This window comes from Zosterops lateralis (genome assembly GCF_965231275.1).
Source record: "Zosterops lateralis genome assembly, chromosome: 4".
Classification (NCBI taxonomy): domain Eukaryota; kingdom Metazoa; phylum Chordata; class Aves; order Passeriformes; family Zosteropidae; genus Zosterops; species Zosterops lateralis.
The window spans coordinates 38,458,332-38,602,510 of record NC_139765.1 but is presented as its reverse complement, the minus strand read 5'-3'; the positions used below and the strand labels follow the sequence as shown (position 1 = coordinate 38,602,510).

The 144,179-nt window shown below is 38.4% G+C and overlaps 1 protein-coding gene and 1 long non-coding RNA gene across 2 annotated transcripts; one reads left to right on the top strand and one right to left on the bottom strand.

The window, feature by feature from the left end:
- Nucleotides 1–72,410: 72,410 nt before the first annotated feature.
- TSPAN8 (tetraspanin 8) lies at nt 72,411–88,760 on the bottom strand. The gene is made up of 8 exons (XM_083858725.1): nt 88,531–88,760; nt 83,940–83,999; nt 81,196–81,318; nt 80,506–80,580; nt 80,313–80,420; nt 78,458–78,601; nt 75,187–75,270; nt 72,411–72,688 (listed from the first exon to the last, which is right to left on the bottom strand). Exons 1-8 carry the CDS (start codon nt 88,588–88,590, stop codon nt 72,635–72,637), a joined length of 708 nt encoding a protein of 235 aa, XP_083714851.1. The 5' UTR covers nt 88,591–88,760; the 3' UTR covers nt 72,411–72,634.
- Nucleotides 87,407–141,865, top strand: LOC310908063. Its single transcript, XR_014589775.1, has 3 exons — nt 87,407–87,515; nt 113,545–113,613; nt 141,764–141,865. It is a non-coding gene; the product is annotated as an uncharacterized lncRNA (long non-coding RNA).
- Nucleotides 141,866–144,179: the final 2,314 nt, after the last annotated feature.

The window sequence follows — 144,179 nt, the reverse complement described above, 5'->3', positions numbered from 1 at the left end:
AATATAGGATTACAGCCTTCTAAAGTGGTCTGAGACTCTCCAGTGTATTTTTTGCCTAATCTCTAATATAGACATGCAAAACTGACCCTGACTCAGCTGCAAGTACAAAAACTTTGATAGCAAGAAGGGGAGAAGAGAGAGGATGCAAGGATATTTCACTGTCTGAGCTACTAATTTATGACTCTGTATGTAGATCTGAAACTTCAAGACTACTATTTAGAATTTTGCAAGACCATATGATAATTTTTATAGAACTTTTTTTTAATTTTACTGAAAATGTTGACTACAGTTCAGATGGAAACAATTCACTCCTGTTTGATGAGGCTGTTGGGAAAGAATCAAATGGATTCAGGCGTACCTGACTAAAAGCTGCCTGTTAAATACACAAGGCAGACAATTCTTAATCTGCAGCATGAGTGGCTAAGTACTAAATGAGACCTTTAAGGGGCTGGTGTAGTCCTAACCAGTACTGAGTATCTAACAAATACATGAGTACTTGCAAATGGATTTTGCCATGGCTCTCTGTCCGGGTCTATTCAAAGCAAGTACGTGGAACAGGCAGGTACCATGTCATAATTTTCTCAGCTTTCAGGTTCTTTTCTCTTTCATGCTATTCATACCATATGGTAGTAAAGTTGTCATTCTCCAATATTCTACAAGGGACATCAAGATTTATAAAGTCAGGTGCTTTAAATTACAACACAGCCAGAAAAAGATACAAAAAGAAGTTTCAGATTATCCTTAAAAGACCTTTAGTCAAGGCTAGGAATATCTCTCTTGAAATATACTGATTTGTGTAGTCAGTTATTTTATGTCAAAGTAATTTGATATGATATGCCTTTCTCATGAAATACTGGTGAAATACCCACATATATGCCTATGTGTACACTAATACACATTTAAAAAGGGAAAGTTACCCTTGGTTACTAATAGCCACACAGTACGTCTCTAAATGATGCAGTAACTACAGTAAATTGCACAGTACTATTTATATGCTGAATGTAAACTTCTCAACACAGAAGTAATTAACTTTGTGTAAAGATATCAAAATTTGAGCAACTCTGATCCGACCCAAGGATGTCAGCTTTAGGTTAAAGTCAGGTGCAGATAAAATGAGGGAATCTGGGCATTTGACTATTTGCAATATTAGCTTCAGATGGTTTACTTTGATGTTCTATTTCAAGAAGAGTAATATTCCTTGAAATAGGAAATGAAAGAGAAATCAGCCAAAATCTTATTAATTGAATATGCAATTTTGTGCAAAATTGTCTTTCTCATCCTAGCTCAAGACCAAACTGCTAGTCATCTCTCTCAAACTGATTTAACATTCAGTTAAATCAATAAGTTTTTACTGGTTTTTTATTTGTCTGATTTGGTTACCCGCTGGCTTTTCACACAATGTTTCTAGAATATATTTTCAACAGGAGAAGAGGGTTCAGTGCATCAGGAACTGCAGCCCCTTCAACTGGATGACAAGAACATGAACAGGAAGCTGTCATCTGTCTGTATCTAATTGACATTCACAGAACATTAAGGGATAGGAGTCATAGCAGTTGTCAGCAAATAACAAGTAAACATCTTGTATAATTAATATTTAGTGTAACACTGTTCAGAAGTTCAGTGGGTAGAAGAATTTTTTCATTAATTATTTTTCTTTAGGGTATCATTTTTTATTAGGCACATGAAATTACATAATTGTAAGATCAAAGTAATTGCTCTAGCTGGAAAGTTTAGATAATTGGTAGGACTCTGTTATCTGTTCATGTCCAGTGAAGTTATACATGCCTTTACTAAGGGAGGAGGTACATGATAACGTCAAGACATCTCAAGTTGGGCCTGATTAAATCTCTGGATAAATTCTGTCTCTCTCTAGATATCCTATTTAAAGGTTGATAGTTGTTTTAAAGTATCAGATGTTCATCTTTCTACTCACAAGTTCCTTACACACAGACAATCCCCTGAAGTCCATGGGTGCCCTAAAACCAGTCTTTTCCAGTGGCCAGTCAAAATCATGGAATAAAATTCCACAGGGATTAAGAGCCATTTTAGAGCAAAAGCTAATTTACTTCCATTCCAAGTCTAAGGCAAGGCATATTTCTTCAACCTTCCCTTATCCAGGAATGCCCACAGAATAATGCGCAAAATATTTGTTCTAAAATCTCTTTCAAACAATTTCCCTCTGGGACAGAAGATGGATAAATGAATAATATCAGGAAGATATGTTGCTTAATATGATTTTGGAAGAAAGAACAGTCTCACATCAGTGAATTGGTATAAGCAGAACCGTATAGGTTTATGAACTTGCGGCATACTCTTAAATCTTTAATGAAGTCACATATTTTCTTATAAAAAATACCATTTCTTGTGTGGTGGTTTGTTGGTTTGGGGTCTTTCTGGAGGGGGGTTGGGGTGGTATACTTTTGTAAGTATAAACCAGAAAGCAGCAGCCTGTAATAAATTAATATCTCATTTCAAGAATATGTATAAAAATGTATAATATAATATTTAAATAATGTTTACAATTAAATATAATTTTAAAGAGAGCAATAAAGGAATCATCAAAGAGATAAAAATCTAGTGTGCACATTTAAAAAAAATAATTACTTATAGTAAAATATTATTCAAGTTTCAGTCTACAGGTTTAGAAGTATTTTTATGAATTATGAGGACTGTATGACAATTTCCTAGCAAGACAAGTGCACACATTTTTGTTGAAGGTGTTGTGATTCAGAAATAAAACACAATTTCTTCTTTAGGGAAGAGGGCACAAATAAAGATTTCAGAACATATGCAATTTCTAAGTGTCTAAGATTTCCTGGAATCCTCCACTAGAGAGTGCTTCTCTTCTCTGGCTTCTCCTAAGGCCTATAATATTTTAAAATTTTATATTAAAATTTCCATGTTTCTTTTAAAGAGTTTGTCTAATTTTATTGCAACAAACTTGACTCTACCTAGTACTGCCAAGTGGTACCCATTGAAATTATACTATCTCTAATATATCCAAGTTTAAAATGGCATGTTAGAACCATTCTGATATCACCATGTATCTGTTGTTGTTACTGTAAAATGTTGATCCAAGTTTGACGAAGTTGTAAGAACTAAAATTTTGGCTATGTGTTCTTGAGGATTTCTGGAGGCAGCAACTGCTGTTTGGTTTGAGTTGGAAGCCAAATTCTCTCAAAATTTCATCTACCCTGAATATTATTCCAACCTAGTTGCTGGCTGGAATGCTCGTGGGCCATTCCATCAGACCAAAAGTGTATGATTTATTGGAAAGGTAGGAGGGCTTCCTTATAACTTCTGTTCTTAGCAGCAGGGAGTCATAATGTGTCAGGATGAAATACAGGGAACTTCTTTCTCTACCTATTCTTGTTTAAAAAAGAAGCTCAAAAGGAAATATTAAAACAGGTATGAGTGAAAAGGAAAATATTAGTAACATGAGATAGAACAGGCATTAACACCATGATTCAGTCTGACTGCAAAAAGAAAAACTGAAGTACAGCAGTCAATGGAGGAAAACATGAGACTAGACAAAAAGTGTTCAGGGAAACAGAAGGAGATGGCAATAGAAGGGTCTATAGAGGGTCTATAGACAGTAAACATTCTAGTTTGGAAAAGAATGCCAAATACTTTGTGGGTTGAAAAAAAACATATTCTAATTTGCTGAGCAGCAAATAATTTTATTCAGACAAAGTAAATTCCCCTCTTCAGTTTATAATCTGGAAAAATAAAAATGAGAGGCCAACATTTAGTAATTGTTTCTCTTAATGCTACTTCAAGGACTCCTACTCCCCCAGTCACATGGGCTCCCTCACCAGCACCTAGGGGACACAATGGTTAAAGGCAAAGAAAATAACTGTGCTTATTAACCATGACTTTTTAATTGATAAAAAGAGGAAAAGACAAATTAAAAACAGAGCACAAACAAAAGGAATGGCTATTTAATTTTAATTATTTTTATTTATCATTTTGTGGAAAGGTTTTAATGAAGACTGCTTCACTGTGTGTGGTCTAACCATATGGAGAATATCTTCCAAGTAAGAACAAGTCTTTTCTTAACGTAAGTAACAAAGATAGCTTATAGGTGGATCAGCAATTCCAGCTAAGGATTGATCAGACCTGTGTAATGTATCACAGACAACCTAACCTGTAGAGTTATATATGATCAATGGATAGAAACTTTAAGTCTTATGAAATCTGAAAAGTGATTCTGTAAAAAACAAGTTACTTGGGTGGTTGTCTGGTTTGGTTTCAGCCAGAGTTAATCTGTCCACAGTTGCTCTGAAGGAGGCAAAACCTGGAGCTGTGTGGGCATGTCTAGGTAGTTATTCTGTACCATCTTATGTCATTGCTGGGGAGCAGAAATCAGGGACTCCCAAGAAGTGAGTTTGGCTTGCAGATGAAGAAAAGTGTGGTGTACGGAGGGTCTGTCAGCCATTGTGTTTCATTGTTCTGGGCCTGGTGAGCAAGTGTGCATGGAAATCACTCTCTCTTTTTACACTTTTGTTATTAGTATTGTTGCTGTTACTGTTCATTTTTATATCTCGTGGCTGCTTCCATTAAATTGTCCTTATCTCGACACATAATCTCTGCCTTTTGTCTCTCACTGGAGGGAGGGAAGGAAGCGGCTTGTGGTTTTCTTTTTAGTGGGAGTATGAAATGGTAGAGTGCCATTCCTAAAACACGACCTTGTCAAATATAATAATCACATAGATATATCTCACTAGTCCTATGAATATAAAAAAATAAGTCCCTCTAATGTTCTCAGTTCCCCTTAATATTTAAATTTAAATAGTAAATCAGTGTCCTGGTAGGTAGTTCAAGATGAGTATATCAGTGGATAAGAAATTGGCTGGATGGTTGTTAACTCAAGGAGCTGTCTCAATGGTTCCGTGTCCAAATGGAGATCAGTAACAAGTGGCATTCCTAGTGGTTTAGTATCAGAATTAGTGCTGTTTAATGTCATCACTGGTGACATGGACAGTGGGATTGTGTGCACCTTCAGCAAGGTTCCTGAGAACACTGAGCTGCATGGTGTGGTCACCATGATGGAGGGATGGGATGCCATCCAGAGGGACTATGCAAACCTCGTGAAGTTCAACAAGGCTGAGTGCAAGGCACTGCACCTGGATTGGGGCAATTCCAAGCATAAATACAGGCTGGGTAGAAAATGGATTGACAGTGACTCTGAGGAGAATGACTTGAAGGTGCTGTTGACAAGAAGCCCAGTGCAGCCCAGGGGTACTGTATCCTGCTCAGGAGAATATAGATTGGTTGGAGCAACTCCAGAGAAAGGCTACAAAGATGAGCATGGGGCTGGAGCACCTCTTCTGTGAGGACATGCTGAGAGACCTGAGGTGGTTCAGTCTCACAAACAGAAGGGTCCAGGGAGACTTTAGAGCAGCCTTTTAGTACCTAACAGGGGCTGCAAGAGAGCCAGAGAGGAACTTTTTACTAGGGCAAACAGGATAGGACAAGGGGAAATGGCTTCAGAGTGAAAACAAAATAGATTTAGGTTAGATACGAGGAAATAGTTTGCTGTCTGTACAGCGAGGCGCTGGAACAGGTTGCCCAGAGAAGCTGTGGTGGCCCCATCCCTGAACATGTTCCAGGCTAGTTTGGATGAGGCTCTGAGCAACCTGATCTAGTGGAAGGTGTCCCTGCCCATGGCAGTAGGGTTGTAGCAAACAGATATTTGTTAAAAAATCAATTTTGCTTCCCTTGTCCTCCAAACACTATCACATGACTATGGCTGGCCCCCATATCCTGGCTGCCGCACAGTCTGACTCCTGTGTCGTGTTTCCAGTGATGTGTAACAGCTCATTTCCTCCTGATAGCAAACTCTTCATCAGATCTCTGCAGAAAACCCTTGTTCCAAGAGGAATCAGGCAAGACTTGAGAGTCAGTATCTGTGTTGGTGACAGCGTGGTTATGACAGTCAGCTGTCCTCTTCTAAGAAGTCCTGTTGTGCCTATCCAATAAGATGCAGATTCCTTGAGTTGTCCACATACTGTGCTTTTCCCTGAGATAAAACAAGAGGAGCTGTAACACAGTGGAGTAGTCTTCAGATTCCATTCTTTAATTTGAGATATTTGCACAAGTTTTCCTCAAATGTGTGCAAGCTTCCAGCATTTGCAGTGAGGGGAAAAAAAACCCAAAACAAAACAACAACAACAACAAAAACACAACTACAAACCCAGCGCTGTAAATACCATTACATGGAAAATTATAAAAATAATCAAATTGCAGTGGGAATTTCATCTATTCAAGTAGCATATAATAAGACATTTATGTAAAGTAAACTTCTTATCCTCCAGCTTTAGAACTACATAGCACATAATGTAAAAATTTAATTACCTTTAGTTTTCCACCACTCTGGGCCTTATTATCATTTTTGAATTTCTTCAAATGTTGGCAGGTGAATATATGGGATATAATAACCTAGGTGTAAAAGGATTGTGCCTTTTTAAAGTAGCAGAGTTACAGGAAACCTGCTTCTTAGATTGTTTTAAAAAACTGCTGAATCTGACCCAGTATCCTTCATAATACTAATAAAATATATGTAATTTATGTAATAAAATGGATGTTTACAGCTTAGACAGATAGAATTGGATATAATGGTAATTTATCACACGGGTGAAAGATTACCTCTCTTGATAATAACAAAGTGCTAAAAACTTCCAGTTTGGTGTGTGTAGACCTCAAAATGGTTTGTAAACCCCAAGATCATAGTGTGAGTGAGTCACTGCAGTCTTTGAGATTTTTTTCCTTCATAGTGACATTTCTAGTTTTTGACTCCCTTTCCTCTGTCCACAGGTCTTTGGAGTATCATCCCTCTCGTCACTTATACACAATGCTACAATGTAAAATTAATGGAATATTCAGTTCCAAAAGCATTTTATTTCAAAGCTCTAACATCTTTGCTCCTTCATGCATGTGTCCACACATTATCATAGTCCTGGGTTGCACCTCAGGATAGGAGTGCAGGCTTTACCTCATGGATGAATGCAGACTAGTATCTGATGAAGTCCACCTGGCTGCAAGTGGAAGTGAGTAGGGCTACTTGCCCTGAGATCTCCAGGATGAGAAGGAAGCTATGAACTCTGCTGGGAGCTTCCCAGGAGTCCAGAAACAGAAAATGTACCAGGAAACGGCTGAACTAATGAAACACTTACACTTGATGGTTTCTGGCTGATACAGCTCCTGACCATTGATTGACAGCTTGATGCTTGTTGCCTAGGCAATTCTGCTGCCACCATAATTCCTCTGCTGCAACAAATTTGTCCCAGGCCACTACACATTCCTTGTCATGCTTAAGTCCCCTCTTCCAAATCACCCCACTCCCTCACCCCACTCCCTCACCATACTGTCACAGCTACTTTGCTGTTTATGTTCATTAGACCTTGCCAGAGATGAGCAGCATATGCAGTTCAGATTCAAGAAACTGTGAAGTTCAAATAGTAGAAAAAGAAGCTAAGTCCAAGTAGAAGGCTCAGTCCTAAAGACCCCAGGGAATGCTCAGTTTCAGTCAGAATGCTCACTAGGTGTCACTGTTCTCCAGAAATAAACGTATGAGCACATTTTCTGGCTGCAAATATACTGGGTCTTTAGCCAAGTGCAGCAACTCATATTTTCGAAACTGAGCTCATCTAAAAAACTTCCATAATTCAGCAAAATGTTCTCCAAACTCCTTACTTCACTTGCACTGTCTGATTTTCCACTCACTAATCTCAGATTAAACCAAAAACAATTTCTGTTAAATTTGAATAGTGGTCCTGGTTCCTGGCAATAAAGGAATCCTGACATTTTTCAGTCTTTTACCTAGCCATACTTTATAATACATCATATATCATATAGAAATGGAGTGATCTCAAAATGAACAATGCCAACTTTTACACTGCATGACTGCTTGTGTTCTTAACATTTTTTCACTGCAGATAAAAAAATATTTTTGATGACACTTTTCCCCAAGTACTTAATTCTGGGCACTCAATTTCCTATGTCTAAATTATAAATTAGTTTTCTTAGGCTTCTTATATGATTATTAGAGACTAACTGTGTCTCCTGCTGGAGTTCAGATAGGATGTGTAATTCACATGCTTCTTGAAAGAGCTGCTCTTTTTCCTGTGAGTACATCAGCAGCTCAGAGGAAGATGGTTTTCTTTACCTGAGCACATAAAGTTACATGATTAAAATTTGCCAGTGTGAGTGCTCCCAGACATACTGGAGTGTGTTGTATCCATGTATTTTAAATTAGAAATTATGCTATGAGCAATAAAACAGGTAGGAAGAAGAGACAGATGAGTTACTAGGGAGGTAATCATCTGTGAAGAGGATAATGTGGTGAATCAGTCTGTGTTAAACTAGGCTCTTTGGAAAATATTTCAGAACATTGTATGTTTGCAAGCAGGCTACAGCATGGAGTCACTAATAATTGCCAGATTTGGCACTCCTTTCTTCACATTTGCTAAATCAATAAACATTGCAGAAAAAAGCCCAACCCACCAGTCTCCCAAGTGTGTCCAGAACATCATTACTGCATAACAGCATGTTTCAACGTGGGGGGCCAGGCTGCTGACTTGAAGCTGTTAGCTTAGGTGCTCCAACTCGCCTCATGCAGGGTCTACTGCTCTCTAGTGACTCCTTTATTTTTTATATAGAGAAACTAGGCTGTGAATCGTCCTCAAGAGTGCAGTTCAACAGCATTTTAAGCTGATCTAAATCAGTGGTGTGGCAAATCCCACCTCCACCTCCAGCTTTACATTCCTGCTCTTTCTCCCTTGTGTCTGGTAGGTGGTGAATTGGCTATGTAAAAAAATCAATCCAGAAGAAAAAATCAGAGTAGTTTTGTACCTTGGATAAGCTCCCTGTAGAGATGTGATGTTTGACCACACTGTTAGTGAAGGGGTAGGTAACCTGATAATGTGCCACCAGGATGACAGAAGACCCAAGTCGTCATGACTTGGGTTGGCTCACACTGCAAGGGTTCCTTCCCTTTAAGGAGATGCCTCAATCAGCCTGTGCCAAGCAATGGGAACTCCACTCTCACTTACAGAATCATAGAATGGTTCATGTTGAGAGGGCCCTTAGAGCTCATCTAGTTCCAGCCCCCCTGCCATGGGCATGGACACCTTGCATGTGACCAGGTTGGTTAAAACCTCATCCAACCTGGCCTTGCAGACTCCTCTCCTTGCAGTCCTTGTCCCAAACACACGTCCTGAAAAGTAAAGCTTCCGGGGCAGTTCTGGCTCCTGGCTCTAATAGGTAACAAGTCTTTCTTCAGCACAGTGTGGAAAGCATTTCTATTAATGAAGAGAGGGCGGGAGTGGGTGGGAAGGACACTCATGTTCCCTTGTGAGCAAAACATTAAAGCACAGCTAAGCTATATGACAGAGAAGACTAAAAGAGCAGTGATGCGTATTTCTGAATTGCTACAGCTTTCTCAGGGGCATCTTGGTTCCCACTTTGATTACAAACTGGGAAGATTGAAAATTGCTTGGAGTTACCTTTTTTTTAGCCCCAGTTCTAACCCAAGTACAGCTTGCACTGGTCGAGGAATCTCTCTCTACATATTTTCAATTATGCAAAGCAATTAGTCTTCATTAACAGCTTGTCTAATTTAGTTTCAAAAGATCAGACTGTTTGCCTGTTAGATGACTGAAAAAAAACCAAAAACCAAAAACAAAAACAAAACAAAAAAAAACCACCAAAAAAACCCCTTCAAACTTGTATGTGACTGCCAAGTGTATATATCAACTAAACTCTGGAGTAGTTACTACTTACCTCAGCTTGTCATCTGCTCTCATTTTATCCACAAAATTCATGTCACTCTTGACACCATATCAGAACATTTCATGGATGGTCTTTTGCACCATAAATTACCAAGTACTATAGGAGATTGATTCTTTATTTCCCTTAGAAGCAACTAGGAAAAGGACAGAAGTCAAAGCCTTTCAACTAGCCCATAGCATCAAGATCCTTACCTGAATTGAAATTCCTGTCATATGGAATTTCTCAAAGAAATTCAGAGATTTCAATGAAATTCCTTAGGATGAAGCTAATACAGCCATCTTTAAATAAACCAGTAAGTGTCAGATTTGGATTGGTGGGTGCCTTCACCAACCACCTCTAGGTTTTGTCTGCGGGATGTTTGTTTCTAAGATCACATATTCACAGTAGCATTAATTGATAGGCTACAAGCAAACAATTCTCTAATCTTCTTATCCATGTCTGGGAGCCTATGCTACTTAAAGACATTCAGTCTAGGACTGTGTGTCTCCTTGGTTATCCTTCATTGCTGAGAAATAAATGCTAAATTCAGAGGTTTTGAAGGCCTGCAAGCATTTGCCAGAGACTTCTAAAAGTCTGTGGTCTGTAATGGAGGTATTTAACCTTGCCTGCATTTAAGAAAACTAAAAAGCAAATAAATGCTGGGGGTTTTTTTCCCCAAGTAAGCCATTTCTGGTTTCCCTGCTCTGATATCACTGTATTTATATAAAACTACATCTAATGAAACAGAAGGCACTCAATAACTAAGTATAAGGAGGGATGGAAGGCAATATAGTTTCTGACTGTGGTTCACATTCAAAGGAAATGGATGGTCTGTCTTTATTAACCTACTCTTATTTGTTCTTAGAGAGATGGAAACTTTCTCCTATTCAGGGGGCTGGAGAGTGCAGGAAATTTATAGGAAATGTAAATTTGGATCAAGATTTGCCAGAGTTCATAGGACTGGAACAGAGAATCAGGAGAAAAGGGAGTTAGACAGAAAGCAGGGTGGTCTTGGAGTGCCAATTAGAATGTGAAGGTCATGATCTAAATCTCTTTGGTGTTCATCCCCATCAGGAATTTGATCCAAATTCTTCCATTTCTTCAGACAGTGCCCTGACCAAGGTTATCTTTCCTCTCTTTTGCTGAAATAGATTCTTTCTGTAAAAATACTGCACTTTTCATGGATGCATCTCTCCAGGCCCTCATTTGCAAACAGGATATTTGTTGGAGTTTTTTTATTCTTTTCAGTTCAACATAATAAAACGCATAAATAGTGTGAGTATTGCAATTATGTTCCTTAACACAGATTCCTGTCTGTTCTTAGACTGCCTTTAGTCAGACCTTTGTACAGCTTGCTGTTTCAAAATTTTTTTTTTTTTTTTTTTTTTTTTAGAAAAGCTGAGGACTTAGTTGCTGTATGAGTAAGTAGCTGTTTAGCAGCCAAAGAGTTCCTGCTTGTTTTCAGCTTGTCATCTAAGGTGCAGTTCAGAAAGTTGAGAGGTTGTTACTGGCAGAACCTTGACAAAAATATTGCCTCAGACATCTCTTAAAAAACATTTTAGAAAAAAAAAAAAAAAAACAGAGAGTGCTGAATTTGTGAGAACTGTAGATACAGGGCCTTTAAGTCTTCGTGGTCTTCTTGTATTCAGATGACATCATGCATAAGAGGTGTTTTTTCCTACACTAGTTCTTGGGAAACAGTCTGGCTATGGAGCTTGACCCATGAAACACAAAGAAGAAAGAAGTTACCAACTCTTCTGGGGGAGGTCATATCAGCTTGGGGGGCAAGGGGGAAGAGAGGTAATTTTTTGGCCAACCAGGTAAGCCAAATGACATATAAGGAGTTTGGTCACCCCAAGTTTCCTCTGCTATGAACACATGAAAACAGGTACTGCTAAATGACCCTTCTGGCCATAGCTGGAGTACATTGAATGTCAAAGGAGCTTCTTATTCTCCTGCTCTGACTATAAAGAGAGCTTGAAACAACTGTTTTCCTCACTTGGATTCCCTGTCAGATGAGAATCTACACCACATTAGCTGCCCCTCAGTACTTGTAAAACAACAAGTTCAAAGGGAGTATTTTCTTCTCTGTAAGTACTGAAGCAAAGTGAGATTTAATAACTCATCCAGGGTCACCCAAGGAGTCTGTGACTGAGACAGAAATCTAGGCAATGCAAAGCATATTTCACCACTTAAAATATAAAGCGATCTTACCTTTCCCTGAAGAACTTTCTTAATCTGTTCCATTTTACTTTTATATCACTTAAATGGAAGATTTTGAAAGTAGACTCATTTATTACAACGCATCTGAAAAGAGTAAGTTTGACAGACTAAATTAGTTTCTGAATATCAGTTTTGGTGTTTCTTATGCATTTACCATCTTAAAATTGTGGTACTACTTCACAATAGAACAAAGATTTCCTTTTTTTCCAGTAAATCAATGCAGATGATTGCTGAGTATGTTCCATTGGCATTTCCATTTTATTATGAAAATATTCACCCTTTGGTCTTGTGGGAGGAGAAAGTTGTGACTGAAAGATGATTTGTTTGGCAAACCAGCAGACTCTCCATACTGCAATTTTTCCTTCTTCAAGCCCAGATGCTTTAAGACTTTGCAGGGCCGTCTCAAAAATATGAAAAGGCATATTCTCTCTTTACTGGCTCCTTGTGCTCCTCATCCATTGATCTAAGTACCCCTGTTCTTGACTCCAGACTGAAGACTTCCTTTGTCAGTGATTGACGGCCACCCTCTCACAGGAAGAATGACTAACTCCAACCTGTGAGTATTGGAGGCGCTACGGAATATATCTGCTGTGATATTTATTTTGGGAGGCGGATGTGTGCCCACATTTTATTTCTTGGAATAAACATTCTGACATTTTCTGGCAGGTGTGAATGCAGTAACATACCAGCAGGCAGAAAAAAACCCTAAAATGACAGCTTCTAACCTCTCTGATGGAAACAAACTGACTGTTACTAATGTGAAAATCATAAATCCTCACCAGATTTCATATGAATTGTATCACTTGGAAAGCCAAATTTTGTTCTTAAAGATCCCCTGGCAGCCCAAAATGGCTGAATATTTTTTAAATGGTGCCTACTTGCTCTTCAAAATCAAATCCAAACCATAAGACAACTGCATAATGAATTATGTAAATTTTAAACCTCAACCTGATTGTGGCCAACTCATTTTGCCAATAGTCTGAAAATATCCCTAATGTGTAAGTGATAGCATGCAGAACCTTTCTGAAACCTCTTTCAGCTGTTGTCTCATCAAAAGTGCATTGGTGTAGCTGGCCTGATGCAAAGGGACAATTTCACTTTCTATTTGGTTTAAGATCAGCAAAAATTAGTCATAATTTTACATTGCTTTATTCCAACACTTGCCTAGAAATTTACATAAGAACTTTTGAAACAAATATGTAAAAGAACCTGTTACAATAGTGGTTCCTTCCACATTATTTATTAAGAGATGTTTTGACTGTGCTGTCTTAGAAGCTAAAGGTATATATATATATATATATATATATGTGAAACACTAAAAAACAGCGATGTGACATATACTTTTTACCCTGAATCCCACATATGCATAATTCTAGATTATGAATAGTAACTATTTTAATTGTCATAAGTCCATTGAGGATAATATCAAATTCCAAATTAAATGAAATCTTCTGGTGTCAACCAGGACAACATACAAGAAATATAAAAATACAGGAGTCAAAATGAGAAAATTATAATAAATTTTTACAGTATATAGGACAGAATAAAAAGAGTTCTGGATATATTGCAAGAAAGTCTTAGATAAATTAAAATTTTCCCCTAATGGTATGCACTGTATTAACAGCCATATCTAATTCACTACTACACAAAGAACATTTTGGTTGTGAAAAATTGCAGCTTAAAAATTAATCTATCCCATATGAGTCTAGCAACATAGGTCAATAGTAACCCATTTTGGAGAAGTACACACAAAACAATTTGCCCAAGAAAATGTCCATTGAATCATTTCAGTGCTTTAACACTACTACAAGAACAGAGGATCCTGAGAAGCCAAGGTTGAGATGTCTAACTGAAGGCATAAAGAACTCTGTCACAAAGCTATTTTAGTACTTCAGAAGTCACTTCACTGCTCTGTGCTTCAGTTCCCCATATCTGTAACCATCATGTCTTTTCACTGTGATAGTCTTCAAGACCTGAGTTAAAGTTTTTATCGCAACAAGTATTTGAAGTTTAGTTTGGGGACTGGTGAATTCCTGTTTAAATAGATTTTCTGGAACAATACCATTTCTAGAATGTGTTGCTATTCATGTGTGACTGAACAATAAATAATCAAATGTGAATAACTATGGCTAAGAACAAATGGGCTCATCTCTGCACAGATGCCTTGTTCGTAAGCAAATTGTTCATATGCACAAATGTCTGAGGGCACAACTGAGCTGAAAAATATTTAGCATTTGAATGAATGTAGGACTGCCAAACCACAGTGTCAGACCACCAACATTCATGGCATTGGTATAAAATCCAAATATTAAGAAATACTACATTTTTTGTTTCTTTTTATTGGTCTTCTGGTTTTTGAGCCTGACATGATCTTTTTTTTTCCATCTTTCCTCAACAACTACAGCTATTCATAAATGGAATTTCTATCCTCAATACAAAAAAAAAGCCCATTAAATTAATAAAAAAGTGTTTTGAAATATAATATCTAAGAAAAAATAAAAGTAGGTATGAAAACACTGGCATATTTAATTCTGATAATGTTGAAATACTTTAATAAATTGCAGTCCAGATGAAATTTTTCAATTTTATTAAAATAGGAAAGTGGAAATTATTTTCTCTAAGGAATAATCATTAATCCTTGATCATGATGATGATGTATTTTCCAGGAGCAAACCATACAGGTAAATATTTTCCTATCTATGTGTGTGAGATTTTGAGGTTGATTTTTAAAAGTAAAACCAACATTTTCACTTTCATGATAACAGTCTCTGTAAACCAGAAGAATTTTCCATACCAATGAGATCCATAGCATCGCTGAACCTTCATATACTCCATTACTGCACTTCAATATTGCTCTGAGAGAACAATTGCCATGGGGTCAGCTGTAGATATACAATGGAGAAGACCAATACATTGTCTTCTTTCCTTTCCTGTTGCCATCATTTACACTAGTGATGTAGCCCTGTCTCCCACATCATAGGATATGTCTCCAGGCTGTGAAGCACCTGTCATTTAGGTCTGTGCTGGTTCTTGCTGGGAGAACTATGCAGACAGTTTAAGGACATCACAGCACAGTTTTCTGTCAGGTCACTGCTGGACTGGGAAATTTTCCGCACTACCTCTACAAGAGTCGACCACCTAAAGTCATCCTTTAGTTTTCAAATTTACTGGAATGATTTCTTTCAGAACAGCAGGAAGTGCATGAAACTGTCTCCTCATCAACTCTGAATCAGTGCTGCCTATGGAGCCAATGGGGACAAACATCTACACCTAATTAGAAGGATTGTATTAAAGGAGTTATAAGGGCCAAGATTGTCTTCTCTTGCTGTGTTACCTCTCTCATCTCCCACTCCCCACTTGCATAGGGATCCAAATGTGATGCTTTGGAGAGTAGAAAATTGGAGTTATTCTTTGTTCTCCTTAATGCAAAATCCATGTTACTGTAAGGTAAGGTATGTGGTAAGTCAGGCATGGGGGCCGTCTGCATACATCCTGCTAAGCCTTCATTTTCTCAAAAAAAGGTGGAAATAATATTCCTTCCTTTCTTAAGAGTGAACATGCATGAGTACACTTGCTCTGTCTGTATTCTGTATGTGCTGGAATGGTACCCTGTTCTTAGAGATTATTGTCAAAGGAAGACACCCAGCCTGAAACACAGAAAAATGTGTGCCTAACACTGAAGACAGAGCTCAAGCAGTTTTCCCCAGGAACAAGTTATGCCTCTAGCAGTTCTTTTTGAATACTGCAAAGCAAACATTTATATTGGCTTTTATTTTGCATCTACATGGGCTGTGTATTCTCCATGTGCGCTACAGCCAGCTAATCTGAATGGAACAAAAACATTTGTTTTTCCTCACATTTCTCTATGTACCAAGTCTTTCCAAATAAATATTCAGCTGAAACCTCTTGTGCTATTAGGGAAAACAAATAAATCAAATTAATGAATTGATTTGAATGCCAGAAAGATCTATCATTTCTGTGTTCTAAGAATATCCCACAAACAATTAAATGTTCGTGAAACAGAGGCAAGACTGATAAAATGATGAGTCTCTCTGGCGCCAGAAGTGGGCCTGGCTGAAAGCCAGCAACAGACTTGGCATTTAAAGCCCTACAGAAAGCCTAAGTGACCCCAGAACGGATAAACTGAGGAAGAGCTTTCCTTAACAGTTCACCATACTGAATGTTCCTTTAGTCTTTGGCTTCATTGCTTGGCTCAAACTTGCAGATGAATTACAAGATGTATTTTGTGGGTCTTTACAACCCAGGAAAAATTAACCAGATACTTCGATTTTGATTGAATGATTTTTGGCTGTGGAGTCAGTATTTCTTGAACCGATAAAAAATGATAAGGTGATGGAGAGCTGAAAATTTCCCAGCACATCAGTGGAAATGATACTGGGTACCATAAAATTAATTCGTTATGCCATCTGTACCATTAGCTCCTTTGGGTCCCAAAAATGGGGCATTCCAAAATGAAGCAGGAGGCAGAAATGATCTTCTGCCTTCACTGCCTGCTCCAAGTTGTGCCGTGATTTGGCCTGTGGTCAAGGGATCAAGAAACACAAAAGATTTTCAGGGCAGAATGGATAAAAAATAATCTAGCTTCTGGGATGTAAAACCCCCCTAAACCAATTTGATATACTTTAAACTAGATTTACAGGCTTAAACTTTCTGGTAATGTAAATTATAGTGAGCAATTGGATTGAAGAGATTTTTTTTTAAGCAATTCTTAATTGCCCTCTGCTAGCAATGGTATTGTCTTTAATGGTAGCTGAAGAAAGCCAGGGTTATTATACTATTGCAAAAAGGGAAAAAAAATTACCCGATGAGGCTGAGGAAATAATTTTGCAGACACTGATGGGTGCTTTGCATCCATTGAAAATCTCCCCTATCAAAGAGGCATCACTTGTAAATATCCCCAGACTGGTATCAAAAAAATCTTGAATGTAGGATGTAAGCAAAACTTAATATTTTTAATATGTACAGTGCAATTATTACACACTTGTCAATTTTAATTTAAAAAGAAAAATCTGTGCTCCAGTTACTGAACTGAAACTTTAATCTCATTTGAAATGCTCTAGCCTTAGAGATTAAATTCTTTCTTCTACCTCTTGACTTCCTTCCTAATTTCCTTTATTTAAATAGAGCTATCTCCCTCTTTCTCTGCCTTTTCCTCAGGAGGGATGCCCTCTGAGTAATGGGCAGGGCAGAACTTTTGCTGATGCACCCATGTAAGGTGGAAGTAGATACAAAAACCTAGCACATGATGCTACTGCAGGTTCCTTCTGTTATTCTGTGGAGAGAAGAGAAGAATAAAATGTCTAGGTTTGCTGAAAGGATTGCATTTCTACTGTAGTAGAAAATTGCTGAATAATGTCACCCTTTAATTGCATCCTTTAGTTTTATGTGACCAGGACACCCATCACAAAAGGCATTAGAGTTATGGACTGTTCAGTTCAAGCAGAGGGAGGCGCAAGCAACCTGCAACTCTGTGGCTTGTACATACCCACTCTCCCTGTAAGTACAGCTGGTCCTGCAGATCACAACTGAGTGACTAACACTTTTATGGAGCCCTGCTCTTGCAATTAAATTCTCTTGTCTTGAGAATCCTGCCCCTTCTCTTTTCAAATGTAGTGTAAACTCAAAAGTAATCCTGCTGCTTCACTCACTGATAACCTGCATGTAAGAACAAGCGCACAAGTGCATAGGTGTTCTCCCATGCTGCAGAAGGTTGCTGTGTGTGATGGGACTACTTCATCACAAAATATCTTGAAACAGTGTCTGACAAACAGAAATTATATTTTTTTAATGTTCAAGTTTCTCATAAATCACATCAAATGTACTTCAGGCACTTCACCTTTAGTCTACCATGACCCTTAATGTTCAGACACAAATCAGGCTTCTTGTGAGGATCCTACAGCAGAGATCACGTGCCCTTTCCCTGAGGGACATACCTCTTTAATGTGAATGTGGAAATCTATGTATTCTGGCCATTCCAAATAAAATAATTCACAGTTGTGTTTGTGTGTATTCTAGCTGAAAACAATGGCTGGGATCACAATCAGCACTTTCTTGTTTGGTACACCCTTTTGTCTGACAAGATAGAACAGAGGTATTTTGGACCTTTGGAATTGAAACCCAGTCCTTTCTTCTCTGTGAAAGTGGAAGAAACCTTACAATTCCCATCAAATTTCCTTTTCTCAGACTATCACTGCAATTTACTTGGAATGATTAATGAAAACCTGGGTTTGGACATTATGTGTTTACAGGTGTGTAACCAATTTGTGTGATTTTTTATCTTAGCACACAGAAAGGTAGGTGAAATACACATAAAATTCCTCAAACATAGATTGCTGTAAACCTGAGCATTAGATTCCTCAAAAGGAAAAGAAAAAATCTCACTAAGTTGTTAGCTTCAGAGAGGAAATACACATCCTATATGCTGCAACTTGCAGAACTATCATCCTACGGCTCAGGTAATACCTGCTTGTAAATACTAGTAATAGTTCTTAGAATCATATGCAATTAGTGTAAATAATAACACATTTAGGAGACTGTTAAAGTAAACTCTGCTTTTTGTAATATCTGCCTGAAATCTATGAACTATGTTAGCTTTAGTTTACATTAACTCAAAAATAAGAGGATCAATTTAAACTGCTCACTGCAGGTAGCATCTTCGTTAGTGTGATATGCTGTAATGGCTGAAAGAAAACAGAGTTTTGGAGATGATATGGTGTCATCAGGAGTTCTAAAAAATGCATAAATCTTCCAGTGTTGCACTGAGTGAGGCAAATCTGTAAATAATGTGTGAGATTTTTTCATGAAATAATACTGTGAGGTAGAAGCCATGATAATTCCAGTCATCTGCAGTTTGCTGCTGCATATACTGTACTTGTCTTTCCTTATTGCCCACAAAAGTGTAGATATTTTTTGTGCAATATTTAACAAGTGGTAGTGTTTTCACAAGAGAGTTGTACTTACTACAAAAACAAAATATAGTAACACTGCATACCCTCAAATTTTAAAAAACCTTAAACATAATACTGCCTAACAGAATTTGTGCTGCTTTTTTTTCTTTTTAATCAAGAGGGAAATACTGTTTGCAGTTACAACCTTTCTTCAAGGTTATTTAAGTATTTGAGTGTTCTGTTTATTGTACTGATTATGACTTGCTTTGCCAAACCCAACAAATTTTAAGTCACTGCTTTGATAGCCTACCATTCCTTTTGTTCGACATGTGGTTTTTCTAGCATATGGATGTAATATTTCATATTTCACTTCATACTTCTTGTTAAAACTCCAGTTCTTCTGCAAGTCTTGGTTCTTTCACCTTCTATCTGTTCTGCTATATCAAATCTGGCCCATTTATGACATGCCCAAGGCTGTCATAATAGTCCATTCTAAATCCTCCTGTTAAACCCTTATTCAGATCTGGTGAGATTTTCTACATTTTTAAGAACTTAGCTATGTGTGTATCAACTTCTTTCAAAAAGGGCTAGCATCAAAAAAAAAAAAAAAAAAAATTACGCTGGGGCTTTTCTACCTAAATCTAGTAGGTACCATCACTATGAAATGCAATGTCTTCCAGATGTTTTGAATTTTTTTTTTTTTTTTTTTTTGCAATTGTTGAGCCAATTCTATGACATCCCAAATGACAAAATCCAGAAATTCATATTCTGAATACTTCCTTGTGGCATTACTTAAGGGCCTGATCCTGCAACATATTGAGCATGTCATGAAAGGTCATAAATGCCCTGAAATCCCACTGAACTCAGAACTTAAGAATTAAATGTGGAAACTGTGTAAGATCTTTGAGCTTTCACGAGTTAAACTCTGGAACATTGGTAATTGAGGATACTCTGGTTTGGAGACATATGTTACACATAGTGACATCAGTTGAGGAAATCAGTATATTTAGAACAGGAAATCCCTTTATTACACATGCCAATTAGATCAAAATTCCCACTGAGAAAAAACATAGCTAGTTTAGGAAACATATTGGTTTCCAATGGTCTTGATTCTTGAGCAAAAACATCTGCTACTAATACCAATCATAGTAGAAAGAACATCCTAATTAAAAATGTGTTTGACATCCAAAAGTTAAAACACAAAGTTAGATTCTAAGCTTTTTTAAAATCACTTGGAAGAAAAAAGCATTTTATCCCTTACACGATGTCCCGATTCATGACCAAAAGCCCATATAATTCTTTACCTTGACATGGGCACGGACTTCTTTTCCCCAATAAAAGCAGAAATGAGCTGGGTGTATTAACCTAATAAATTAAATTAAAATCATTGTGCAGTGGCAGTTTTTCTCACTTGTTTTTTTCCTGTGTAGCTTTCACATACAAGGTGTAGTTTTTGTAACAACTGTCCAAATTGTTGCCTCTATGTGTGTCATTTAATGGCATGTATTTTTGTGACACATATCTGAGTAGGAATAGATGCTTCTGCCATTCTCAGAGATCAATTTTTTCAAGTGATCCATGAGAAACACGCTTTCCAGTCTTTGGTCCCTGAGATACTCTATGGAAATTTTTAGTTTCTAACAGTTCACCCTGAAATTTTTAGCAAGTGTTTATACAGAGCAGAAAGTGGCAGATTTTTACCCTTCAAACTCCTGTGTGTTTGATCCATCTTATCATTTGCAATTTCTCAGGTGACTGTAAAATCTTCAGGGCAATGCCACCTGTGAATTTTCACCCCTGTATATTCTTCTCTTAAATGTGCATCAGAAATATTTCAGCAGTTATTTAAATAATGGCTGATGTTCAACATTCTGGGCTAGACCTGCTGGCAAATCCATTGGTCTTCACCAATGTAAAATACAAACAAAAAATATGGTTGTGTCCAGTCTTTAGTTACCTCCAGTTTTCCTGCATGTATTTTATGTAACCTAATTATTTTCTGAAGTAATTTCTAGAAATTATTGGATTTCACTGTTGGCTACTTTATTATACAAGCCTGTCAAGGTTTTCTCTAATTGCTACCTTAGGCACTATGATTAAATATTATTCTGCACTATAAACCTTTCAAAAAAGTAAAAACAAAAAATGAGATTTTATTAGAGTATGAGATTCACAAAAACATAAGACTTATTCTGGCAATTTCCACCTCTAAAATATGGGAGACTAAATATACTTAGTGCATCCAAAGCTTTCACTACAAATGGCTAGCTCTTTGGATTTGAGAAAGACTTTTACATCTCAGAAATGTTTCAGGCTGAATTTTCTAGAGTTTAAAATAACTTGGGAAAGTACAGGTGATCTGTGGTCCTACAATTTTATCCCTGAGTTTCTTTCTCCATGGCTATCAAGCATAAATGCCTGTCAGCCTGTTTGTACGCTCTCTCCTTGCTGCGTATTGGCAAGCTGGCAAATAGATAAAAATTTTAAGTGGTTTCCATTATTCAACATTTGTAGAGTTCATAAAAGGAGTAAAAAATACTTTCCCAGAAGTATTGACATTTTACATTCAGATATTTACATTATCGGAGATTTTTAAACATAATATATTACCATAACATGAAGTTACTTTTGATATTAGCAGTGGACTGACTGTCCACAGAAAAGCAGGAAGGAAAGATGCATCACTACATTTTACTAGAACAAAATTAATCTAATCCAATGCCTGAAGCACACAAGCTGGGGATGTATCATGTTACACTGATAGAGTGGTCTTGTACTATTGACAGAATAGTAGGAGCTCCTTCACGGCATCGAACCGCTGTAAAATTAACAAAGAACATAACAAGATGAGAAGTATAACTCCTAAAAAGGCAAAACCTCAGATCATTGATCCTGACCATCCGTCTGATAGGAACAGAACAGATCAGCCATGCTGGTAACAGATGTGAAAAATATGATCTGCTTCCTACTAGAGAATAGACTATGCAGGACTTCATCAGTCCTCATTTCTTCTGAGGATATGGGAAGGCTTCTCTGGCAACTCAATAAGAAATAGCCCTGTGGTTTTTGTGTGCTTATATATTGCTGCCTCCCTTTGGGTTGCAATTTTTATATGTAAAATGCTACATTTATTCAAGTACTTTCTAGCATGTCAAAAGTAGTATAAAATTGAAAACAAATATGATTTTTTCTCAAATTAAAGACATGAAATTTTTGTGTTTGCTGAGTGTTAGTTATGGATCCTTCTTTTGGATCCACAGAATACTCTTAGTATTTTTTTTTCCAGAGATTCTGTGTCCCACTTCAGAAACAGTGAGCTGCAGGATTTTGATAGACAGTGGTTATGTTTCTGAAGCACTATGAGAGAGATACCTCCAGCAAGTTAAGGGACTTTACAGTAGGATTGATTAGTGTGTTTTCCAGAAAAATTCAAGAAGAAGGAAGGAAAACAAAGGTCAGAGACCTTTAGCTTTGACATTACTGGTTGTTTTCATAAATAATGTGCGTTTTTTACTCTACATTCAAATTTAAGAGGACCACTCACTATTCAGGGTCACATTCTTGAGTTTGCCCATGTTGTTCACTATTCATGGTCTATTTGTGGTTCTTCCTAAACACTTTGGCCTTTCCAAACATATCTAGTGAGACATGGCTGCAAGTCCTGTGCAGGAGTTACTGGACTCTCTGGTGGGTTACCTTCTTTGACCACTTGCAGGAGCTATAACCCAGCAAGTCAAACACAGATTCAGGGAGCAGCTTCACTTGACTAAAGAAAGACAATGCTGTCTAAGTTGCTGTAACACAGTCATTTGAGGCTGTCAGTATCTGTAGAAGATCCTTATTCACCTACGGGCTAAACAGGACATCCTGAAGGATCCAAATGAGCACAAGACACCTATGTTTAGGCAACTGATTTTTTAAATATGTGTTCTCTCTTCTGAAAATCTTGCAGTAATAAATTGGAAAGTATTTTCTCAAGGATGTTAAATGTCTAGTTTCTACTTATGAAGAAAAGATGGCATCAACTCAAATACCAGAGAAGAAGAGGAACATAACTTTAGCCAAAGCCTTTGGGTTGGATCTCTAGCTTATACAGACCAGTAGATGACTCCCTACTATATATGAATAGATAGCATAGATAGTCTAGACAGATAGATAGTCTTTGAAATACACAGTGCCCTTATGCAAAACCACTTTTGAATTTGTTTCACTTTTGAACTTGTTTCACTGAAGCAATATACTACTTGGCAGGGGTTTGGCAGCCAAGGACCACAGCTAAATGCTGAGCCTCTATCACTGATCCAACCCTTGAAAAGACTTCTCACTTCTGGAAAACAAGTTTGCTCTGCTCACATTTTCAATTTATGTCTAGTATTGGCCTTGCTGGACTCTGCTGGGTTGGTTCTTCAATGCCTCCACCGTTTTTAGCACATCCATGCCTGGAAAGCTTTGGTAACTTGGGCACAGCAACAACTTGATTCAACTCTCACAAGCCTCTCTTGTTCACATGGTTCAGCACATGAAGTAATGCTGGTCTGTAGGTGAGTCCAGTGCATGGAGGCTCAAGCTGGTCCTATGTGAACCAGTTCAGGGCTGGAAACTATCATGCTGCCTAGGTTTCTTTGTGCCAGGGTACTGTAACACCCAGATTATCCTCAGAAACAGAGCTGATGTCAGTGATGTTATGTTGACTTTAAACAGAGGAAAATCTACTTCTTCATGTGTGATTGCAGAAAGAAAATATGGAATAAAGTTTCAGAGGAAATTAAATGAATCTAGAGTCTAACCACACTTTAGAAATTTTGTCAGCCCTATTTATTTGATAGAGTACATTTTATCATAACCAGAACATCTCTCATTCTTTTTCTAAAGAACATTTCATGGCAAAGAGTGTTTAATAGAACAGAAAAAGGAGAAGAGACAGAACATCCATGATGTCTGTCATAGATTTCACTGTTTCCCTCTAAGTTACATGGAAAGGGTTGAGGTAATACTGTGGCTGAGAGCAACATGTCTGAAATAAGATTTATGCTATACTTCAGTGAAGGAAAGGAGTTAAAATGATAGATAAAAGAAGTGCTGTTATCTGTAACTCACAAAGCAAAAATTATCAGCTGTCCTGGGTAGTAGTGTAGGATGTACACAAAGTATCCTATCACCATCTTCATGAACTGTTGAAACCAGGTGGGGCAGTGTTCTTCCCAGACCCCCTTCCTTTGGGCTGTCTTCTGTTCATGGCCCATCAACACCTTGCCCATGACTCACAGGTAACTCCCTCCAGGAGTTATCTCTGTTTAATGGGCCATCAAGGACCCACTTCATGACTCATCATCCCATTGTGAGATGCTCCACCCAGGGGGAGGGACCAAACATTCTCACCTGGATATAATCTGGGATTTGGGACTGTACAAACAGCCCTTACCTACTGGATTCCCAGAGGACCAGAGCTACCAGACCTTTCTACAGAATCACTGCCTCAGGAAGATCACCTCATCTGGACTGCTTCCACCACCCTGCTCAGGTTGTATTCTGACTCAGTCAGTAGGTCTTTTGTATTATTGCATTTACTTTATTTTACCTTTTTTTTTATTTCTTCCTATTAAATTGTATTTCTGACTTGGAGTCTCTCACTGGTTTTGCTTTCAAACCACTACATAGCACAACAATCATCTTCCGTAAATAATTACATGCTCTTGAAATGTTAGATTGATCACATCTTCAAAGAACGGAACTGATGGGTCTGTTATGTAGCTAGTGTGCAATGCCTCAAAATTAGTAGCAACACTACCGCTGTAATCTGCACCAGTGTCTTCACTGTCATTGATGCTCTCCTCTACCACAGACTAGGGTTCTACTGTCATAGTATTTCTTAAAAATTTATCCATCTCCTCTTCTGGAGACTTTCATTATCCAAGAAAAAATCCCAAACCCTTATTCCTATCCAGTAAGATCACATTCAGTGTTTTACTTAATAAGAAAAGTATTAGAGGGAAAAAAAAGATTTATCTGAAATGTTCCTGTTTCCAATCAATTTAATTTATTGGAAAACAAATTAAATTAAAGAAAACAATATGTAGTGAAAGGCTTAAATTGTAATGAAAAGTAAAAAGGGAAATTCCAACTCCCCCTTTTTTAGAGAAGCAGCCCCAAACTGAAGTTTGCGTTCATCTCACCTAATTATCAGTGTTTGTGTCAAAACTCAATATCTGGACTTGTTTTATCAACAGCAAGAAAAATAATAACCCAACCCAATGCAGACATATAGGCTGGAAGTTCTCTGCAGGAAATAACTATCCAGTTCAGGACAGGCAGCAACACTAGTGCTGCCTTTGTCTTGAAAAATCCCAGAAATACAAGTCCAGGTTGGATGGGGATTTGAGAAACCCGTGCTAGTGGAAGGCGTCCCTGCCCATATCAGGGGATTGAAACTTCATCTTTAAAGCCTCTTCTAATACAAACTCTTCTGTGATTCTATGATTCTATAGGGATTTCACAATCTTTCTGGGAAGCTTGTGCAGTAGTTTCCAGAAAATGTTGCCTGTCTAGGTTTATGGAATTAGGTAGCTCCTCCAACCTGTTTTAAGTAAGCATTGCAGAATGAAGGAATGAACCTCAGACTGGGAGCCCTTCAGGGATTTTGTCAGATATGAGTGGCCAACATTTGATGTTTAGCAGGACAAAACCTATGCCAGTTTGGCATATTGTGGCACATTGTCTGTGTATAAGACTCAGTTCTCCTGATTTTAGATATTGAAAATTTTGAGTGTTGAGTTTAAGACCATCACACAGACTCCTTCCTTGATCAGTGGAGAAATATTTCCAAACAGTAATTCATCCCATCCTAAAGCAGATGTCTCTGAGAAGGGATAAACTACCTCCAGGAGATTTTCCTTTTTTATCAACTGTGCTGGGAGAGTAAGTGAACAATTTAGACAATAGACATACACTCCAGATTGCAGATATTTAGGTATTTTCAGATTAGATAGTCCAAAATTTGGGGACAAAAACTCCTCTTCCACCTACAGATATATACACACACACATATAAATCTCCAACAAACATTACAAATCCTGGTTATCATATCATTAAAAATTATTGCACTTTAACAATGCTTTCCATCCACAGAAAGAAATCTTGTGGTAAAATACTGCTCAGTCCTCAATTTTCAAAAAATATTTCTCTAAAGAGACAATAATAGAAATTAAATTCTTTGAGGTTTAATTTATATTTTCTACTTTTCCCATTTGTGGGAAAAATACCAAAGACATAAATGGCTTTTCTCTGTAATTACTTAGGATGATGCATAATTTTTTGAAGGAATATATTTCAGTGTGTGTAGATTGTGTAGCTAAAAGAATCCAGTGTGCAATGAAACATAAACAATGCATGCTGAGATTCATAGTTTTGTCTATATATAAACATATAATTCAGCTTTTTAACATTTCAAAATTCAATCAGAGAAAACAAATGCTTTTCTAGCAGCCTATGTCACTCAACTGGGAATAATCTAGTTTTAAAAAGTGTATTTAAATATAGCTAGTGAAGTTTTGTTAAAAGATTCACCAAGCAAAAACTCAGTTTATTACTTTTTTTAAATGAAAATGTTACCATCCTATTCATCTTAACTGCCCCATGACTGAATGGTGCTACTGCTATTTGTGGCCTCTGTCTCATTTAGTGAAGATAATGAAAAATAGTTTAGTTTAGTGTTGGGAAAGATGAGACAGGAAAAGCTTACAAATATGATTGCCTGACAAGAAATACTAAAAATATAAAACTTGTGAGTGAAATAGAAATAGAAGCCAGCTTTGAGATGCAACCATGGCAGGCAGGAAGATGTTGATTAGCTGGAGATAGGTTGAGAGATAGAAAACAAAAGAACACAAGCGTATAGCCCCTCTCCACCCTGCCAAGGCATCAGGGAAAAAGTAGGTAAGAAAAGTAATCTTTAGAGTTTAGAATATAGGATGATATGGTAATATAGTAGTTCTCATAGGCTGCATGCAAAGTTTGTAGGTTTTGTATCTCGTGTTGGTTGGTCACTGTAAATTAGAATATTCAACACAAAAGGAGATATAATGTATTGTAACAAGGTCCTGGTGCTTTCCTACTTTTCTTACCTCTCTTACCGCTCCGACCTCTCTTACCTGCTCCATCTCTCTTGCCTTATCTCTCTTTCCTAGCCCACTTACCTTACCTCCCTTACCCCTGCTACCTCTCTTACCTCATACCCTCCCTCTCTTTCCCTCTCTCTTTGGGGCTTCCCTTCAGCCGAGGCTGGTGGCTGAAGGCAAAGCCCTTTTACCCACGAGCCTTACAATAAAACCACATGTTTCTGGAACATCTCAGGTCTGCAGAGTTGCTTCTCCCTACTGCCCATGGGTGCCCTCACAGTTTAGTTTAAGTAAAACAGGACCAGTTCATGGTTTCAAGGGTGTGAGTGAGGGAGGGAGAGAATTTCAACAGTTTCAAAAAGATCCTGGTAAAACAAACAACAGCAGCATGGCTGTGACACATCTGTTGTAGGCTGGAAATATGGTACAGTGTCTAACTGGTAATGTTGTTTTAAGGAAGCTCCCAACAGCATATATTCTATGGCTGTAGTCCCGCTTAATGTTCCTTTCTCTTTATGCCCAATGTTTGTTCACATAAAATGAAGATGACTAAATCAAAAGAATTTAAAAGATTTTAAATTCTTCCTAAATAATTCTTCTGCCGATAGAGTAATAATTTTTTCTAGCTAATATGGACAAACAGACTGTGTGTAACCCTGGTCTTGGCTGGCAGTATGTAGCTTGGATTAATGACTGTTGATGGAAACAGGACATGCAGTAGCATCCCTATCACAAACCATAAAGATCTGCTACTCAGTGGAATGAGCAACAGAGTAAAACATTATTCCACACAGTCATTTTAAATGGATATAGTGAGCAGCTGCCTGTATATGGTGTGACAAGCTCAGTCACTGACCACAGGACAGATCTGTGGTATATGCAAAACTACTTTGTAGACAGATGTGAACTCCCATGAGCCTCTTGTTAAGTACAGTGGTAGTACTCAAGTCATTGGGGTTTGGCAGTTTGAAATCTTGGTTCAGACAGGTCTTCAGTGAACTCTTCACCTTTTTTCTAGGCCTCTTCAATTTATTTGGCCTGTAAATTAATATTAAAGATTTATCAGCCAGCCCTGCTGACCATGCACTCACATAGAAAAACCTCAAAATATTATATTATTATATCCCTTTTTTTACATTAATAAATAAATGGATATCTTCTCTTTTCCTGGTCTGCTTAAGTGTATATTTTTCTCTATTTTTTATGATTGGAATAACCATCACAACTGCAATCTCAATCTTTTAGCTCTGAACAAGACATTAAACAAGGAGAGCATTACTGTCTCTGCAGCTACTTTTATCTCCTCCCTGCTAGACTTTCCTGGGGGTTTACCAGAAACCTATCAAACAATACCACAACAACTACCCCTGAGCATAGTAAAAACCAAAGGGCTGGCTGAAAAACAGTAATTCTATCTCATGAAATACACTGAGGTTTCAAAGCCTGTTCTAACAGAAACAAAACCACTACCTTCTTTTAAATTAGGAGGAAGGAAAGAAGTTTGACCCAGGAGATGAGCTGGAATATTATCTATAACCTACCGATTGGTCACTTGCCTTAGGCCAAAAAAGAGCCAGATTTGACTCTCAACAAGGAACCAGGCAGCAAAGAAGTTGACTTTAAACTTCCCTTCTTCCAGGTAGATGCTTTTCTCTCTCTCCTCTGAACTTGAGAAGCTCAATCATCAATTTTTCAGAGAATACCAATATGTTTTACAAAACATTTTGTTTTTAATGAAATCACCATCATGGAAGAAAAGTGCTAATTGAAGCTTTGAAGCAAATATAGCCGCAGACAGCAGAATAAATTGCCTCTCAGAGGTTTGGCCTCCAATGCTGCATGTAGTTGTCCGTGTCAAAAGCAGTCATGGAAGGTTACTGGTTTCAGTCAGACAGGCGTCAACATTTCAGGGCACGCAGAATATTTGGGGCTTTTACAAGCATAAGTACTTTGGGATGCCAACTCAGCCCTCTGCCTTTCCTTACTTCAGATTTATGGTCAGCAAACCTAGCCACAAACGAGGGCTCTTTCAGCCAGACAAGTATTCACACCTGCTGTCTCAGTACTAAAATACAGCCATACTTCCAGGCTTTAATTTGCTTTTGACCTCAGCTGTGCAGGAGTTCCCAGCAGTACAAATCATTGGCCCTTTTGACAAAGGCAGGCTCGGGATTTTCACATTGTGTATCTCTGGTTTTTCCTTTCAAAAAGCTCTGGTAAAATGGAATGACAATTGAATATTTTACAAGGTGAAGAAGAAAGTGAGAATATGGAATTCAAATTACCCACCACAAATCTCTATCATGCTAATGGAAATGTAAAATTTACCTATCTTTAGCTGATGTCTTAAGGGAGGCATGATTCCCAGGTTCATTCAGTCCTCTTCATTTCCTTTCTTAGACTGTTCAAACCACTTTTAACCTAATCTGATAATAAGACGAAGATTTCAAAACTTATGTTGCCAGATGTAGGAAAAAAAGGTCATTGTATTGTGACTGATGATAGCCAATATGAATTCTCCAGTGCATAATAAAGTATAACGTTTTTTCCATGTAACTTATTGAAACATTTAGTCAACGATCACTGTAAGAGTACAGTGATTGGAAAGTGGCCTTTCACAACACTGGCTATTAAAAACCTGTAGATTTTTTTGGAAACTGTTTAGATCAAGAAGCCATACATGTAAGGTGCTGCGACACTGAGAGTTTACAGACTGTCTGCATTTAATCTTTGATTAAATATCACACTACTTTTCTCCTTATCCCTTGTCTTATCTTATTTTTACTGATGTCCTCTGGTTTTGATCAACACTCCCCATACCATTCAATTTGGACGTGTGTTATCAAGCAAAAGTTCATATTTTTCTCTTTCACTTTTCATCAATAATATAATTCAACACCAACTCCAGATTTTCATCTAAAACAATTCTAGCAGCAAACTTAAAATCTGTCACGTAAATCAGATTCCTTAATTTGCACTCTGAAATAAATAAAAAAACCAATTTTTCTGGATTTTGAGAAACATTTTTTCAAATGCAAATAACAACAACACAGAAATGGGGTACAAGAACCAGAAAATACAGTATAGTGTCTTGTTAAAATCCTGTTCTGGTTTTCTAAAGTTTTGAGCAACAATATTTGTCAGCATAAATCTGTGAATAGATGTAGTTAGTCCTGTCTTTTTAATTGGTCTGCTAAATACCTTGTGCTTTTATAATTAAGGCTGTTAAGGGTAGGAAATATTTTTCCATCTTTTACGGGACACATAAGGCTTTGTAATTCACAAAGACTGACAAGAATTTATGTACATTTAATTTTTATTTAGTAATTAGTCTTTATTCCCATTCTCAAACATCATCACATGCTTTTAACAGTTTTTAAATTATATCACATTCTAACATTAAATCAAAGTAAATTCCTGACCATTATAGTTGTAAGCATGGAATTTTCATGACCTGGTGCATTTTGTGGCTTTGATTTTAATATGTAAGTAAAAGCACATTTGCTTCTTGGTCACCTTAGTAAACTTAGATAAAGAAGCACCCACTATGCAAGACTATGTGTATTATGTCTCAGCCTAAAGATGATTCAAATCTCTTTGTGTTCATTTAAGAGTTTATCTTAAAAGCATAATTTGATACTTTTTTGAATTTTTTTGTTTGCTTTTGAAATGTCCTCCTGCTGTCTATGTTATGCAATAGATTAGTTGCTAATAAAAATGAGTTTGACTCAGTCAAGATGGTTGTGAAGTAGTGGCTGTTGAGCTGCTGGTGAAGGCTTTAATTCCCAGGCCTCCAGTCAACTCAGACTAAGCAGTTTGAAGAGGTACATTGCTCAGTATTGATGAAAGATGGGAAAAGGTCATGCATGTCTTTCCTCTTTCTAATGTAAACACCTCATATGCAATTGATAGGTCTTCAAATGCTGGGAAATACAGTGACAGGACATGACAAACTCTTAGTTCCCCCTTAAACAACCTTCATCATCTATAACCAGGTTATGTGCAAGCTTCCACATTTAGGAGTGGCTCTCTTGTTTACTGCACTGTATTAGAGCGTCAGTCCTGTTCTGTAGGAGTGTACAATGGCAAGGTGGAGTTTCCAAACTTCAGCTGAACCTTCTCAAGTAGGAGGAACCCATGTTTTTCTCATTGGCAGGCCTAGCATATCCTTGTGCATACTTGGGGAACGCCACTAGTACAGCTGTGTTGGTTGACAACTATCAACTGCCTAATTCACAGGAGAGGGTTGATGAGCTCTCTTGGATTCAGTTTAAACATGAGCCTAATCCCAGTAAAGTCAGTGGTGCTTAAACGTATACAGAAAGCTAAGCATGTGTTGTCAAAACAAAGGTGGTTACAGGAGAAGAACTTAATCTTTTCTACTGCCTTCTGCTTTGGCTCCTCAGCATTCAACCAGGTGGGTCCAGCAATAGCTTCAGAATTTTCAGCCTACAATCCCTCTCTTGGAGAAAGTTCACATTCATTTTGTTTTCATTGCTACATCTGATCAGTCAAATTTGAAATGGTAAAGTACTACAGGAAATGAAATTTCTTTCTTCTGCCCATTTCTAATAGTGACTTAAAATTGAGTTTAAGTAAAAGATAATTTTACTTTTATTAAACTAAGTGATATTTGTTAACAGCACTAAAGAGTCAGACTAGAAATTGTGTTGCTTCATGCTGCCCAAAGGGGTAATAAAATGCTAATATTTCCATTCAAAGTGCTGTGATGACTTTTTTCCCACTTGTTTATGTGGTATCCCATTATATGTTCCCTGAATGTGCACAGCAGGATCATTCTGCTGAAATATTCTTGCCATGAAATTCCATGAAAATTCACACTTATCCACAACCTAAGTATTTCTCTCACTCTTAGCTAAAAATTCAGTATTTAGTGCTCTTCTCTGATGAAAGTAAAGAGGCCTTGTGATATGAGGAGAATATGTGGTTGCTGTTGGAAATGTGTTGTCAGTTGAACTTTCCACCCCGATTAAGGAAATATATTTATGAATGAAGGCAGTAGGATAATATAACCACATTGCATTTCTCATCTTAATTGATTAGGTAAGTGGTCTTCAAGACCTATTATTAAAAAAAAAAAGAATATATATATACATTGCTATCAAGCTGTTCTTGAACAGAATAATTTATTATAAGGTAATATTGACTCCTGATCCTCATCTTTTATACCACTCAGAATGAGGTAGAGTAGCTTGTGGACTGTAGCTTAATTCAACTCAACCTTCAGGTTGTCTATGAAGGGCCTTTAAATTAAGAAAAAGATTGTTCAAATTACAGGATTTTTTGTGGTAGGTGTTTTAGAAAGAGGGAAGATTGCAGAACACCACTTTCCTGCAACTCACTAGTTTTCCCTGTCTTCTTCAGCCCCACTGCTGCAAGATACTTTCCATGCCCAGAGCTGAAATGCAGTTAACCCTTGGGGACAGCACAAATCAGTTCCTACAGAAAGTTCTGTCATCATCTTTCTTTGTTATCATCTTCAGAGAAAAACAAACACCCCTCCACCCCAACCAAGCAACCAAAAATAACAAGACTCGTCCTTCCCAGATTTTATATATTCTCTTTTTGCCTGATTTTTGCACGTATGAAGCAGGTTGTTCAGCTATGTCATGTTTCTGATAGTTCTTGGTGTGCATAAACAGTTACTCCCTCTGATAGCACTGCTCAACTATTCATAAGTTTAAATAATTTTCCCTTTCTTCCTTCCATAAATGCATTTCCTAAAGGCATTTCCTAACTTTAAAATCTATTAAAAATTTAGTTGGTCACATGCAATTGTCCTTTTAATGATTTTTTTGCATTCACTTTTGTTACATTTGCATTGAGTCATACATACAAATACACACCTTTTGTGTTTTATTTTATTTTACTTTAGTTATTAAAAAAACCCTACAAAATGAAATAAAAATGGAACATCTGTAGTGGAGAACAACAGAGACTGTATGCTACAGATTGGTAAGACCCTGATCTCTCTTGTGATACTTAGTACGCAACAGAAATCATTGCTTTAACAACAGCACGATCTCATGTTAAGTTCTTGCCTAATTTGTTGTGCAGGATTATCCCCTATTTCACCACTCTCAGGACACCCTCGTGTGTCTTGCCTTTAAGCAAGCATTGGTGTTGTCAGAGGTCTTTTTTCTCAATCACCCAATATGAAGCAGAGATCAGGCTGCTGGCTGGGAAAACACAGGAAAGACATAGCACTTGGTCAGATGGATCTGTGGGAAGGAATGGAAAAGACCAGTTATGTCACCTGCCAGACTTCAGCTCCCACAGCTGGAACATCCTATTCAGCTGGGGTTTTTTCCTTGCAGGGGATTTGTGCAGCTAACACAGGGTGAAAGCTAGTATAGTAGCCAGTTTTTGGACAAAGTGGATTTTACTTAGAAAGTGCTGACTCACCCAAAATACAGCTTTGTACAGTGCGTGCCAGATTCAATGAAAGAGTGATTGGGAAAGTGTTTTCTGCTCAAGAATGAAATTTCTTCTCAAAACTACAGACAGAGGTCCTCCCCTGAATAGCCAAAACCTAGCTCCCAGAGTGGTCTCCTAAAATGTGGGAGGTCTGTGGATAAACTCTTGCGCTAGCCCAGGTCTACTCACCAAGCATGAAGATTTGCAGGTCCAAAAGCCAGAAAATTATATGATATCTGAAAGTCAAACATCTACTTTTATATACCTTTACATCATAGCCTAACTGTATAAATTTTTCGCCCAATAGGGGCCAATGATTACTTTCACTTGATAATTTATGTAAAATTTAATTTGCCATAACTCCACGTGCATTTGGTTAATTTGAATTAATAGTTTATATATTGAAACTATGTACAATGCTACAGTGCTAAAATGTGCTTCCTTGTTCGACACCGGAATGCATTGAGAATGTAAATAACTGGCATAATAGCAACTACATTAGGCTACTTAAGCACTCCTCCATTTATTTGCTTTAGAGTCTTTACAGGGATGTAAAATGCACTTTGATAGAAAATAAAATCTGAAGCCCTGCTGTACTACAATAACTCTGCAGACACGTCAAATACAGCAACTTCTGCTAAATTATTCCATGACTCCTGTGCCTTCCCAGTTGTCAAAAAGTCTCTGGAGGATATTTGTGTGTGATTATAGCCCAGAATTACAGGCTCTAGGAAGGCGAACCTCTCGATACGTCACTCCAGCAGCAGTCTAGGCCTCATGCTCTCACAGAAATTGTACCACAGTGGGAGCAAAAGGAAGAGAGACTGGGAACTCTTGGCCTGAAGTCCCAAGGGGCAGCCTGCAAAAGCTTTGGCTGCAAGTCTGGACTTTGTTGCATCTATTGTTAAATACACTGAATTCACTGCATTGAGTTGTGAATAAACTTCCTTCTGTGTCATTTTCATGCAGTGGAGATAGAAACAATGTTATTTTTCTTACCTTGTGTTTACCCATGAGCCTCACTCAACCTGATGCAGGCTGGACCATCTCTCTTAGTCACTTGGGAAGAAAATAAACATATTTGCAGAATGTGAAACTTTGATGGGAATGGAGCAATCTGAATGGCTAAGTCTTGTGTAAGTATTTTTCCTCAGTCTTGGTGGTTTCCATTCAGGCACTACTACCAAAAAGAAGATAGAATCTGTCTCAACCATAGAGCTAATGAGGTTTAGATGTAAAACTGTCACTGCACAGCAATAATGCTCTTCTGTCTATAGGCCACCTGTTATCAAGGGAGATTTCAATGATGCACACAAAACTGTACTTACAAGACTTCACGCAGTGCAAGTCTGCAGGTCTCTCAGGAATGGAGATCTGCCATTGTTTTAAAAATGCACAACAATATCAAGCAGTTCAGAGAGGAAGAGGTTGGAGCAGTAGCTCAGACTCAAGATATATTAACCCTCCAGAAGGTTTGGTTGCAGAGGTATAGCCAAGTGCAACTTCATAAAGGAACTTAAGTGGCAGCACCTTTATCGTCTGACTTTACGTTTCTGTGTCCTGTCTCTGAAATGCTGTAAGGTAGTTCTTACAGATCAGTTGGGAGAGCTAGTTTCCTCAGAACAGATTTAAAGCAGTAGAGTGGCTTTCTAAGTTTGCTCTCAAATACCTGGTTGCCGACTGCCAGGTTTGCGTACAGGCAAGGTAAAAACACTTCTGAGGACTAAGGGAATTGCTAACAAACTATTCCTGTTATCCTACTGTAAACTAAATTTCATAACTATACAAGTAGGACGAGACTACTGAACTCACCAGAGGAAGGAAAAATGGGAGATTAATCCCTGGACCTCATTCAAGCTAAGGTCCAATTCTGTAACCAAGTTCCCTAATGCTAGTAATGTCTCCTTGCACTTCTGTTGGCAAACGAGGACTTAGTTATACATTTCTGTTAGAATGAAACAGAATTTGACAGTACAAACTTTTCCTTATGCTAGAAACCTAAAAATGTGTGCCAAATATGCAAGATAAAAGAATATAATAGAACTGACACAGTATAAAAATACTTTACAGTTAGAATACATTTTTATAACTACATATTTTTCCAGTTGATCCCACCCAGTCCATCTTTCTTCAAATAATTTTCATTCGTCAAATACAAATATAGGCCCTGTGGGTCGAACACAGATTTAAAGCTAAGCACATGTGTGTTTGTTGTTCTGGAGTCTTGGTTTTTACTGTTATATCAAAAAACATTCTACAATAGGTTTTTTCCTTCCATGTCCCCCTCCTTCCACCCAACAAATCAAATTACAGAGGAAGAGATCTAATAATTTTGAAAAATGTTTTCATAAATGACAAATAGTCTCACCTTCCCCACTGCCCCCTCAAAAAAATAAAAAAGTCAGAAAAATATCTGCTTTTTCCATTGTCAGTAGAATCTACAGTCAAGTCTTGATGCAGATCTTGTAGGTGGACAGCAGCTTCAGTCACATGCACTGCAGCAATGGTTACAGAGAAAACAAGGTCACAAAGCATCAGTTCACAAGTTAGAGAAGGCAGGAACAAAGATTCAGATAGGTTGCTGCACCTTTAGGTAGTTACTCCAAAGACACCAGAGGTGCAGCAGCCTTCTGACAAACAGCAAGTGCCTGGATTTGAGCTCGGGAAATAGTCTTTACTCTCAGCTGTCAAAATGTACCCCACGCATCTGCTATTGCTGGAAAAAGGCTCATTGCTTTCAGACATAAGCATGTGGCTGTGCTTTTGAACAACTCAGTATATAAAAGGCTTTATTCCTAAAGAATTTTTCAGGTATATGTATGTTCATATATTTACATCCATGTGTATACTCTGGTTCTGTATATACATACATAAGATTCATTCACATGGATACATTGAGGAAAATTATTTCTTAAGCTACAACTACAAAGGAACAAACAAAATCCCAAAGCCTGATAACCTTTGGCACTCCAACAAACTCTACCTAAGAAAGCCGAAAAAAACAGCGTACCAGAATGTGGCCTTCCCCACCCATCATGAGAAGTCTGGACTATACCATTCCCATGGTCCCAGGCTGTAACAGCATCCTCAAACACAGTTTTTTGTGAAAGCTTCCTTTCTGCAACAGGCTCCAGCATTTCACATTCCTCCTCTCCACAAAAGAGCCTTTGGATACACGAAACCAACCAGCCCATGTTATTTTTCTTTCCATGTCTAACATCCTGTGACACGTATTTTGTTCCCAGCTGCCCCATGACTTATTGTAGCAGGAAGATCTGCCACTTCTTAAAATCTCTGTGATAAACTTTTCAGGGAACTGCATTTTGGGCATCCTATTTGTACTGAAATAGGCTTTTAACACTTTGGAGGAAACAAGACACCTTCATGCTACTTTAATTCAATCACACCCTGGAAGAAGGGTTTGTGCAGGGAGCATTTCAGTATAAACCCTCCACTTTTTCTTTTAGGGATATAATGTCAGATTGAGTGCAGGGATGCAGATTTCCAGACAAATAACAAGTGAGTTTGCAGGTTCATGTGATCTGTTTTCCACACACCTTGTGCAAACCTCGGACATCACTGGAATGGAAGATTAATTACTCAGGTTCCGTGAGAGCAAGGAGCAAGGCCCTCCATAAGGAAAAATTATATAGAGGCTAAGGGTCAAGGTATGCTTCAAATGTTCCCAGTTATCTATTTTACTACATACAAAAGACAAGAGCAGAAAAGGATTTCTTAATTCCACTCTTCTTCCCCTTTCTTGTAGTAGGGGGATTTGCTTAATTCTTTACAGCTGACCCAGCCCTTCCTTTCTGACAGTCTTTGAGCAGAGTTTACTGCATGCAGCTGCAGTCCTTCTGCTCAGGGCAGGAGTGTTAACCCTTCCCCTGACAATCCTTGAACTGGTTATTATATACAGTTCATCACATGAATCTGATTTGAGACACTGCCAGATGGTTGTCGTTTAGGTGAAAGCAGACTGAGGATAATAGTCAAAAACACTACAGGGTGAGTTTCTAAACTACTAATTTGTGATCAGAAGTTGGAAGGAAGAAATATGTTGGCATGAAGAAGGGGCATGGATGAGAACTGTATGTTCTTTCAGCCCGTTGCCTTCCTCCTCTTGAAGAACTTTCAAACTGCAGTTGAGAGCTTTTTCTTCCTTTAACTGTCTTGTTTTGGGCCATGGGTGAATTTGTTGTTTCTTTTGTTGGGTTTTTTCTTGTAGATTTTTCTTTAGTTTTGGGTTTTTTGGGGTTTTTTGGTTTTGTTTTTTTTTTTTTTTTTTTTTTTTTTTTTTTTTTTTTTTTGTGGGGCTTTTTTGTGTGTGTTTTTGTTTGGTTTGTGGTTTGTTTGTTTGTTTGTTTGTTTTTGTTTTTTAATTAGTTGTTTTGAAACACAAACCTTTTTCAGGAAATGTTGAACTTAATGTACAGTGGAGCCAGAAAAAGAGAGCCAACCCCCGATGGCATTTCTGCATCTGAATCAAGACAAAAAATTGACACCTGGAAATGCTGACATTCTGGAAAACAAATCTTACTCATTTTGAGTACAAGTAGGATGCTGGCAAAAAAGAAGACATTGAAGTAGGAGGAATGTAGGAAAACTTACAAAAAACCCAAAAAACCCAGCAAATCAAAAATGAAAAACCCAACCCTGAGAGGAGTTCTTAAGAACAAATAAAGAATAAGTGTGTTGAATTTGCATCACCATATTTCAGGTCATGAAAAGAACCTGGTAGCCCCTTCTTATCTTTTTCCTTATAACAGCTGCAGAGATTTAACACTGATGCCTGAAGTAGCTTATTGAAACTGTTGGATTTATATTGGTATGCCTCAAATCAGCCTTACAGCCTTAGAGTTTTGTTAGGGTTTTGTTAAGTAGATCTTGGTGAAGAGAGCCCAAACACTTCATTCTCTGCATTTTCATAGAAGATTCCTTTCTATGCTGGCATCTATACACTCTCTTACATACTGTCCTTCAGGCACTTTCTTTATTTGGGCTAGTTTATGTGGTGCTCAAGGACTGATTTTTAGATGATAATGTGCTATAATAGATCCATGATACCAATACAAAAAGATGTATTACAACAATGTTTGGAAAGTGAAGACAAATAAAAAAGGCCCCAGACATTAACATGTATTAGTTCAAGCAGAAGACAGTTGGAATTAATTTAGTTCTTAACTTTACACTTTAATATATGTCATGTATGTATAGAAAAGGAATGTTTGTAAAGCAAAAACAATTTGCAAGGTAAAAAACCAAAATAGGAACAAACCTCCGGCACTCTGTGTACTCATGTAGTGGATGTATTTTTGTCCCATATTTCTAACCTTGGTAATTAGTATTTGGGTTGTTTTGGTGGTTGTTTTTGTTCTTTTTAATAGAAAACTCAAGAAAGTTTGGGTTGTAGGAGGTTTTCCCATTGTAGCAAGCAACAGAAACAGTATCACAATCATTTGGGGCCTGTCAGCTTAAATTTATACCAGTTATTTTCAAAGACATTGTCTTTTGTAAAGAAACTCATATACTGCTAAGGTTTTCAGAGTCTGACCTTTGGTGGGTCATAACACAAAAACAATCTTTCCCCTGAACCTGTTGTTCTCTATCAAGTTATTCGCTTTTCATCTGGCTATTTGTGGGAAAAGTAGACGGAATCCTCCAAACCTGTCACTGGAGACCACTTTCCCAATTCAGTGGAAAGGTAGTTATATCTGGGAGACTGAAACTTCTGCAAGGATAGAGGCTTTGGTTTGTTTCTTAAAAGATGGGATTATAGTGGAAAATAATGTTAGACTAAAGAAACAGCACTGGTGGTATAATTTGGCAGAAAAATAAAGGCCATCCAAACAAAAGGGTTTGCATTTCTGGAAATATAATTTTAGTTCTGTGCCAACACAGTCTGGATGGAGCAAAAATATGATTTACACCTTTCTAAAACCTTGAACCCAGTGCCAGATGTATGAAAAGTCAAAATCCTAAGGAGTAAATTTTTTGGTCTGACATTTCCAATGAGTAACTTTGATAAATAAAACTTAATTTTTACATCTGCCATAGATTCTGTGGTATGATTAATAGCTTGAATATTGTGGCCAGTAGCCAATGTATGCATGTGATTACAGCAGTCTTAAATATAGTACATTTTGAATAAATATGCCAAATAAAGTGTATAAAAAACACTCCATGCATGCTTACACAAAAATCTTGTCATGGTGTCAAATATTAAATCCTTATGAAAGTTAAATACCACAGGCATCGTTAGGCGTAATCACAGAAGCATGGGGTGCCACTGGCATCAGCTCAGCTTTGGGAGCTCAATCATAGAAATCCCATTTCTGTTAATTTTGTTCTTTACATTTAGTTTGTGATAATTTGCTATATATTGAAATGGGAAAAAAGTAAAAGGAAAGAAAACCACCTGAACTCCCCTGCATTGCCAGAAGTACCATATTAAAATACTTGTCTTTCAGTTCCCTAAAAAAAAGAAAGTTTTTAATTAAAAAAATTATACTCTGCTAATTCAGATTTTGTGTTCAGCAGGCTTCCCTCTCCTCTTCAAGGGTGTCAAAGACTGAAATGGTTCATGCTTTAAAGATTGTTGTGAAGGAGTTTTGCCCATCAGAGCAAAAACTGTATAAAGAAGCTACGACCACCAAAGCCCATCTCTCCCTGAAGATGCTTTTGGACTGTGAGTTCAGCTGCCCAGATAAGATAAAGAAGACACTATTGTTCAGATAAGATAAAGGAGACACTATCATTCAGTCATCTCAGGTCTAGGGAGAACGAAACAAGGCTGAGGGAGAAGAATACATCCACAAGAAAGCCAAGTCCAGCAGAAAATCCTCCCTGGCTGGGTTTGGGGTGGGGGAAGCCATAGCCCACAGAGACAAGATTTGCACAGACTTCCCCCCAAGCCCTACAAAGCAGGGAGGAGGAGAGTTTGGGTGTGTGGCAGAACCTCTGGTCAGAGGCAGTGAACACCCATCCTCCCTTACACAAACCCACCCAGCTGTGAAACCCTCAGCCTTGGAAAGGCCCCGTCCACAGGACATTCGGGTGAGAGGCAGCTGAGAGGGTGTCAGAATCCATCAAAGATCCACCTGAGGGAGGAACCTGGGCATTCCCCACCTGGCCTGAACATACGTTGATCCATTGGATTCAATGTTTTCAAGGGGACCCTCACCACCAAGACGACCAGATGGAGAAGATCATGAGGACGCTGGTGGGATCCACAGAGTGGTGATATTTTCTTTTATCTGTCTGTCACTCTCTTTCTGTTTCCTCCCCACATCTTTTCTCTTTCTCTCTCTCTCTCTCACACACATTTACTGTTACATAAAATCCATACTATTGACTTTGACATATGGTCTCATTTGCACCTTAATTTGGTCAGAGGCATTTCTAATAATTTTAAGAACCAGATTGTAACAAAGGAGCATCATGTTCTCATCTGTTCTGGCAGCAGTGGGAGGATCATAGATATCATTAAACTCCCCTGTGCTTGCACCACTCATTTAATGGAATTTCTACCAGGGAGTGTTCACTGGGATTTCAAACAAAATACAGGTAATCCCCTAAATTTCTATATCTGCAGGACAGGGAATTTTTGTTCCTTCTCTCTCTCCTTACCTTCATGCAATGGCCTCTCCTGCTTTTGCAGTTCTTCCTTTAGTGCTTCCTTTTGCAGCTCTTCCTTTAGTGCTTCCACCATGCCCCTTCTCTGCAGAGAAAAACTCTGCACCAGGGGATTGGTTTTAGGTAGAAGCAAAATGTACATGGAGTCTTGGAATTCCAGAGCTTAACCAAGGCTTGTTCAAGCCAATCAATAATTTTAGCCATGTGTTTTTAGAATTTTTTCAATTAAAATTATTGGGCACCAGCTTTCAAATGCCTGATTCTGTCTCTTCTTTCTCTAAAAATTGAAAAGTAGTGTTGAACTGATTTTATTTAGAATAGTTTATCTATATTTAGTAGAAATTTTAGACACCAAGTTCCCAATTCTGACAAACACTTCAAGGCAGAAAGCATCATCTATGTAATGGAACTTAACTTTTCAGGGAAAGGAGAAAGCAGTGCCTTTACTATTAAGGGTTGTTCTCTCCCTGTCTCTGAATGGATGAGGTTCAATTGCTATAATTACATTCCTTACCTTATTATGTTCTTAAACAATAATCACACTTAAAAAGAGGGTTTGCTCTGCTCTAAGCAGTGAATTTAGAGACAACATTTGTATTACACAGTATTGACATCCAGTGGAGAGTTACAACAATTACAGGTCTGCAGATAACAAAGTGCTACTGTCTGGTTTACATCCTGAATTCAGCTTGCACAGAGCAGTCTACTTGCCTTAATATATCAATACTATCTTCTTAAAAAATGTAACTCTTCATCTTAGTGTGTTCTCTTTGTTAAGAAAAAATAGAATAATATTACGCAAAGTCTCCTATTTCTCTGTGAAGAGATTTTCTTCTGAGTAGAGTTGTTCCACTTGTATGTGCTAGTTCAACACATGTTGAACATCTGGTCCTGGTGTAGCTCAAGAGCAGAAGTGTCCAGCAGTAGCAGATTTTGGGAAGTTGTGTGTTCTCTCCCAGTGTGTGTTTCAGAGAAAAAAAAAAATAGGAAAAACCAACTATTTGAAGAAGTTATGTTCTCTAAAGGAGGTTTCCATAGACTCTTGTGACTTCAAGGCCTATAAGGGCCCTAGTCTTGGACAATACCTTGTGGAATAACAAAATGAGTTTGCTGGGAAAGAAACCTCTGGTTCAGATGCTCAGGTGCCCTCAAAGGTAAGTGTGTAGCTCCCTTACACTGTCCATGCGACTCCACCACTATCAGCTCCCCCCAAGGATGACTTGAATAAGGCTGTGTTCACCCCAAAGCTCCCATTCGGTGAGTTTTTTTTTTTTTTTTTTTCAGACTTGATAATATATGTGAAACATAGAACCACTGTGCTTATGAGACCAAAAGCACTGCTATCAGGAGCACTTGCCTTGCAAGAGGGTCTCATAACAGGACCTCATCAAAGAAGAGCTACCTGCAAAGAAGAGTAAAGAGCTAACTGTACTCTGCTGCAGGGATACTGTGTGAGCTGATAGGTACAGGTACAGGTCTCATGGAGGTGCATGAGAAAGGCTGCTCACGGCTAATGTCAAGCTGCTGGGCACTGCTAGCAGGCAGTATAGCAGCATTTTTCAAATAAATGAAGAAAGTAGTAAAAAGGGCATTTCAAGATACTGTGAATCTTGCGGGATGCATGTAATACGTACCAGAGAGAATGTATTACCAAGACTTCAAGTGCAGACTCCCATAGAAGATCCTCACTGGGGGAGTCTTTGAAAGTGAACTAAGAGAATACTTCTTCATAACATGCTGATATGGCCCAGACCCACTGTTCTTTCAAATAAGGCCAAGTTTGCAAGATCCTTTGCAGAACAGAGGGTGTAATATGTATCTATATTTATGGGTGAGTGTGAAAGGTCACTCTTTCTGTGAAATTCAAGTAACACCACCCAATGTTTTCACTCATAATGATGTACATGCTGCAGTTTAGTTCTCATGCAGTCATCTGGTGGGTTAGATCACGGCTTTCCCTTAATCATTTGCTTTTTTCCAAGCTTTTGCAAATGAATTGCCTGCATAATTGAATTGTTCCATCTACCCTTTATCTTAACATTTCTTGTTGTCACAAAGAATAGCACTAATTGGTCCCTACTCTTAATTATGTCTACATTTTCTGCAAGAGAGTAGAATTCAGTTGACTCTAATATATTTGTTATTTTTTGCACAATTGCTGTTGGTGTTCCCAGTTTTCTTGTAACTGTTCTGACTGCTATTAACTTCTCCCAGTTAGTGGATTTCCCTGGGACACTTCGAAGTGCACATGACAGGAAATGCACTAAAAAGAAAAGTGTTAATAGAATTTCAGGTCTCTGATTTATTTGTTACATTATGAAGGAAAAATTGCCACAAATTTCAAGGTTTGTAAAACAAATAAAAATTCATGCAAGAGACTGCTTTTAAAAACACAGAGACATTTGGAAAAGAATAGAAAGCCACAATTTTTTTTTAAATTTCTGAAACTAATTATAACCGTTATAATATATGTATAAAATGCTAGCTATTTTTCTTTTTAAATACACAGCAGTTAACTAGCAGAAGCATACTGAGGTCTGACCACCACAAGAGGTCCGTATCACTCATTACAGACCCAGACTGCAGTGCTGTCCACCACAATACATTGTCCTATGTGCTCTGCTTATTTTTCTAATCCTTCCTGCTTCATCAGCCCTGCAGTGTGCCAGAGGTTATGACCAAGGGCTTTGCAGTGGAAGAGACAATAACTGTTTGCATTATGAGAAACTTTTATCTCAGCCAGCATCTGCACAATATTGCAGCAGCGTGGTTGAAGAACAAGAGACATTGTCTGCTTCCTTACTTTGGAGTGCTGTTAGATATTAGCTGCACTGCAGTACTCAAAAACCCTCTGTCTGCTTTTGAGATATTTCAAATATGAGAGGCCATATTCAGCTCTTTATCTCAAGCCACTGAAGAAATATATGTATTTTGTTTTTCTTTTGCTTTTTTAAAGCATGCTTGAATCCCATTGTCTTTGCAGTTAAATATATATCCAAGACAAAAAAAGTCCTGTTTGGATCTATGCAATAAATTTTTTTCAAAGTGCACAGATTGCCACAGTGAGAACTACCTCTTTGCTTTAAAGCCTGTCCTTGTATAACCATTGGGACTTGCATACTTAGGAATGGGTGGTTTATTCTGCAACAAATATTTATGTATTTCTTAACCTGGTGGCAGTTGTCAGAGATGTGGTTGCATATGACAATATAATCTAAGTAAACCTAGGAACTCACCTTTTTGTCCCTATTGTAGACGATCATTATCATTATTAATAACTTACCGCTTTGATCCAAATGCGAGGGTTGTAAGGAATCACAGGACTTCATTTGGTGAAGACAATGTGTCATAAAATAACTTCCCAATTCTATCTACATAAATTTCACAGTGGATCCCTATGGCAAGTAAGAGACTTGTTCACTAAAGCTGAATTCTAAAACATCTCACAGTCATTCAGAAATTCAGTTTAACCCTAGGCACTGGGGAAGTGTTGTGTAGTTTCTGGTTATAGTCCTCTGTTGTGTCCATTTGTCTTCTTTTCAATTCTTACGAGGCTAACTTCCTAGCATAATTCCCCTTGGATTGCTCAGAGCTAGAGAGAGTTTGTTCACAATGCTGCAGAGAGTGGTTTTGTTCACTCTAGTTCCTTATCCCCTTGAAACTGAGGTTCTTTGACCTGTCTTAGACCTCAGACTCTTAAAGCACTTCACCAAAAAGAAGGAATTGAAGATTGTATTCTTGACCTCTCCTAGTTTTATCATAAATCCTGATGTTTGATAAATGCTTAGCCTATTTTTTCCTTCATGAGTCATACATTTAAAGCACCAGAAAAAAAATTATTATTCTATTCCATTGCTCTCTTGCCAGACTGTTAGAAGTTTTCAGAGTGTCTATGAAATGTATGAGGCACCACCTCTACACACACAGAAGGATTCAAGACACTGTCAGATAATCTATCTGATACAGCTAAAATAATCAAAATTCATTTGATCAGACTTCACTTACAGACCATACAGGCAATGCAGCTTTTCCTCTGAGGACTTCTCTTAAAGAACAGACGAAATTATATCCATAATCACAGGAAATTATTTGTAAGTCCTCTCGACATGAAAACGCCACCTTGCCTTACCTGTCACTTACGAGCCTCTGGTCTTTTGCTGCTAAAAGAAGTGCTTTCAGTATTAACTGTATTCTTCAAGATAAAGCCTCTTGACTAGGTCTAGTCTAATGAACCAGAAACAGGCAGGGCAGGCCTCACACCCTGGTTCACAGCTGTGATGAGACAAGGAGCACACTCCCATCTGTTTCTGGCTGGTGCCCGAGTGCTGCCCCAGGCCATGCTCCAGCCTGGTGCCTGCAAGGGGGGACCTGTCCTGCAAAGCTGCCTGATGTGTCTGTTTTGAGAGACCATGGGAGCCCAGGTCTGTGGACGGCATCAATGCCGTGTCTTTAGTACAGAGATTGGTCTCTGGCTGCCTTTAGTTGGTGGCATAGGCACTACCTTTCAGATAACATCAAAATATTTATTAAAAGTTACACGAGAATACATTATGCTCTTAAGTGGGATACTGCAATACCACCCTCATTTTTATTTTCTTTTTCATAACAGAAAGCATGGAACATTGTTTCCAGCAGGTTTGATTTCAGCAATCTAATTGACTTATCCTAACTCCTGAGTTTAGATGAGGTGACCCACTCCCTACATGTACCAATTTTTCTGCATGAAGAGGGGAAATGGCTTAGTTTTTGACACTGAGCTAGACACCGCTAGAAAAGAAAGGATCTCTGGAGTTTGAAACTCCTTTCTGTTGAAGTAAGGAAGGAAATCCCAGCATTGATGTTGGTATAAATCTTTTGCAGCATTTTAGTGATGGCACAACTGTTCACTCAGTGGGCCAAGACTTGATGCTTGGTGGTATTGTGATCTTGTTCTGCTTACTTGCTCAAAGCAGCCTACTAATTTATTAGAATGAGTGGAGTGAGGAAATTCTTACACACTCTGCTAGAGGTTGTTCAGAACAAAGAGACTTTTGTACTTTTCATATGTGAGGCACCTTGTTAAAATTCTCTTCAATAACTCCAACTATTACTAATTAAACTTCCTTACCATCAAAGCAGCTACATAAATCAGTCACACAATAAAGGTTCTATGAAAAATACTTTATCCAGTCTTCTGAACACACTTTAATGCAGTGCAACTGAAGAGGAACAGATCAACAATTTTATTTCCTCTGGTCAAATACTAAACCAGCCAACTTAAATGAAAAGCAACTTATAATTTATACCTACAGCTTTGATTCAACCAACAGTCTTGAATGACATAATTATATGCAAAGAGCCTTAACATCAGTCTTATTCACCTGTAAGAATCATGTGTTGCTTTCAAATGTCACTGTCAGATGTGCTGCAGTACATGGTAGAATGAACCTGCAATGCTAGTGTTATATTTGGCGGGGTTTTTTGTTCATATTAATTTTATAATTTTTATTGGTCATTATAGAGCCTTTTTTCCATTCTCTTGGTTTATTCACAGTTCCTGAAGATCAAAACTATATAAGTTTTCCATAATACCCATTTCTGCAAAGTTCTGGATTCATAACTACCTGGAAGTGATATACTATTTAAATTAACATTTACTATGGCTCTGACTTTTCTCTGATTGGCCTGTGGCTCTCTTAGTCTTGAGCACCATCATTGTCCTAAGTCGGTTCCCACTGCATGTATCTCTTTCTCCCTGTCCAGAGCTATTATGTATTGATGATGTCTCTCTCTCATGAATAGTGGGTATAACTTAAATCAATTAAATTCTGTTGAAAACCAGAATAGTTTAAATATACCCAGAAGTGTTTTACTTACCTTTACTTAAGAGCCAAGTACTAGAATGAGCAAATGAAGACAACTGGGTTTTGGGTTTCTTTTCATTCTGATTAATGCCCTTTCCCATTTAACAGAGATCAAGGCTGCTGGTCTGGTTTCTTGTCTGCAAGACTCATAGAGTATCTTAATCTTCTCTGTTACCTATTTTATGTGGTGCCAGTTTCTGTATCTTTTGAGGATTCCCATATGCACAGTGGTACAGTGACAAAAGCAATACTGTCTTGATTTAAGGCATGTAGACAAGTACCATTTAAATTAACAAGGAAGTATCTATTCCCAGCTCGACTCTATGTAAGAAAGTAGAGGTTGAGAAATTCTCTAGTGAGAAAATTCTTTGAAGATCTGCACTCAAGCATAATATTACTGAAGGAAAGCTTAAACCCTGTGAAGTACATGTCAACATTGTTGCTGATTTCCATCAGCCCAGAGTTGCTTCCAGTGTCTTCAATAGAACAAAGGATTTGGGGCTTGGGAGATTTTTTTTAATAATAAAAATGGAATTTTGGCTGCCTCTTCTGCACAGAGACAGTCATACCAGCAGGTGAAAAGGAAGTCAGAGCTGTTTAGTAAATGGAAAAATTATACACAGAAAAGGAGAGGCTGTTTCACAACATGCAGAGATGTGCTAGACTTTTCTTGATGTACATGCAGGCTATGGAAAAGTAACCTTCTTTTTCCTGGCTTTGGATGCCATAGGTGTGTTTTGGCAAGAGAAGCACTGAATAGCACTGTATACTAGCTGATAGAACTGCTGAAATCAACACAAATCATTTCTGGAAAGCAGACAGACTTGTGGGATGACAGATATAACAGGGATTGCGATGATACTGATTTGATCTCCACCCATCCGGCCTCTGAAACTATAAAATAAACCAAAGGAGAAAACCAAAGCAAATTTGCTGAGAGAGCTGTGGGATTTCTTCTTTAGACCAGTGCCAGCTAACAGACCCCCACAAGAAAACAAAAGAAATTGTTTATAGTTTTAAAAATATTTTCCATTTTTGAAGTTACTCACAAATGAATTTCCTAAAAGGAAGAAAAAAGGCAGAGAAGAACAGATTAGGCAAGCTAAACTTAAAGTAAAAGAAAGAGCAAAGCTCCCGCTATAGTGAGATGAAAAAAATAGTCCCAGAAATGTAATAGATTGTTACTTCAGAGTGTTCTTTTGAAATAATTTCTCTAACAAGCCCATAGCCAAATCCATAGCATTTTTACTATCCAGCTGTGCTTTGCAGCCATTGGGGCAAATTTGAACATACCTTTGAGGGATGGAGCAGTAGCTATATCTCACTTTCCCCCCAGAAGCATAGTCTGACATTCCATCCCGTTAACCAGTACTGGGCTGATGAAGATTTAAAGAGGCAATTCTTTGGCAATGGCCCAAATAATTCTAGCTAATCTGAGACACCAAATAGACAGACATGATTTACAGATATCTAAAAGGCAACATCTTTGTAGCAGATACAGAGTCTCAATACTCTCTACTTTCCTGCTGGTTGAACTTTCAGTAGCCCATTCCCCTCTGAAGTTTCACACTTGAAGTACAAATGCCCACTTTTGCCTTGAGCAATGACCAGACGTAACATCACTGACTGATGGTCCTATCCATTACTACTGTCTAAGGCCCACACATCTCATGACAAATTCCTCCAGTCCTGTCATGCAGTTGACTAGAAATGCAGCAGAAGGAGTATTTAAATTAAAAGAGCATCTGGGCTAATGGATCCTCCTTTTGCTTGTGTCACAGGACTGGTTGGCTCCTGTGTTTATGAAGATGTGGGTTCTGCTGCAGCTTTTTGCACACGCAGGGCAGTGATAAATCTCTCTTTCTCTCTCTCTCTCTCTCTCTCTCTGTGTGTGTGTGTGTATGTGAATTCTCAAAGATATGTAAGCCCTCAATAGCACTGAAATCAACCAAAATATTCAAAAGATAGGGAACAAACAACGCCCAGTGAGCAAGATTATTAACCTTGTTCCTTCCAAAAACCTGGATAAAAATGCTTCCCCTTGAATAAATTGAAAAATACATTCAAAGAAGGACTTCATTCTCACTGCAAAATTTTGCTCATTTGTACATCCATAGGCTGCAGATTGGAGCACTACCACAACTGGTAGCTTGCCCCATTGGCAATCACAAGTGATTTCAAGCTGTAGGCATCCAAGGGGCTAAAAGGCCCCCTCCTGCTGAGCAACATGTGCTGAGCCTGGCACAACATGAGACCTGCTGCCAACACTGCCTGCACCCTGCTTCTAAAATGTTCTTGCAGTTTCTCAGATTTCTCTTCAATAGATCTGATTTTTTCCACCCCAAGGAACAGAGAATGATCAAGGGAATCATGTTTCTTTGAAAAGAGATGCGATTAGTCACTCAGAGAGGAAAAAACTCTCATCAGGACTCATTCTGTGCAGAGAAAGAGACTGGGCTGCATGCCAGACTGCTATTAATTCTACCTGGAAACAGATTAAATCCTAGGTCACTGCTCTGGACATGGAAACCTTTTTGCTTCTTCCATGTTTTCAGCAGGACTCTGGAGTTTTGGCAGTGTTTGGAGCATTGTGCTCCATAAAGCAGTGTTAAATACTGCACATTTATAGTCAGGAAACACCTCAAAGTCCCCTAATGTCAATTAGCTGCTTCCTCTGCAAGGTTGTAAGCAGATGCATGAGAGCAGCTCTACAGGAATATATTTGCTAACAGGTGCACTATTAGGAAGGAAAGAAGGTTGTTTATATTAATGGGAAGGAAGTCCCCTTCAAAATTGTTCATCCAGTGTTTTCTGGCTGCTTCTGGCCCTGCTGTTGCCTCTCACTTTTCACCCACATATGTTGGGTAATTAGGGGTTCAAACGATGCATGAAGAGCCTCAGCTTCTAGTGACTCATAGCTTCAGGGATTATCCAAGATTACTAAATGGCTTATGATTCCCTTATGGTTCCCTTATGGTATGCATAACACATTTGTCTTCTTATAGGTGCTATAAGATTAGAGTTACAGGGACCCCTGACAGTAATGATAAATCCCACCAAGACAGGTATTCCAGTGGTAGAAAAGGGGGCAACTTCACTGAAGACAGCAGAGCTTTGCCAAATTAACCACGTTGGTGAACTAGCCCATTGCAAACAACTGCTGCACAATGGTTTCTTTCCTTTACACTACAATAGTACTGTTTCTTTCTCACTGTTCATCTCTCTCAAGATATGGAGGGTCAGTTACAGTTTTAACCCCTAGTTTTAGATCACCAAACTCATAGATTTACACAAACCTAAGTCAGAATCCCCAGCTATATTGACTTGGACTAATTTTTTAGTGAGATCTGTTTTGGCATGGGACCAACAATCACACATTTGCAATCAACTCTTACATTTTAGTACACAAGATCCATTGAAATCATAGATGATGTTCTCATGCCAAAAAAGCATTCCTATTTCCAGCTCCATCACCAATGGGTAATAAAGCACTCAAACTTTCAGGGATCCATTATAAATACTACACTTTATAAAAACAAACCCTGGGTGAAAACCAATGTTTGCAAGGAACTCCTTCAGAACTTGGAGTAAATTGGTGTGAAAAAATGCAGCTTGAGAAATGCATCGACACAATCCTCTCCTCTTCTGAGGAAGAGAGGGACATTCTGCCTTGGTCTCATTTCACAGAGGCAGTGAATTAAAACAAATGAAAATGCTTGTACTGGCTTCAAGTTACTCGCTGGAGATATCTACACACTCATGCAAGCAATTTGAAGGTGCATTTCGAATTAGAGAATGAGTTCATCTGCCAGCTCGGATAATCCAAAAGCCCTTTAGAGATGGCCACAGGTGCAGGGAACAAGAGCACAGGCACATAATTTGATCCTGTTACCACTTTTGTGCTGCATTAAACATACTTCAGATCAGCATGGATGCTATTCTGTTGGATTACTTGGCCCTTTTCCTTTTGGGACAACAAATAGACAAATTGATACTTGATACAGCTTGTATTTTATTTATATATATATATATATATATATATATATATATATATATAAAAAATACGATATAGCTCGCCTCATTTGAAGTATCCTAACACATTGCATGCTTAATGAGAAAAGGCACAGTGTGTCAGAACCATCCTAGATGAGGGCTTTCCTTCAAGGGAAACCATTTGGCCCTTGTGTTTTCCATGAACATTTTGCAAATTTCCCATTAACTTAGGAGACTAGGTCCCATTTAAAAACTGACTCACAGTAGATCTACACCATGCAAGAACACACAGTACACAGATAACAAAACCAGTACTCTCAAACTGCAGTGCAGAAACGTGTGTGAACACCAGCCCCAGCCTCCAGCATGCTGCAACCAGGTCAACAAGATGCAGCTGAGCTAAAATGCTCTGCCCTGAGCTGGGGTATAGCACAGATGAGATGCCCAGCTGCTGCTGAAATGGTGTGCTTTCCACTGTGTCAAGTGTCTGCTCATCATTCTGTGTGTCATGACACAAGTGTAACCTTAGGCTTCTGAATTTCAGGGAAGATGTCTTAGAATCACTACCATGCTTTTGCAAATATTATTTTTCTGCCTTAATCAGGCAATCTCTATTACTGCTTCAGCAACAAACATAGGGACTGACTAAAGGAAGGAATATGGAATTTAGCCCAGAGCCCTTTTAAATGCACTTCTACGTGTAATTTAATAGCTGTATTATAAATGTTAATGTTAGTATAAAAATCTGGGGAATTTCAGGCCCAAACTGGGTTAAGTTTTTTCTTTTACCTTCTTTCCTCTTGAGAAGCTTGTTTTCTTTTTATTGCATTCCAATAACGAGAGACCATTTCACACAGGTACATCTGCAATATGTTACAGGCAGCATAGAATATTAAAACAACCTGTGCTACTGCTAGTGAAACTAATAAGGGAGGTAAAATTTTTCTTAGGCTGAGAGGAAAAAGGTGCCTATAGCAGGAACTCCATTAGCGAACTCCATTACTGGAGGGACTGCACTGAAGGTTGAAGTAATTTCTAATTTAAAGTCCTGTTTCAAATGGCAACTCTAATACTCAAAGAGGGAAGTGAGGCTATGGCAAAGTGGTGGTGGTGGTGGCCAGGTAGTTCACATGAGGTTGTTTTTAGATATGGATCAGGGGTATAAAACAAAATGGCAAGTTAAGATAATAAAACCGAGGAGACTATAAAGCAGAGAGAGAGAGGAAGTTTATACATTAACCTTACTTACTTCATAAAGAGGGGCAAACCCATCTACCCTAATCCTCTGAATTGACATAACTGTAAAAGTTCACCCCCAGTGTTACAGAGTTCATGCTCAGCAACGGATCAGCTGAGAAATAGATTGCAAAGCCAGGAGAGAGAGGACATTTCAGTTGAGAAATGTAACAGTGAAAGGGGAAAAATGAGCAAAAGAAACAAAAAACGGGAATGGGAAGGGTAGCTGAGTGAGGGAAGCCAGAGAAACAGAGAGGAAGAGCCAAATGGAAAAATAAACAAATAGTTTCTTCTTTGGTTATGGCTTAGGAATTCCTGCTCCGCAGAAAAATGACCATTTCCAGATTTGATTTACTTTTTATTTCAAATTGGAAAGAAAAGTCAGAAAGACAAAAGAAATGTATAATGGAATATATATTGTGGTTCTGGCCACCCACCTGCTTACCAGACTGGCTCCCAGCACAAATTCTGAAAGAATCAACACATTCCACCAAAATGTCACTGTCCATTGGACAGTGGCTCCACTGGAAATCCTCTGTCCACCTATGTATCCTGTCATTGCTTTTTTAAGCTGTATAGGTACCCAAGAGGACCTTGGCTTCAAGAATAATAACACAATATGGTATGCTAGTGCACATAATTTTTCAGTTTAGATTTCAAAAGGGAAGTTACTAATGTGCAATGGGTCTTTCCAAGGACAGAAAACAAAAATCTGTCTTATGGTTGTACCTCTACTGGTGGAGGAAGAGAGGAGCAATGTGGAAGAAGAGGACAAGACAGACTCATGTACATGGAAATAATTCTTCTCTGTGTGTGAGAGGAAATTCACCAAATTTATTCTGTGGCTCCAGAAAATACTTATAGCTCCATATTTGATTCTCCCAATCCCAGCTGTCCTAGACATTGTTATATTTATTGGAAGTTTGGTAACAACTTACTATTAACAATTTATTGGAAATTTGAACAACTACTAGTTCTTTCATGGTGGACTCAAGTCTCAGATAATACACACCCTTGTAACTGGCTCCTACTTCATGTTCCTCCCCCATGAAATGTGACATATTGGGAGAGCCATGACATTTTCCCCATTTTTGATCCACAGCAAAGTCATACCTCTCTGCCACAACTTGCACCCTCATGGTTCAGCTCTGGAAGGCTCTCCATGGTTGCAGACTGTGACCAGGTTCTTAAAATTCCACTCTTTCTCCAGGAAAAATCAGGGTATGGAGTTGACATAGCCAGAATGGAAGAGAAGAAGTGGATGTGGACAGAGGTGGGGATGGAACTAGTCTAAGGGGAGGGGTGGGATATCATCCCAAAAACAAGCTGGCTTTACCCAGGGGACATGCATGGGCAGTAGGAGACCAGGCACAAAAAGGTCTGGAAATACAGATCAGGATCATTTGCAAATGGGAAGGAGTGAAAAGGGTTGGAGACCTGCAGATTGAAAAGTGCTGGAGGGATGGGGTTGAAAAGCTGAGCAGAAGAGCACTGGGTAAGAAGAGATGGGAACTTGTGATGGGCAGGACTGAGAAATAACATGGGGCAAGTTACCTCCACCCACCATTTCACCACGTAAGACTCTTTGTTACTTTTTCTTTACTCCATTCCTTTTGTGTTTAATTTTCTGATAATCTGTCAAATCCAGCTGGTCTTCTTGATGTTAAATCTGCCAAATTTACTACTCAGGCCTGAGGTGTCCTAGAGCAGGGGAAAGGCTGTGGCTCAATATTGTAACCTGGACCCAATATTCAGAATCTGCGCCCTTATCATGCAGTTCATCAAAGTATATGTGCCTCCTCGCATAACTCCATGCAGATGTGGCTGGTCTTGGGGAAATTTGTACTAGTGTACATGAAACTAGAGGGAAAAAACGTATCTAGCTACAAAGAAGGTCACATTACTTTAACTTAAGAACTTTTATGTCTACATCCCTGCCTCTGAAAGCAATCCAGGATCTGTGAATTCATTTGCGCATATAGATGTTTGGCAGATGCATCACAGAAAAATATGTGACTCCACCATACATCATTAATAGGTTAGTTTATCTAAGGTAGGGGACATAATACTGGCTAAGAAGGCCTTTCCATTCTGTATCAGTTCTTTGAAACTGATTTGAAAGCAATTCAGGTTTTAATTCAGACTCAGTATTCATTTCCAATAAATTTATTTTCAGTGTCCTTTTTATTTATGCTTCTTTCATCCTGTTTTCCTTCCATTTGGCAATCTGCATATGCAAGTCTAGCTCAGTTTTTGGACCTGGTTGCTGCAATTGGAACTGGCTGAGGACTTAAATTATGTCTGAGAGTTTGATCCCACTTGAATAAAACTAAAGACTCCTTTCCATTAAATTTAACATGAACAATGAAGAAATCAGAAATGAGGAATATTTTGCTTCTTAAAAATATCCAGGAAGTTCCACAGCTTAGAACTTCAGTAGATGTATACAGATAGGATGCAAAGATGGGATAATAAAGCTGATTTATCAGAATCCAGGCTTTTAAATTGAATTAGTAGATATATTACCATCAGCAGAATAAATTCTACACTTTAACACATATTCATCCTTGCAAGTCTATTGCACTCAAATTTTGCACTACGTATCAGAACAAACTATGGTTTGTTAGATTTTGTCTTCTTATCATTCTCTTACAATTCTAGAACTTCTCAGGTGCCATCTCCAAAGCAAGAATTTTTGCACAGATAATGGATGTGTTCTGGCAAAATTGCCTCTCTGTACTAACAGAGCAAGTCAGACACATCCTAAGAGACACACTAGTGAAATGCTGTTTTGTAGCATCCTGCTGATTTGCACAAAAAATAAAACCCCAAACCTTGGCTGATTCCCTTTGGATTTTTTGACCTTCAGCTGTAAAATCCCTGGAGGCAAAGACCCTCTCCTTTTAACTGTATGGAAACTTGTTAGCCCAAAAGAAATGCTGCTGTGAGCAAAGGACAATTTTGAAAGTTTGTGAAGCTGCAAATTTAGGTGGCAAAACCTCTCCCTGTGGTGATGTGTGCTTTCTCACACAAATAGTCCCCCCAAAAGTTGGCTGGACTCCTGCTAAGGATAAATGCATAGCGTTGCGAATAAAAGCTGTGATTGAGGCCTTAAAGCTTTACTGTTAGCCAGCCAGACAATAATTCATTTATACTTGATTTTTCATTAACTCCTTTTTTGCTGTTTAAGGGAATCTTCCCAGGGCTTTTTCTAGCTGTAGTAACCCTAAGATCTTTATCTTCCATGTGCTTTTCTTCTATATGAAGGGAAAAAATGAAACCACATGAAACTGGGCAATGCACCAGAAAACATTTATGAAATTTCTGGTGAAGTGTTTTGGCATAACTACATAACAATAACATACTATTTTCATTAACTTGCACAAACAAACCCAATAGATTATTAAAAAACAAAACGAAGAAGAAAGTACAGATGCGGTGTAACTTTACAATTTGACAATGCAGAGGACAGATTTACCAGCTTATTTACTGCTTCTCTTGACAAAGGAGAAGAACTAACCCAAAAGCCATAGGCAGGATCTACAGCAAAGAACATGGGGGGAAATGCCAGATGATCTAGGTCTCACTGGTGACAGTAAACCAGCGAGATTCACAGCACTGTTAAGGATACAGCATTTGCAATCTTTTAACTGTCATCTAGTTAAGCTTAATGACCATAAAGGTAATGGATGCTCGGCAGAGCACTGAGTGCTTCCAAAGAGATAGGAATGTATTCCTCATTTGTGCTCCTGCAAGCATGGATTAATAATTGGTCTAGAAGCATTCTTCTGTCATTTCTTTCAGAAATTACACGGTTGCTTAATAGCACAGGAGTTATTTTGGTGTCATACAGCACACAGGACCATATGCCCTGTGCAGCATTTGGACAAACTCACTTGAGTGACTGATCAGTCCAAACACCCTCCACTGCTGAGCTGAATTTGAGTCATGTAGGTGGTGTCACACAAATCACTGCCATACAAACAATCTGCCTCAAACATAAGCACACCAGCTTGGACAGTAGAAGCAGTTAAGCCCAATTAATATTGCAGTTCAGGGACACTATTTTATTGTACTTCTAAGGAAAAATTTATCTTCAGGGAAAGACTGCAGGTTGATTTATTTTGCAGAGACCGCTGGGCTGTGTTGCCTGTGCTTGGTAACACACAGCTTTTCTAGGCCGTCTCTTTGCAGGAACATACTGTGGGACATCATAGAAATATCCTCAGGATGTTCATGCTCTCCTGAAGAAAGGACACAGCAAACAGGAGGTAGGAGGAAGAAGAATGAAAGAAGAAGCATCAGGTCCAGATGGCTCTGGCCCAAAGTCACAAAAGGAAAGGAACTAGAAAGAAGGATAACTAGGAGTTCAAAACTATTTAGATGAAGGTTATTGTGCTAGTTAAATAACAGTCAAACTGTTCAGAGATGAATGTCTCACAATCATAGATAAGGGGAGAAAAGAAACCCTGAAGGTTACAGCTCATCTCCTGTTATGTAAGGGGCAATGTACCCACCTCAACCCTCCCAGTAAATCCTTCTCAGAGTTTTGAAAGACATTTATTTATGCTTGTTCAGAGCATTGAGTCTCATGAGACAATTAAAAAAGTTTTACAGAGTGCTTCTAAAAGTCCAACAGCTATTTCAAATATGAAGAAACAAAGGGTAGGCTGCGATTCAGGGATCTCACAGAGTAAGAAAGCATTCACAGTGAAAGAAAAGTAAGTGGGCTGTGTTTGCTACATTAAAGCAGATTAGTTGTGAAAGAGTGAGGGGTTTTGTGCATTTTTTATTTCTTCTCGTGTGAACTTGTACATCTGTTAGGCGTTTGTGTGCTAGTTTATAAGTAATGGTGCTATTTAAGCTGGTAAGACATACAAATACCCCAAAGGGAACAAATATGTTAACATATACTGCTGTTATGAAAATGGCATTTTCCATGCTAGGCCAAAGAATTACTATCCTTGTGGCATTTCCATTAATTCAGAATGAATATAAATGTTGAAAATATTGTTTTATTTCTCATACAATAGAGATTTTTTTCTCTTTTAAATAGAGATGGTGTTAAGCTCCCCATTGCACTTCATTCTAGTGGTTCCTCCTCAGCAAAATCTTATTTCTTGTGGAATACCCTGATTTGATCCAATTCCAATGAATAATTTCCTGTTCTTCTGCATGGAGGTATTTTGGAAGAGGTTTTTGTTTTTCTTTTAAATGCAGTCCTGCTGTTCCAGATCATGTTTTATTTTCCCTATCTGCCCTTTAACTAATTACTGTATTGCAGAGCTTGGTGATGCTTGACAAGGAGCTGAAGTGAGCTGACTCTTGTGAAGGAAAAAAGGCTGACAACAGTAGACAATGTAAAAAATTGTAAAGCAGGAGGGTGAGAGGCAGAGAAAAGCCATGGGCAAACAATCACCAATGTCCAGCACAGTGGGTCCTCTGCCCTCTCCTTTCTGACCCAAAGTGCATGCACTTTGCTCAGTGAACTTTAAGAAAGTTTTGCAATACTGTGAAAGAACAAAACCTGTTCCTTAAAACAGAGGCATGCCTTAGGCTCCTGAGTAGAGCTCTTGGACTTTGAATCCCATCTGTGGAGGCAGGATCCCTCCACTGAGCCCCGGTATTGCCCGCTATCCCTCCCACCAGGATGCCACATGGACTGTGGCCATCCATGCCCTTACAGCCCTCATGCTCCACTCAGGGTACAGCTGACTGGGACCCTTGCCTTGGGTTTATGTGTTGCTCTTCACCCCAGTCCCTGACATGGCATCCTGATGCTCAGTCCCTTGGTGTACTTGTCCCAGAAAGAATTAGAACACCTTTTCACAAGGATGAGATTCAGAGGCAAGTGTAGGAAGGCCCAGTAGTCATAAGCTTTATCAGGACTTGTGCTGTCTGTGGTGGTCTCCCATCCCAGAGGAAGAGCCTGCCAGCAGGTTATAGAGATGTGCAGAGAGGCTCATCCTCCCCTGCTGAGGTTTTTCATATCTCAGCATTCATTTTGTCACCAACTTAATTCTTCCAAAGGAAAGCTCTGAGCTTCTGCTTTCCTCACCAAGGACAGACATTTCTGCCGAGAGATTTGGCTCACCTGAGGTTATGATGGATCTGAGCTGAGCTGTTGCCAAAGCTCCTAGAGCCATGGTTTTCCTTCAGCCTTTGCTCCCAACGACTGTCAGGGAACAGGCAGCTGGGACCACAGGCCACAGGGTAATTGCCCCCTGACAAACTAGTTGTAAGAAAGTGAGAGATTTTGTGATGGAAATTTTTCTGCTTCCCAGCCATTCCCAAAAAAATCAGGCCATCTATGTGGATAGTTTTTTCTGTGCACAGCCAATGAAGAAATATGCCATTGAGTATGTTCTGATTTGGCTTTATTTGCAGTTGTTGTCCTGAAATACAGCTTTTTTGAAAATTAATGGGAAAACAGACTTATAAGTCTGATGTGGCCAATGGGAGTGAAGAACTTAACTTCTGAGCTTGCCTTTATGACTTGTAGCTGTAATTCCCATAAGTATTGTGACCCCCTTTTTTATATCTGTCTGCTTCTACCATCCCCCATTTCCATTTATAGACTAACAGAAGGGGGAGATGCTCATCCTAACCAAAAGAGAGACATCAGAAAAAAACTGGATTAATACTGAGAAGGGAAGGTTTATTTTTTAGAAGATGCTTGTGCTTGTCACAGTGGAATTAAGAAATCTTATTCTTCTCACTTGATATATGGTATAGTGGTACTCCTCCACATCTGTTCGGATACATGCCTAAGCGGCATATTTTCGAAGTGTCCTGAAGAGTGGCTCATCTTTTGTGCACAACTTACAGGATGATAAAGTCTCTGTAATAATCATTTATTGTTTCCAATTTCCATCTGTATCCGGGTGTAATGTTCACAGATTCAAAAAGCTGGAACAGGCAGGTATTGGCTAAGTTGCCCACCTGGCTCCACTTATCCCCCTTTCAAATTAGAGGCAATGTAACCCAAAACCTCTATCTTCTGCTTTTTAACATTTCACACAAACTCATTTGGGAAATTTATTGTGACTTTAAAAAGATCTGACTTTTTTATTTGGTGCGTCACACTGCAAGAACAGTACAGTACCTGTTAGCCAGATGGTACAGGAATAACATGCCAAAAGGTACCAGATTTCTTATTTAGAGTCTGCTGTGAAACATGCATATCAGATTCAGGTGATATTAATGAAAAAAATAATGTTGGAAAAGTTACGAGCCATTATTCCATACAGAAATGGCATTTTTTCCCTTTTACAAGCACTCTCGAGTTAAATAAGCTTTGAACTTTCAGTTCTTTCTGTTTGCGGGGGTTTGCTTATAACAGTCTTGTAGCCAATATGACGACAGGTTTGGAACAGGCCCAGGTATTTTTAATCAGTGGGACCCTGCTGCAATGTATGAAACAGATTTAAACTGCTTTTGCCTCTACATGAACAAAATTTTCTCTAACTTAATATAAAATCAATGTAACCAACTGACCAAATTCCCAGAAAACTTATTGCTCCTCAGCAGGCTTGGCTGCATTATAATTTTAATTGTCAGTCCTAATATGATCTCACAAAGGTTTTATGAAAACCAGTTTAGTTTTAGAGATTGTAAATGGTGTGGTGGCACTGTCAGCCATGAGCACTATCAAACTGCTTTAGTATCATATCAAAATTAATATCCAGTTTTCTTTCTTGTTGGTATTAAACCAGACCAGATGTTCACTCTGAGTTTGTAAACCCTTGGTAACAGTGACAAACAGGATGAAAGTTACAGGGGAAAACAAGGCCAGCGCCGGCACTTGGAGCCAGTTGGTTCCCACCCCACTTTGCTCCCCGCTGTGCTCAAATAAGCCATCTCTCTCACGGGGTTGTTTGCTTGCTCATTCAGTTGTTTGTTTGCTTGGAGGGAACTGGGTTAGAGTAGCTCAACTTCAAATGAAAAACATATCTTAATCTAGGGGGACCTGCATTGGAAATTATGCATCAGCGCATCCTTGCCCTTTTTGAGTCTTGATCTGTACAAAAGCCTGGCTGCTGGAGCTGTGGTTCAGCTAGGAGTTTCCAGACTTGCTGACAAAGTCATGCCAGCAGAGCCCTAGCTGTTTCCAAGGATCTGCTTGGAAACAGCTTGTTTTGTCATCTTGTGTAGTTCTTTTGAGGAACACTCTCTACTTTTCTACTTACAAGGGCTTGTTTCTTTAGACGTGCCATCGGATCCTTCCAGGCCCAGGCAGCACTAGGGTTCACTGTGTCCTCACTCACTCTGACTTTTCTCCCCTTCACATTCATGGTGGCAATCTCAAGTGGTGTGATTGGATGCATGGAGTCATGTCTTCTCATTGCAGGATCACACTAAACCCAAGCTATAAGGAGGTTTCCTTCCACGGCCACAGGGTCCATAAGAAAAAAATGACAAAGGTGCAGGGAAATTTGAAACTCAGAGCTTCCTCTTTAGGTAGATCTGCTCTCTCATGTCACCCTCCCTCAAATAATCCACTTCATGGATTGTGAATATCTCATAACTTCTGGCACCAGTTCTTGCTTCCTTCCTCCTAGGGAAGACCTTGGGCATTCAGACCCCCAGCTCAGTATTACCAATAGGGACCTGGCTCCCTGTTGGTGATACTGAGTCCCTCAAAGCCTCCTCCTACTAAACTTAAGAACTTAAGTTCTTAAACCCTTCATGGGCAGGTTCTCCTCACCACAGGGGCTGACCAACCCCTCTCAGGTCTTTTCTTTCTGTCACAAGAGGCATACAATTCTTGCTTGTTTTTCTTCAGCAACATTCACCTCCTGAGGGAATTCATCACCAAGGAAGCAGCCTGTTGCAGGTGAGGCACACACATATGAAAGACTGTGAGATTTTTAGGGCTACCAAAACAAACATAAAATTACATTAATACATAAACCTGCCCAATACCTCACTTAATAAAAAAAGTTGACTCTAGTGATGGCAGAGAGATGAAAAAAAAACCTGCAAAACTTATCACAGCAGGAGGAAGTATGCAGCACACCTGATCTCAGCTACCATTAAAGTCTGTGTAAGATGTTCTCTCTATGAAATATGGAAAATTGCAATTCCTAATATTTTCCTGTTAATTTCAGTAAGGACAAAAAGATATCTCTAACTGGGAATTTACAGTGTTTTGCAAATTTAAGACAGGCCACTTTAAACACGACCAAAGAAAAAACAAGAATGAAAAAGGGCACTTTTCTAACTTGAAATATTATTGACATAATTTTGGGGGGGGAGTTGCATTATTTTGAGTGGGCTTTCAAAGCAGAACTCTCAAAATGTTATTTACGAGATGTAAAATGTCTTATATGCTAACTTTCTTCACATTTCATTGCAATTTTAAAAACAAGGGGTGGGGGAAAAACCATTTCAACAACATAAATTTAGCCTAAGTGAATTTTTATTTTTTTCAGGAAAGTGAGTTACTGGCATAACCTGTGAACATTTCTTAGTTTGCCATAGTTTGATGAAAATTCGACATATTGCGTGAAACTCCTGTGATGAATACGCAAAATCATTTGAAACAGAAAGGGAAAAATATCTGAGCAGGCTTTTTTTGCAGCAAGATTTAAACTATACACAACTTCAGTCAGAAAACTTGGAAGGCAGCTTAATTTCTTTGAGCTATGAGACACAAGGGCAAAGCCGTCAGCACAAGTAAATTGCTATTGCTCCACCAAACACACTGAAGCCATGCTAATGGCAAAGGAATCATGCCGATTGACATCAGATCAGGATTTGGCCCTGTTTTGTCTCCTGGGTAAATGAGATTTTTGGTATTAAAAAGAACATTATTACTCCACAAATGACACAGCACCATTGCCCTAAACTCTAGTTCACTTTTGTAATCTGTTGATTCCCAAAGATTCCTTAGTCTAAATCAGGGTAAATAGAACAACACAGTTTTCTGTTTTCTAAGATTTTGATGTGGTGCTCTTTGTTGCTACTCTGAGCTTGCACAAATTGACTGTATCTGCTTGAACATTGACTCCTGTCTGTGAATGTCTGGTCGCTAGCCTGATACTCTTCAATTATTTTTAGAAAAAATAGATAAATTTTTCAAAAGCTTGATGGTTTAGCAATTTAAGAGTTTACAGCTAGCAAGTAACATCCTCTGCTGAATTCTGCAGTTTCAACATAGAATAACAAGGTGGCTTAAAATAATAATGGTTTAAAAATCTGTGAAAGCATGCTATATTCTTATTAGTTCACTGTTGTTCTGCAAATCTACATCACCTGTTACCCCCCCACCTGCCCCCCCCCACCCAGAGTCCCTAACTCTTAGTTCTACTCTAACATTTGAAAATCATACAGAAATGTAAAAATTATAAACTGACTATTAAGGCTTATTTTTCTGTGCACTGTGCTAATCCATACTCTACTGGGGTGAATGTTTCTTGGCTGCAAGCAAATGCTAAACTTCAAAGTGTGGCTCAGGTGCTGAGCTGTGTCTCGTGTTCGACAGCAGGCTGCTGACACGGAGGCTGCTGTAACCCATATCCCTAGCCATGTCTTGCACACTTTTCAGGCATCTGGGCCTTCACAGCTTGCTAGAATTTGTCATGTGCTAGGCTATATGTAATCCTCGAGCTCTGCAATGTGTGTAGCCATACATTGGCCAGAGTACTAAGACACATACGACATACAAAATATAAGCTAAACATACACCCTGGAGAGGCAATTGGAAGTAGTATCCCAGGGCCACAGTTTTTGTGTGTTCTGCAGTTCTAATGCCTGAGAAAACTGTCCTCAGCATGTGGACAATCCTCAGGACATCCCATGAACGTTAATTAAGGTAGTGCTTGCTGCCTTGCTTTCAACTGTCACTTCTGTTTCAGACTGCCCAACATTTTCCATACCAATATAACTTTGCTCCCAGGTGCATGATGAAGTCTCGGAAGAGGAAGTGTAACTGATCTGCACTTTTCAGCCTTAAAACATTTTAGTTATTCCCTTCATTGCAGCCTTCTTTTCCTTTCTGCTACCTATGAAATTAATTTAGTCATAATGACTGTGGCTTTGCTGATTCCATGTCACTCCTTCATGTGAACAAAACACTAAGTCCACAAGGTCCGCAAGAGCTTTTTTGTGTCTTTTCCTTCTCCAGTCGGATCAGCTACTTCAGAATGCAGGTTTTATCCTGTGTCTTATTTCCAGCATGCTGTGAAGTCACTGCAGCCCCATTAGCATTCATAACAGTAGGTTACCTGAATATCTAACCCACAGCAGCATTTTGACACAATCATTCTCTTTCCAGCATAAACCAAACTTTTCTAGATTTCTGCCTTTTCCATGTAGGCAGCCTGTTGCAACAATCCCCAGGACTGGTAATAAAGTGATAGAAAATATTTTTGGGGGAGAAAGAGATTGGATCAAGAATGTTAAAGTAAATTGTCTCACTTTAGTACTGCTAAGGTGGGGAAGAAACCGATGGAGGGCAGCCAGATATAACACAAGACAGAGAATATACATGGTCTCATCAAGCAGCAATGGGAGCCCAAGCAGCAGTCTAGAAGACCCAAAATGCATTGTTGGTGCCAGAATCCCCCTTAATTTTACAATCTTATCATGATAAACAGATCCACTGGAATTCCGAACAGATAAGATAGCTTCTGTGTTTACCCTTTATGGAGACATTAGCATGTTTGGGATGTGATGGTCAGGATCTGTAATATGCAGAAGTACATGAAGTTTGCTACCCTGTGAAATACCCTCTAAATATTCAGTCTGATGGCTTGCATTTCTTGAGAAAAATGCCAATATTCATTTCTGTTTTCATCTCTTTGTGCACATTTTAATTTCTGCCTACATAGTTCCAGCTCTCTAATACATTTGTATTCCAATATAACTCAAAGTGATAGCCATCAGACAATAGGCATAAATTCATATCATGAATCTGCAAGAACAAAAGGTTTATACTAACTTTCTCACCTATCATTTTGAGCTTCACGAATGGCTGCCATATGACCAGAAATACCTCAAGTGTCCCTCTTGGAAGATATAAAATCCATTCCACCTGCAAACAAAATTCTCCACACCAGTAAGAAGTTCATGGCAGTTGTTCCTTTTACACAATATTGTTGTGGTTACTGCAGTTAAAGCCACATATTATTAAAATTGACTTGCATTATAAATATCAACTTACGGTCATTACCATCCAAAAAAAATTGGATGGTAATGACTTTCAAGCAGGGCCAATTTCAGCTTGAAAAAACTTCTGAGTTTTTGTCCCCAGCTTTTCTCATCTGTAGCACATCTCTTATGTTAAAGCCACAGGCAATTCTTTTTCTCAGATAGTTTGTGTATTTCTTTGTGCATATATTTTTAAAATTATGTTTAAGCAAGTTCATCACAATGTACTCTAGAATGGCCTCTTTATTCTACTGATTCAAATCCTTTTTCAACTGGCTTAAAGACTGAGTAATGAGAATATGAGGAATATGAGAAACATAATAGTGGGAAGTTCCCCATGCCACTGTAACAGTCCATGTGTAGAATGAAAGCAGAATCTTAAAACACAGGCAGAAGGTAATTCATCATAATTGTGCTACAGAGTATTAAGTGTATCAGAGATAGCACATCTGGACATTTTGTACCTTGACCACAGTACCCAAACCCATATCTGACAGACAATTTCCTGTACTTAATGTGATGAACCCTTTTACAATCTGGAATATCTCTTGGAGCAGAGCACCTTTTTGAAACCCAATGACTATAAAACAAGTCCTTATTTCCTTCCTCCTTCAGAACACTATGTCATGCTCCGTAGTCCATAATTTCTCGTTTGTGCTGACAAACACCCCAATCAGTCCTTGATCTGTTGGCAAGAGGCTGCAGGGATCCATCACATTTCCAATCAGGCTGGGTTGTAAACTTCAGTCTTGTCACTCCAATTGCACCCCAGTTCATGCAATACGCATTCTGGCTCCCTGAATTCCTCTCACAGTTGCAATTAAGTATGTTGTAGAACCATAGAATAATAGAACCATAAAATCATTTAGGTTGGAAAATATATTTAAGGTCATTGAGCCCAATGATAAACCCATACTGCTAACTAAACATCACCCCTGAGCCTACTCATCTTTTAAGTATCTTCAGGGATGATGACTCAGGCACTTCCCTGAAAAGACTCTTGTTTCTTGACAACCCTTTCTGTGAATGTTTCCTAATATCCAACCTAAACAGCCCCTGGCACAACTTGAAGTCATTCCCTCTTGTCCCAAACTATCTCAGCTTTGTGTCTCACTTGCCCCTTTCAGCTGCTGTTATCATTCATCTTCATTTCTGATGTTCTGAGCCTTATTTCCACATGATCTTTACTCTTTGCCCCATCTGTTTGACTGTAAAAATGTATAGAAGTGCAATAGCCAGGATACTGAGGACAGTATGCTCCCAACTCCTTTCCAACACCAATGGGAGAAGTGACTGCAATTCTCTTCCTACACATCAATGCAGTGGTGGTATATTGCTTGGGTATATCCATTTTTATTTCTGTTCACACCATTACTATATACTTTCTAGTAAATAACTTCATTTATCACTGGCTTTTCCTGAAAGAGTCTATATTTTTCCTATTTCAAAAGATCTCAACCATCTTTACAACAGTAGACACTCATCCAAGCAGGAAACAGAAGTAAATATTGGAGGCCTCAATGAACAGGAAGCATTCATTTCCATGGCTCCACTTCCTAATATTTTTTGCTCTTAATAGACTCCTAATCAATCATAGAGATAATCAGCTTTGACAAAGCTGTTATCGATGGTTTTGACAAAAATTTCAGATAAAATTAGGTAAATTCTAAAAGATAGTTCTTCAACAAAGACAGTAGAAAGTACATTCAAATTCTTTCTCTTCCCCAACAAATCAAATCTACAAAAGATCCTCCCTGGTCTGAATTAACTGTAATAGTAAAGAACTTAATGTCATATTGAATAATGATAGACTCAATATTTAAGAGAGTTGCTGCTATTTTAACTCTTGAATATAATGAAATAAGTCTTAGGAAACATTTGTATTAAAGCAAAGTAATATATTCAGCTGAAACTTTAGTAAGAAAACGCACTAAAGCAGTGAAATAGTCAGAATTCATAGATCAGCCTGGATTTAGCTGATCTGACAAATCTTTTAGATAACAAAGAGCATAAAAACACAGTTTGAAATAGTTTAGAAACACATTATGTTCACTTAGTAGCAGATGTGAAACAGTATACTGACACTTTGGCCTTTTCTACAACCCCCATAAACCACTAATTAATCTTCTTATGTTAGCAAGGTCACAGACTTTCTGTGTAAAGGGCTGATGCACTGAAATGCCTTGAAATTGTTTTATGAAGTTGTCTGAGAATGCCCTTTTGTTTGTCGTAGTTTTTGTCAGGTTGTTTTAACCAGTTTCTTTGATAGCCTAGTGTGTGTGCGAATCCATTAGCACAGTTAACTTTAATTTTCATGAAAAAATAGGACAAAGTGTTTTTCCAGTCTTTCACAGGATAATGCAATTGAAACTGGAGTCTCTCTAATGACTTACATTAGCTGAATTTGAGCTCCTCATAGAATAGAAAAGAAGAGTATTATGTCTCATCCCTCTTAATGCACAAGGACCTTGTTTGCCTCTAATTCCTCCATGCCTTTTCTATGTCTCTGTTTCCTGTCTTTTAAAGAATTCTGGGCTGCTCAAGCAAATTTTATAAAGCCTAGGAGTAAGTGGAGACTTGTATTTCTCTACAAAAAGAAAAAAAGTTGAAAGTGGATTTGAGACAGAAAGGAAGAGGAATGATTTTCTCATTCCTCCCCAGTGTCCAAGTTCAGCTAGATAAAGGATTCAGCCTTATCAAGTGGTGAATGACATCACCCCTCTATCTTCCCAAGAAACCTCAGGAGGTTAAGCATTCTGCAAAACACACCAAGGGGTCAGCTTTCAGTTCAAAAAAGAAATACTCAAAAAGAACAAAAAGGAATTTAATCCAAACCACTGCACAAAAAAAAGAGTCCTTCAGTGAAATGATGAGAATATTGCCAGTGACACGGGTGGAGAGAACACGTACCAGTTCACTGGTATTAAGAATAATCAAATTGCCATGGATTAAGCCAAAAGAGATCCAAGCCTCCCTTTGGTCCCTGAATGAAGTCCTAATGCAACATTTCCCCATACCAGCACATCCCAGTTCCCTCCTGAATGGACAAGGTCCAGGCAGCTTCCCCAGCCCGAATCTTTGCAGGGATAGGTTTTGATTCTGGCCTGGAGCAACATTAGGTGTTTGCTCTCTACCTGACCTCCCCAAACAACCCAAAGTCAAACATCCCCTCAGCTGAGGGGGGCTGAATCCAGTCTAAATCAGATGAATTTCTCCATGCTAGAAAACCTTGGGCTAAGTGGTTAGGACAGGTCTTACAGCAGAGCCAAAGAACTGGCTTTTAATTTTGTGGTTTCAATCCTATTTCAAAACTTAAACTGATAACCCTCCATCTTAATTTAAAAATAAACCCTGCTGCCTCACTTAATCATGTCTCTAAAAATACTTTGGCTGGATCCACAGTGTCCTAGTGTCCATTCCAGAGGGAAAGGAGCTGTTTAACCTCCTGACTTTCAATCTCCGGGCATGCCCAGAGGCCATACAACTACCTCAGCTGTCTCTTGGTGTACCCTTTGGCTACCAGCTATGTCCTGATGAGCCCCAGCCTCTCAGAGGCCCAGATAGCCAGACAGATTTGGGGCAGATTTGGCTCTGATTTTAAAACAGGATGAATTGGCTTTCAACATGACATCCAGGACACGAAGGTGGATTGGGGCAAAATTCCCCTCATGCTGACTTGAGTTCAGCAAATTCTTGGATCTTGATAATATTTAGCTTTTTCTTTCTTTTAAGTTGACCTGTCCTGTTTTGCTTCATTCTTCTTCCATTTAAAAAAAATTGTATTTCTTTTTGTCTATCTGCCTCTGGTTTTTTCTTCCTTATTTTTTGCTTTCAATAACAGGCTTCCCTTCACTGTTTTTGACATTACTTTACTGACTCATATTTTGCCATAAATTATAACTTTTTTCTTTTTCTATTTGGGCTGCATTGCCTTGCAAATACAACCCTTTCTGAGAAAAACACGTTCCCCCCCCCCAAATCCATTAAATGATTTAGCAAATCCTTCTTTGAAGAAATTTTGACCCAGGTGTGATGTCTTATCTGTTGCCATTAAATGGATGTTTGGTTTTGACATGATAAATCACCAGCATGTTTTAAATAGACTTGGTTTTAAGGTGGAATTTGGCTCCATTGGCAAAAGCAGGGACACATTGTCTTTCTTCCTACTACTCTTCTTTTTATACCATTTAAGACTATAATGATAAATGTCTTTTCTCCCTTTGATATTTTAAAGAATGAAGGTCTTGGACATGTGTCTTTCTTCTGAATGCTGAATTTTATTGGGTAACATTGAGATGAGCATAACCTTGAATGAGATGGTTGTGAAAAACCAAACCTTCCCCAACACCCCACAAAAGAAAACCCTTATGGTTTTATTGTTCTGTCAAGGATTTATTGTCAAATTCCACATCAGCAATTCTAGACATTATGATGAAAAAGTTTTTGCGGGTTCAGAAAATGTCCCATTTCTATTTTGAGTCAATATCTAACTATAAATATTCTTTGATAAGAATACCAAGAGGATTTCATGAAGGAATGATGCTGGGATGTCTGTTACAGCATTGTGCACACCAGATGACCAGCCTAGAGAGTAGGTAGGGCTCATTTCCTAGCAGGCTGGATTGTGACTGAGCAAAAATATCAATGAATTAATGCATAACAAATGCACCTTTGTTGCGGTGTGCATTTTGGGTTTTCTAAAGTTCTAAAGTATGTTTTTGTAATATGTTTATAATGGTTTATTTGGACACCCCCATCCCCAAACCCCTCAGTGGCCTTTACCTCGTGGTAGACCTGTCAGTCACCTTGTGGAGACCTGGAAGATTTAGGTGAAGGTCCCCTTTGATTTGGCAAGATACTCTGGTACCACCCTTCTTCACTGTTATGTTAAGTTTCCCTGTTCTGGGTCACACCCTCCCTCCCCTTCCATTGGTTTTGGGTTCTCCCCTACTCAGGGACGCCCCCAGGTACTTAGGGTGAGAACAGAGAGCCAGAGCTCACTTCTGCACGTGGGCTGCTCCTTGGTTGGAATAAAGCCTGGTGAAACCCACGTGAGGAGTCCACTCTTTCTTCCACGCCGTTGACCACGCTTCAGCCTGAGGTTCAGACCCCCCAAACCCTCCTTATATGTTGGTCAGAGAGCAAGCTAGCTGGTAGAGCAGCTCAGAACACCACCATACACCTTCATGGAATATTATACTAATGCTCTTTCCTGACTGATCAGTGCTTCTAATATTTTTAAGAAGTTCAGTATTGTGGGGTGGGATTCATTCACTTTAATTTCACCTATTTGCAATGAAAATCACTCTCCTAACCTCTTTGGACATCTATTTTAGAATGAGATTGCTCAAATCCTATATGTCCTTTTTCTCATCATTGATTATAGAGAGAGTTCAAACTGGTAGCTCAGATATGGCAGTGGGGGTAGACTAGATGATTTTTAAATGTACCTTCCAATCCAAACCATTTCATTATTTTACAGTATGAATTTCTATGGCCAGAAGAATCTTATCCAGACAGATTTCTTTTTGATTTGAACAGCATTTTGCTGTTTCTGTTTAAAAAATCAGGGAGAAAACTTCAGGAGGCTACAGAATATTAGGATTAAATAAGGTTTGTAACATGCAAGGCCATGGGCATGTTTTAGTGGCAAATCCACTTCACCAGCAAGCTGATAATATTCTGAATTACTTCATTGGCTCAATCCCATTTAAACAGTCATGGTAGCATATAATCATAGTGCTTTACTTTTATTCCTTAGAGCTTTAGGTAATAGGGACAAATTACCTAAATAAACAGAGGAACTATTCACTGTAGCTCCAGATGAAACTCCTGTGTCTAAGTTCCTCACTGAAGACAATATTTTGATGCTGATTTTAATGTTTTAATCTCAACAGTTTTAACTGTTTAAACAAAAAGTCTAATGTATCATACATCATTATTTTGACAAAAACAAAGATTATTTTGAGCATTATATACAAAACCAGGCAGTTGACAACCAAAATTTAGATGTATTTACAGCTTGGTTTTAGATATCTGGATCCCCAAAGCAGCATACAGGACCAGACTGGTGTCTGAGCCAGAGCATATTGTCAGTCTCATCTCAATGTTCATTACAAATCCATGCCAGTAATACTCAAGTTTTTTCAGCAGCTGTCTGAAGTTGACTCCTCCTGGCAAAGGTGAGTTGTAATTTCTCCTTCATGTGCATCCATTAGGCACCCATAGCTCTAAGACCTCTCTCTATGTGAGTTGCTCTGGTCCTTCATTCAAATAGGACAATAGTCCTCCTAATGGGAAGGAGGAAGAAGAGGAAGGTGCAATTCTCTCTCCATGTTGCCCTTATATTCCCAATTTTTTTCTGTAGTGATAATCCAGGACTCCAGCTGCCATACCATGATCTGGATAATTCAGGCTCAGCTCCCAGGACTTCCCAGATCATGGATAAGATATGCACAGAAAAAAACACTCCAGGGAGGAGGAGAAACTAGAAGCCAGCATTTCTTTTTCCAGTTAGTACAGCTGGGTTATGGAGTCATGATTCTTCTCTGGTCCAAGAAAGTTTAAATTCTTCTGGCACAGCTTCTGAGGTTCACCAGAGGGAAAGACAAGTGCCAGAACTGTCTGGTAGCTAGATGATTTTCCTGGAGACACATGAATTACTGAAAGTAGGATCACTGCTTGGCCTAATGGTCTGAGTGCTAGGGGAGGATGGAGAATGGGACAGAAACTTCTTCTGGTTGAGTTTTTAAAAAAAACTTGTTTGCTGCAGATGAATTTTACCTGAACCCAATTCTGCAAGAACAAGGCATGGACAAAGGTCTCTGCCCAAGGGAAGCTTTGAATGCATTTGTAAGCAACAGTTGCATTGCTCTATCAAAATGGGAGTAGTCGGCATGTGCTTCAAGGCAGTTGAGGGCACCTGAGGAATCTTTAACTAGAGGACCATGATACATGGTTTTCTCTTAAGAGCAGCTTTGAGGTGTTGTATTGCTCCTATTATGAAGATGGGGGTCTAGCGGAGCTGGATAAATTAGCTAATCCCAACACACAGCAGAGAGGCCATCAGCCTGCTGTGTAAAACCTCAGCAGGTCTCTGTGGGCATCATTAGACATCCTCATACCCTAAAAATCTTGTCCCTGATGCCATTTACTTTCTGTTAGAAAGAGGCTAGGACCACATGGGTTCCACTGGGGTGGCAAGGCAAAGCCTGGCCCATCCTTGGCACTCTGTACCAGTCAGGAGTAGGGCAGTGCAGGGCACCAGGGCAGCCCCAACCCCTGGCATCATGCACTTTCTGGGGATGAGCTGAGGCCACACCAGGCACACGTGGGCAGTCCCAGCTTGGTGGGACTCCATGACCAGGCAGGGGAGCTGGAGACGAGCCCTACTGTGACATTGGTGGGGCAGAGACCAACTGACCCAGGAGGCTGATGTGGTGTCCTTGCCATGGGCAGTGTGCAGGGAAAGCCAGGTGGCTGGGCAGGGACAGTTGGGGCTGTCAGTGCCTCAGGGCCCAAACACGCGCATGCACTGCTCAGTCCAAAGGCAGGCAGGCAGTGTATGGCTGCAGCCATGCCCTGTGTTTGTCTACCCACTTGCCTTAGCTGCTCTGGGCAAAGCCTTACATGCATGACTTCTGTGCATGCCTTGCCTCCACATGGGCTTGGATTTCACTGTTGATGCCTATTTGCAAAACACATGACACTAAATCCAGCTCATTAATGCAACCTTAGCATCATTTGGGCCTGAGAGTGACCATCTCTGCTGCCAAGATACTGATTTAAACATTCCTGAAAGAAAACGTGGCTTTCCTATTAGGTAGCAAGTTAGTTTCCCTTTTCACAGGTAACAAAACCCTGACCCACAACTGTCCTAATGAAAACACCCTGCTCTACAAGCAGAGGTTCCCAGAGGCCTGAGTTGCCTGGAGCAGTCAGCCACTGGATGATGGTTTGCAGCTGTTTATGGTGACTCTGCTGTGGGTGGTTTAACACTCATGAGGGTACACCACATGGTGAACTCAGACTCACAACATGACATAATTGCTGTCTTTGGGCAAAATAAACACCTCAGAAATATAAACAAAGATGTTTATTGCAAATAAAAAATCATATTCACATCATTAAGTCTTATGAAATATAAAGAGGTCATTTTGCAAGTTGTCAAGCATCCATGAGCACAAGGGCTGCCATTTTCATCAGAACAGCTGCCTGGGACATGCATATATTTATCTGAATGTGCCCAGCCAAATCTCTAGTCTTCTTTCTAGAAAGGTCTTGATTTGACTGGTGACATCATCCTGACATTTTCACAGTTTCATTTTCTCCCAATCTGGCAGTAGAGGCTCATAGAAAATACCAAACCAAGAATCTGGAAAACAAAGATATTTCTGGTATTACCTGGCAGTCCTGGAAATCTGAGGATACAACTGATACACAATATTTTATTTGCAATTGTGTTGGATTTACATGCAGGCTAAATCTGCTATGCAGAGGATTTTTCCAATGTGGCTCTTATAGAATAGAGATATTTTAATGAAGCCAGTATATACCAAAGATAAGACTGCAGACATCATGGAGAAGTTTCATCTGTTTAAAAGATGGATTGCCTCTATACATGAGGACCCTTGTACCTCTGTGTGTTTAAAATGCAGTTGTTAGCTGTAATGGAGCAGCAATTAGGGAGAAGTTCAAGAAATTTGGACAATAATTGAGCATTTTATTTTCTGACAAAGTTAGAGGAATGTTCACTGTGCATTCTAAAGGTTGTCTCCCTTTGAAATCTCTGTTCCACTGTCACTCTCTTTTGTGCAACTATGTGTTTGAAGTGTATGTATACAGGTATACACATACATGTGTATACCTGTATACATGTATACCTCTATAAACCTGCCTCATTTTTTTGAGTTGCAAATGATCATGCAACAAGTATTTTGTATTTATCAGTAATGGACTTAGGATAGAAACAATAGTGAGTTCACTGAAGAAGCTGTTACTTTAAATAGAAAATTCAGTTGAGTCACCTTCTGTATTGGGAATTACTGGGTACAATTTTATGACCCGTGGCAGACAACTGGTAAGATCAGATCAGAAAGCTTCCTTCTGAATTTAAAGCTAACCAGCCTGTGAAGGTGTTCCTCAAAAGTGGAAAATGCCCATCTGACACCTTTGAAGCCACAAACACTGACATACTTTATTTACTTAAGGAGGAGACAGAGAAGAGCATATGTAGAACAGAGGTACAGCTAAGACAAAAGGATGGACTCACACCTGGAATAAACTGACAGGGCTTCCCTGACATACCATGCCCACATTTGCACTTGCACCCAAATGAATCTGGGCACTTCTTATCTCTATAATTTTCACTATTACGGTGAGCTGAAAGCACAGCTCACAAGGCAGAGAAGGGAGAACACTTATTTTTATCTGGGATTTCCTAGAGCCCAAAGATGGTTAAGCAAATGGCCTTTGATTTGTAGTTGCTTGAGTTAATATGAAAAGGATAAATGTTTATCAAGTGTAAATTGCCATCTGACAATTTGTGCTGAGTCTCATATTGTTTATTTGTGTTGTTTTCTAATCCTTTTGAAATTATTGGGAGAGGCAGCCAGCACAGGAAATGCCAGCTGGAGAACAGGAAAGAATGATGGCCAATGAACTAAAAGTTACAACTTACGTAACTGCAGTAACTAGAGCAAAGTGACTTACAATTTGCCTTAGGGATACAGATGCAATTTTACACTTCTATTGTATTTTAAGGTCAATTAATATCAGTGTATTTCACCTATTTTTCCCTCAAAGTAAACATACGGGTGAGAGATCTGACCACTCAACATATAGCTCCTTAAATACCAGAAAGGCTGTGGTGAGTAAGAAGTTGGTGGCCTGCCCTCTTCCAGTGCTGCAGCTACATAATTCTTCCCTGTTTTACTACTGTTTTCCTGGAAACACAGTTTTGAGTTGGGGCTCTTGCCCACTCTTCTACCATGGGGAGCAATCCTCTGCCAAGAAGTTTTTGCTTTGAATAACAGACTGAACTTTCCATAGCAATCTTTGTCATTTCTGTTTTTCCCTCAAACATCCACTGGTGGAGAGCAAGGGTAGAGGAAAACAAAGGAGGAAGAGGAAAATGAATTACTGAAGAAAGAACGATGATGATGAAATTCCCCGTTTCTTTATCATTTTCTCCTATTCAAATCAAAATCAAGTAGCTCACTGGATACCTTCACTTCTTTTCCTCCTCTCTTCAGAGAAAATCTTGCATGTTATTCTTCAGTGTATGGTAAGGAAATTAAAATAAACAGTTCACATACTCTGTGGTTTTTTACACACGGGAATGTATGGAGCATCACACGTGTGCGCTCAGACACATTAATGCATCATCTTGATGCTTAAAGTTTTAATGTCTCAGAATATAATTTTGTACCAAAACTTCTTAATGATAAAAATATATACTTTAGGGTCTAAGTTTTCTTAGGAGCTGACCTTTTCCTCAAGAAAAGATGAAGAAAAGGAGGAAAAATATGGCTATTCTTCCTCATGTTTATTCACACACCTCTCTGTACACAGGGCTCAGTGTCAAGGCACAGCCTGACTTCAGGACTGGCAAATTTTTTGAAGATAATGTCCCATGGGATATATGGGTAGCAGGGTGGTCTGATCTTGCCTGAAGTTTGCAGCTCAGGAGCCATATACTTTAATGAAATATGTTTATATGAAATAACAGTGAGGTTATAGCTAAGGTGAGAGATGGTTTTCCCTTGTCTATTAATTGAGCAAGCCAAGTGTTTTAATCCCATTCGCAATGTATTTCTAAGTAGAACATATTGCTTGTCAGCTACTAAGCATTTTAACAGTGTACACTGGTACCTCAACAACAGCCAGTCCAAAGGCGATCCCCATAATTATGACCAGATTGTCTTTAATTTGTTGTATAATCACTTCTCCACAAGACTGAAAAATAAAACAAAATTATTAAATACAGGTAAGTAATATTATCCTATTATAAGATATATAGGTTAAATAGGAATGCATCTTTTTAAAATAAATCTCTCAAACTCTCTTCCTCTTTAACTCTGTGCTAAAAAAAGGCTATTTGAATTTACTCTGGCTTGTTGCTAGTGAACACAAAAACCACAACTACGTGTACCTTATGCTCTGTGAAAGTCTTAGCCTTCCCAAGTATGAAGATTTAGTAGCTGACCATAAAAATTTACTATTTCAAAGGAAGACATACAGCTGTAATGGCCAATGTTTGCATTATTTTCCATTAACAGGGAAAGTAGTGTTTGTTCTTACTTTCATTTGATAATCATTCACTACTAGAAAAGAGCCAATGCAGCCATGACCAGATCTGAAAGGGAACTTCAGTTTCCCACCAATCTAATCTTTGGATTTGAAATTTAAAGGTTTATTATTAGACTTGGGACTAACTAAAAATATTTGTTTATAAAACCTAGCTTCAAAATTAGTTTTGTCCAATGTTTGGTGGTCTTAGGCTGGGGCTGGAAGGAAGAGAATAATCAGCATGGCTTCATGTGGCGAAAGTCCTGCTTATTGAACTTGATTTCCTTTTATGGTTACCTCAGGGTAACTCCCCCTAACTGATCTCAGAAAGCCAGTAGATGCAATCTTTTTGGACTCCAGCAAAGATTTTGAAGCTTCTGGACATAGTATCCTCCTGGACAAAATGTCCAGCATACGGCTAAATAACCATGTTATGCCGAGGTAACATCAGTCTGGAGTCTGGTTAGTAGTGGATTCTGCAGGGCTCCATCCTAGCTCCTATTCTCTTCAATATGTTCCTTAACAACCTGGATGCAGGACTTGAAGGAATAACATGGAAATTTGCCAACACTAAACACTAAACTAGGAAGACCTGTTGACTCCCTTGAAGTTTATCAAGGTCAAATGCCAGATTTTGCAACCATAGTTTTGTTGGGGTTCACCTGGGGAACAAGAGGCTGGAGAGCAGCCCTGCAAAAAGGGACCTGGGGGTCCTGGTCCATGGCAAATAGAACATGAGTCAGCAGTGCCCTGGCAGCCAGGAGGGCCAACCCTGTCCTGGGGGACATCAGGCACAGCATCACCAGCTGGGCAAGGGAGGGGATTGTCCCTTCTGCACTGTGCTGGAGCAGCCTCCCCTCGAGTGCTGGAGGCAGTTCTGGGTGCTACAATATATGAGATATAAAGCTATTAGAGATTGTCCAAAGTAGGGCCATGAGAACAGTGAAGGGCCTTGAGGAGAAGCCATATGAGGAGTGACTGCAGAGACTTGTTCTGTTCAACCTGGAGGAGACTGAGGGGAGAGCTCGTTTGGGTCTTCAGCATCTTCATGAGGGGAAGCAGAAGGGCAGATACTGATCACTCCCATGAATAGTGACAGTACTCAAGGCAATGTCATGAAGCTGAGTCAGGGACATTTAGCTTGGATATCAGGAAAAGATTCTTCACCCAGAGGGTGTTTGGGCACTGGAACAGGCTCCACAGGGAAGTGGTCACAGCTCCAAGCCCAACAGAGTTCAAGAAGCATTTGGACAATGCTCTCATGTGCATGTTGTGGCTCTTGGGGTTGTCCTGTGCAGGGCCAGGAACTAGACTCAATGATCCTGATGGATCCCTTCCAACTTAGCCTATTCTATGACTCTACAACTGAAGTTCTGTGCAGAGCTACTTTCCTTTTGAATATCTCATATGCCTGTTCTTATAGTGACTACATCTTCTCCAGGCACTGACAATCCTCCTTCCACAGACAGGAGGGAAAGCCAAGTACAGATTAAATACTCATTACAACACTACAACTGACTTGCCCCCAAATACAGTTGTACTTTTTAACCATATTTCCTCTCTCACAATAAATGCATGGGTCTTTTCCTTCCAGTTCTACTAAAAATCTCTTATTTAAGCAACTCTTAACTGCACTGAATTTCAAATCTTTTTTCCCATATCAGAAAGCTAGATGTCTCTACTAGTATCTCACACTACCATAAAATCTGTCTGTTCACATGAGCGACATCTTGCACCTGCAGTAATTTCACAGATGGCTTCTCATGCGTCCTTTGAGGGCTTGCCTGAGGCCAAAAAGACATTAAAGTGTGGCTAAAACAGCCTCTTTATATAGCTTATTTCCAGATTGGATTCTGGTATCCCCTACTTAACCAGACTATTTCTTCGCTTTAAAATAGTATTTGCTTCTGTGGGACTATATGGGGAGGAAATTACTGCTCCTTAATTACTTATTAAGGAGCTGTGCAATTAGAGAATTATACAACCAGAATGGACATTTGCTAAAATCTGCTTGGTGCTAGGTGCATACTGGCAAACTTCGCACCACCAGCATTCTAAAACTTCAATTACTTTGTGCTATTCAATTATTTTGTGCATTTCTTTTTAATTTTTTTTTCGTATCCATAGAGTCCAGATTTCCTCACAAGGAAGCAAGCAAACCATGAAATTCATTATTTGAGATATCTACTATCTACTAGATGGTACTCTTCTGAGTGTGCTTTTTTTTTTTGTCTGTCACCCGATATTTTACCTTATTATTATTATTACATTAATTCCTTAAGATTTTCAAAAGTGTATAGTTGTAAGAAATCACTCTTTGAATATTCTGCCATGTAACCCACAATATATAAGGTTTCTTTCCAGCATATCCTACAAAATGAATGTTTTTTTTTATTAAAGGATTATAAACCCCCAAAGGTCTTGCATTTAATGCGTTTGATTTTCAATATACCTTAGCATTCACCATTTGAAAGTCTTTAAGTCAACATGTCTGCCACCACAATGAGCCTGGGTGGGAGCATAACCTTCTGAGAGAGTAATGAGAGCCAAAGGGTAGCTGGTGTGCAGCCCTGACCCAGAGTCATACCCTGACCCCAAAGCCATAATAATTTTCATCAACAATAACCACGGAGATTGCTAAGGGCCTAAACTGGAGACATCTCAGGAAGAGGAAGGAGCAGAGTTATGAACAGTCATTTCGTAACAGATGGTACGGGGATAATTCTGGCTAAGAAAGAGAAAGCAAAACTTTGCCTTTTCAGAAAGATACAGGACTGCTGACTATGGGAGTCAGCAAAGATAACCTTGGGGTAAAACCTGGCACTTTTGAAAGAAGAGTGAACATTTTTCTCACCTTTTTATAGATGTATCCGTTTTGATATTGGACGCAGAGGTCTGGTGATGGCTTCTCTAGTTCACACTGACAGATTTTTAAGGAAGGTTTGTTAAAGTTTTCTCCCCAGTCCTTAGGTCCATCCCGCAATCCACAACATTTTTCCTGCAAGAAAGGAGTAAATGGGGAGAAGAGTTTAAAAAAGAGGGAATTTTCAGTTCAAAGAGAATAGGTGAGGGAGCTGAGCGGAACAACAAAAAACAAATTTTATTTCATCTTTTTCAATGTGGAAGTTGTCCCAAATTGGTATGTCTCAAATACCATTTACATTTCTGTACCACTTATAAGAACTTAAGTGCATAAGTTTTTGTTTGGTTTGTTGTTTTTTGGGGTTTTTTTAAAATAAGAGATAGGAGGAAAAAGACCAGATTTTCAGTATAAAATGCTCAAAAAACATTAACATACTATAAAGCTAGTAATTATCAGTGCCAGAATGGAACTGGAATACTAGGTGTAGTACTTTTTGAGAATCAAGCCTTCTTTCAGTAGGTTATATTTACAGAAGGTTAAGTTACTAGCTCCAGTAACATCCACATTTCACGTCTTGAAAAGCCTTGAAATGTAAAATTCAGGCACATACAACTCTGAAATCTAGAAAAATAACCACTTTGAATGATAGCTATGTCTTTAAGTTAGAAACGGACTGAAGAGATCAAGGCTCCATTTGGGGTTTGTGAAACCTAAACCAGGTGCAGTTTCACTTCATGTTCCACTATATATGTTCCACTATAAGCCACTAAAGCTCAGGGGTGCAAACTTGGGTTTAAGGTCCTCCTTCTATTAAAAAGCAGCTGGAAATGTTCACATAATTTTGTATAAAAGCAAAGGCTGTGGGACATAATATAGCAGTCCTGGTACATTTAAAAATTGATGCAGTAATTATGCGATATTTCATTTTGCTCATCTCTCCAGACTGCTTATTATATCAGAAGAAATAAACTGTCTCAGAATTAGAGTACAAAGCTGAAGGTGGAATGGGGAAGGAGAAGTGGAAGTAACATAAGACACCTAAATATTATTCCTTGTTTCATTTTCTTTCATACAGCAGTCTTTAAAAGCATAAAAACTAACTTTAGGTCTATCCATCAAAGTCATCACCCATTTGGGACTAAAGCAGAACAGTAGGCATTCTATCAGCGTACAGACCCTGGTAGTTGTGGCAAGGGAAGGGATGTATGTTGTCAATGTTATCAGTGAGATTCCAGGGTATTCTCTGTGAGATACCCGGGAATAAGCTTGCAATAGGCATCCACCACCTGTGGTCCTGTAGGATGGGGGCACCAGGAAAAGCACAAACACAATAAAAACAAACTTCTCGTCATATTTTCTTCCCTCTTCTCACACAGTAAAGCATGGAGTTTCATGACTTCATAGCAGTAGGATATTCCAAGTTAAATACACTCCTGATATTTTTCTAATCCCTGGGGTAATCTTTCCTTAAAAGTACTGGAGAGTTCTTATTTGGGATATTGTGGAGGATCAATGCACCTTCAGAAGGGAAAGCTGTAGGAAAGGGCCATGCAGTCCTCTCATGAAAGAGCTTAGCTAACTGTTAGTTTTACTTGTATGTGGTCTCTCCTTGCTTCATTGTTCTCATAAACAACACTATTGCACAAAGAAATCATCACAGGAAGACCATGTCCTACCAAGAGAACAGAAGTCCCTTCTGTGGTGTTTCAACTTGCCTTTAAGTCAGACCCTTCCCCTTTCCCAGGGAATGAAATTCAAATCTGCAGAGGAGTAATCATAAAATGGAGACAGACATCAAAGATGAAACAGATAGCAACAACTCCTTCATTTTTTACTGTTCAATTACCTCCCTCTCAAACTTCTGGAACGCCTCCTGAGAGACTTCATATTTTCCTGAAGTATCTTGCAATACGTTCAAACTTGCGTTTAGAGTAAGGGCAAAGGCTTCTTCCACCTGCAAGTTAAATATATTATTAAATTTTTTGGGAAGAAACAAAACTATATGAAGACCTCAATGAAAATATGGAATAATACTGTACCTGAGGTTTGTACACTGCTCCTAAAACACCTCCTGTGATCTGAAGAATCAGGATCAGAAGCAGTGCAATAAAAAACTGGGAAGAAAACAAAAGGGGTAGAAAACTATATTACTGTTGACCAAGGTGATATAATTTAAGTTAAATTTATCTTTCATGTACTTGAATAACCAGGTAGGTAGAAAGACTTTCCAATCAGAGCTGCTCCAACTATTTCATCTTCGATGATGAGAAAAAGTGGTGCTCGAGACAGAGTGTGCTCAGCTGGTGGTCAAAACAAGGCACACACCAGAACAGTGTCATGGTAACAGTGTGTAGGTGAGAGTAGGGCAGGAAGACAGGGAGGACATCCTGGGTGGACCAGCAAAGGGAGCAACTGGGAATTTATAAAATTAAATAGGATAGATAATGGGTGAAATTTTATGAAGGGAATTTTGATGATGGCTCGATGGAAAAAAAGCTAGTGACTCTGAACCCTGTCTTCTTGCTGATGAGAAAAGCTATCATTTTTTCCACAACAGAATTCAGAAGGGGTCCAAACTCAAGGTAAGCAAACAAGAAAACACAGGATCATAATCAGGTTTTTGATTAAATTAAAAGGTTCCAATCCTCATTTGATACTACATGCAAGGACTTTATCCATCCTATGTAGCTGTAGCCTGTTAAAGATACACAAATGTTTTTCTTCCCTACCAACATCAGCATGCACCGGCTCTCCTTTGCAGCACCGCAACACCCCAGGAACCCAATGACCATAATGATGGCTCCCACGGCTATCAGCAGATTAGCTCCTGCAGATACTCCGCTTTCTACCTCCTGAAAAGAAAGAAGGGCAAAAAATCTTTCAGCTACAAGAAGGTCCTCCTAAAAACATTTGTATTCCCCAAAAGAAGATAATTATTTTCTAACTGATAAACATACTGAAGAGCAACTATGGAGAAATTCTAATCCATAAATAAAAAAACTCTAATGCTCCCTTTTCAAATGTTGTGGTAGAGAGCTTTGTAAAACTTGATTTTTCACAACCTTTGTTTCTGTACAAGATGAAAATCAACACAGAGTAAATGAATAAATAAAGACCACCTGTCTTTAAAGTGGCCTTCAGTTGGTTCTCAGTCAATGAATCTTTGCCTTTTACTGGAAGTAGGAGACTTGATTACCTCAAAACCTCTCCTACATTAACCCAGTGTTAAAGAAACAAAATCTCTGTTTGTCATTAGAAGGCCAGGAACATACTCTGTGTCTCTTTCTGAGAGAACACTTCTCAGAGTGATGCTGTATATATTAGAGAAATGTATTTCCCAAAGCAGCTTTTTTTTTTTTTTTTTTTTTTTTTTTTCCCCAGGCTTGATCTCTAATATTACCCTCAGAGATGAGAACTTTATTTCGATGTGTGGGACATTCAACTAAACAATTCATATACCTCAATATTATTAAACATCAAATTATTCAGTTCCCACAGGACTGACTAAGGGCAAAGGCCAAAAGAGAGAAAAACATTCAAAGAATATTTTCCAGTGTGACTGGTGCCAAGATTAGCAAAAAATGTCTGGAAGTTGCCACATTTATCTTCTGATGGAAATTGCAAAGGTATATAGACAAGTATAATTTGAAGAATATGTTGTTCTTTCCCTTTCCAAGTTGGACTGAACGTCCTGTTATTTATTCTTAGAAAGCTCTATTCATCTACAGCCAAATCCTTATGGTCTGCTCAATTATTACTGAGGCAAAACATGCATTGGTTTTGAATGGGAACTTTGCCTGCCTGGAGGCAAAAATGTGAGAAAATGCTTTCAATTTCGGTTCTGACTCTTAATTCATAGGTTTTTGGGGAGTTCTAAGTGTCACTTCAGGAAAGCAGTTTGAAACACGCTTAAATATTCCTTTCTGAATAGGAAATCTCTCAAAAAGTAAGATTTGGCAGTGGTTGTGGTTTTCCAACCTTCATTGTATCATTTGAGCCATCATACCAGAGACTGTCAAGTATCAAGCATGGCAGTTTCAGCTTCTAGTAAAGTTTTGACTGGGGAGTGAAAGTTTTGGTTCTTCCTCTTCCAGAGAAGAGAATGGCAAAGCTCTCCACCATGACCTATTATACCCGAGGACACTGTGTCATCTTGAACCAAGTTCTCTTGCATCCATGCTCTTCCCGATATGAGACATCTGGGACTGGCTAAGGGTAATAGTGTCATCAGCCAAATGGCAGGGAGGATACAAAGCTATCTTCGTACTTCCACCATCTTTTTATTTCCAAGTGGGAAAATACTGGTTTAAAAGTTATTGTTCCTAACTGACAGACTGTGCTAGAGGAACAGGGGACTTATCTGAGGAATTGCAACTTAAGGCTCAATCGTAAAGCTGAAAAAGGCTCGATCTGAAAGCTGAAAAACAGTGCTTCCATGTGACACCTGCCTGCTTTTTCATTTCTATAGCCAAAAAGTATTTTTAAAAATAGAAGAATGCAAATTAAGCTTTCAAATTATTTTGCATTTCTATGGTCCAAATTCATTTGAAGAAATGTACTGCTTAAACCTTAGAGTCAGTGCCAGTGGGTATGCACTGGGCAAAAGGGCCTACAGGACCATGGGGTCTTTGAAACAACAAGACCAACCTCTGCTGCGTGTCTGCAAGATTGAGAGCTCCTCAAAACTGTATTTTCCCTAGTTTTGCAGAAAATGAAAATCATAATACCTTAATACCTGAACTAATTTAATAACCTGTACAAAAATCCAGGAAGGCAGCTAAGGGTCCTTTTTCTATCCTCCTGGAGGATTTTTAGGACACTGGCATCCTAGATTTCTGGGCATTTAAAACTCTTTATATATATATATATATATATATATATATATATACACACACACACATATGAGGGGAAAAGGATAAGGTGTTTTTAAGGAGCCATTGAAAATGGAAGGGAAAAATCCTTCATCCCTTTCAAAGTTGCAGTTACTGGGAAAATTAGAATTGTATTATTAAAGATAGTGAGAAAGATAAAAATATTTCCTACGAACATGTGAAGTAACCCTAGGAATAGGTATAATTATGCTATTCTAATGAGGAAAAACACTGATAAGTCTATGAGCTGCACGGCTCCATTATTCTTTCCAACACTGAAATCATTAACAAAAGCATAATTATTTTTCACTAGAGGTGAGAGACACATTTTCAAACAGAAATCTGTGTGCATCTGCATAAAATTACATTAATAACACTAGGAGCTACTTCTCATAGTCACATATCTCTGTTTGCATCAATCACTTTATCTAACTACCTGCACCATGATGTTTAATCTTAATGTCATAAAATGCATTCCTCTTCAACCACACAAACCACCTCAACAAAAACATAGAAAATTTGTGGAAATGAAGATGGGAAATTAAAGTGTATGCAGCAGTTTCCATGTTTTACATGGTGCTGGTATGACTGCATGAATTTACCTGCTGAGTACCTTTAAAACGTATCCATATAGAGGCTCCCAAAATAATGCAACCACACACCTGTGGGAGAAAATAAAGACAAGTTAGAAAGGTCAGTAACTTTCCTACTGACATTCAGTATGCAAATTGTACCATATGCTGTCCAAACTTCTGAAATAATTTGTTTGGCAAAGCAAAAGAAACATGAATTGCTGGAGCAGAGAATATTGATTCGTTTCCAGGAAAATTCGTAAATGTAGTTAAATTTTCAGGTATGCACCAAATCCCTGATGTTTCCACCCCATGATGTTTCCCACCATGTAAAACACATTTACATAATGATTTATACATATGTTTGGGAAGAACATAGAAATTCCGTCAGATGAGAGAAGAATATACATTGCTATTGTAGCTGTAAAACATGGCCATAAAAAATGTTGGTTTTTTTATAATTGAAACATGAGATTTGATAAGGGATATTTGCGTACCTGTTATTTCTAGACTTATTCAGGACATGTGTCTGGAGACATTCTCTATGGTAAAGCTACCAGGAAGTCCTAAATAAATTATTTTTGCTGTTTCAAATGCAGCAATATCTGGCCATCTCCAACCCTCAGTTCTCATAAAATGCCTAGAGTAATTTTTCCCGATATATTTTTACAGAAAACAGCCAAGTAAATGTGAATGTTTGACCAGCATGACTTTCCTTAAGATGCTGAATTCAGTGAAGATGAATCGCAGGTCCAGATACATTCCCTCATCTCTACTTGTGCTCCTATTTCATCAATCACTGAGTTCCCCTGTGTGCCAGTCACTCTATTCCTAACCTTGTTGTTGATGATTCTTACACTGAATTGCTCTTTATTAAGTGTTGGACATAGGTAACCAAGAGGCTACTCAGGCGTAAAGATTGTGCCTACTGAGATGACTGGTAGGAAAGAGACATCACTGAGGACCAGGGACTAGTCAGATCTAGAATTATCTATATCTGCCATTAATAGTCAAGTCATAAACGGCTCTGAAATGTTGTTATGAATTTCCCTTGAAGGCAGTCTGTTCCCAAAAAGTCCAAGTTGAACATGTCAAGTTTGCTGCAATACTCCACCTTAATTTTTAAGTTTTCTAAAAATAAGGTTTCAAGTAAATAAACTTTCATTCCAGGAAATTTCATTTTTAATGAACCACTAGTGGTTTCTGATGGAATTAAATGAGCTTCTTTAAAAACATCTTCACCCATTTTCCCCAAATTAGATGGCTACTGTATTTTTGCCTTAATCCTTGATAAAGAATCTGTAATCTCATCTCAGTCTCATAAACTGAACAGTAACAGTAATGCTGTCCTTGGTTACTCCTTCTCACGCCTTCAACTCTGGTGTGAGGAGAAAATACAGCCTAGTTGGTTAAATCAATATCACCTCAGATGAGCCTGACATAGTGCTGAGCCAACAGTATATTAAGACTGCAATTCACATAAATACCAAACTTATGGGGAATTTCCTTCACTGGCACACCCTTTTCAAACATTCAGTTCAAGGATATCAGGAGGAACTTTTACAAGGTTGCTTCTGTTAAAGAAAACATTTGATTGGAATACTTCCTTGAGACACCTGATACTACAGCTCTAGGCAGGTCCTACAGAGAATGTGGTCTCTGTCTCAGGAAACCCGCTAAGCTTGTGTTGCTACTTCAGGGACTGAGATGTTCACATTAAGGTTCAGGAAGAGGCTACTTTGTTTGTAGATGGAATTGCAAGTCTGGTATTAACAACTGATCAAAGATGTTCTGTCACTAACCATGTTGCTTGGAACTAGCATCAGACAACAGTATTCAGTGAAAAAAAATAGTAATTTACAATTTGCATTATGTGGAGTAGCAGAAGTTGGCAAAATGAGGACAGGAGGAGAGACTGGATATCCTGCAAACTCTGAAGAAGGGAAAGAAGAAAAATCTGACATATGTGTTGGGTTTAATGCACAAAACTGACAAGGATTAGTTTAAGGACTGTTAGAAACTCCATACAGGCACCCAGTTCCAAAGCACAGATTTTCAAAGCCCATAGTTTGCTATTTTTCATAAAACGGGGAAGATGAAAAACTCTGTTGGTGTGCTGGAGCTCAGTATGAGGCTCATGGGCATGTAGATGCCCAGGGGACACTCGTCATGTGGTGAAGTCATAGTCAATTTGCAGAGCTATCTTAGACTATCCCAGGGCTTACACACTTTGTGTGATGCTGCATGAACTATTTAGAAAAGGTCATCAGAAGGCTAGGAAGCCCCATTCCTGAATCTTCTAAGAGAGGACAGTCCCTGAGAGATTGCAAAAGGTGTAAAATGAATGGGCACCAGGAAAATATGCAACTGCCATTCTTATCTATTTAGGTTACAGTCACCTTCATTTCCCATTATCAGTAATTTTCCGCTTGTCAACTGCCTTGAGCACTCAAGAGAGCAACTGTGGCTGTAAAGTCACCTCTGGTCCCTCTACCTTACTGTTGCAGTTTAATGATTTCCATGAATGAGAACGAATGACAAGAATGAGAACCAAAAAATTCAGTTTCATTATATTTCTGTCAGCCCATACATCTGTTCTTCCCAATCTTGATCATGCTAAACTAAACACCTTCCCTAAAACAGTTAACTACAGTTGCATTCCTATCCTTTTGTGTTCCATCCAGGCAGTCACATGCACAGCAAATGCTCTCAGTATTTTCTTCCTCAGAATACAGTATGGGTTGTCCAACTTTGGTATAAAGATAGGAAGTTTGTTTCACATATGCTTGTTTCAAGACGCTCCCAGGATCCCACCCCTTTTTTTTCCCTAGGAAATCCATACCATCACTGAAGGCATAGGACACTATTTCAATGTTCATTCTGGAAGTAGTTTGGAGCTTTTCTAATTCTAGTCTGAGACATTTGCCCATTACCTTACAGTAAACACAGATGAATGTGAACAGGTATGCTGGTTTTGGCTGGGGTAATTTTCTTTGCAGTGGCTGGCATAGGGCTGTGGTTTGGATTTGTGCTGAGCACAGGGCTGATAATGTAGAGAAGTTTTTGGTATTGCTGAGCAGGTCTTATATCAAGTTTTCTTTCCCCTTTCATACCACTACTCTGGTGAGGATACTGAGGGCACATGGGATGTTGGGAGAAAACACAGCCAGGACAGGTGACCCCAACTGACCACAGGTATGTTCCAGACCATTTGACATCATGCTCAGTAGATAAAGCTGGGAGAAAGAAGAAGGAAGGCAGGGGACATTTGGAGTAATGGCATTTGCATTCACAAGAAAACATTTCACATAATGAGGTCCTACCCTCCTGGAGATGGCTGAACACCTGCCTGCCCATGTGAAGCAGGAAATTATTTCCTTGTTTTGTTTTGCTTGCATGAATAGCTTTTGCTTTTTCTATTAAGCTGTCTATATGCCAACTCACGGATTTTCCAGCTTTTATGCCTTCAGTTTGCTCCCTGATCCTGCTGGTGAGGGAGTGAGTGAGTGTCTGCGTGGTACTTGGTTGCTGGTTGGGGTTAAACCACAAAAACAGGAAAATCTTCCTGAGGGACAGGAAGTCAAATTCAGAAACTTATGGATTCTTGTAAGTACCGTTGCACAAAAGCTTTAATACAAATGTTAAAAATCTTCAATCTGTCTTGACAGAACTGGAGGAAGAAACTGGGGAGACAGTCCAAACTATCACTGGTCTGTCAGGAATTTCTTTGTGAGGTCCATAAGCAGTCAAAGAATTTGGGCTAGCCACAAATTTTCCAAGGTTACTGTTTGTGGTCTCTTTTGAATGATATCACCTTTTCACTTGAAAAAAATCCCTCGAGGCAAAGATCATGATGTGTCTAGTAGTTCTGCTTCTGGTTTCAGTGAACCCCTGGTGAACCTGACAAAATTCTGTCAGGAAATCTGACAGTTGAACCATGGGAGAAATGTTCTTTAACTCAAACCTTCCAGAGCTTTCATGACCTGAAATTCTTGCAACCCAGCTGAGATGTGATAAATAAACAAATACAGTTCAAATAACACCCAGAAATCTGCCTGCTGTGCTCTGCTGTATCATTCTTGGTACAGCTGTGGCAGTACTGCCAGCACATACATTCTTACAAACACTTAGTGTCCACCATCAGAAACTAATTATAGACTGAATGTAAAGAAAAGAACCACAAAGAGGCTTATGAAAACCATTTATCAATTAGGAGGCTAAAAATTCAAGTAAATTTTCCATATTTTCTGTTGCAACTACATTTTTAGGATCTTGCATGCAAAAAACAGCAATGAAAGGAAGAGAACTGTGCATTGTTATTGGAGAGTCTGTCATCTTCTGACTGAGATGAGTGATGTCTCTTGACATGAGGGGCACAAGACAAACAGGGAGAACAGGGAGATTTGTGGCTCGTCTACTTTTGAATTCAGAGGGAAAGGTGTTCAGATGGAAAAAGACAAAGGGAAGGGCAAAAGTTAAATATATTCTCCCCTCCCTGATTTAGAATCATACTCTGGTTCCACTTATGCTCTATTTTCTTTACAATTCCTCTAACTGCAGCATTCAGATAATGGAGAACACATTTCATACATCACTAATAATAGTTTAAACACTAACTTACCCAAAAAAAAAAGTTGAAGATGAACATGGAGTACTTCATGCATTTGCTTACACCCGCCATTTTCAACAAGCTGAGACAAAAACAAGTTCTGCAAAAGCTTTCCTAAGAGTTTGACTTTGATATAAAAGTTGTTCTTGCGTCCCCAGAAAATCTCTCAAATCACATCAAATGCACCATGCTCTGCTCCTGAAAGCAAAACTTATGACTAAGTCATCCACAATTGCTTAAATAGTTCCTTTACCACAGGTAAATATTAACCAAGCATAGGGGAAGCACTATGAGTTGTTATCACCTAGACTCCAGGCTCTTACTGTGTCTTGTGATTTGTACTTCTCTGTAATCATCCTATGACTTCTCCTACGCCTCAAAAGTAAATAATGAAACAGAAGTTACAGTTTCAAGAGGTGAGCGTAAAAATATTTTACAGACCTGCTTTTAAGAAGAAGTTGAAATAATTGCATTTCTTAATGCTTTATGTTGCAGAGTTTACTCTTTCATTGCCCAGTGTTCACTGCCAGCATTCATTCAGTTGTGTTCACACTTTCACTTCAGATGTTCAACCGGCATAAAGGGATGAGTCTGCTTTGTCCCAGGAGAGGAGGGATAAGGAATCTGCCTACATTTTCTCCCTCTGAGTATCTACTTCAGATCCATTACCTCTTCCTCACCAACTCAGGACCCCAGGAACCTGAGCGTTGTGGTGCACAAAAGTCCTACTGTGCAGGTTTCCAGAAGCATTTTGAACCCCAGCACAGCAACCCCAGTTCTGGCATTAGATACAGGATACCTCTCAGCAATAGGAGATAGACTCATTCTAGAAAGCAAGGCAATAAGCCTATTTCATTTGCTTTGGGCTTTATCTTGTTCATTTTCTTCTGTTTCCTCCAAATAGGAATCTTGAGGCAAAAATAGAGGTATTTTTTCTATCAGCCTATTTTCTGAAGAAGCCCCATACAGCAGTGCTTGTAGGAATGAGGGACAGATGCAGGTTTCTCTGAGTTTGTCATTAAGAAAAATAAGCCTTAATTTTGGAGGTGAACACAGTGTAAGAGATTAAGGGCACACTTGTCTGAACTGATTTAGGAAGTCCACTTGGCCCAAACTCAGTTTTCAGTCTTCAATATCAATTCCTGTTCCTCAATTCTGCTGTCTGTATTTGAAAAGAATGGGAAGTGTTAGAATACAACACACCTATAGATGGTGACAAAAAGATGTAACTTAGAATCTGGCTTTTGTAGGATCCACAAGAAAAGCCACCAATACTCTACATTTAAAACAACCCCCTCCAGCTTCTCTCTTAACCATCTTTGCCATTTTCAGGAGTGGATTTACACCTGCCTCTGACTTTCTGTGCTCCTTTCTGGAGTAATAATCCTTGTTATAATTCTAGAATATTATAACTGTCTGACTACCTTACTTTAAGTATTCAGCCTTAATCTCAGAAAGTTCCTAAAAATAATTGCACCCATGAAATACAGGTTTTATAAGGATTGGGAGAAACAACTCTGTGGTACGGTTTAGATCTAACACACTCTACTAAGTAAACATGCTCCAATAAGTAAATTGAGAAATGTGGGTGTCGTTATGGAGGGAGGCCATAGCCATGGATGAATCATGAGAAAAGTTTAAATGGTCATGTTAAAATGTATGCAAAGGACCAAAAGGTTAGTAAGGGAATCACAGGTGATACAGGATTTGAAAAGATAAGTCTGCAATCAGGTGATACAATTGCAGTAAAGTTTATAATAAGTGGAGTTCTGCAATGGCATTATGTACCAAAAATTGCACTGCTGTAAATCTTCACTCAGAGTAGACACTGATTAAGGAAGGCTTGAGCTGTAGCACTGTTGTCTATGAGATGCTTAGCCCAGGCATTCAGTCAGAGATGTCTGAAGGAAAATGTGTTGGAGCAACCATAATATAGAAAGCAAGCATGAGCATTCACACTGGCTCTTCAAAAAGGACAGTATGCAAGGACATTTCACATGCAAATGCCTGGAACCTCTGCTGTTCCTTGGTTTTGGTGGGTTTTGGGGGTGTTTCTTGACCTGGCTTGGGGTTTTTTTAATAAGTCTATTCAACATAACCACAAGCAAGTTCTGGTAAGATCCCAGTTTACAACATGCTGAATTACAGCTGCTGAAGAGAAACTCAGTATCTATCTGACTTTGCTACAATTCCTACATATTTCATATCTATATTTAATGGCATCCAAAGTAAAAATATGCCATCTAAGTTTAGAAACAAATGAGCAGTTTCCAATAAGAGATAAATTTTCAGCTTAAGTTTTCCATATGATTGCCTCTTTCTTATTTCCTGGCTACACAGTGCTTTGTTACGCCTTGAAGAAGGGAAAGGCTACAATTATGGCACAGATTACATTCTTAGTTGTACCTACAAGTACGAAGGTCATGCAGATAATAGCAGAGGCTTATAAATCACAGGAATGACATGAGAAATTTTGCTGCTCTTTGTCTGAATATGAAATTGCTTCCACTACCCCTCCACTAACAGTTTGGATAATCAGCTGTACCCTACCAATAACAAAGCCTGTGCCACAAACTGCTCAAAAGCTTTTCCCAGCAAAGAATTTCTGAAAATCCATTTATTTACTGCTCCTCTACAGATTAGAAGAGGAGGGTTATCAGTGCAGAGCTTGATACACAGGGTGCAGCACAGGGCAGGAACCTCTTGACGCAACAGACGTAGCTTCCTCCACAACAGGGGAGCTCTGACAGCATGATCACCCAGGAAATTGAAAAGAGAGAGACATTTTCAGCAAAAAAAGAATAGGCCAGTATGTCTGTAATGAACTTGAAGTAAACAATCTCCCCTTTGACAATCCCAAGCAGTTACAGTTGATTTTACAATGTTTTTATCTTCCTTCACCTGTGAGCCTTCCTCATTCTGAGTCTTTTTAGTCTAGTTTCACAACCTCCCTTTTCTCTTGTGAGGTGCTTCCACAAGATCCGACTGTGACCAAAGCCCCATATCAGATGATTCACTGCACAACCAGTCACACATTCAGGTTCAGACTTGAAAAACTGATTTGTCTTGGGTAGCAGTGAAGTCCTTGAATGGTGGGGTGTGAATAGTGGAGAATAAAAGAGATTTTGCCCATTTGAGTGATAAATGCACAACAGAGAAGGTGGATAAGAACCATATTCAGAGTGGAGCTTGAAGCTTCAAAGGGATTGGTAGATCTCAGGATCTGCTGAATCAGTAGATTCAGCTTATATAAGGTGTGCAAAGATGGATTTCAGGCTGTCACTGCACTTGTCTTTCAGCCAAAGGGATATTTCACCTCTTGCAAACTCTCTTGTTGCTCTGAGGTCTCTACTCAATACAAGTTTCTGCATTTCCTAATTAAACTCCTATCTAAACAGAAGTGCAAGTTACAAGAGCTTTTTCATGCTTTCACAGTGAATTGTTTACCCATAATGCCAGGTGAAGCAAGTGTTGAGTGCCATTAGCCTTGTCAGCATTTCAACACTCATCTAAATGGGGTGTGCTGCCTAGCAAAGGCATGTTTGCAATGCAAATAGTAGGACAATCACCTTCAAACCAGTGAAAAATTCTAGTATCTGTTCTTGCCATTGACCATACTTGCAACACAAGGTCTGACTAAGCTTGTACTTAGTCTACTAAAACTCAAGTTTTGAGTTACAAGCTTAGCAATTACATCTTATTGCAATATTATAAAAGCCTTAATAATTAAATTATAAAATTGAATATTCTTATGTCTGATTCTTAGCAAAATACTATCCTTTCCTAACAGATCTAATTCTTGATATGTGGCACTGTCATGACAGCTGAGTTTATACTCAAATCCCACAGTCAATTACAAGACTCCTTGCCCTCATTTTAAACTATCCTTTGATTTAAGCCTTGAGTTGAAGGATGAGTGGAAAGCATGAGAAAAATATACCCCAAAACTCCCCAAAAATATACCCCAAAATGCGGAATTAAAAGTAGAAGAAAGAAGACAGTACTATTACATTTAATCATGTGTCTTAATCCATTTTCATGATTTTGGGGAGCTGATTTGTGATTTACAATACTATGAGACCATAAACTTTTTGGAAACTTCCATGTCTCACAGGGTTTAGATAACTATGGTTGAGTCCGAGGCTGATACTGCAACTGACTACGTGAAAAGCAGTAGGCGTCTTTTCAAACAGTGTTAGGCATGTATATTGGCAGCTGTATCAGCTGTCTAGAGTGCCTTCACAGCTTCTTCCAAGGAACGGAGACTGCTAAGGAGTGATTAAGCTTATCCTAAAGCAGACACAAAAACAGGACAGGTGAACAGTGCCCTTGAACTGCCTGTTCCTTGCCACTGACCAAAAAGTGAATCTACAAATCTGAAGACATACGAGATGGATTCCACACTGGAGTTTCCTCAACGAGACAGCATCTCTATTCCACAGTAGACACTTTTTGACAACAGGAAGTGAGGATCCGGTCTCAGTTTTATTGCACAGTGGGCATGTGTGCAGAAGTTTTGCCATGAGATGGATTTGCCCTCACCCAAAGCTATGGAGTTATGTTGCCATAGCAAGATGTGTAGGCCAATGCTGCAAGCCCATTCTTTTAGAGGCACTGATTGATTACAGCTCAGCAGTTCTCTGACCCCAGCCCCACCCCTGTTACAGCTCAGAACAAGGTATAATCCACCCAGAAAGCTATCTGGTGTGACCTCCTTCTGCCAAATACTGACTTCCTTCCTTTCTTGTCTTCTGTTCTACCACACCCTGAATGTACAGTAATGAGCAGTGTTGTGTCTCAGAACAGGACCTGAAGACTCTCCACTTCCTATGGGCTACAAGAGTGAACTGGGCTTCTCTTAGTGTCCCACTGGGAACTGATTTCTTGCTTGTTAGGGTTTTTGCTTTCCTTTTTAAATAAGTGGTGCTTGTAAATATTAGCTATGTAAACATTTCTTTCAGGATGACTATAATCTTCTGCACTCCAGCTAAGAGATACACAAACTCTTTATATAAAAGATATAACCCGAACTGAGTTGGCGAACAACCCAGCTCACAAGAGGCAGGGGCCTGATCATCAAAACAAACCTGGACATCCAGGACATGTCCATACACACAGGAGCAGGCAGATCCTATTGTCTGCCTTGTTAGCCCCAGCTCTGGTCTAGGAAATGCATAGCTGTGTTGCCCTGATGCTCTCCTCTCCTCAGAGACCTAGAGAAAGGCAGTGTGGATGTAAAATATCCCTCATACCAAAAGAGGCCCTCAGGGGCCACAGGCATTTCTGTGAACCAGGTGAGTTTGTTGGCCATAAGGGTGCTGGTGAGAGGTTTGTTATAGCCCTGTATATCTTGTCCCCAGGGAGAGAGTTTAAATGGGGATATTTGTCTTCACAAAAAGTTTCTATTCTGACAAAACTTTCACCAGAAAATCCCCATCCAGCTCTGTGCTAAACTCCTACCCGGGTGCTCCATGGCCTGGTGCCAACAACACTCGTATGTTCCTGTTTTAGCAAGGTCTAGTGTCTCAAACACTCTCACTTCCCCTAAGGTACCAGCTCTTGCAGAAAACAAACCTCAAGCAGCTTGTGATCACTCTGCCTCCCAAAGGGCACAGCCTTCTCTTCCCATACACCACTGGTTTTCTTCTGAGCCTTTCATCTGAAAACTCTCTGAAATACATATCTTTAAGATTTGAGTGATACTTGACTAGTATTAAAGTAAAATAAGTCTTTAAGGATGAATAAACTTGCATACCTAATCCACATATTTCTCTTTACACTCTCCCTTCCTCTCCAGACCTTTTTGTTTACTGCCACTTTACCTAATTGAGCTCATTTTTGTACTTGACGAACTAAGCTCTTCTTTTATGTCAGAGCTTATGTCAAGGATTTCCTATTTCCCAGCTTCTGGTCAGGATTCATCTAAACTGTATATCTCCAGATTTAAAAGCTTTCGGTGGTTTCAAATTTAATTCATCATGGATTAACATGAAAACCAGTGTCAGTAAGGGCCTCACTATCTTGCCTGTGAGTATATTATAAAGTCTAACTTGAAAAAAAATGCTTGCTAAAGAACCCATAATGAAAAGGTTTTTCGTAGGTTATTATATAGGCAGGGCTTCCTGTACAGGAACTGTGACTTACCTATGGGGTGGTATTTTTGACCTCTGTCATTTTCAGCGTATCTTGAAAATATCTGTGTCATAAAGAACTGTCATAAAGAACAGATTGCTGTGAAGAAATGCACCGTAAAAATGCAGAGAACAGCCTCTGTCAATGAAGACTCAAAAGGTTTCACATGCATCTCTAGAATATTGCCTTTTTTTCAAGCAGGGGAGAGCTTATCTAGGAGTGTTTTTCCTGGAGAAGACATTCATATTTCATATTCAGGTCTAAACACCAGGAAATAATTCTAATTTTTTTTATGCTTATGTAAATCAAAAGAAGTTTATAAGGCTCCTTTGCACTGTGAGAACAAATTTGAAATAATACAGCTAACTGTTCTACTGCCATATTTTTTCCAAGGAAAAGCAATAAACCTGTTAGAGAAATGTAACACTTTCTCTCTCAATTTTCCCTGCTGCCCTCCATCCGTAAGTGGGAAATGTCCCAATGATATGAGGCCCAGACAGATATACAGTCATTTTGTCGTACAAAACTAGATACTCATCAGTTAGAAAATGAGAACTAGGTCATTCTGTTGTTGTTTTATAGACATGAGTTATGCAACTATAATTACATTATTCCCTATAAAGAGGCAATCTTAATGCTTCACATGAAAATCCTACGTAATGCAGGTGGGCAGGCAATGTGGTCACTAGTTATGTTTAGCATTAGTACACGGGAAGTCCATAACATCTGCCATAAAATTTTTCTCAAAAAATGCAGATTTGATATTTATTTTGACAAGCAAACTTCTATTTCAGGATAATTTGACACTCAACCCCCTATTTCAGTGAGGCATACCTCTGTTTGGCAAAAGCATTAAAAACAATTTAAAACTAATATAAGTAAGCAAAACTAATATACATAAGTAAGTAAGTAAGTAAGATTTAGCTTTCAGCATTATTAATTCCTTAAGTTTCATTTGAGATAAAACATCCATGCTCTGAAAGTTGAATGGGAGCTTCTTTATTTTTCTATAGTTGCTGCAGACAAAGTGATGCTATCAAAATACCATAGCATAGCGAGTGAGCTAAAGGCTTCACAACCCCCTGGAACTCAGAGATCCTCTGGGAGTATTCTACCAGATGTCTATGGTCTTTTCACAGTCCAGAGAGGAGTTTCCATCAACCCTCATCTGCTCACTGACCTTCACAATCCCACTGACATTAAACTCTGCTTCTCTGCAGCACTTTGTGGGCACTGGGGTCTTTTCTGATTCAGACAGTTGTATTGCTTTTTCAGTTTAATCCCCTCACACAAAAAGCTCTTATTTCTACCTGAGTGCTGTTTTTCACAAAACTTGAATATGAAAATTCTGTCATTTGCAGACTATATACATTTGTTGAAAAAACTCTTATTTCAATTTCCATTCATCTTTGTCCCACAAGTGCTATTCATTTATCCCCGCTATACATAAAAACACTCTTTCCTTTCCAAATGTTTTTTCTGCAGCTGAAAGGACAGGAAGAGAACTGAAGAGTATTACTGCAAACTGTATAGTAACTACTAAATAGCAGAGTTAGAGACTTTACCTACTGGCAGTGATCCAGAATTATAACTTGCACATGTGCGATTTACATTTGCACTAAAAACTAATTTCCTTCTGAAGCCATTGAAGAAAGATGCTATAAAGAGCCTGTTCCTCATCAGAAAAGCTAAGAAGCCCATGCTGAGGGACTGTTGGCCTCTCAAGCCTGCAATCAGAGCTGAGAGTGGTGAATTTTCCTTTCAGAGGAATCTCAGAACCATCCAGCACTAAGCTTCAAATGTTAAACACTACTGTAAAAATAGCTCCTCTTTTTTTCATCTTCCACAAATTATCTGGGATTACCTCCCTCTGATCAGACAAACACATGGAACTGGGATAGTCCTGACTGTTGCATAAAGATGAGTCTCTTCAATGCAACAAAAGGTGTGCAAGACCTTCCCTTAATGAGATAGAAAGAAAAAAAATATACATGCTGGAATAATCTGGGGGCTTCTGTAGCTGTAGAAGTTATTAGAAACCAACTCAGGCGTTTGTAGGTCATAAGTGCTCTCTCTCCTTGACTCCTTCTCTGACAGACACTACGATACCACAAGGGAGGAGCATCTGAAAACAAGCCTTTTCTTGATGCCATCCATGAAGAATTTCAAAGCTCTGCATACAGTTGGTCTTAGAGATAACTGAAAATTTAAAATCCTCCTCTTCAAGGACAGGCAAAACAATCTTTAGGAAACTACTCTGCCTCATAGTATCATTCCAGGGTGGATAGCTGGAATAGCAGAGACCTCAGTCAGAGTGGATGGAAAAACTCAAGACAAAATTCAGCTAGTGTACTCCTCATTTTATGTTATCTGAGAACCACTTGCCCCTTTGAAGGTATTTGGCCAAAGCCAAATCTTGAGCAATCATGTTTATATTCATAGCATGAGCCAGAGGAACTTACAGGAAGTGTGAACTAAAATAAATGGAAATGATGAAACTCTAGTTTTAATTTAAAATAGAATCTTTTTCATAGATAACATTTAAAACAGAGGTGAGAATACCAAAAGGAAAGGGACAAAAATTTACAACTAAAAGTAAAGCAGGATCATTTTCATGTTGTTTCTCCTAGGAACACAGTTGCTGCAGTTAAGATAATAAAAGACACTCTTCCATTAAGCTGTAGGCTTCTCATCAGCTTAAGTCTAGGCTTTGTGTCTTCTTTTTGCTAAACCATTCACTCTCCCGAAGTGAAGAATTTCTTCCTTTGTTGTGTCCATAGATGAGATTAACAAGCACACACACTTTATACACTTCATTAATCCTTGTGATGATTCATGCACATGGGGGTCAGACTCTAGGCCAAGTCAGACCTCTAAAAATACTTGACCTCCAGATGTCTGTGCTGACTACTGTAGCTAAAAGGAGAGTTTGGACACATTTTCTTTCTTTTCATAGCACCGTAGTACAGATTAATCATATTCAAACTATCCTTACAAAAGATATACTTAACAGTGTGCTGATGATATCTAAAAAAAAAAAAAAAATGCTTTTATGCAAGGATTTTGATTTTGGTTTTAGTTCAAAATCTAGAATCAAAAATATTATGCTTTTGAAAGAGTCTTTCAATAAGGCATAACCGCAATGCTGCACACAGTAAGCTTGTTGTTAAAGATGTCAGGCATAGTGCGATCATCCTCCAGGGCATACACTGCTGGGTGCTCCACGGTGCCTGAGACCTCCAGAATGGTGTCAGGGAAATACTACCATCAAACAAAAAAGTTGCAAGAGAAAAATAACCATTACTCTAATCACTATATAACTACACTTGGATTTAGTTCTGTTCTTGGGTTTTGAGGTGCACAGTTCTTCATGAGTCAAATTTATTCACAGATGTAAAAGGCTTTTTCTCCTGCTCTTTCACCCAATCACACAGAAATCAGATGCCTGCTAGCATCTGAGTACTGCTGTGATGGTTTAGTCTTACCCCTGCACTATTCCAAATTTATTCTGTAACAGACATCCAGAACACCCTGTCACGAGGATATTTCTTTTCCATACTTTTTAAATACGATCCCTTTAATTTAATGACAGCATCTTAAAAGTTAGTTTTCTAACCTGAAGGTGATCCATTGTAAGTATATAAAACAGGTGAGATTTTTTTTGTTGGCAAGAATATATTTTTTTAGAGATAAATTCTTTAGACTGAATTAAAAGGGTCATCTTAGATTATATGCCAAATTTAAGAATCTAGTATTAAAGAAAATAGGTATTATTGTATTTTAAAAAGACTATTTTAAAAGACTTCTGTCTGTGCAAGAATTTAAATGTTGTGCATTACACAAATCATACCATAAACCAAAGTTGAATGGCTTTACTCAGAGATAAGACATATAGCTACATAGCTATAGCTATATATAAGATATAGATATAAGGTATGCAGGTTATAGATAAGATATTTTCCAATCTGTTGGGGTACTTAGAAAATATTTACTCATCCCAGGAAGTCTGTTAATCATATACATAGAGGATAAAATTATTACCTGGTATAAATGGGAATAACTTCACTGATTTTAAAATTGGTCTTAGTAGCAGAAGAAACATACCACAGGCCATTAACTCCTGAAAATATTGAAAAGGAGTTCATCAGATCAGAATAGATGTAGGAAGTTTAATATCTTCCACAATGATCTGTCTGATGTATTTCCTCATAAAACCTGTCAACAATGGCAAAAAGGAAAAAAATCATGAAGGTCAAAAGCTCTTCTCTCAAACCCTCTGCACTGCAGTTTCAATAGAAGTTGCTGTTAAATGTGTTGGATCCTACTTAACTGAAGTAAATCTGAATACCTTTCTGAAAAGATGTGCTTTAGATCAAAGAGAGGCATTGAGCCTGGGGCAAAAATGAATGAATTTCTATGGGCTGTCTTACATTAAATTTCAGAATAGATGATCTTAATGCTCTCTCCTCATCTGAACATAAGAATCCAGCCTCATTTAGCTAGACTGTACTTCACTGCCACATCTATGATGATTTCATGATCTATAAAAATATAATTTTTAATTTAAGAAATTGGTCTTTGAGCTCAGTGAGTCATGTAAGGCGTTCTCTTGTTAGTGCAGATACTGTATTATGTCCTTTTTTACTATCTTCTAATTTGTAGGTTTTTTCCTCCACTTCCTCTACTCCTCATCTTATTCTGGTTAGGAACTTTTTTCTAACTTCCATTCTAAAATTTGCATGTGGCCAGTTTACATTTATATACTTGATTTCTGTCCTTCCTTAAAACTACGGTTTTTAGCCTAAATAGTTATTTTCTTTCTGTAACACCTTTATGAACTGAAAGACTGCTTTGTCCAAAAGATGCCACATTCTCCTAGTTTCTCCTCACAAGATGCCAAACCTTACTCTGTCTCCCTGCATCACTTCCATTTGAGTTCATCTTTCCTGAATAACGGAGCCCCACTAATGGATATGGAATTCCATATGAGGTCTGAAAAACTGCAATAGCCATCCCTATTTCTACATGTAATTTCTCTCCTGATCCATAACTGTCTTTCTTGTCTGTATCACAGCAATAGTACCTACTTATCCTGGTAAATGATACGTCCAAGTTCCCATCCTCAGATTTTACCAGATTAGTTTCTGGTTTATGACACAATGCTTTTTCTTATCACTGTCCAAGATAAATACTTGACATTATATTTTGCAGAAATTCATCCCATTCTAATCAAGGCCTCAGGCCTTTCAGCTTTTTCTCTATATCTTGATTGTTCATATCTTGATCATCTCTCAATCCTTTGTGCCACTATCATTTCCCATTGGGTTCTCCCATTCTCCACACTATAGGAAAAATATTAAAAAATAAAGATCCTAAGTCTGCCCCTTTTCTGCTTCTGCTCTGTTCCTTTATGAACTAATTTCCTTCAATGACAGCATCTTCCCTTTCATCACTATCTGATTACATCTCTATTTTAAGCATCTCCTTACCCACCACAGAGTGCTTCTGTTGATCTCCACTGGTTTAACAGATGTTCCCCTGTCTGGCATCCCATCACATGCTTTATAGAAATAGGATAGAAAAGATCTCTTACATTTCTGCATTTATTTTGCAACTTACCTGGAAGAATAGCCTTGAGATTGCCTTGTGCAGCAGGTATCTGCAAATTCTGAATTTTCTGTGAAACATTTTATCTACCATATCTTCTAATATCCATCTTTACTCCTGCACCAGTTGATTGTACAGTCTATTGGTCATCTCTTGGAACTCTGCTATGCTTAATGCATGTAATCAGATACATATTCTGTAATCAGATCTACATCCTAAATTAATGAATAATATGAAGTGTCTCCCACAACTAGCTCTACTTATTCTACAGTTCTTTGGATTTCTTCTCCTAGTCACCATTGTCTCCTCTGAGTAGTCCCTGCTTTCAAAGATAAAAATAAATGATGTTTTTAAGAAGCAGGAAAAAAAAAGGAGCTATATAAAATTAGCATTTCACTACTTTTTATTTGTTCCTGCAATAACTCATTTTCGATTACTGGAATGCAACATCTGGCTGTGATCTCTCAGCATCAAACTAGACTTTCATAACCAACTATTGTGTTTCCAGGCAATGTGTCTCCCAAATTGTGACAGCATCCCAATACAGACAAAATGTGTTTATGAGCCTTCAACTGCAGTGGAGGATGTGAGATCATTGGACTGAGTTCTTAACCACATTAGGCTTGTTTGGGCGTCACTGCAGATTTCATGAGAAAACGTAAAGGCATTTAAAGAGCAATCCCAGTGTACTTGGTGCACAGAAGAATCCTCTACATTTGCCAAATTGGTATAACTACTTTGGCTGCAGCTCTGGTTACAGAAAGTCTTTTGGGGCATGGCCAAGCAATACTGACTCTGACTGCTGCACACAAAGCAGGCTTTTGCAATCCCAGCACTTCTCCAAACCAAATGCTCTGCTCCAGCATCAGGAGCAGGGGAGAGAACAGGGCAAAGACTAATGACAGGGAAATACTGGGGAAATCAGGGGGAAGAAGAATATTGTAGACTATTTTAGGGCAAGGGAAATCAAGAGAGATGGGGCTATACAAGGGCAGTGCTAAACTATGAGCAGAGAACAGAGACAGACAAATTAAACGCAGCTTTAGATACACATTCACACCCTTCCATTTGTGAGTCATGCAACCGGAAGTTAGGCAAAAGTAATTTGAAACTGCACCCACCTCTCTCCTCCTTTATTCTGTTAATAAATAACTTTTTGTAGATAACAATAACTGGTATGTGAAACTCATGTAATGATGGAGACTTCGCTCACATATATGTTACACGTTATGTACTAACACACCTTAAGGGAAGATAAGAACTTGTGTGTAATGATGTGTAACTGTTGGTGCCTGGCACATTACTGTTTAAATTAAAATATTATGTGTACTATAATGCACATATTTGCTGAAGAAACAGGAAGGAAAAGCTACACTGCTGCAAACAAAATGTTCTTTTACTTAACTCTCTTTTTCCAGGGTATGCTCAGCTTCTTTACTGGAGTGAAATTGATACTGCATCTTTTAGCAAATTTTAATAAGATAGTATTGTTCCAGCAATTGTAAACTAAACATAACTTTTTCACAGTGCTTTATACCTTTTCACTGGTTTTTTGGGAGGTTTTGTCTGTTGAATATATCTTATTCTTCAGTATGTAAATAGCATCATTTTACTTGGTTTTTTTCATTACTTCAGACTTCGGTCCTGAAAATGTCCAGGACTTGTGCTGTGTCAGAGCCCTGCTTAACCCCCAGTGACCAGCTCTATATGCTTGGAAAAGTTCATTGACACCTCGGCTGTTTGGGCACCAAGATACAATAAACCCTACATCTTTCTCAGGACTGTACAGAGAATGCCCCTAACCACAAAATAAAATAAAATATGTATGATGACAAAACAAAACCAAAAACTCTCTGTATTTTGATATTTTCATCAAGGTTTACTTAGTTTTTCTTGTCTCCACTCTTATGACAAAATTAATGTGCCAATGTTAATTAGATGTGCTTAACACATGAAAATAACCCCAAGTAGAACTGGAAAAAAAGGTCAGCTTTTTACTTAGCTGAACATCTGTGGTGAGAAGAATTTTATTGAAAACCTTACTACTGCAAAATCACACACCCAAATAAGCTGTAGTCTGTAAAAATCACAGCCATTCATAAAATGTAGTACACAAGATTGTTAGAAGGAGCTAAGAGAAAGACCTTTCTATTCCAAAACAAATTTACAAAGTCAAAAATTAAACAAAGATTGGTGGAAGGTAAGAGAAAGCAGAACAGAAAGCATTAATTATTTTGTGAAGGGCAAAAATGTAACAAAAGAAGGGAAATGAGAAGCAGGATTTTGCCAGGAAAGCCGTCATTTGAGCTTTTAGACATGGTTGTTCATAGAAATTGGCAGGGAAGGGACTTCCACGTCCCTAACTCCAAGTCAGAGGTGAATGGGGTTTTTACCTTATACTTCTGAGAAAATATTTGTAAATAGACAAGAAAAAGGCACCTCCAGGGCCCAAATGAGTTGAGGAAAAACATATTAGAAAATACAAATTGACATAAATGTATGAGAAAAATAAATATTTTTTTTTCCTTAGGAAAAAACAGAAGATAACTGAACTACTCCTTCTTGGGTAGGGCTGTATCTTAGACCTAAATAGCAGGAACATAACTTGGTAGCTGTCACTGTTATCTTTGTTTAAATGCCAGCAGCAAGTGCCTCACAGAATATATGTGTAAATATAGCTTGTAGCTGAGGTTTTCTCAAAAGGTGAAAACATTATTTACTAACCAATAAGAAAAAAAATGCAGCAGAATACCAATGCAAAAGCTGAATGATGTGAGATAGCTGGCGGTCTGGTGCATGGATACAGCAGAAACTAAACAATGCCCTGTTTATTTATGAAAAATATTTTCAAATATTCATAACCCACCCAGCTACGACAAGGACTAAGGTGTACTGACATGGGGCAATCTTGAGAGGTATCCATAGACTAGCCTTACCCCTTTCTGAATGAGATCCTTCAGTCTGAAAGTTTAAAAGAAAGTGGGGCAAAGGAAGCTAAAGGGTTTTTATGAGGAGGCAAAACATCTGAGCATCTACAGGAGTGTGCACACATCTACTAACACTGTGAAAGTAGGTGGTTTCTTGCTTTCTTCCTTGAATGCCCTCTTGTTTGTCTTGCAAAAATGCTGGGCGTCTTACCTCATTGGGATGGATGAGACTTCTTCTTCTACATGAGTGGGGATAGCCAACGTCAAGGTGAAAAAAACTCAGAGAAAAAACATTTTCTTACATATGTGAGCTATTCTCTTTATGCATGTGTTCAGACAGGGTTACCTAACAGCACTTTAGAGCATCGCTTCCATAAAGCATAATTACTGTTGTTAACAGGTTATTTCCAACTATTTCCTGATGTATGACTATCATCAGACCATCTAACCTTGAACAAAGGCCTGGGTCCTGCTGCCACAGACCGAAGACTTGTGCTGAACCGTTTGCTCCCGGCTCGCAGTACTGCCGAGGGGCAGAAGGTGGCAGAAGGAAGCCCTGAATGGTGGAGCCCATTGCACCGGTCCTGCCGGGCACTACCCAACAGAGGATGGAACAGCCGCCTCTGACCTCCTTGTGAGGATGGCTTTTCATCTCGGCATTTTTAGGGTGCTTTCTTTGTCTTTGTGTATTATCTTTCAGCAGCAGATGAAAGGAACAGGAAAACCCATGTTGTCAATGAATGGCTTAAGGACTGGTGCAATCAGAGGAATTTTTGGGGTTTTTTGATCATGGGACAAGCTGAAAAACGAGTGGGAACATAAAACACTTAATCCAGTAATAGACTGGGTGTGAATTTCTCTTTTCACCCTGTTATTTTGCTCTGCTTTTGTATCAATTGCTGAGATCAGAATCTGGTCTTTTATGACAACCTTTGGAGAGTCATGTTCCAAAGGACAACGGTCCTCTGAAATCTCAAAAATGGATGAAACACCAGATTTGGATCTCTTGCACAGCTTATTTTGTATGGTTTAGCCAAGCACTTATATTTAATGAGACCTTCATGCACTTTGTTTGCAAGGATTCATTTGCAAACTGGCCCAAACATTGCAAACACACTATTAGAGAGAGCACCAGCACAAGGTCAGTGCCAGTCCTGCTTGTCTCCATTCAGTGTTAAACAAGCTGTCAAAGGCAATGCTCCTCCCTTTAGAGTGAAAATTTAGTGAAACCACAAAACCCTTTCATCCACGCAGAACTTTAAAGGAGAGTTACTGGATTTTGACAAAGCTGCAAAGATGAAGACAGAAATATTATTTGACCCTTGAACGTCGGCTGCTTTCTTGCCAGTTTTCTCACTTGATCAAATACCTTAAAATGAGAGTCAGCAGCTAAACTAATCTGTTCTGGACCAGACCCTACAGGCAATGTCCAAGTGAGAAATGGCCACAGATAAATCTCCAAAGGTAGCTGTAGGTCGCAGCAGAGACTTATTGCAGCGCAGATTGACTAGGAAACTCTCCTTTACCTGCTTCTCTGCTCTTTTCTTTCCCCCCACTTCAATCTACCTGGGAAGCCCAGTACTCTGAATGACCCATTGCCACCACTGCTTTTGTGACAAGCTCTGCTTTGCACCCTTTTGTCCCACGTATGGAGAGGGTGAGGAGCAGGGGACTTTTACTGGCTGCCTCTTATGATGTGCCTACTGCCTGCAGCACCCTGAGGTGATGGCAAGTACAGGCAGCCTCTGCCCCCAGAGCTCTTCATGGAGCTCTGCATCACTGCAAACAGCCCCATGCTCATAACAGCAGCAAGAATTGAAAAAGAAGTGCTCAAATTTCGCAGCACTTATACCACATCCCTTTACATAATTGGATCAGTGTTAACGCGATTGTGCAGACTAAGACAAAGGTCACTGTTGTTTTTTAATTAATTTTGTTCAAGAAGGAGCAACAAGTGACTACTCACATTTTTAGAGGAACTGAACCTCTTTAATCTGTCTGTCCTCCCTCACAGGTCCAGGTGACCAAAACAGGAACTGCATTGCCTTGGTGCCCTCTCAAAGGCCAGCCAGAGCACAGCACCACGAGCAGCACTCTCCTGGTGTGCCCACACAGCATTCTGTCTGCTGATGCTCTTGTCCTTGCTCTCACTGCCCTGATAAAGAGTGGTACAAATTGGAGTTGTTTGGGTTGTTAAAAAAGACCAGCTGTGTTAATTTTATCTCCACTCAAAACAAAGCAAAACAAACACACAGAGAAAGAGTTTGACAAGGGGAAAAAGAAGAAGGAAATCAATAGGGAAATAAATAATGGGATTTAAGCTTCTAAGAGGGTATTAATGAAGATTAAAGAGCAAACAAAAACTCTGAAGCAAGCTGACGGTGTCCTTTAAAGTGAACATGTGTGTCTTTATTCATTCACATATGCCCTACAGGTGCACTTGCCAGCTATTCAACCAGACTGTGTAAAAAGTATGCATGATTTTCCCTCCCCTCCCTCAACCCATCAGACATGTTAACTATGAAAGAAGCTGAACAAATTTGGTCTTTTCCTATTAAAAACTCTTAATAATTATTTCAGGTATACAAAGGCTTGACTTGTTTCTTTTTCTCTTAAGCCAAAAAGGTTGGTTAGATGTTCTGTTTATCAGACTCAGCTCTCCAACCATCACTCTGATTTTTAGACATTTTCAATAAATTTTTTGTAGGAAGAAATAATTACTACTATCTCTTCAAATAGTTTCTGTAGAGGCTTCTCAGAAAAAAATTGTGAGAATGTTGTTGATACTCTTTGGTGGAGTTAAACCTGTCATAAGATGGGTCCTGGAGCAAATTTGAAGGCCAGCTCATCTTGATGTCTCACATTAGACATCAACTTTGCCACTCTGTGATTTAACGAGTGACCAAAAGAGAGCAGAGAAGCCCCTACTGCCCCGTTTCCCTTGAGAAAGGCAAGAAAAGTGCCAAGTCCATCAATAAAAATTACTGAGGAGGGGGTCAGAAAGGCAAGTACAGAAAAACTGAACCATGGCATGCTGATGGGACTTAATCCAACCTGGCTGCAAAGCTGGTGGTTTTGAAGAGAATGACATGTCCATCAAGTATTTTCCTGTCCATTGACTTTATATAAAATTTTTAGAAGACCCGGCCCATTTTGCATCTAGTAAATTGTCACATTTTGGGGTGGGTCTTATCACTGCACTGAAAGTATTGTCTTTTTTCATAAACCCATGAATTATTATGACCATTATTGCCAATGGTCCCCTATCAGTTTCTGGAATGTCTGGAGTGAAGTCAATTGGCCATGTAACCAATGCACAACTTGTTGTAAAAGTGAGAAAAACTTAACAAAATTTAGCAAATTATGTTTTAGTAATCAAATACCTAGTGATGCCCATGACTTTTCCAGCTACCTAGACAACAGAAGAAGTCAGAGAGGCAGAAATTTTTCTTTAAAGATTTGAGCTCTATCCCATTTGTAGGTTTCCCATATCCTGAAAATTTACCTCTGCAAATGTCTCTCTCTCCCTCTAGGTAATCCTCATTCTAACAGTTCACTTTCACATCTTTGACAATCATTTAATCATTAATCATTAATGTTTAAAACCAAATCTATGGTCAATTTTTTTCCCAATTTTTTTCACTGCTCTTAACCTCATACTTTCTCCAGCCTATGATCAGGGAAAATTTTAGATTCTCCTCCCTCTATCAGTCACTGTATGAGCCAAGTCAATTTTCCTCCTCTTACATAATAGCTCACAGATTTATCCTTTCTTGCAGCAGCCAGCTAAGGCTCATAGCAGCAGCGCACCTTTTTGCCTTTTGTCTGTAATAATCCGGTCTCCAGCCATGTTCCAGCACTATTGCTGCCTCCACTTCCATCTAAAATAGCAGGATTAGAATCCTGTCTCCAGGTCATTGCTTTGGCTGCATCACCACTCTCCTTGTGTCTTCACAGTGGTTTCGCATTTTTGAGCACAAGCAACTTACCCTTGCCTTTAAGATCCTTCACATTTAGCCTCACCCTATCTGTCAAATATATTGGCCTATCAAACTGTCAGCCTCTGCCTGTGATCTGATGAAGATGACAGCCTTGATCACCACTCTGCTTCTTCCTTAATCACCTCTATGCTTTCATCTGCCCATCCCCTATGAAAAAAAAAAAAAAAAAATTAGTCCTATGGAAAATACTTAATTTCACCTCCCCTGCAGTCTTCTCCATCTGGGGACAGAGAAATAAACTCCATAACTCCCTTCCTCCACTGGTCTAGCAAATGCAAGGCTGGGGTTTCAACACATCTGCTAAATCCTGTTCAATTTGTACTTCTCGTATACTTTCATCTAACTCGCACTGAAGTCATCCATCACGACTGACATTGAGAAGAGTTGTAGCTTTTGCTACCTGTCTCTGACCTACATGGGAGCCCTTGCTCCTTTTTGAAGTGCTAGCAGTGACTGTGGGGAATGTCTCTTGGGAATTGTTAATAAGGTATCCAAGTCATCTTATTTTTGTAAGGATAGGGGGCCATGTCCATGAAAGGTATTAAGTGCCTAACCTAATGTTTAGATGCCTAACCTATAGAAATCAGTAACAAATTAGGGACTTTATAGAAACTACACAGTCTCCTCCCTCCAGCTCTGCAGATACATTTTTGAGGCCTCAAGCCTCAAATGGCTGCAGGAGAGAGTGTGCATGGCTAGTTCTGCCTACATTAAAGTACAGTGAAAGGGTTTCCCTATAACTACACCTCTTCTCAGCAAGGGAAGCTCAGTTTCTGGGTTAGTGCTGTGTTAGCCTCTGCTGCTTCATCTGTTTTGTCTATCTTACATACATTCTCTTTGTCTTCTCATCTCTTCTCCTGCCAGTTAGTGAACACAAGCCCAAGATAATGGCAGTATCTTATAGCCATAGCAGTATTCCTGCCTACACCAGTGACACGCTGGCCAGTTCCAGCTCAGATTTTCACTCATAAGGTCTTCCTCCCTCAGCCTAGATATGAGCTAGGAAAGAACAGCTTCATGCCCTCTGCATATGAGCTTTTTCATCATGATTGCTCAGCTGCCACATCGAGACGTGCCTTTAAGGTAATGACCTGGTCACACATTCTAGCATTACAATGATTAATTTTACTGAACAAAGGTGTTTATTCTCAGCTATCATTATTATTCTGCTTGCTTAGGTCTTGGGAACCTCTTTGGGCTATTGACTTGATGCACTTTGGGAGAGGTTATGGCACTGGATTGCTCAGGACTTTTGAGACAGCTAAAATGGATATTGATGACGGGACTCATTGTTACATAATTGCATAATATCGGGAGGCTGTTACACTCAAGTAGCTTTGGCCACTTCCCCTTCTTTCACAGAAGCCAAAATCTTGTACCCAGACCGTGTTTCCTAACAAAACTATGCTCTTTCTGGCCATTTTTCATTTGCTACTTCTACTACTATGAATTCTTGGCAATGAACCTTAGTGTAACAAGAGTTATGCTATGGAGTTAAATGACAGAGTTTGGAAGAGGTTTTAACTTTATTAATTCTTAGCCACCAAAGTGGAATGGTGCTACATTTGGACTTTTTGTTCTTTTGATGTTTCTAGAAATCCCACTGAAACACTGTTGACTAAAGTTCAGTCACTCATAAAACTTTATAGATCGTTAAAATTTCTGTTTATTCCAGCTCTGAGGGAGACGTAGGTTACACTATTATAGATGTTACTAACTTTTACTCCTTAATGAACAATAAAAATCAGGTCCAAAATAAATTCCAAAGATTTTGTTTAGAGGTTAATTTTGTCAGTGGACAGGCTGGAAAATAAAATTTTGTCCCAAAGAAATAATATTAATTTATGTTTAATTTCACCTCCTTGAATTCAGAAAATGCACCAAAAGTGAAATAGATGGGAATCCTTTTGTTGTTCTCAATTCCTTATAGAAGGAGATCCTTTTTAGTCTAAAACACTAAGCTGAATTTACTTACTTCACTTTCCATTTCACAGGGCCTTGTACTCGGATTGCTCACTTTGAACACACACAAGCTTACTCTGGTCTCATTTTGGAAGAACCAAGTACCTGAAAATCAAAACCTTTGAAATTTCAGGATTACGAGTATCATTCAAATAAATGTATAAACTGTGTTGTGCTGTTATGGCAAAAATATCTATCACATGTCGTTTTTGGGCAACTCCAACAAGGTTCTTCAGTAGAACAAAGGTTTTCAGCAGAATGTCCTGAGGAGGAAAACCTGACCTTGACAAAGGGATCCATCATAAGATCCTAAATTTAATAATTGTGATTTCTCTTGCATTATGTTGTGTATATTTGCCCTTTTTGCTCCCTATCCACAATTATAAGTCAGTTTGTTTGTTCCTGATTCCCATACTCTTCTGGTATACTGGCTTCCATATCTATGCAGACCTGTCCCAGGACAGCACTTTCACACTGACCTTCAGCCTGTGAACTATCTCAGCAGACTTTATCTTCTGCTCAACTGTAATGAATCAGGATATTCAAATACTGAAATGCTGGAAAATATTCAGATGGAAGTATCAGGTAATTTTCTTCAGGCTCCTTCTCTCTTGGTACAAGTGTTTCAGGGTATCTATCTGCATGTAGAACTGGAAAGTGCCAATGATTTTCCTATGCTAAGTCATCTTCCTGGTCAGTGTGCTCCTTTCCTGTTTCAGGTTTCAGTGATGACTAAGATCATAGAGAAATCTTCAGCTATTCTGAGGTCAAAAAGATCACAATTGGAATCTCTAACATTTAGCATGCTCTGTTGATGCTGCACTTCTCTGTAGAAAGCTTTTCTAAGTTTTGCATAGGAAATGAGAGATTTACACACTGTCTGTAAGTCACCCGTTTCAAAGGATCTGCTTCTCAGTTCAAGAGCTGCATTTTCTTTTTTGTAGGATTACTTTAGAACAAACACATTGTGTTATGACTGGTAATTAAATCAATAAATCTCTGGAACAATTCACAGCTTTTTGATTTATTTCAGTGGTCAGTGCAACATCTTGTGCTCACATTGAGCTCTTTGAAAATTATATATGACTATGTTGACAAGTTAATTTTTTCCATTCCATCTCTTTCTCACTTCCTAATGAGACTGAAGATTGCATATAGCTCAACTATTTTTTCATAATGTACTTTCTGGAGTACTTAGCACTTATGTTTCATATCAACTTTTATTTTGAGCAATGAATTAGCACTTCAACCCTGAAATCCCTCTGACAAGAACTTGGATGTACATATATTTTCCCAAGTATTACAAATAACACATCCAAATGTGCACACAATATAAATGTGTGCTCATCAAGGAGGGCAAGGAAGGTATATAAAAACATTTGGATCTTCATTTCAGGCAGGCGTGCTGAAGTTTGGATGTTTGTTCAAAGTCTACCCAAATGTATCTGAATCTTTTGGCTTTGGAAATCATCGGAAATCTTGCAAGGTCAAACTTTCTCATGAGATTACCTCTAATACCTCTTCAGCTTCAGTCAGGCCAGTAAAAATACCACAAAATGCTCTCTTGTCCCCTTTTTCTCCCAGCTGAAAATGGAAAAGATGAGGAATGTGAAAATTAAACAATTAATCAAATTTTTTCCAACCCTCAGGAAGAGGTTTGGTTCACTTCAAGTTTGGTTTTTGGTCTTTTTTTAACAAGGTTTCAGTTTTGTTTTATGCAAACTTGTCCAGAGAACTCAAGTCTGTATGTGAATTGCATTAATTTTCGTGGTCAGAACTGCTCCTGTTAGCTTTAATGGGCTTGATAACTGCTCCATAGTCTTTCAGTTTCAGAGTACAGTGTTTACTAGGGGTTTCTATCCTTATATGCAACCACATTTCCAGTTTTTTCCCACTTCCTGATATTATGGGGTGCTTTTTTTAACAACTCTCCTGACACATAAGGGAAACACTGATCTATAAATCTATTTTAGCTGTGCAGAGGCGTAGTCAAGCCTATGCATCACACATATTATACTGGACTAATGTGGAATTTAATGTGATACAGACACACTGTTCAAGGATGTTGTACATCAATGTACCATACATGTTTTTGAACCAGTGATGATTTCCTGAAACACTATCTTCTGCTGAGAGGGAATTCCAGGAACACTTTTACTTTGATCTTGATGCTGCAAAGATCTTCTTCAGAAGTGGTGAGTTCCTGAAGTTCTTTTCAGTTTCTAAAGCCTATATCTCATGCAGATTAGGAGTAGTTTTAGATGATTCATCAAACAAAATGTCCTAGGATTACTGTGAACTGCCACCTCAAAGTTGGCTGTAAACAAACTGTATTATAAAAAATAACATAACATAACATAACATAACACACTATCAACATTTAAATAACATTCTCTCTTGTAACTGAGGAAGATTTTGAATAGCTGCTGCTTGTAACAGTACAATGGCAGCATCACAGAAAAAGTTTTCAGGTGGAAATTCTTCTTCATCCTTCTTCATTTTTCTTTATACTGGTAAGTGAAATGTCAAGGAAGTCATTCCAAAATTAAGTATTTGCCAAGAAGTTCTGTAATGAAAATAGAATGAACATGCTCTTTTTGACCACTTCACAAGAAAGGAAGTTAAAACCATGAAATTACACAAATTTTATTATTGGATTTGTTTTTCTCTGTTTGTTTTTCTCTGCAAAAAAGTTCATTATACAATAGATGAAAGGCCTGAAATAATTAAGAAAAGATAATACAGTTGCAAGTATAACTTTGGATTTGCTCTTTGTTTCAACAAATGTGAGAATGCAAAACTTGCAATTCTGAAGATGTCTGTGTAGTGATATGGAAAATATAATTACTTTTCTTTCGGGTTTTAATGACATTTGTTCATTTTCCCACTGGGACTGAAAACTAATTATAAAGAGTTGCATGTTTTCTAGTCCTCTTGCTTTGTTTTGAACACTACTGTTAATTTAGTCTGGAGTTTGATGATTAAGTTCTTTCTAAGTCCTCACTCACTGTAAAAAAGAAAGAAAGACAGAAAAAGGATTTATCCCAAAAAGAAGCCTTCACTTTTCCAAAGAGGTCTGTTGAATAGAAGGTGTTTCAGACACTCATGATGCAATTAAAATTACTCATTGTACTGAAGTCAATAGCTGGCATGAGGCAAGTAACTTTACTGGGATTAGTCCCAGTTGCATTTCAATTCAGCTCCCAAATTTCAGCTGTACTGAATTATTCCTGGTTAGACAAAGGAATAAAGTTATGGGAAAAAAAGGGGGGATAACATTATTTCAGCAGTCTTGAGAGATGTCCATCATTTGTTTTAAAAACTACATAGATACATTTATTTAACATTTTCAAAGGCTTGAGTTTATTTCTTAATGCTGTTCTTACTTGTCTTCACCATTTTTGCTCTGTTCCCAAATTACCACTAACTGGCACTACTGAGCGAGACTTCAGTTTAAGTCAGAAAGGCCAATGGGAACCTTGTAACACACTAAGATTTATGCTTGCCATATAAACCAGTTGAAGTGTACTCCTTACTGTTCCAAGTTTAATGGGGTAGATTTGAGATATTTTGGACTACATTGCTAGTAAAACAATTACAGTCAGAACATCAGTTTGAACAATTTCCCAGGATGATCTCTTAAATGTAATTGTTAGAATACTTCCCAGTTTTGAAGTGAGACAATTAATACTCTCCCAAATAACATGCAGGGGTTAGTACAGGGCAGAGACTTTTCCCAGGAGGAGTATTGGACAAGGTTGTCCTGTTCTGGGAAGGAAACATTTTAAACAATCACAGTCTGTCGTGGCTTGTCCCTGAGATTGACATCTGTCCCATTTTCTCTACTGTAGGGGTCAACTGTCCGTATGTAGGGCAGGGAGTCCATGTGCCTGCTCAGGATGCACTGGTCAGCACAGCCAAAGAGGAAACTTAAGTGAGTTGCCATGAAGAGACCAAAAACTTGACCTGCATCCTCTACCAACAAAGACCAAGATGCATTTGAATTGGATGTGTTTGGAAGAGTAGTGGCAGGTCCTTTACATATCAGTTGGTTGAAAAATGATCTAAGTGTCTTTCCTTATGCCCGAGAACACAAATTCAACCTTAGCAGATAAATCTTGAACTGATGGAAATGGGATTTCTTGCATATGAAAAACAAATCTGATACTACTTTTGTACTTAAAACTAAACAGTATCTATATAGAGGAGAATGAAATTACGTAAGACATCAAGTAAGAAGCTGAATTCCTCATGGGACTATTTTTTTTCTCCTGAATACTGGCATAACCTCTCTGTTATATTGTGTTAAACAGTTATAAAATTCTTCTTTCGGTAGTTTGTGCATTCCTTGGCTGCAATAAATAATTCTTTTTCTCTCTTTGTTATTTTTCTTTAAGGGAATTTAATCTTTATGAGTGGTTCCATATTTGTAGCACTGGAAAAGGAAGACTTCAGCCTTACGGAAGGTAAGCCAGTGGGTAGCAGAAATGTAAATATATTCATGATGCACTTCCACTTTTTAGCTTCACAAGGAATACTACTCTCTGGGCATTCTGTATTTCATACTTCATTAAGACCTTCTACTGTGCTCTAAATGCATCTTTCTATGTGTAAAAGCATGTGACAGAGTAGAGGATGTACCCTTTTCTTAGGGTTTCGGTTTTTCCTTCAGTCAGAATGAGTGGTTGGACAGCAGAGGGGTTGTCTCCCCAAACTAACGGCTCTCTCTCTATCTGGTGTTTGGGGGGTTGCACCAAAATCAAAAGATTACAAGGAGAGAAACCATGGGAACTTAACATTACTTCCCAGGTCAGATTGCAGGCAGGCTTTCTGCCACCAGGATGATCTGTTTGTTCCTCCCTGGAACTTCCATTCTTGATTCTTCCTGGGAACTTGCACCACAAAGGTGGGAGGTAACTCTGAGTTACAGCAATTTCAGCATCCACCAGCTCTAAGGGCTTAAACAATGGCTCAAATGGATCAACTAACTATCCTTACTTCATAGTCACCTGTCCTCAAACCTGTTGCACAGAAGGATGGGCTGAAGACAAAGGACAGGACAGCACAGCTGACACTCCTGTCTCTGCACATGCAGTACCAGATGTATGGCAGCCTGTATCTTACACTGGGAACTGTATTGAACTGCACCAGCAAAACTGAAATTTATGTGATGGGAACAAAATACAACAAATTTAAGAGCTGGACTAGAACCAGTTACATATTTCGCTGGCTAATGTCAATGATAAATTACCAGATTTGGTAACTAGATTTTACAGAAGTATGAATCTAATGTGTGTCCAGAAGAGAAGATTTAAAATGAAATGGGATACAGTGTGGTAGGAAAGAATTCCAAATGGCTGCCACTAGTAAAAACACAGTTTGAATCTGTTGTCTAAGCAGAAACATGCAATTTTCCAGGGTATAAATAGAGTTGGTGAATTTCTATGTCAACAAAAGCAAAAATGGTTTAAGGTAAGTTAATAGAAAGGCCATAGTTCAGTTCCAATCATTTCAAGTCAGAGTCCTCTGACTGCATATCAAATGTATATAGACTGCTCTAGTTTCAAGCTAATTGGTTTGGGATTTTCCAGTGCTCTGTACTTCTTGATAGGGAACACATGAGACCATAGAAGTGTCAAAGAATATCACTGGCAATACCCCAGTAGCAAATCTTTCCTCTTTTCTTGCATGGTCCATTTAACTGAACACTCATATCAGTGGCAGATTCATTGCAAAACACATTTTTCATTTTTATGCCCTTTTATGAAAGCTGTAAAGTTATATGCTTAAAAGACTTTGGCTGAAAAACTATGTGAAAATGGATAACATTTACTTTTTGTAAGCTTGGGGTGGAGTAAGCGGTTTACATTTATGAATATCCCTGAATGTGATGCATTTTTATTAACATTTCTACTAACAAGCTATTACCATGTCTGATTTAAAATGCATTTTGAAAGGTTAAATTCAAAATACCTGCTATCTTTATGCATATGAGCATGTCCAACAATTCATACAAGACTCATCGTATTGGAAAGACTGAAAAAAAAGGCAACTGATGACTTGTTTTTCCTTACTTTACCTCTTTATGCAACCTGAGGATATCTTAAATACATTACAGAGGCATTGTGCCCACCATGGGTGTTTAGAATAATGGCTTATCCAAGGTGGTCTAAGCTGACAAAATAATCAGGGCCAAACCTGAGCCCCCATTTTTTATGGAAGGAAAATTCCCATTGACGTCAATGGGAGTTTTGCCTGACTACAAAATAAGGAAATTGGCCCCAAATGATATCTCCAAAGGGGGCTTTACTCACGGCACAGCAGCTGTATCTCATGAGCCAAATCTCCACATTTCCATTATTCTTCTCCCAGCCATTAGTGAAATGACTAAGTGAGCCAAAGTAAGAATAATATCTCTGCTCTGGGAAGTGAGGCTAAAGCACACACCACATATTCTGCATGTGCAGGCACAGCTTACAGGCATGTCACTGTTCTCAGAAAGAAAGTTACAGTAACAGATCACCATGCTTGCTACAGTAAAATGAAGGGAATTCACTGCAAGGGCATCAAAGAGATAGAGCACCATAAAAGTCAGCAGTGAAAGGACCTATGGTTAGATTCAAAACACTTAGGCCCCTGAAAAGGGTTTGTTTTGGGTTTTTTTTCAATTCAGTTCTTTCATGGAGTGACTTTTTGATATAATAAACAGGAATAGTTATCTGAAACTACAGATCAAAAGTCCAGGACTCCCTTCTTCAGGAAATTGCCCAGATCTCCTTCCTTTTCTCTGGCCTTAGCTCTCTTTTTTGCATTTATTTTGACAAAATGAACTAAGTTCACTTCCCTTTGCTTCCCCATAGCCAGGGTTTAAGGCATTTAACTGGAAGATCTGAATCTTCATGTCTTCAAGATGAAGAGGGTCTGAGTCCAGATTTCCTACACCTTGAAGTTGAAGGCTCACACCATTACATTACTGTGTAGAAGAGATGGAAAGGGTGTCTTCATGCTCTGGCTTTATAATGGGGGTGGAACCCACAAAAAAATTTGTGAGGAATGCCTTTGTTCATGCATTTTGAGTAGATCCGGCCTTCCAGATGGAGTGTCTCAGTGAGCCTTGGGTGAGGAGTTGGCCAAGTTCTGAACCCCAGGCAAGCTTATGGACAACATCTGTCCAAGTCTACCTTATTTACTGAGGTGGTCTTCTCTCACATAGTCCATTTCTGTCCCTTACCACCCCTGATCCATGTAGCAATGTGGAGTGCCAAATGACAATTAGCAGCTCAACAAGAAAATTCAAAGGAGCCCTTTGTCAGCAGTACAAAGCCACAACACCTTGGTGAATTAGTCCATTTACATATTCTCTGTTTAATAAATCGTGCTCCTCAAATGGAACATGCTAAGTCACCATGCCTGCTACATGAGGTCTTCTTATCCAATATCCCCCTGACAGAGATCCTATAATGCAACCTGTTCTGGGCCGAGCAGCTTGCACAGTGATGTTTCAATGAGCAAAATATTGAATGCAGTTTATGGAGAATGCAGCCCAGAAGAGCAACAAGATTGCTAAGTAATGACATATGGGGTTTTTCCTGATCTTCACATCTTCTGGCATCACCAGCTAGAATAATATTAAAATAAAAGTATGAAAGAAAGGGAAAGGCAAGAGTCATTTTCAAAGGACATTGAAAATTCACCTTGAAAATGTGGGGGCCTAAATACTAGGATGTTCATCAGAAATAGCTTATCACCATGAGTCAGAAATCCTGTAAGGAACAGAACCTTAGCAGTCCCTTTTTATGTTCCTTTACTGTCTCCAGTAGCCAGTGTTGGTATTTGCTGAGCTGTTCTCAAGTTGTATGTGATAAAGGTCTGACAGTCCAGTGACATGCTTACTGTGTTGTCCATCCACATACCAGTCAGCTACCTGGGAGCGAGCATCCTTTACTAACCAGGATACACCATCATGGATTAAAGCACAGCATTCTATTCATTTCAGCAACTGAATGGGCTGTAGCCACAGTTATGCTGGCACTTTCCTGTTCAGGAAGTGGGCCATATTGGCACAATCCTAAAAGGAAACACAAGTCACATACAAATATGTTCAGCATTACTGTCAGGCCATCCTGAGAAGTCCAGTAAGCCTGGTGTATTAGCCACTCCACCAGTGTGTTGAACTTTATGCAGTGAATGAACTTGAGGATGCACTCTGTCCCATCATCCACATCTCCAAAGAAGTTCTTCTCTTCACAGGGTGAAAAAACCTTGTAGTTTTCCAAACTGTGACCTGATTTTCATACTCTGTTGATGAGTTCTCAACTATGACATAAGTTTAAAAGAAGTTTCTAGTTAAAGTTAGGTATCTGCCAAAGAGAAAAAGCAATTAGTATATAGACTTATGCTTTTAAAATTGATGCAAAAATTTTCCTGACATTGAAATGAACATCAGAAGTGCTGTGATCAAACCACTCTCTTAAAGACAAAGTAACAACATGTGCTTCACCTCCACCAGGCTTCTTTCACAATATGCTTCTTGTAGAAAAATAACTTTCTGGAGTCAGTGAGCCTATACTGCAGCAGGCCTGGGTGAGAGCCAGAAAGTGATTGTCTTCAGAGGATTATGGGTAATGCCTCACTAATTAACTATAATGGTAACCTGGTAATGTTTAATAGTGGGTTAGGCATTGCTTTCCCCTCCGTCAGATGTTATCCGTTCAAGGAGAAAAAATATTTGTAAGGTGATTTCACTTACGGTTTCAACATATTCTAAATGAACGATCTTTGTTTTCCCACAAATGGTATTGTGTTGGATAACACAGTTGACAAGGTTTCATAAATCCTTTTCCAAGTTCAGCTTAATTGCAATTCAATATTCTTTTGTTTCTATTAACCCAGGTAAATAAATAGAGTGAACTGGCAATTTTGAACTGTGATCTATGGCACAGTCCCCAGTGTACTGGCACATGCTGAATTCTTGCAGATCACAAATCTGCAAGAAACATGTTTGTGTCTTCCAACAAAATGTCATCAAACCTCTAAAGGAATCCATATTTATACTTCACATGGTGTGCTACGGCTGCACATTAGAAGCAGACAGGCACACTCTAAAGCAGCAGGCTTGAGACAGGGAAAGACTCCTCTGCTGAACCTTGCTCTTCCCAGCACTAGTATTTTAACTTATTTTAACTAATTTATTGTATAATGAAATCAATTATATTTTTTTCCATTCTTTCCCCTTTTCACACAATTCCTCTGTTATTTATTATAAGATGATCTTCTGTGTTTTCCCTCCACAACCTAAAGCCTTTGATAACGATATGTATATTTTACAATTCACTTTATCCTTCTGTGGTAAAATCCCTAACTAGCAAATATGCACCATAAAATTTAACAGACTATGGTGAGGTCCTCTATTAAAGAGTTTCTAAAAAACTCAGCTCTTATAGGATAAATAACTGCTTAAAATACACAAAGCAAATATTGAGGCTAAGAGGTCACCTTTCATAGAAGTATATCTCTGTTGTCCTATGTTGAACTGTTCTGGAATCTGTCCTGTTTTATGTATTTATACAGGAACTAGATGAACAAGAAGGCAGCAATATTTGCAGACCATATAAAATAGACCAGAGTAGCTATAATCAAGACAAATGCAAAGAATTGCAGAAGCATCTTCTAGGGATAAGGGATAAAATAGAATTTAAAATTTACTTGACAAGTGTAAAGCAATGCACACAGGTAAAAAAAACCTTATGGTTCATTTATTTATTAATTGCTGCTATTAAGGAACCCAGTTCAAGAGTAATGGTAAATAATTACCTACAAAAATAGTGTAATACAGAGTAGTGGTCAAAAAGACAGCTAGGATGTTAGAAATATCAGGAAAGAAATTAAAAATAAAACACATTGATATGATGTATGCTGCACATACATGTTGAATACAATAATAGAAATAGGGAAAATACAGAGGGATTAGACTGAATGTGCAGGCAGATTAGTAGTAGTAGGATACTTTTAATCCTGGAGAAGAATCCTGAAGCCTCAGAGGACAGTTTGAAGGGGAGGGCTAGTGGGATACATTAATTCACTGGTCTAAACAAATGCATAGAAGATATAATAAGCAGTGATTCAGACAGAAACCTCTGGCACAGGGAGACTCTAATCTGCTGACTACCAAAAGCTGGGAGAGGATAACAAAGAAAGATAATACTTGCCTTGGTCTTGCATTATTCTTTAAGTATCTTGTCTCAGGCATCAGGCTCTGGTGGTACTAAGCTAGATGGTCTGGCCTTATGTGGTTGTTTATCTCTTCTTAGTATCTCCTTATGTGAGATTCACTTCATCTCCCTTTGGATAAGGATTTGTAAAGTGAAGAAACCTACACCTGAAGTTGTCATCAGAAGCTCCTATTATTTGAAATCAGGCATTTTTAGGACATGATTCATGCATACTAGTTTAGACACTGTCATGATTTAACCCCAACCAGCAGCTAGCCCCACACCACCACTCCAAAGATCTCCTTCTTCCCACCACTTTATGCACTGAGCAAGTTGTCATATGGTCTGGAATATCCCTTTGGTTGACTGGTATCACCTGTCCTGGCTGTGCCTCCTCCCATCTTTCCATGCACCCCCAATCTCCTCACCTGTGCAGCAGTACAAAAGGAAAAAGAAAAGGCCTTGGTTCTGTGTAAGCCCTGCTCAGCAATAGCAAAAACTTCTCTGTATTATCAACCCTGTGTTCAGGATAAATCCAAAACACAGCCCTACATCAGCCACTGTGAAGAAAATTAACTCTACCCCACCCAAAACCAGCACAGACACCTACCTCAGAATGAGATGAATCATACGTTATAAGTGTGTGTTTGTCTCCATTCAGTACAAAGGCAGCCAGAAGTGATGACTTTTATTGTAGATGTTTATATTTAGTCAGATGAATCTCATCCATTGTTTTGTTTTTTTTTTTCCTCCACTGCTATTAGAATAATACTGGTTAGGAGTGAAGCAGCAGAGCAGAAACAAGGCAAATTAAGCACTGTAGATGCACATTCGTGACAATTACCCAAATCACATTCTGAACTATGATTTCCAGGGATTCATGAGAAATTAATGGGCTCATATGGCAGTTCAGTTCTTGTCATGGCATAACCATGATAGGCAGCTAAGTACCATGCAGTCACTCTTTCATGCCCTCACAGCAAGATGGAGGGAGAATCAGAAGGGTAAAAGTGAGAAAATTATGTGTTGAGATAAAGACAGTTTAATTATTTTAAAACTGGAGGGGAAAATTGACAACTTAAAAAAAAAAAAAAAAAAAAAAAAAAAAAAAAAAAAAAAAAAAAAAAAAAAGACACAAAGGAAAAATAATTGCATATCATCAACATAAGAATGCCCAGCCATTACCTTAGCAATGGCAGGCCCCAGGAAACTTCCACCCCCCCAGTTTATATTGCTGAGGATAATACCATATGATCTGGAATATCCCTTTAGTCAGATGGGGTTAGCTGTCCTGGCTGTGTTCCTTCCCAGCTTCTTCTACATTCCCAGCCTACTCACTGGTGGGGCAGTCTGAGAAGCAGAAAAGGCCTTGACCCCGTGTAATCACTCAACAGTAACCAAAACATCCCCATGTTATCAACACCGTTTCCATCAGAAATCCAAAACGCAACCCCCACCATCCTCTATGAACAAATTTAACTCTCTTCCAACCAAACCCAGTATCAATCAGAATAAGGAAAACCTCCAATAGTCAACCAGTTGGCACTGTCTACATTATGCTCTAGAGAAATTTTGTAGCTACATTTCTGATCAGGATATCTATGACATAAGAAGCCCTTCCTGGATTCCTCCAACAGCTATTGGGAAAAGGATGAGAGCAGTCCATTTTGGCAAAACCGGTCAGCTAGCATTGGTGGCAAGCTGAGTTTTGTGACTGTCTGTCTATCTTTCCTATCCTATCCTATCCTATCCTATCCTATCCTATCCTATCCTATCCTATCCTATCCTATCCTATCCTATCCTATCCTATCCTATCCTGTCCTACCCTGTCCTGTCCTGTCCTGTCCTGTCCTACACTAAACTATACCTAAAATGCACAGTGAGAAGACTTTCTTGCTGTGGATAGGTTCAAGCAGGTACCTTCCAGGATTTGCTTTTCACAAGTAACACTACCTGCACATACATTGTCAACACACAAGCAAAGAGCTGTCAAAATATTTTATCATGCATATTTAATGCAAACAACCAAAACTCCCCAAGTACTAGACAGTCCTCTGTTTTAAGCAAAACACTTCACTAAAACCATTGTGTTTCTGCTTAAAAACATGACAATAAGGTCAGGTATGTAGAATTTCTACCTTCAGTGGTGGTCCAAATTTCTCCTGTGCTTGAGTTTAAGGCAAAAAAGATGTGGTGCTGTTTATTCTGGTTTGGATTAAAAATGAAAAATAAATATTTTTCATGAACTCTTACAGGGCTTTTGGCCCTCCTGAATGACATTGCATCTGGATTTCTCCACCCTTTTATTTGGATGGGAGACCCAAATGTAACTCACTAGCACAACCTTTGGCATCTCCAAAGTTTTGGCAATCTGTTTAGGCTAAATAGGTCAACAGGGTGGAGATAGCTCTTAAAACTTCAAACTGTTCTTGAAACTTAAAACATCACCAGCTATTTCTATCAACATGTAGGTTAAGATCAGAATCACTTGAAGCAAAGTCACCTGGTTTGCCAACGTACAAAGAGGTCAGCAACTCCAAATTGGAGAGAGGTCGGGAAAAGATGGCCTGTTGAAGCCCCAAAACAAATTTTAAAATGTTTAAAATGAGGAACTAAGAATGATAAGGATATTCTGGGCTGTAGTGTTGGCTGCACCACCAGAGGCAGACAAAGGCAAAAGAGGTGTGGCTGAGCCCCATAGACATGTATCTCCATGACATGACTCCAATGTTTATGGAAAGAGAACTGCAGCCAAATATTTGGAACCTGATGAGCATTCTCAGCTGCAAATAGCAGTTATTTCAACAGGCAATGGGCTTGATACTAGACTTTCTGGACTTTAGGGTTCTCTGTGTCCTGTCTTACTTTCTTATTCAGAAAATCTTCTTCCACCACTTACACTTCACAAAAAACATGCCACAAACACTTTCAATATTAAGAAATTTCCAGATGCAAGGGGGCAGGAGTACAATAGACAACCTACTTTTTCCTCCACCTTCAATATTATTCCTAAATTAATCCTGCAAGAAAAACTATTTTCTGTGCAAATTACAACTTCAGTATTTACATGCTACAAGGTAACAATAATCCAAATCATCGTGTATGCCAGCAAAATAGCACCTAAGGGTAAATGACATACGAGTAAGCTTGTTCCTCTAGTATTATCATTCATCCAAAATGCCTCCTAGTTTTAATGAGTAGAATAAGGACTACTAGGCCACTCCAAAATTCTTCAAACCATCACAAAAATTCTGTACATATACCCAAAATCTTTTTTCATCAGACAATGTGTGGTCACATATATATATATAATACATATATAATACATATATTTCATACAGCTTCTTAAAAGCTACAGCATTCAGATATTTTAGTAGCAAACTATTTTAACAAAGGAGACAAACACAAATTAATTTGGATCCTTATATTTTAAATGATTAGTAAAATGAAAACCACAAGTCAATGATCTCTCTCTACATATAAATGCAAGTGTGTGCTTGAGAAAACATTATAGTAAAAAATGAGTCATTGTGGGAGGGTAATTTTAAATGGCACATGGCTAGATATTATAGAGAATTTGGGATGTTCATGGGCACTATAGAACAAAGGAACTGACTTTGCTGGTATTGCTTATACTTTCAATATCATCCAACATAAACATTTCCATTTTTATTTTAAAGTCTCTGGTGTTTTTTGTCTAGAATCCTGCTGAGTTTATGCACTATTACACTTAACTTTGTTCATCTCATTTGGTGAACTCACAATTTCACTGTTGTCATATGTACAGAATTTTGTATTGGCTTCACATGTTTATATAAATGGATTTATATTTTTAAACTAGCAGTATGAGCTTGCATACCCCTTAATTATGTGAAAAATCCCAGCACATAAATAGCTGCGTGAGTACATGTGTCTACAAGTCCCAGTAGGACATGAAAAGTGGTTAACCTACCAATATATAGACACATACCAATTTTGTGTACTCAATACATTTGCACTAAGAGTTAGATTTTCCACTCTAACTGGTCTATATTTGGAGATGGTAGAGAAAAGGATGGAAAAATAAGAACACTGATTTTAATTCCTTAATCCCAGGAGATCTGGATTTAGAAGTAGGTCCTTTTATTTTCCACAGCGTGAAGTGCCTCAGCAAATGTACCTCAGTGCTATCCTGCTCTACTGTTCACATATGGCAAATGACTTTTATTTATTTCAAGGGTGGAAATATGACCAATGCACAAAATGCTTTCATAATGCCATGATCCTTCTGCAGGCAGAGGATTCTATTGCAACAGGAAAAGTTCTGCTGGTACTCCCGCAATTTTAAAACCACTTTGTACTATATAAGCAGGCAGAAGGATTTACTAGATAAAGCATTGAATACCAGAGTGAGCTGAGGTTAGGTTTTGGTAGGAGAGATGGAGGCATATCCTCAGCTGGCACAGTATCACCATTCCAAATGCTACACTCATTTAAATTATCAAAGGATATGATATTTAGTTCATTTTAAAAATAGAAAACTGAACCAACTGAGTCCTTGTACAGCAAGTTGTGATCAGATTTGTAAAAAAATGTAATACTGCCAGGGAAGCATCAACAAGAACATTAATGGATATAGCCCTTACTTGTGACTGCATGCAAGACACAGATGATCTGCTGTGTCATGCAGCAGGATAGATGCCTGGTTCCCATCCCATGTTCTGATGGAGGGTTTTACACTCCTGCATTACAGCACTGGAAAAGAGTTTATTTCCTGAGTGCAAGGGACAGGAAAAAGTGTTGCCTTCAGGAAAACACACAAGAAATAAGCATTCTAAGGGGTTTCAGCCAAATATGGGGAATAGATTCTTTTTATGAGACCATCCAGACCAATTTGGCCATTAGCGCAATGACTGATTTTTCTAAACTTTCTAAAAGATATTTTCAGTATTATAACTAACACAAATATTACTGTTCTTCCAATCTAGGCATTGCCATCAAAAACGGTTATCTTTCAAGCTTAAATCTGACATCACTGATAGGTTATTTACCATGTTAGGTTCTGGACAAAGCATTAACACCATCTTCAGGCCTGGTTTTCACTCTCTGTGGAACAGGCTGCCCTAAGAAATGGGGTCTCTCTCTCAAGGTCTCTCTAAGCACATGTTGTACAGACTCCCGGACCAGCTCCTCAGAAAGAGCTCAGTTCTGCTTTAGTCTCTGTCCCCACTCTGCTGGGTGGCCTTTGAGTTCCTGGCTGCTGTTTCTCCAACCAGAAAATACGTTCATTGATATTGATTTCTTTAGAATGGCCATGAAGCCAGTGAAAAAATTACAACCAGGGTATTACAGAAAACGTTAGCACAACCCACAGTGAATAATTACTTTGTAATTGTCACTTTTGCTAGGATTTTAAGACCTGGATAATATTTTCACAGGCTCTGTTATGCTCCTTGGGTTACATGACCCTCACAGGTTTGCCTTGCTCTAGGAATGTCCCAGAGGATGGAATTGACAGGGACTAGTGGAGTGCCCACTCAGGCAAGTCAGGAGCTGCATCCACCATACACACACAGTCCAGGCAGGTGTCTTCTGCTGGGTGCAGGTCTGCAACCCCCAAGTAGGTTGTTGGTGGTGGCAGGAACAGCACTGCCACCCCCCAGCCATCACTGGAGACAGTGAGGGAAGACAGCAGGGCTGGACTCCACCCTGACAGCCCCACCAGGCTCTTCAGGGCCTGGGCTGGTCACAGGGCTACTGGCAGCATGGGCACAGTCACACTTGGGTCCCAGGTGGTGGACTTGGGGTGCTGACTGCTGGGGGACAGGAACGTCTGGGTCACTACATGGTAGTCCCCTACATGGCAGACATGTTCCATTCATTAAGCTCCTCTTAAAACTTGCCTGTTGCATTAGCAGGGCTGCTCTACAATCTTGCAGTTTTGTGACTAAAATGCTTTTTTCTCCTTCCCAGTTTGATTTGAACACACAGTGTATTTACCATTATATTTTTTTCAGTCTTCTTCCTCTTTAGAATTTATTTTAAATTTTCTTCTAAGCAGAACCTCAATTCCCTATCAATAAAGCATCTTCCTCTGTTTTGGGGCTGCTCACTTCCACGAGCATGAGTGAAGATAGTTGCTCAGCCAAGGATTGCCTTGCTTCCCATCTCAGAAATAGCACGACCTATGGTCACATGTGTCTTCTCCAACTTCTGGATTTCAGGGTGGTCCTGTGATCAACCACTGTTCCTGATTCTTCTCAGCCTTGTTAGCACTTCCACATCTTTTGATGTGTCTGTCCTCTTCAGCTAACGAATCCCTGGTTCATTTAAAAAGCACTTGCACATTTCCCTTGTAACATCCACCCATTTCTATTTATCATTGTAATCCTGAAAGTATTTCAGTCCTTCTCATATGATCATCTGATCAAGCTGAATATTGGCAATACCTCTTCACTTTAGAGCATCGAGAAACCTCATGATCATCCTCCAGACTTTTGTACTGCTTTCTATGGTGAAACTGCTAAATAAAATCTGTCCCCAAATGTGCTACATTGTTCTCTTCTCAGCACTACTGGTGGTCTTAAAATTACCAGTAGCATTTTCTCTCCAATTTTTGTCAGGGAAATTAATGTCTCCTAATACAACGCCTTGCAAAATTATTTCTACATTGATGCTAAAACGAACACTTGCAACATATAAAACTGATCTTCAAGATCTTTTCATAAAATAATTTTCCTAATTTCATCCCCAGATTGAATATTTAATGTCTTCTATGTGTGCTCCTTTATCTCATTATTTTTCAGCATTCTGGATTTAAAAATGTGTCATGCCTACCCAGTGCATTTGCCTTCTTCTCTGAGTACTGCAAATCCTTCAACAGATATTTCTCAGTCCTTCTAGCTCTTCTATTACACCTTTTTGTTTTCTCTATAGTACTTAAACTCATGTAATGTATCCACTGTTCACATTCCTTCATTTTTAATTTTAGGTTCTTTATCTTATTTTTTTTCAGTCTTTGCCTGTTTCAATTCTTTCCTTCTGATTTCATTCAATTCTCTAGCCAAATTACATGATTTTAGCTGCAGCATCAATTTGACTGTGACTCTACTCATTAATAATTTCTCTTTATTCCTAAACTTTCTAGCTTTTAGTTGTATTTTTTTCCACCCTTTACCTAATTTCACTGTTGCTGTGAAATAAAACATGAGTATTATTTGGAGTTTACATAAGTGTCTCTCAGCATTCTCTCTGCATCTATTTGTTTAAAACTTTCCTTATGAATTAGCAACTTAGTTCCATAAGCTGGAACCCACAAACCATCTCAGTAGCCCTGTTTTTTATACTATCATTGCTTTTTTCTCTCTCACTGGAAAAGATAGCAATGCTATTGAGGTTCCCTGGTTTGCTCCTCCTAAAATTCTTCCTGTTCGGCCTACTGCAAATATAGCAATGCTGTGTTTTTCTCACAACAAAGACTCTTTGTCAATTTGTCTCTACTTCTATGCATCCCAGAGTCTGAAAACCAATATACCTTTTTGTCTGTTCAGGAGACAAGCCCATTGATGACTCTTAGTGGGCAATACCAATCACACAATCTGTTTTCCATGAGGCCCTAAAGAGTGTTCTTCTATTTGTTTTAAACTCATTTCATCTCATCTCTAATTCTTTTTCAAATCAGATGTGTATTGTCTATTCTCTCCATAGAGTTCTAATCCACAGCCATCTTTCATACTCATATCTTATTTTCTTGCATCAGCACCCTCTTCCTCTCTTCCTCTCTTCTTTCTGTTCTGCCTTTCATGTTTTCTTTTCTGTAGCACCTGGATTCTGTTACCCTATATCTCTTCAGATATCCTATTTTTCGTCTGCTACTTGGATGTTTCTTTGGATCTTCGTTTCCACCAAACTCTCTTTTCTACATCTTCATCATCAAAAGTTATCTACACCTCTGCAATTACTTGTGCCATATTTTCCTGCTCCATCATGACCCATCTCTGATGTTGGACTTGACTTATGGTTGCTCTTCTAGTAGTCCCAAGTTCTCTTCTAGGAGTGTGAGTAACCTTTCAGCTGAGTAAACTTTCAACCAAAAGTACCTTCTGCCATAAATGCTCTGGAAGATAATACTCACCCCACAAATTCTGCAGCTGTGTCTCCTCTCTTACTTGAGGCACTAGCATCTTTCATTCGCAGTCTCTAGCAGTAGTAAAACATTAGGGCAAAATGCAGACTTCAGCACATAATCTCCTCCTGTATCTATTTTAATGGTTTTGCACATTTTCCATTATCTAAAAGAGTAAGAACTTAGGGTGATCTGTCTGCATAAATCAAAATCTGTAATTAATTTGGTCAAAGTTTTCAAAAATAGGAGTTTAAACTCCCAAGTCTGTATTAGGGCAATGGCTTGGATTTCCCAAATGCATGGCCATCCACATTTCCCAGTGACTGAACTGGAACAAAATGGAGACTTCAGGGCTTCACTTTAGGCACCTCAAAACAAATCTTGACCACAGACTACGTACCAAAATCCTTACAATTTAAAAAAACAAACACTGTCATCTAAAATGTGGAAGTGAAGAAGTGCCTGCAACAATGGACAGGTAATGACTTTAGAAAGGATCTGTAGAAAAATATAGATCAAAAAAATGCAAAATTCACTTCTATTATATTACTGGGAAGCTCTGGATTTACAAGGACTGCAAATTAATTTTACAGTCTAGCAGTAGTTGAAACTGCAGTTATATAGGGAAATTAAATAGGATACAAACCTGATTATCACCGTATCCTTATGACCCTTGACCAGAAAAAGGTAGCAATGATAAATTGAGACAAACAGCATTATATTAACAATACCTCATTATGATGTGAAGAAGTGACATTTTTAGGAGGAAATTTTCTGAATATCGGAACAGCCACCTTCAGAAGCTCCCAAAGTGTAATTGGGAAGGGAACCATGCCAAAAAGATCATAAACACCTTGATACAGCTGTGAGATGTCAATGTTATATAGAGAATGCATCCTAATAGGAAAAGAGGACAATCCTTGCCAAAGAGGTATATAGACACTGTATTTTTAGCATGTCTGGAGTTCCCAAGAAAGTTAGTGGAAATTTCCACCCAATAAGAAGGGCTATTAGCTCCTTTTCCCAAAGAAAACTTAAAGACGATTTGGTAATGAGTAAATGTGTTTAAAAATTCATTCTTAGTAGTATTTTCTTTCCCCTAATAAAGCAAAAGTTATAATTACTTGGTGAGAAATCATAGCTGTGAATAGCTAGTTATTGTTGGCATTACAGTCAAGCACCACCACATTTTTTCCCACCTACTGTGCAGCATAGCTGGCAAGTCTCTGAAAATTAATGACCTACTCAGAAACAGATCCTTGGACAATATTTTGTGAAGGCTGAAATGGTCTTTACTGCTAATATTGAGGGATAAGCAGCTATGCAGAACCAAGAGAACACCAGGAAAGACTATGTAAGTGTATCAATCAATCCTCTCCATCTTTTTCTTGTCCCTAGCATAGAGTCAGTCATTGACTCCTGACTTCCAGTGTGAGTTACTAAACTCCAGTATAAAGCTAATATTCTAGTAAAAACAAATTACACTTAAAATCAAATTTCTGGTGAAAACCGATGAAAAAGAAGCCTAAAGGGCCATTTTTCAGTCTTGTTTGCTCACTTTTGTGTGTTTTTCTCTTTTTATATCCAGAATTTTTTTTTTTTCACATACACAAATCCTGAGAGTAGAAAATGCTATTTAGCAAGGCATCAAAAATATTTTTTTCTGGCAGAGCTATGTTCAGGAACTTGTGCTGATTATAGCACAATACATTGATATTGCACAATATTGCACAATAATATTAACCTGTCCAACATTCTTTGTGTGAATAGAATAGCTGCCTTCAGTTACAAAACTCTTCACAGGAATTCTAATGGCACAGAGACTGAGCAGACAGATCTCTCTAAAAAGAGAGTGAAACAAATGACTTACCTTCTTTCAAAGGAAATTGTTGCAATTAACATCACCACATTGAACATTTACTGAAAAACTATGTTAGATGGTAATGTTCATGGAAAAAGAACTTCACCGGAAATTTAAGTAATCAGGTTTCATATTCTGGTAAAATACTTCAAATTCATTGTAACAGAGGGCCTGTGCAAACCAGAATCTGTTCATTTACCTAATACACTCCCTTACACCTGCAAAGTTCTAAATTACTGTATCAGTTACCAGGAAGAGAGGACCAAGCCCCAAAAATCAAATACAGGAACATGTGAGAGTATATGCACAATCTGAAACATTTTCAAATTTTCTGAAATCCAATGTGTTCCAATAATTACAGACTTCCCAACAAATTATCAATCTGTTTTCTATCAAGAAGACAATTGCATCAAGAGGACTCACTTGGAGCCCAATGCTGAGTAATAAACCACCCATGCAGTTTCCATTTTTGACTTCTTGGTTTTGGGGGGGGTGTGTGAAATAAGCTGCAGATGACAGTCAAAAGCACAGACTTTGGTAGCTTTTTTCCAATGAATGTCTTTTCCTGGACACTTGCTGTTCTGGATTTTTATAGTGTGAAAGTAAAGAGAAACAGTTGTGCAGTTTAACTGAGATTTCATTTGAAGGAATTGCATGATGGTTTCATTACTGAGATGGCAAGTACAGCTCAATCTAGTCAATATGGAATTTCCTTTTTCCATTCTCTAGATATAACAGGATACAACAGGCAGTGAAATAGGCACTTAGTCACTGGGTTTTTTTACAAATCCTTTTAATTCCCTTATTGCCCAATCCTGCAGTTGTTGTGAACTTGCCAACATTTTTCTTGACATAATTCCTGCAAAAGCAGGGCCTTGAATGTGAATTATAATTAAAATAATCTATAGGTGCTATCCATGGATTACCAACCATAAAACTAGAAATTATATATATATATATATATATATATAAACAGAAATAATGTGACTTTTTTTCTTTTTTTTAATACACCGTCTAATAGGCTAAGTAAATGTGAAAACTATTGGCCTGGTTCATGACATTGCATCCTTTTATTCCTCACAAGACTTGCCACCACAAGAAAGTGCCATTGACAGAATGTGCTTTCCTATATTCAACATATGCTTTAAGTACTGCAGGAACTAACTTTTGAGTACTCTCTGAAGGGTATTCAGAAGTCTGGTCATAATTTCCAAGAAAATGCAGAAGCAATGAGATTTGCAGACATAGGCTTAATTCTGGCTGCAAAGAGATAATTATATGGAATTTGATTCAGAGTGTTGGAGTTTCCTTCTTAGTGACTGAGCATCTACCATGCAGTCAAGTCCACACACCCATGTCCTAGGAATGGTTATCTGTCTCATCTTTTCCTTTCTCTGAAGAAATCTCACATTTTTTACCTGGCCTTTTATAGGCTCTTTCACACCCTCTCTTTGGAGTTAAATCTATTGAGGTTTTTGTCTTAGGTCTTTTGTCTTTTTTCTTAGGTCTTTTCTGACCTTATGTAAATGTACATTCGGATGAACTCCAGACTACTACTTTTATGAATAATAAATATTGATAATGAATAATAGGATGAAAGAGAAATATAGAGACTTAAGAAAAGACTGCAAAATTACTGTGCACAAATTTTCTATTGGTTATTTTTCAACCTTTTCTAATATTGTGGAAACAGAATAGACCAAATCCAGCCAGGAGAAAAAAAGCAGTTATTTTTTCCAAGTAAAACTGGCAGAATTTGACTGGTAACATTCAAACATGAGCAATATCAATGATATTGTACTAAATTAATGATTTGTATCAGGAATATTGTGGCCAGGAGAACTAGACAGGTGATCATCTCCCTGTACACAGCACTGATGAGGTTGCAGCTTGAGTCTTGTGTTCAGTTTTGGGCCTCTCATTGCAGGAAAGAAATTGAGGTGCTGGAGCAAGTCCAGACAGTGGCAATGATGCTGGTAAAGGGTCTAAAGCACAAGTCTGACAAGGAGTAGATGAGGAAACTGGGATTGTTTAGTGTGAAGAAAAAGAGGCTAAGGGAAGACCTTATTGTCCTCTATACCTACTTAAAAGGAGCTTGTGTGAGGTGAGAGTCAGTCTCTACTCGCAGGTAAGAAGCGACAGGATGAGAGGAAATGGCCTCAGGTTGCACAAAGGGAAGTTTACATTAGATATTAGGAAAAAAATTCCATGGAAAAGGTTTTCAAGCATTGGAACAGGCTTTATGAGGAAGTGGTTGAGTCACTATTCCTGGAAATGCTCAAAAAGCATGTGGATATGGCATTTGAAGACATGGTTTAAGGGTGAACATGGTGGTGGTGTTAGATGACTTATAGGTCTTTTCTAACCTTAAGAATTCTAAAATTCTATTTTTTTATTATTATTATTTTTTATTTTTTTTATTTTTTTTTTTATTTTATTTTTATTTTTTTCCCTGAAAAAGCCAGTCATCTCTTGAAGTTATTGGGAAATTGCATTGTGTCACCTGGTACTGGATCCACATTGAGATATAATTACCAAATATAATTTTTTTATAAATAGGTAATATAAACTTTTGTTAATGATGTCACCTTGATTTCTTATTAAAGCTTCCATCCACTTTCTTCAGTACTGTTCCATGCCTCTCCTCCTTGACAATTTGACTATCTTTTAAAACACTCCATTTCCTCTGAGGATGAAATAATAGGGAAAAGAATCCTCATGCAAGAAGAAACAAGACCGCATCTCTGATTGTTCCAGATTGTTCTCACTTTCATACATCTTTAGACTGCACTGTACCTTGTGTTATTTCACTTAATGGTCTATTAAAATCTTTATATTCCATGAAATCTGTACAAACACATTGCTTCCATTACTTATTCTTTTCACACCAGTGTTAACGATCAGCAAGAGCTTCATCAGGATTGCAAAAATACCAATTCATTCTCTAAATCAAAGGCAGTATTCAATGTTTATATACTTTTTAGGCCATTTCATTTACCAATGGCAAGTTTTTGTATGTTTGGTTCTAAAGACAGATAATGTGTGTGAGTATTCAGACATGTTTTGAACACTCCAAATACATTCTGAAAAATAGTGTATGGAATTTTTTCCTCTTTCACTTGCCTGCAGCCCTCTCTTCTCAATCTCTCACCTTCATACATTTTTTATTAGTGCTGTAATTTAAATATAAAATGAGCTTACCATTCACCTAGGCTAATCAGATCTGACTACATATGAATGATATTTGGGATTGTGCCCTGCATGAGGACATTCGCTAACTCCCTGAGGTCATAATTTTACTGTTGAGGTTTATGATCAGGAGGACTAATCAGTCTTGTGATGCAGACTTCAGGATTTCATTATTATGAAAATAAGTTTTTTCTCCAACTGTTGAAAGAAACTAGAAGTACAACTCACTGTTTTATATTCATTTGATGGATTGTTTCAAATTTGTTTTTCCTTACTCTGCTTTAGGAACCAGATCTGTGTTCTAAGAAAAAAATGAAGAAAAAATTTAAAAGATTTTATGAAGTGTAGAAAGTGCTCCAGCCTTTTTTAATTGTGTGATGCACACATAAGGCAAGAGCATAAGCCCACAAAATTTCACAATGGTAGCACACAAGAATCTTCAACAGTACGTGAAGTGGGACAATTTCTTGCCTTGCTGCCTTCTCAGGTGACCTACATTGAGAAATACTTCAAGAATCAAATTCTTTTCAAGATCCCTGAAGCCCAGAGGTTTCTCCCATGCATTCAGCTGCACAGTCTTGGAAAGAGGAAGCAAACAGCTTGCATTTTATTTCCACACATAGTGGTTGGTCTCAATTTTCCAAACAAATATATTTTCCTCTGTTATCATGAGTCCAGTATCCTCTTTCTCCATCTTTTCCACTCAAAAATATACTTATTGCATAATGTCTTGTGGGTGAAGGTCCTGAATTAATAGTACACTTTCACATCCTAGGATTTTAATGGCTTTTAACCATAAAAAGGCCCCATGACAGTGAAGCTCTGAAATCATGCTGACTTTTAAGCAGATGCCTGATATCACAGCTTAGCACAACACATAACTATGCACTGAAACATATATTGGACTGGTTCCTAGCAGTGACATGCTTTACATGCTTGAAGTGCAGTCTGCTCACATGCCTTTCTAAATATCATTTACTTATCTTTGGGGGGAAAAAATACTGTTTCAGAGTGCCACCTGGCAAAGAAAAGTAAGATATTTAGCATAAGCAAGCATATGTGGCGTGTCTTCTCAGGGAGCAGAATGCATCAAGAGGTTCCACTTACATTAACTTAACAAGTAGGAGCCCTAGCCACGGATCATATCTGCAGAACACAACAGAAACACAGTCTCTCCTCCAAAAACCATTATTCTAGAAGAATGAGAAAAGTGATAGAGATGAAAAAAAGGCTTGAAAATCTTTCAGACAGTGGTAAGAAGTGAAATCAATCTTTGTCTGCTATACAGTTATGGTTGCACCCTAGCAGTCTACCCACTGATGTTTTTTGCAGGCATCATTTTGAAGAAAGCTGTGAAGAGTAAACATAAAGTGGCTTAGCATTGCAAATTTTACAGAGAGCTCTTCCCAATTGTATCGTGCAGCATCACTTGACAAACTTTTATTAGAAACATTAACAACTGAAAAAGCCCTTTGCAGTGAAATTATTTAAGCTGACCATCAGGGACTCTGCTTCCCTTACTGATTAGCTATTAGTGCTGATAGGCAGCACTACAAAAGACTTAAATTTATTACAATCATGAGGGAAATCATCAAAGAGAAAGAAATAATTTATAAGATCCACATTACCACTGGGTAATTTTTTGTGTTTTTCCTGAATCTTTTGTAACTTTCCTAACATTTTCCTCACTTGATAATTTTTATTTACCTTTCCTTTCCTCTATAGACTCAAGTAAAAAAATCGTAAGTTCTACTTCTAATCAAGTAAGCAATCTAGCCTTTATTTTGTTTTCAGTATTTTTAAGTGTGACTCACCTTGAGGTTTCTTGTATAAAAATTTACAGAAGTTGAAAATAGAATTTTTATTCTTCAATATTCAAATAATTTAGCAGGAAAAATTGTTTCTTTCTGAGCCCTTTAATACAGGCTGAATTCAATAGCAGAAAGGAAGCAGCTAAAATTGACTTCAATATATGAAATATTTACAGTAAAAAAATAGCACTCTTTGTTAGTTCCAGAAATAATAATAAAAGTTTTCTTCATACATATTTTTTAATTACAAACTGGTATCTTACTCTAAAAAATATTTTTGAACTCTATTTGAAATATCTCTAGGTTTATATTATGAAACACAGCTTGGCATGTTTTTTCTTTGATACACATGATTTACAAATATGCCACATCAGCTCCACACTCCTTGTTTTAAAATTATTTATAGTTTTATAGCTCATACTTACAATGTTATGACAGTAGAAATGGCCTTCACCAATGGGCTTAATCCTCTCCATACTTAGCATAAAAGATAGGAGCTCAATGGTTCCTCATATTTATGTATGCAAAGGCACTGAATATGTAAGTGTTCCTTGAAAAGTGTTGCATAAAATTAGTTGACAGAAGAGATGTGTAACAGGTCCCTGTTTTGTTCCTCTGTTGGTCAGATCTGTAGGCTGTGTTGTCATGTCCAGTAGCTTTATTTTATTTGAGTGTGATTCATGAACGTGTAAATATGATGTTTGATAATACCAGGTCTTATTCTGAAATGTTCAATTGAATTTTGCTTCAATAAAAAAGATGGAGGAAAAAAATCAAGAATATCAAGAGTTCAGCAGAAGAAGAACTGTATAAGCAAAACTACAAATATAATTGAAAGGCTGGATTCAAGCTCTTTTGAGCAGCAAAGCAGTTTAATTTGGAGGAATCTTGATCACATAACAGCAACTAATTTGAAAACTCATTCACTCCTAAGGATTATGGTAGAGGAAATTATTTGGGGCCAAAGAATCTTAGAGTGTGTGAGATTTTATCACCATTAGTACGTGTTATTCTCAGTAAGAACAGCAGGATTTAGCAAAATACAAAGAATGTCTCACAATGTTTTCTTACAAAACTGTGGTCTTTTTTAAAGGGGAAAAAAGAAAAAACCTTTGGGTATGCAGGCAGTTTTGGAGATAGAAATCCCCATCCCAAACTCAACTCTTAAAGTGCATGGGAAGATGGAATGCAGAGGCTGACAGAAAAGATTTAGAAGTTCAAACAGGAAGGTAAATGAAGCAGTGCAAGAAAAGCAAAACAATTTCCACTGACTGATCACCATAGTCTAATTAGAGCACCAGCATTGTATCCAGTTCCCTCACCTAGCAGCCACTGAGGCATAACGACATAAAAGAAATCACCAAGAGATTAGGGAAGCAATAAGCAGTGGAAAGTTCCATGAAGTGTTCCTGCTGCAGGTGGCTTACAGGGATGCTCAGAAATGGACACCTCACATGTATTTGGTCATAAATACATCAGTCAGGAGATCTGAATTAGAGTCAGTATTGTCTGTATTGAATGACTTTGACAGTAATGCACTGTTTACTATTTATACCTTTAACATAGAAAATTATTTCGAAATTAGTTTTTGGACATCAGCTCAAAACTTTTTCAATTGTCTGACTGAGGTATATGTATTACAGTGCATAATGCCAGTAAAATTGTTTTTCTGAAATTAAGTCTTTGTTGTGACTGTTTCCCACTTTAATAACATGGAAAAGTTGGATTGTTTTTCCAAGAATCTGTGGTTTGGTGTAAGATATAGCAAGTTACTCAATCATGCATTACATTTCTATGAAGGGGCCTAACCCACATCATGACTTATAGCTCCAAATTGGTGTCCTAAAGAGTACCATATTTTATTAGCCTAACCTTGTCATGGTCATTCATGGTGAATAGAATGTGACATATTTAGGAGAAATGCATAGATAACGTATAGATGCTGAACCACAGACACAGACTATACAGTGGCATTTGGTTTACAGGGAGTTGCTTAGCTATGCCTCCTTCTCCACTGTGAAACATGAGCTCTTCAGTCTCACTTCCATGTGACAATCTTTTATTCTCCATATGCCCTTTTAATGGTTATTTTCCCCTTTTTCAGAAATAACCTATTGTATCTTTTGTTTGAGTTGATGCTCCTTGCCTAGGAAAGATGTTGGGCTTAGGTGCAAATCATGTAGGTTGCTGTACATGGCACAAGTTGCAGGGAGCGGAAGGACAATGTCAGCCTTACTCTTTACCTTCTCTGTATTCTCAGGAGGATTTGGGGCAATAAGAAATACCTGGGCAGAGAAAACCACCTTATTTCCTCTGCCAGCAAGGAGGCCTGTAAAAGGTCAATGGCTCAACGGCTGTACCAATACTACCTGGCCCAGGTCACTTCCACTCCCCTTTGGAGCAGCAAACAGCAAAAGTGTCAACTTACCAGGTGTACTCTGGGCAGTATGGTGAAAGGTATTTCAAGCCAATTCTTGCCTTGTTATGATGATAATCATATTTTGGCTTCCTCTCAGGTTCCATTTCATCTATCTCCAGAGCTGTTCATTTGTGATTAGTTTTTGGGCAGTGGTCTAAATATGCTGCCCATATAGAGCCAGCTTAGAGCTATGGTTTATAAAGAAGTGTAGTTCAGGTAGCAGCAGCTTTCATATGACTTCTAGTTGCACTGCCATACAGTAAAACAGATTTTAAAATGGTAGAAGTATATAGGATTTAATTTTGAAGGTAAAATTTCTCTTTCTGCATGGCATAACTAGCATATTCTAAGGCATATTCTAGCCTTAACATCAGTTCATAATAATATACCCTATTTTTAAAATCCAAGTAGAATTAACTTACTGGACTTATTTTTTAGGGATCTATCATTAATTTCATTATTGAGGCTTATCATTTTTATAATAGGAATTTGCTAATAGTCAAGATCAAAATCTCTTAATCTTGGTGCTTTATAATGGGGGTATCTATGAAGACTTACACACATCAACACTGGTTTTTAATTATGTATGCATAAAATTTATAAAGACATAGCCATGTAAGTCCTTCACATATATATGTGTACATACACATACAAAAGGTGCTGAAATATACATATACATATAAAAATAATTGCTACATAAAGATATCAACAATTTTGGATCCTTACTTTGTCACCAGTAGTATCAATTTCTAACAAAACCAAGGAAAATCTCTCTGTATCTAAGCTGGCCTTTTATTTTCACATTTTATTGCAAATAACCATCCACTTATTACAGGAATAACATGTAAGAGTAGGGTCAAAACTGTAGAGATCTACAGGCTGACCTTTATTTCTTCATAATCAAAAAAGTTTTTTAATATGACTAAATACAAGGAGAGCCATATAAAGAATGACAACAGCAAGTCAAATTGAAAAGAACAAAGTTATTATCCTAAATCACAGAATCACCAGAAAATTTTTCAAAATCATATTATTGACTAAGGTCTGTTTCCATTGTGTTGTAGACAGAGAACACAGTCCTTGAAAAGAGGGATGTATAACAGTGTCAGGAGTGGTAATTTCTGAGTAAGACAGTATTAATTAGATCATTGCTGAAACACACCACTGTCTGCACTTCTAAAGGAATCTTGGTGGCAGGGTCTCAGAAAAGAACTACAAGAATAGAAAATGGTCTGGGAATAGTTTATTTGCAGCAAGAGAGTGATAGAAGCTCTAGTCACATAGTTAATTAAGAAAATGACCAGATCATATTCTACAAATCCATGTGGGGAAGAGATTTTGATAGCAAATCAATTTTTAGCACAGCAAAGGAAGGCATAATAAGACCCAAAAATTATACTGAAAATGGTGAATGGAGTTTTCCAGCCATCTAGTATTCTGATAAACAGAAATCAGGCTTCTCATAATCTCTCATTTCTCAGCTTACAACAACATTTTGTATTTTCTCTACAGTACCTTTCTAAAATGCTTTGCAGCTCTTACTGCTGGATCTCCTGTGTCATTCTCTGGGTCCTCAAGGCACTGCAGTTATTTTCATCAGCTATCCTGATTATCTAAGTTTCCCAATATTGTACTATCAGGATGCTCTATTCTCACTTTTCTTTTATGAATATCGGGGAAAATATTTCTCTTAATACAGATGGTTCCTTTTCAATATTGTCTTAAATCACCTACAATGGTCATCTCACAGCTGTGCTCTTAAATTCCACTTTGTCCAAGCAAGTAAGCAGTTCTCTTCTCAGCAGCATAATGAGTGCATTGTAAAAGGACAGAAAGAAAATGCCCCCTTTATTTCCTTTCTCTAGAAAATGAAGTCATTCTATTTAAAAGAAAAGGAAAACAGAATAGAACAGATTAAGTTAGTTTGACACGTCCTGCTTTGGTAAACCAATATTCCACTTCCCTTTTATCTCTAGCTTTAATGATCTTTCCCTTCAAAACCTGTTTTAAAGCTACATGGATTACTGAGCCAGACTGACAAATCTGCAATTGCACATAGCAGCTTCCTCTTCTTACACATAGTCAAAGCCCTTGTCTTTGCACTTAGTACTACCACTAATTCAGTAAGTTTGATTTATTATCATTACCACTAGATCTGTATTTTGGTGCAAATTCTTTAAAAGGACGGCCACTGCTGTGTTTGTTGCCCTTTCATTAAAATCACCTGTAATACTTTTTTTTCACTTCTTTTATAGTTATTTCCATTATTTTGTTCTCATTTATATTTAATTTTTCTCCTGTTGCCAGCAATCGTCAACTTACTGAAAAGCAGAGAAAATTACTCTTTTGTTTTATGTCAATAGCTATGGTTTCTTTAATCTCTTTACCATTCAGCTAATTATTTAAGGTTTTTAGCTTTTCTTCATCTCTAGGTGTCTCTATCCTTCTGTTTAGTGCATGAACACAGTGAAGAATTGCTGTAAAGTAATCATCTTTTTAACGTTTACTTTGTCCGCTGCTTCTCTGTGGTCATCTATGCCCATCTGGTGGTTAAATGCAAGGCAGCTGATTACTTTCAGTGAGGCTTGAGCTAGTGGGCTTTTTCATGACTGAGGTATGTTTACAGATAATTTCTGTGTTTCAGATGACAAGTGGTCACTTGTAGAGCTGTTGCTATTCACTGAAACCATCTTCTCTACCCACAACTTACCAAACTCTGGCCTTTTGAAATACTAAATCCACCTAAAGGTCTAAATCTCTGCATCCTTCTAACTAATTTTCCAATTGCCCAGTCTAAAGTTATTTTTTTTATAATGCCTTCCTTAAATGCAAACTGCTCCAACTACTTATAAGTTTATTAACTCTTTGAAATGCTCTCCATTTGTGTCAGAAATTGTTGGTGAAGAAATGTTTGTGCAGTAACAGCACACAGATGTAACTCTGTCTTCAGAATGGTATTTTCTAAAATACAACTAAATGAAATGTAAAATGAAAGTCTGTCATAATGATATGTTGTCACCAAAATGTCTTTCTCTAGTATAAGCAATGAACCAGATTATTTGAAATTTATATATTTTTCTGCTTGTAAGAGTGATTAAAACCATGATTCCTTGTACTTTTATTTGAAACTATGGGAATTACAAAAAATCCCTCAGACTGTTGGGGAAATGATTGACTTACGTTCAGTTTTCTAAATGTTTTGACCCCAGCAGTATCCAGGAGGTATCACATTGCACTGAATAAAGAACACAAACTATAATCCAGTCTAGAAAATGCCTCCTTTTAGTAAATACTTCCTTTTGTCACCTTTTGCACGCTTATATGTGTAGTCTGTGGAACCCAAAACTCTGAAATTTTGAACTAAAATTCCTTGGGATCTCCTCTTGTGATATCTCCCTGCCTTTTATTTAAGTGAAGTGATTCCGAAGCAAAAGCCAAGGAAACATTCTACACTTTTTGATGATGGAAGGTGAAACGTACTTCAGGGTGCAATTTTTAAGCATAATCTTGATACTGGCTTCTGTTTATTTCCAGAAAAAAAAAAAAAGAACTTCTAAGAAGATTAACTATAAAACTTTATTAGTTGCCTCTCAGTTACTGACTAATACTCTCCTCAGGCATGCATTTTTTCATAGTTTGACAAAAGTATCTACCTGAGTGAAACCATTTTCAAAGGAAAACCTCAATTTCATGACTGGATTTTAGTCCCTAGTTATATTTTCAAAATTTACACTTCAACAGTATAAAATGTCCTGCAAATCCCATGCCAATGCAACCAGCACCCCACATAGTAGGACATTTTTACATTGGCATGAATAATCCTGGCACCTCCCTTCCTGTGGGTTTGCTTTTTCTGTACATAGGCATTTAGTTTAAAATTTTGGGAGAAAATGTTATTTATACTTCTACCTACATAACATCTACATCAGTATAAACAACACTGATAATAAATAACAATACAATTATGCCTGGTTTGCTTTTTACATTTCCTTTATGTTAGCCCTAACCAATGCTGTATTGATTTTACATTTCTGAAGTGTTTTTCTGTTTTGAAGTCCTCTGCAGTGCAGGCCTCTATTACAGCAGAGTGCTTCTTGACCCTCATCATAATGGGCATGTTCCCAATACCTTTCTGGCACTCTCACTGGAGTGGAGTGCTCATGGTACATTCACTGGGATGTAGTGAGTGATACACATTTACATCTAGAATTTGGCCTACTCCATTATATTTCACGTCACTGTAAAACCCACCAGAAATAAGGAAAGTACGTTTTAATGGACGCTGTATTGTTTTTATAATGTACATCCTTCTTGAGAAAAGATTGTTTCTTTTCCCTGTTAGACTGAAGGGTTTCTTTTGATTGCAATTCACTCTTGATTTGACTGACTGACTGCAGACTCTACTTACCAAAAATTCTCATGGGGTTGGCTCATCACGATATCAGAGATCACGAGCCTTCTCAATGCATTAAAGATATGGTTACCAAGGAATAATAAAATGCAATTCAGAGAGGAAAAATTACAGGCTTTAACACAAGGATCACATAAAGATAGACCCAGAGACACAGGGATGATGGACCAGTGTTCCTTCTCCAGCATTTTTTTTCTGACAGAATCCTTCTTCTTAGCAAGATCAATACATATTTTATGAGAAAACCCAAAACAAAAATACAACAACAACAACAAAAGCTTTTATTCTACCAGACTGATTTCTTTTCATAAATATAAGTTGAATAACAGATAACTACGTTTCTTAAAGAAAAAACAGCATTTGAAAATTATTCTAAAATAACCTCCTGTGGTAAAAGACCCTCATAAAACTAGACATGAACCACAGACACAGGAGTTTTTGGCATGGATAGAACATACTTATAGGAACAGCACTGAAAGGATTACTTGGCTTTTCAAAAAACTTGCCCCTAGCAAGCATAGATAATCCTCAACAGACTTGAATAATAGAAAATTTTATTTAATATACAGTCCATGGGTTTTATGTTTAGAAGTGTTTTCTTTTTTTACAGATCACCATTTGCAAGCATGAATATATGGAAAATATACATGGAAAATGTAAAAACTGAAATGGAAGATCAAACTCATCCAGTTTTATAACAAACAAACAAACAAACACAAATTATACATGGAATTTAAACAGATGTCTTACATGTGGAGACTTATTTTCCCTCTCCCTTTAGTGTTTCTGTATGTAGTTATACTGCATGATATACAATTCTAAAATGCCAGAGAACTGTCATACAATACTCTTGTTTTCATTAGGTGAACAACCTATGCCAGAGCTCCCTGATCAAACACCATTCAACAGTCACACAAAATTCTATTACACAGAACAGAAAAAACCTTGCTATCGACACTCACACTTACTATAAATATTGTCTTCTTACTCAACTGATCTGCTTCCTCTCTGATTATTAGGTTTGTATCAACTGACATTATTAACATAAAAACCTTTGCCTAACTTTATTTCTATAAGCCCCACAAACCTAAAAAGTGCTTATTACTACATTTACTCACATTTATGCAGAACTAAAGAGTTGTTTGCTTGTTCTTATCAGACTCATGTTTTTCAATCCTATTAAGAAAATAGAATTAAATAGAAAACACCAAGAGACTAACTTATCCACATTTTTATAACTGCTGAGAAAATGTAGTTAAGAAAGATCACATTTTCATTATTTGCACTCACAGTTTGCAGCTTTGGCAGTTTACACAACACTTTTTTTTTTTACTTTATAAACTGAGCTCTTTTATTTTTGGGTTGTTGAGATTCAGCAAACATGAAACATAAAGATATCAGTTTTATTCACTTTTCAGGTATAAAAGTAAGCTTTACCTATCCTTGAAAATCCATTCCCAATCCTATGGTTCATGAAGCACAAACTGCCTCACCATGTGAGCTGTGCCTTCCTGCACACCTGACCTACTCCAGTTTCCTGGCCTATCTTCACAGCTCAAAGAGAATTACAGAAGATAAGTTCTGATGCAGTCGAGTGGCTACAGGGTACTGAAAGCAACATTAAATAAATGAACTATTGTTAGCTATCAGTTTGACTCTCTGCCAACCAGCTAAATGAATCACTTTGAAAAATTAAACAAAAAGAGGTTTAATTTGACATGACTGTTGTTTGACTTTCCGCTTTTTTGTTTTAGTGGGGACCCAAGGCTGATGCCATGCCATGCTAGGCAGACAATGAGCACCACATATTTGTACATTACCAACCCATAACTAATGCATTAAACCCTCTTATTTTTCACATCTATTGTTTGCTATTAGAAATCTGTAGTGCAGACTCGTAAGTCTACAATAAAGCCCCTGGATATTTTTCAATTAAAACTTCTTTATCCCCTTAAAATACTTAGCTGGTTTTCTTTGCTCTTTGCAAATAAGCCTGTAGGGATACTGAACACAGATAGCTGAACAATTTTGGGTATTTTAGCAGTTTATGTGTGTCCTTCAATCTCTTAGAAAAGGCAAAGGGCAGGAGAGGCAATAAAATGTTTTACACAGTGAATTTGTCTTGGTTGCGTAAAATGTTAATGTTGGAGTAAACCACCAGTTTGGCAAACAAAGTTAGCATGACGCCTGTTGCCTGGCCATTTACAGTTTTGTGTTTCTTCTCTTCAATAGGTTTCTTTGCCTTGTTGCTACTTACAATAAACACATTGGGCCAAATTTTCCACCCTGCTACAGCATGTGACCACATTGGCACTAATTCAGTAACACTGGTGTAACCAAGGCAGAGGAATTTGCTCTTCACATTTATAGTCTCCCTTTCATCTGAGAATATCAAAGAACAATCCTGACCAAAATCAGGTTCCAAGATCTAAACCCTCCAAAGTTTTGTGAGAGTGTAGAGCCAGCGTTTGCAGCCAGATCCATTTCTGATCCATATTTAAGTTACTTCTGCCTTGATCTGAGAGATGCCATTAGTTACAACACTCCCAACCTACACAGAATGGGAATCTGAAGGGAACATTGAGAATTATTAAAACCTGAGGCTTATTTCAAAATCAACTTCTTGTTTAGAGACATAATTGTGGTTCTAGAGGGCATAAGCCCAAAACAGTTCTGAATATTTTATTTCCTGCTTAGTGCAAACCCAATTGCATGAATAGTTTTCCTAAAAGAAAAAAAAAAGCCTATCTAAGGAATTTGAAAACTTAGTTTAAGTTGCCTGCAGAAAGAATTAAAATAAAGTGTTACTATGAAACACATTATTCCATGCCTTCTAATCAAAGTAGCAGAAAACCATTTCAGTTCCTTCAATCAGTCAATCAATTCACTCAATGTGTTACATTTCCTGCAAGGTTCAGAAACTAAAAAGTAAAAAATACAGAAGTGTCATCATTGCAGAAGAGAAGGAATTTTAAAAGAACCCACAGTAGGGGTCATTTGGATTGAGTTGGCCTCCATTACAAGGG

Excerpts from the sequence above, each read along its gene's own strand:
- TSPAN8 (XM_083858725.1), bottom strand. The coding sequence starts at position 88,590 with ATGGCGGGTGTAAGCAAATGCATGAAGTACTCCATGTTCATCTTCAAC. Across the intron at positions 80,581-81,195 it reads GCCGGTGCATGCTGATGTTG|TTTTTTATTGCACTGCTTCT; the intron begins GTAGGGAAGAAA and ends TTTTCTTCCCAG. Across the intron at positions 78,602-80,312 it reads TCCAGAAGTTTGAGAGGGAG|GAAAAATGTTGTGGATTGCG; the intron begins GTAATTGAACAG and ends CCTTTCTTGCAG.